A 144,179-nucleotide genomic window follows, 5' to 3' on the forward strand; every position below is an offset into this window, starting at 1 on the left:
CTACTCCACCTGAGGGGAGTGGCCCATTGCAGTTTTTGGCATCACGAACAGGATATTTATTCTGTGCCTTACTACTTAAGGCTGTAGAACCCCAATAAGTGACTTTATTGTATTTATTTCCTGCTGAAGAGTGTACATCTGCATTAGTTGCAGCACTGTGGCCAAATAGGGGTTAATCGGCCATCTTGGATTTGTTCCTCATGTACTAAGGGTAAAGACCAGCAGTAGGACAGGAATCAAAAGGCCCCCCTCCATAGAGGAACCATCCTTTGAACAGAAGGAACTGTTCAAGTTTCCAGGGGATGAAGAAACCAACTTTACCATTACAGGAAGCAAAGGCAGCAGCCATCGTGGAAAAGGGAGTGCAGAGCTGCAATACAATTCCAACTTCATCAAACCCTTAATCGAAGATTCAACTGCCAAAGAGGTCTGAGTGAGTACTGCTGGTGAAACTAACCTTAATAAAGGCTGTTTGGGGCCATCTTCTGCCTTCCAGAGCATCATACTTCCGTATATTGATCTGTTGCTGCAACTCTTAAAGGGGCCACACACCTATTCTACTGCCATTGCCCATAGCGACATGCTCCCAAATTGCTGGAACAGCAGCGCAACTCAGATTGGAGAGGCATGATGTGGGGCGACAAACCGAAAGTGCTCCTCATGGTAAGAATAATACAGACTGCCAGGAAGAAGCTGCAGCTTCCAGAAACTTCATTGCGCCCCTCACTGGCCGGTGCCATGGACACAGCTGGAAAGAGCAGAGTACTAAGGCCTGCCACTATGTTGAATGCTGCTAGAACCAAGTAAAGGAGAATTGCACTAAACCCTTTGAAAACAATTGTATTGTCAAGTTCAAGGGAAATCCCCCTTTAGTGCATGTGTAAACATCGTAAGTACACCGTAAAAGGTAGCTCAACTAGGTCTCCTACTGGAAGCTTTATTGCTGAATTATTTGGTTTTATTATGGTCAGAAGCTAGACAAGGTGACCTCTACATGCCTGGACTAGAAGTCAGTGCATTCCTATGAGAACCTCGATGCAAGTCACATGTACCTCGATATCACTGGGTGTCACCATGTAACTTACAGTGCGACTTACAGTCACACAGCAGACACTGTAGGATTTGCCTACACAGAGTGTTGGACAGGTGGTCTAACAGCAGACTGGAAAGAACCTGACAAATCAGCAACAAAGCATCGGCACTCTCTTTTACATCATGCATTTCACAAAATTTACGAATGGAGTGCTACTTTATTGGAGAATATAAGTATTTACTTATGCAGACATGTCAAGAGAAGTAAATGGTTGGCATATGGTCCCTTCCAGTATTCATCACTGATGACAGGTCTATAAAATACCAATCTTATTTAAGTTTTCTCTGCTCAGTGTGAAAAGTCTACCAGTGCTAATCATGTAAGTACATTTTAGGCTCTTCTTGATGGGTGAAATAACGAAAACTGCACAATGATCTAATCAATACCGCTACTGTCAAAGCTCCAAATCTTTGATTTCTCAGGATTCGTTAAAAGGAAAGAGTGGTACAGATGAAGTGCATGCTTATTGATTTTGCATCAAGTAGGTTTTTGATCCTTGACAAAATAACTCTGTATGTCTGATGGCAAAATCAATTTCCTACTTTGGGAGCAACACTCTAACCTGTGACCTGCAATCAGCTTGAAAAGTCTATTAGAGGAGCATTGAGAGCCTGGACCTCCTGTGTATTTGTTCTGACATAGTAGGTGTGGCGGCACAATGACTGGCAGCTATAGCTTTACGGGTAAATGAGCGCACAGGGCTTTACAGTAATAAGAAGCTCTGCTCTCTGCCTTGTCAGAATGTTATTTTACCTCTTCTTTATGTGAGAGTCAATTGTTCATTTTCAGGATATAAAAGTGAAACAGGAGAAAGCTGGTAATATTACTGGACTGATGATATTAGCTGAGGTGCTGCATGTCATATAGCTAAAGGTGGATTTAGATGAGATGGTTCTGCATTCAGTGAAGAAGACTAGGGATGAGCGAATCGACTTCGGAAGATTCGCATAGAAACTTTGTTTCAATACTGTATGAAGCGAGCGCTCTGTACAGTATTAGAATGCATTGGCTCCAATGAGCCGAAGTTATTACCTTGGAACCGAACCCGAGTTCTGGAAATGTTTTTTTACAGAAGAAATCAATTTATGAAGTTATTACGCAAAGTCTCTTAATTACGCAAAGTCTAGTAATAACTTCAGCTCATCGGAGCCAATACATTCTAATACTATATGGAGCGCTCACTCCGTACAGTATTGAAACAAAGTTTTATGCAAATCGACTTCGGATGTTTCATCCGAAATCGATTCACTCATCCCTAAAAGAGACTGCTGCGGTCATTCCCAATAATCTTGAGGATTATTGGCTCTAGTAAATGCAGTCTTAGGCTTCATGCACATGGATGTATTTTGCATCCGTGTCAGATCCTCAGTTTTTGAAGGTAGCACATGGACCCATTGATTTCTATGGGTCCACAAAAATACAGAACAGATATGGCCATCATCCATGTACTGTCCACATCTGTTTGTCCGTTCCACAAAATGTAGAACATGTCCTGCAGATATGAATCGTCATTTCTAGCGATGGGAGTGAGAAAAATTTGCAGCAATAACTCAATTACATCTTTTCCTTTTAAACCAAAAACTTCTATTTTGGTCTAATCTGTGCATATAACATTGTTCCATTAGTCTTCTGGCTTGTCCAAATGATCTTTAGCAAACTGCAGACAGGCAGCAGTGTTCTTTTTAAACAGCAGTGGCCTTCTCCATGCCATCCTGCCATGCACACCATAGTTGTTCAGTGTCCTCCTAATGTGAGAAATGTGAGCTAGGCCTTTATTTGCTTAGAGGTTAACTTGGGCTACTTTGTGACATCGCAGACTATTACACTCCTTGCTCTTGGCGTGATCTTTGTTGGTCAACCAATCCTGGGGAGAATAGTGATGGTCTTGACTTTTGTCCATATGTACACAGTGTGTCTCACTAAACTCTTTAGAAATGGTTGTGTTACCTTTTCCAGACTGATGAGCATCAACAACTTTTCTTCTGAGGTCCTCAGAAATGTCCTTTGTTCATGCTATGATACACTTCCACAAATGTGTTGTGAAGATCAGACTTTGACAGATTCCTGTTCTTTAAATAAAACACGTCACCCTGATTATCCCATACGAATGATTGAAAACACCTGACTCTAATTTCACATTCAAATTATTCGCTAATCCTGAAGGTTCACATACATTTGCCCCTCATAGACATGTAATATTGGGTCGTTTTTCTCAATAAATAAATGCTTAAGTTTAATATTTTGGACTAATTTGTTTGCTTAAGTTATCTTTATGTACTTTTAGGACTTCTATGAAAATATCATGGAGTTTTAGGTTAAATTATGCAGAAGTACAGAAAATTCTAAAAGGGGTCACAAATCTTTAAGCACTCAACAGTTTGTGTGTCTGCAGCATTTTCTGCCTGAACCTGGCAAAAGCAGTAGAAATCCTGCAGAGAATAAAGGGGTTAATCTCATGCTGATCTGTTTCAGCTGTGGGAAGGGGCTTAGTCAAAGGGACAGAGCACAACATACAGATGAGCGAATTGATTCTAAATTAATCAAATTCAAGCAAAGTTTTCAAAAAATTCAGATTAAATCTGATTCCAAACTTTTGGCAATTTTATTTTGGGAATCTTTCAAAATGGCATCAATATATTCCGGGTCAGAAAACATGAAAGATGAAGAAGGATTACATGATCCCAAGGTAGTGTGCATGTATACACAATGGCATTTGCCGCCACAAAGTCAAAAATTGTCGGACCTTTCTTTTTAAAAGAGGCTGTTTGTTACCACCAGCATTTTCCCATAACCATATATGTCCCCATATATGTGACTGTGACTTTAAGATTACTAATGCTGTCTTTGTGTTAGAGAGGCACACAGTCCTAGGAGACCCCAGAATGTCATTCAAAACGTTTCAGTGCAATTAGAGTATTTTCAGTACAGGGTGAAATTATTTGGCTCAGAATTGAATCCCCATTTTGGCCAAATCAAATCCGAATTGCTTTTCAGAGAATTCCCTCATCACTATACATGTATAACAATCTTTTAGTCTTACAGCAGGCAGAAAACAGTAGGGAGCCTTCTGCTCAAGCCAGTTGTCTTACAGCCAGACACAAGGAGAAGAAAGGGATATATGGCTGATCTCCTGGAACACATAGAGCGCATTTCGTTATATGTTTCTTTATATATTTCTTAGCTTTAACTGTAGTATCAGATAAATAGGATCACCTGAAAAAGAGGAAATAAAGGGAGGCAAATGCTGGGATATTTGGGGTTTTTGTGCATTTTCTGTTTGTAGAGTTCCTTTACAAGGGTTGTCACAGAAAATGCTCTGTTAGCTCAGGCAAAACAAATATTTTTTTCATAGGAATCAATGACGTCTAGATAATACCGTTACATACAATACTTATTATTTACAACCCCTGATGTTCTTTAAATTCCCAGGTGTCACTGAGTAGCCCACATACTCCTGTACCCAGGTGGCAGAGTCATTTCTGCTATTGTACAGGACAGTCAATAAAAAAAATCAAAGCTCTAGAAGTTGTCTCCTCTCGGCACTAGTGAACACATCTGGTACATAGTCAAAGAAGGATCAAGTAAAATAATGTTTAATCTTTAAAACACACCTGCATAACTCTGTGGAGACCATACATGCAATGCAATATTACATCTCCAAATTTTACTTCTTCCCATTGCAGCTGGTGAGGTCCGTTTGTAAACTGTACTTATTATATACTTAAAGGCTATGGACACCTTCGGGGCATTTTTGATGATTTTACTCATTTTGGGACAAAAATCATTTGTTCATTTGGTCTTTATTAAATATTTTCAGCCGTTCTTGAGATGCAACAGTTAAAAATCAATCTGTTTGCAGAGTATCACTTCTCAGTCCCATATTCTTATCAGCTTGATAAGAATTTAGCTATAATGAGTGTTTATGAGATCAGGAGATCAGAAATAAGGCTTCCCATGAGCTGACAGGACTGAGAAGTAAGACCAAATGAATTGATTTTTAGCCCAAAATTAGTAAAAATGCAATCCTAAAAAAAATTGGCCCTAAAGTGTCCATAGCCTTATTCCACTTGAAAAAAAACCCCACTTTTTAAAATATGTTAATATATACATTAATAATAACATAAAACTTTTGGTGTGAAATGATAATGAAAAATGAATTAGCCTCACAAGAAAGTGATCACAAAAAAGAAAAATCATTTAGCCTCACAAGAAAAACAATTTTTGTATTGACAGATGCTAAATAGCTAGAACGTTCTGCAGCAGAGCAAGGTGCTCTCTGCTTCTTCTCTCATAATATATGGCTTATCGTGTATGCATAACAACCTTGACTGGGACACAGAAGAATGAATTTTGGTTTAGAATGGTCATACAATATCAATAAGGCATTGTACAAGAGGAAATGTTCTAAGCATACAAAACAGTATTTTTAAGAGAGGGAGGGGAGGGGGGGCTTTTAAAAATACTTGGTACTGGAAACCTATAAGCACAGCTCTAATAGTTTATAAGTAGTGACTCATGGAAAACTGTATTTTAACAAACTTTAGCAAAAATACTTATTATTTCTGAACCCTGTATTGGCATTAAAACACTCAATTGAAATTGCATTCGCTGTGGGTTGGAACATGACAAGGCTATTTGGTGTGGGAGACGCAACATAATAACAGTACTAACGTCTATTCATTTCCCTATCCTTGATAACATCATTAATGGGAGCCTGTCAGCAGTTTTGAGTCCTAAGAATTGATAAAAAAGGTAGGTAGGTGAAGGGAAAAGTTTTATATCTAGTGGTGGTTGGTGTGGTTAGCGAATCGAAGCTAAACAAACTGACATTGATCCGAATTTCAGGTAAAATTTGATTAGTCACGAAGCCGAATTTCCTGGTGCTTCGTGGTAACGAATACATTTTTCCTGGAATAGCGGTAAAAAAACATACTAACCTCATCCATTTGCTCATGGAGAGGCCGTCGCGGCCATCTTAATAGAATAAAATGCAACAAATTTTCTGCTTGTTGACTCTGGTCAGGCGATGACATCACAATGACGTCATGGTGTCTTCACGATGATGTCATGATGTCATCATTTCAGCGTGCAAGAGTTTTAGCACATTTTTCTCAATCAAGGTGGGCGCGGTGGCCTCTCCGCAAGCAAATGGATGGGTTGAGCATGTATTTTTTTTTTGTATTTAACCCCTGATTAACCCCTGAAAGGGCTCAATGTGACCGGCAGATACCGCAATCAGTGTTGAATGTGGCATCTGAGGGATTCAGTGACGAAGGGCGGCACAATCGTCGTTCCCCGTCATTCACCCGCTACATGCTTTTCATGATGAAGTAATTTGTAATAAATTTTATTTCTTGGTGAACTTTGGCGGAAGTAGCCAAATAAAATTTCTAGTGGCTACTCTAGTGGTGGCACTCATGCTTCTTGAATGACGAAGGAAAAGTTTTAATGCCCACTGTACTGTGATTGAAAGTGCCATGGGGATTGCCGCTTTGTGTGCAGTGTCTCTGAACTGAAGGTTTGTGAGTGACTGCTAGAGCTCTCAGTGAGAGAAGAGGGGAGAGTTAGAAAGCCTTTGGGGCAGAGATCCCAGGATAATGCCCATGAATGGACTGCCCCTATATCAAAACACTAGGGGCATTAAAACTTCTCCTCAGTCACACAAGAAACATGACCACCCACCAAAGTATGTTTAAAAGGTTTGGTCAGATTTTTATACTGATGGCCTACCCAAAATATCTGATGGGTTGGAGTGCTAGCTCTGTCTTCCCCACCAGTCAGCTGTTTGAAGAGGCCACAGCGCTATGGAGAGTGCTGCAGCTCTCTCCCAGCTTACCAAGCACAGTACGGTACATTTTATAGCAGATGTGCTTGCCATTGGTTCTTAGCTCTAATCACTTGAATAGGACTGAGCTACACCTAGGCCGTGTGTCTGATGAATGTGACGTCACTGGCCTAGAAATAGGTGGCAGCGCTTACTGGAGCTCTTCAAACTGCTAATCAGTGCTGGTGTCGGGAGTTGCACCATCACTGATTAGATATTAGTAGCCTATCCTGAGGATAGGCCAATGATATAGAAGACCCAGAAAACCCCTTGAAGACTCACACTGTACCCATACTTGTTCCCTATGGTGCTGTAAAATTGGTACAGTATATTGGATGGGGACACCACCACCAGTTGATAAATGTCCTTTGTGTCAAAACCCCTTCAATCACAGCACATTTTTTAGCAAAATGTTCTAATGGTTGCTGTTAATGTGCTGACAGGTCTGGTATTAGCATCTGCAAGTGATATTTATTATAAAGTAAGGCTCATTTTTTGCTAAGGTTGTCTTAAATCAGTGATGCCCAACCTACAGTCCGCTGTGTCATGCGGCCCGTGCAGCAGAGGTCACAATTTTACTCCCTGTAAAAAGTCTAAGGCGTACCGATAGGCCTTAGACTTTTCCCTCACATTCATCAGCGCAGTGGGCGCTGTGAACGGCATGGGCAGCGCAGCGATGCTGCCTGTGCTTGAAATAACCAATAGCAAAGCTCCTCACAGCAAGAAGCTTTGTTATTGGTTATTTTGGGCGGGTGCTGGAGAGATACAGGTCCTACAGTAGGGGAAGCTGGTGGGAGCTGGAAGGAGGATGGGCCGGCTCCCGGGGGTGGCTAAAGCAAGGAGTGCTGGGCACGCTGCGCAAGGACCCCGGCAACCATGGCTTAGTTTGGTGCTCAGCAACACATGCTGTGACCTGAAAAAGGAAGATAATGCCACCCCAGGCTGAGATAAGACACATTCCCTGTCACCGCCGGCCCTGGGAGAGATCTTAGAAGTTCAAATAGACAGAAGACTCAGGAGTCTATTTGACAGATCTCTTGTTTTTATTGTTGCTGACAGGTTTCCACTCCTTTGCAGATGCTGCTCATTCATTATCAGTCAGGTGGCTCTTTATATGTTCCGCCTCTCACTTGTATCATTGCGGCTGATAGCTCTTCTGTGGAGTGCTCTGCTTGTGTGATGGTTCTCCTGTTCAGTTACATCTCAAGCTAAGTCCTTTCCCTTTTCTAAGTACGTCTGTCCTGTCTAGGCCTCAGGGAGACACTAGCTCCTTCAGTTTGGAAGGAGCCGGTTGCCTGTTTCCCTGTTCCCTAAGCTGAGAGTTTGGTGCAGTGTTTCAGCAGTCTCAAGTTCCTGTGCATGTGCATTTCTACCATTAAGATTTGCACATGTTGTTAGTAGCTTAGGGTGAGTATCAGGGAATGCTAGGAGGTGACCTCTTTACTCCCTAGGTTTGGGGACTAGTCTGTTGTTGTTTAGTTGTGGTTCCCTTTGGTTGTCTTTCCTTCCCCGTACTTCCCGTGACATTCCCTCTCCAACAACATTCTGTCTTATGGCTTCATTAAATCTAACAGCATCCATAAACCTTAAATTTCACTCATACTGCTCCATTCTCCTGATCATGACGTTAACCACATACACTGCGCCACATACATCACATTGATGTATGCGGTGCAGTGTGTGTGATGCGTGTGGTGCAGTGTGGAGTGCCAAGTGATAAAGTACAGGGAAGATCCGCCATATTGGACTGGACTTCATCACTTGGCTATAATTGTCTCCTGTCATTCAGATCAGTAATGGCCCCCCACATAAATACTCACCTCTTTGGCCCCGTTCACACCACCGCTATTTATTTATGTTGTTCTGCTCAGTTACCTGAGGAGAAAAACTAAAATAACGGAAGTGCGGGATGCGCCCCTTCACAGTGGTAATGCCCAGATGTGCCCCCTTCACAGGGGTAATGCCCAGATGTGCCCCCTTTACAGGGGTAATGCCAAGATGTGCCCCCTTCACAGGGGTAATGCTCACATGTGCCCCTTTCACAAGGGTAATGCTCATATGTGCCCCCTTCACAGTAAAAATGTCCAGATGTGCCCCCTTCACAGTGGTAATGCTCACATGTGCCCCTTTCACGGTAAAAATGCCCAGATGTGCTTCCTTCACAGAAAAAATGCCTAGATATTTTTCCCTTCACAGTAGTAATGCTCGCACGTGCCCCTTCACAGTGTTTGCATTTCTTTCTGTCAAAGCTACCTGGTTCCGGCCCGCAAAATTTATACCATGTCTAGTGTGGCCCTCAGACGAGAAACGGTCAGGCACCACTGTCTTAAAGGGGTTCTCCGGGCTTAACCTTTTTTTTCCTTTAAAAATATAACCTGTGGAGGAAAGATTAATGATCACATGCTTACCTTCCACAGTGCAGCCGTTCCTGAGATGTGCTCCCAGTAACGTGGTTCCTTCTTCTTATCTTCCTGTCTTTGCTTCCTTTCTCCAGCAGGAGACGGATCGTCACTAGTGACATCACCGCCTCCTGCTGGAGAAATGGACGTCATCAGTGTGTTTTTTACATCCGTATGTCAGTTCCAGTAAAGACAGAACATGTCCTATTCTGGTCTTCAAAATGAGGACCTCAAATCCATGGAACTCACTGGGACTGCAAAAAATGTGGATCGCAAAATGGATACGGTCGTGTGCACACTCTGGAGATAGTGAGGGAAGTGCATGTGGACCGTCAGTGATGGGATTAGATACACAGCTCAGCAGGCTGTAGCACACAGGATAGGATTAGATACAGATGTGATTGGATACGCTTGCTGATTCAAGCAGTTTTTCACACTCTGGAGATGGTGAGGGAAGAGCCTGTGGACGGTCAGTGATGAGTTTAGATACACAGCTCAGCAGGCTGTATCACACAGGATAGGATTAGATACGCATGTGAGGGCAGAGCCTGTGGACGGCCAGTGATGGGATTTAGACACTGGGTGAGAAGTAGATTCATGTCTGGGTGTAGAAAGACACAGGAGTTATAGATGGAGTATCTGCTGCAGGCAGAGCAGTGTGGGGGGCGTGTCCAGCCTGTGACTCGTCTCTGTGCAGTGCAGCCAGGCTTGTGTATCAATAAAGTTATGTATTCAACAAAACAAGAAGGGGAGAAAGTAAACAGATCTGCCAGGATAATGTGATGTCTTCCAGGGGGAAGGAAAGCTCAGACATGAAAAACAGGTATTGGGGGCATATGTATGCATGGTGAGGGGTGTTAGGAGCACATAAATTATTTTTAGATTTTGGGACCGGACAACCTCTTTAAATCATTGTCCAGTGATGGCCTATCCTCAGGATAGAATATAAATGTCTGATGTGTGGCCGGAACACCAGTTTCAGCACCTTCATAGATGATGGGGGCCTTAGTGAAGGAGGGAAGGGGGGGTCTGCCTTTCTCCTGCAATTAGACATGTCCCTGTCAGAAACAGTTTCCGCCACCCCACAGATTTATTATGAACATCACTCCAACTTGTAATCATGTGATTGCAATAAATCTGAATATTTCTCCAGTGCTTCACCTCAAATATATCATGAATTTCCCTCTAATGCTAGTTGTATAAACTACACCTACTCTACAACCTCTGTAAACATGATGCGTCAGCGTCATTCTTCTTGTTTACCAACTAGCATACAAAAGACACAAATTGTGGTGCAATTGCCATTCTGTGTCAAAATTAGCTAATTTTTACAAGAAAAAAAATTGGCAGGACATTGTTGGGAGGGGTTGGGTTGCAGACAGGTCATTTGGGGCCAGACTCAGACTGACCCACAGGGGAACAGGTGATTCCCCTGGTGGGCCCTTAGTCCTCCATCTAATGCACACCTGGCACGTGGCACAGTAGAGTGGCTGCATACATACAGATAGGCTGCGTACAGCATCTAAACCAGCCTAAGCGTCCATATAAAAAACTGGGTAAATTATTTAGCAGTTTATTGTTATAGATGCATCTGGTGGCTGAGATGACTTGTAGACACAGTGGCAGGCCGGCCGGTGTCCTCCTTTTCTAAGCACCGGGCTTCTTGAAGTCTCTGTAAGGACCCCTGAAATGAATCACCTTGTAGTGTTTTGCTGTTGTCTGCTGCTGTGTGAGAAGGTAATATTTCCATGTATCTGTGTAGTCGGCCCCTACAATGAATTTTATTGGTGGGCCCTAGGCACTCAGGACTACAACTCCCAAGGTGTAAATTCTGTTATTATGGGATATCAGCAGACAATTTAGGGAGGGAGTATAGGAGAAGAGGACTACAACTTCCAGGGTTTCTCAGAATCTCCAATTCTCCACTGCTGAACTCCATACCCGCTTGCACTGATCAAATGATGGTGATGTCATCACAGGTCCTTCAGCTCTCGCACTGTAGCAGATTAAAATGCCCACCCTGTGCTGCCCCCCACCCCCTTCTCCCTTCAAAATCCCAGATATTTTTGGCAAAAATTCCAGCTGGACAATTTTATTAGGTCCAGGAAAGAGGATATATCTGGACGTATGGTCTCCCTAAAGACTATTTGTCACCGCCACTTCAGTGAGAAGGTCTGTTAGATGTTCTTCTCTACCTGCATGACATTCTTTGTTTTGGTTTCACTTTGTCATCTCCTTTCCGTCTCCCAGCTGTCACCTATTTACACCTATTCACATTTATTTTATGTAATGCGTTTTGGCTAAATCAGCCTCCTTCAGACATATTCTGAAGAAGGCTGATTTAGCCAAAACGCGTCACAAAAAAGAAATGTGACAATAAAGAATACATAATACTATCAACAAGTGAGTGCCGGTCTGTTCTTCATATGCAAAGCGGAGTGCCTCTCCTAGACGAGATCAACACATCTGTACCGGAGTGTCTACTATCTTGACTGACCCTACACATCTGATTGGTGCTGGGCTCCGTTCAAACCCCTTTACACATATCGTACACAAGAAGACATCATATGTGTCCTCTGATATCACATAATAGCCTGTAGTCCTCTTCTCTTATACCCCCTCCCTGAAATATCCTCTGATGTCCCATAATATCTGTCTGGACATGCTGGGAGTTCTAGTCCTCTCCTCTTATACCAGTCACTGAAATATCAATAATAAAGACCTGGACATGCTGCGATTTGTAGTTCTCTCCTCTTCTACCTCATCCCAGTAATGTTCTCTGATATCACATAACAGCCTGGACATGCTGGGAGTTGTAATCCTCTCCTATTATACCTCCTCCTTGTAATATGCTCTGCTATCACATTATATCAGCCTGAAAATGCTTAGAGTTGTAGTTCTCGGATCATAGACCTCCTCCCTGAAACGTCCTCTGATATCCCATAATAATGACCTGGGTATGCTGGTAGTTGTAGTCCTCTCTTCTGATACCTCCTCCCTGTAATGTCTCCTGACACTGGTATATAGATTATGCTTTCCATTCTGCGTGTTGTATCATCACCCTTTTTGGGGGTTATGAAAGTGGTTACCCTAACAAGGGTAACAAGGGATGAGCGAAGCGAGCTTCGGATCCTAAATCCAAAGTCACTTTGCTCAAAACTTCGGTTTAATGCTGTACGGAGAGCCATCTATGTAAAGCATTAAAATGCATGCCTCCCAAGTGTCCCTCTTTTGGAGGGACAGCCCCTCCTTTTGACCCAAGTCCCTCTGTCCCTCTTTGATCCTTAAATGTTCTCCCTCCCTGAATTGTCTGCTTATATCCCATAATAACAAAATGGACACACTGGGAGTTGCAGTCCTCTCCAATGTCAGACTGGGGTGCCTAGGGCCCACCAGCAAAATTAATTGTGGGGACCTACTGTATGGATACATTCAAATGTTACCTGCTCACACAGCAGCAGACAGCAGCAAGACACTACAAGGTGATTGTTATTATGGGCTATCAGAGGACAAGTCACAGAGGGAGTATAAGAGGAAGGAACTACAACTCCCAGCATGCCCAGGTCATTACTATGGGATATCGGAGGAATAACAATTCAGAGAGGAAGTATGAGAGGAGAGGACCAGGCTCAGATTGGCCGCCCCGGTGGGCCCAAAGAAAGGTGGGCCTCTAGTCCCCCCCCCCCCCCCTCCCTGCACACCTGCACATGGCACAGTGGAGTGACTGCACTACATATAGGTAGACAGCATACAGCATCTCAACCAGCCTTAGTTCACAATATAGATGTACCTGGCTTCCTGAAGTCGCTTCAGGGTTCCCCATAATCAATTACCTTGTAACTTCTTGCTGCTGTCTGCTGCTGTGTGAGCAGGTAACATTTATATGTATCTGTGTGCTGGGCCCCCACAATTAATTTTACTGGTGGCCCTAGGCACCCCAGTCCGACACTGCTTGTGGCCCAACACATTTTCCAAAATATGTGCCAGGAAAATGACACCTGAAATCTATACCAGCTCCCTTACTGGTGCAGGGTTCATTTTCTGAGGCATGACCTCCCCAACATGTGCCAGAATTATTGTCTTTTAATATCTCTGGGGCATAATACGCAGGGCTTGTTATTAAGAAACACTGGTGTTAAATAGGTTTTCTGGGACTTCTATATTGATGACTTATTCTCAGGATATGTCTTCAGTATCTAATCAGTGGGAGTCAACCAACAACCACACCGTTCAACTGTTTGAGGACGCCGCAGGGCTCTGGTGACCACCTTGGCCTCCTCACAGCTTACCAAGCACTGCACCACCCATTGGATAGCGGCTGTGCTTGGTATTACAGCGCAGCCCCATTTACTTGAATGGGACTGAGTTGCGCTTGGACCATGTGATTGATGAACGTCACATCCGATACTCACTCTTCGAACAGCTGATCTGCAGGGATCCTCGGACTGTGGCCTATCCTAAGGATGGGTCATCAATATGAAAATCTCGGAAATACCCTTTAATGCATTCTCCCGTTATGTAGGTGACTATTGGTGAGGCATTATAGATCCACATAAAATACAAAGAACATATAACATCATGGTTTTATTGTATAACTCTTACAGGTACAGAAATTGAACGGTACTGAAGAACTGGACTTTTTTCAGGATTTATTCTTTATTCTCCTTCATAATTGAAAGGGGATTCAATATTTACCTATATAAATAAATATACTGCACCTCTAATGACAACCCTTTGTGGAGTTACTGTTCCCCGTCTTAATTCATAATGTGCCCTCTGTTGGTCAACTATATTATTGCATCTTTACTCAATACGGTAGAGTACATCGATGTACAGAACATTATGTCTCTATGTCTCTCTGAGTCCCAATGTGAGGTTCAGTAACCTATTGACTAGTGGTGTTAATATGCACCAATTCTTCGATTTTCACTATATACATTCCAGCTCTAATACTAGAGTTAGTATCATTCTTACCTCTTTAACAAATCAAATACCATTCGACAACTGTGAAAAAATATAGTCTTAAATTTGACAGAAATACAATATAAGGACTATATGACATCACCGATTTACTGGATCTTAGCCCTTTGGCTCATGTTTCCACATGTTTTCTATGACAGTCTTTGCTGTGAGACAGGTTTATCAGGCAGGACTTCTCCATCTGTATATCGACCTTATTTCTGGTGGAACAAGAGAATATGCTGTATAAAGCAAACGTCCGTGGCCCCCACTTGGGGTCACTACAGCATTTAACTCATCTTATAGCAATAAACCCCAAATTTGGTGTGCTTTTCTGGGAAACCAAAGCTCCGTACACCAGGTTCTGGTGGTCCACAGTTAAAACGAGGGAAAGCAATGGGATATCTGACACTTCCATCATCTAACCATCCAGCATCACAACGATCTAAGTCCACAAACTTCCATGCGGCGTAGAGTTGACCAATTTTGGCAATCTGAGCACCATCTTGAATGCAGGCATCTCTGGCTTCGTGAAATGTCAGCTTGTCTGGGTGTTCAAGGTAGTAAACTCGACCTGTTAAACAAAAAACATTCACAAAATAAGTATTTATAGACAATAGCTACCAAATCCGTGGACATCTTACTTGCAGTTCTTCTATTATTCCTTCCAGAACATTCACGAATACATTGCTAATTGAGTGTTACCACGTCTATAGTCTAAGACGTGTGTCTCCACATAGTGTCAGTACCGATTGGATAGGGTCATAATATGCAGGGGCACCCCCACAACTGGTAACACAAAATTGTCATTGTAGTCATATATTTCTACAAGGAATTGCAGAGGATTTGAACAACATAAAGGACTAATGCTGATGCTGGATGATAAATCTGGCGCACCATTAGACCATCTAGTCTAAGCCATCCTTTTAACGTATACAAAAAACGTGTGCATTAAACAGATGCCTCAGATTGATGCCGTACAGTGGCATCTGCTTACTATAGAGTTCCATTGTAAAAAAAAGTATACTTTTTTTTTACCGGACTCATACAAGAATACGATACAAGAACGTGGCGTGCTGCGTTTTTGTATCCTTTTTTTTCTAACGTATAGATCAAATGGAGGCATAAAACGTGACGTGAACCCATCCTTATACAAACTGTTATTTGGCTTACTTTGCGACAAATTTTAGTGCCAGAATGTGGGTGCATCTTAAGCCACTCCCTTCTCTGAGAAGCCAAGCTCATTTATGTCTAAAATGACAAGCTCCAAATTTTGGTGAAAATTACACCATAATTCAGGCACAATCAGAATAGTAAATGTCTCCCATTGTATTAAGCAAAAATGCTCCAGAATTGGTATTTCATGAGGAAGACGAGTATTAACTAAGAACAAAAAGATGAGTCAGGAAAAATGATTCTTAGGGCTCAGTCAGACGGCCGTATGTTGCTTTCCACATCTGATTCGCAATTTTGCGGATTAGATGCAGACCCATTCACTTCTATGGGGCCCCAAAAGATGTGGAGCACTTCTTGTGCTGTCCACATCTTTTCTTCCATTCCACGGCCCCGCAAAACAAATAAGCGTGTCCTATAGGGCTCATTCATGCAGCCGTGTTTTGCGGTCTGCAAATTGCGGATCCGCATAACACGGATACCAGCCCATGTGTGTTCCTCATTTTGCAGAATGGCCAGTCCTGATAGAAATGTCTATTCTTGTCTGCAGTTGCGGATAAGATTAGGACATGCTGTATCTTTTCTGCAGGACCACAGAACAGAAGCTGTCCGTGTGCTGTCCGCATCTTTAAGGCCTCATTAAAACGAATGGGTCCACATCTAATCTGCAAATTTGCCGATCGGGTGCGGACACCTATCTACAGCTGTCCGTTTTTTTGTGGACATGCTGAACTGACCGCAAAAAACGGATCTGAATTTTTGTGGACCGCAAAAAACATACGGCCATCTGAATGAGTCCTTAAAGGCATTTGGTGAGATTCCTAAGTGGTCTGTTTTGTGTTTGTTGCCTTAAGAAGGTCTGCCTGAGCAACTTTTATCATTTCTGGTAAAAAATGGGCAAGCACAACTGACATATGTGAGCCAGGCTATCTAACAAACCAATGATTTAACTTTGCTACGTATGTTAAAAAGATTCTGCATATAACAATATTGTGCACACATAGCGTATCATGGAGCTAGCAGTGTAATACAGTACCAGCAAAGTGTCTGAGGTTAGACAAATCTCATGTACACTGTGCTTTTTAACTTACAGTAGGTGCGGAAATGGACCTGCAGTGCGGGATTAAGATCTGCATGTCAATGGAACTGTATGATGAACAGATGCCAATGTATGGCATCAGTCTGGGGTATCCGTTTAACGTATACGTTTTTTGTATATGTTAAACGTATGGGAAAGACGTGATGTGAACCCAGCCTTTAGAGCACAGCCCACAACCCTTACCAGGTGCAAGGTGAGGCCAGAGTGAAGCCAAGCCATTTAAGAATGAAGGTATACAGTACCTACACTCTGTATTAAATAATCCACTCAATCTGTACCATATATAGATACAACTTTTGTGGTGTACTTTGAGAAGAATCTTCACCTGTTTCCATCTGTTGTTAACCACATCTATCTTTCTGATTGGCCCACAATTGGAAATGAAAACCAGATAACTGAATATAATTTACAAATCTCTGTTTGAAACCTCACCTTTCAGGGCTGAAGAAAAGCAGAAGACATTATATTTGTGCAAGTGTTTGTGACGTTCTCCATAGCTCCTTACTCCAGGTGCTGTCTCCTTCCCACCACAAGGTTCTCTGGATAAAGTAATAGGGTACTGGACAGTGCCATCCATTAGCCATCCAGCATTGCACCAGTCTAGACCTTCTTCCCAGGCTCTAAACAGCTGTTCAAAGGAAGCCATCACAGCGTCTTGAGCTTCACAGGCTTTCTTTGCATCATGGAAGTTCAGCTGATACCTTCCATGATGAGGCTGGTATGGATAGACAACTCCTGCACACAAGAATGTTTCATTAGTAAGACATGGAAGGGCCATGACTGCGGCCTGACTGCGACCATATGCTATTGGCTAAGGGTAAACATAAACTTTGGCAGCATTTCAATCCACAGGGTTCTGAGTTTATGGTCCAGATGTAGCAGATCTGTAGCTATGGGTCAAACAGAACTAAGTGTAAAATTTAGGATAACCCTTGGTCATAGTCTGTGATTTTCTAGGAAACTGTTATATCATCCTAAAGTACTAAATTAGGAAATAAATACTAAGGTATCTGTGTTCTAGAGCTGACTGGAGGTATATTCCCTCAAGGGAGAGATACAGTATAGAGAATAATACAGCCCCCTCTCCAGTAGTATAGAGATCCAGCAGTATCAGCAATATACAGTATACAGCAGAAAAGGCACAAAATATAGCCTGGCTGAAACGGATCAAACATGACATGCAAAAATATCATTAGGGAGTCTGACTGATAACTGCTTAATTCAATTACACAAAAAGTTCAATACACAAAAAGTCTATATGACAAATGCAGCCCTGCTACATTAATTAAAATGCATTGTTATTATTGATTTATATGTATTTTGAGCTGAAATAAATATAAATCAATCATTTAAAAAATGCCTTCAAAGGTGTGCACAGCCCACTGGTCTCCTAAGACGAGAAGGAGCAAAGGTCTGTAAAAACTTTTGTACTTGCACCTTCCATAATAAAATTTGTTTAAAAAACGAAATTAATAAATACAGGTCAAACTGAATCTTTCCATGCAAAACTAAATATCAATCTGCTCAGTCCCGCCTGCTGTTTCCTGATTTTCCTATCTCAGTCATTAATGGTATATCCATAGAAGTGCCATAGATGTCCAATAGTAGGCTGTCTCCCTATCTATTGGGACAATGGAGGTCCTCTAAACTAAATCTACCAGGTGAGGTGGTCAAAAAGCTTGCTCAGCTTTCAGATAAAAGCAGTCCCAATATCTGGGTAGAACCTTTTGAAAGACCATCTTTTAAAGGAAATGTGTCATCATTGTTTTTTTTTAGGATGAGATCATTTTGTTCATTTTTTTAGATATTTTTTTTTTTTTTTTTTTTAAATTCACGTGTCTGGAAATATGAAAAATTAATTTATAATGGTGACCAGCAGAGGGAGCTAGCAAATGTGTTGAATTCAAGCTGATTCTAATCTTGTTGCTGCAAAATTGGCCTCTTTACTTTGAGGTATATATTGTATATCCTGCTAAAGTGAAGATAAGGGGTGCTCTTTTCAAAACTGAGCAGGCCATAAGGTCAATTGGGCAGTAAGACGCTCCAGAAGGGGGTCACATGCCAACATTTACATGCAACATGAAGCTTTCAGATTGCAGGGCTGTTTAGGGAATAGAAGTGTGCCCAATATCTTCTCTTTATATACAGTGCTGCCTATAATTATTCATACCCCTGGCAAATTTTGACTTAAAGTTACTTTTATTCAACCAGCAAGTAATTTTTTTACGGCAAATGACAAAGGTGTCTCCCAAAAGATAATAAGACGATGTACAAGAGGCATTATTGTGGGGAAAAAAAACATTTCTCAGCTTTTATTTACATTTGAGCAAAAAGTGTCCAATCCAAAATTATTCATACCCTTCTCAATAATCAATAAAAAAGCCTTTATTGGCTATTATATCAATCAAACACTTCCTATCATTGCAGACCAGCTTTTTGCATGTCTCCACAGGTATTTTTGCCCATTCATCTTTAGCAGTGAGCTCTAAATCTTTCAGGTTGGAGGGTCTTCTGCCATCACCCTGATCTTTAGCTCCCTCCACAGATTCTCAATTGGATTCAAGTCTGGACTCTGTCTGGGCCACTCCAAAACGTTAAAGTTGTTGTCTGCTAACCATTTCTTCACCACTTTTTCTGTGTGTTTTGGGTCATTGTCATACTGAAATGTCCATCGGTGCCCAAGGCCAAGTTTCTCTGCAGACTGCCTGATGTTGTCATTGAGAATTCTCATGTATTGCTCTTTTTTCATGGTGCCGTTTACTGTGATTCGGTTCCCTGGTCCATTGGCTGAAAAACACCCCCAAAGCATTAGGTTCCCACCATCATGTTTGACAGTGGGGATGGTGTTCTTTGGGTTGAAGGCTTCTCCTTTTTTACGCCAAATGAAGGAAACATCATTGTGACCAAACAATTAAATTTTTGTTTCATCTGACCATAACACAGAAGACCAGAAGTCTTCTTCTTTGTCCAGATGAGCTTTTGCAAAGGCCAAGCAAGCTTTTGTGTGCCTTATCTGGAGAAGTGACGTCCTCCTTGGTCTGCATCCGTAGAACCCAGCAGTGTGCAGTGTCCGTTGGATTGTCTGCCTTGAGACATTGCCACCAGCAGAGCCCAGATTCACCAGGGTGGCCTTGGTGGTGATCTTTGGATTATTTCACCTCTCTAACTATCCTCCTAGCCAGCACAGGTGTCACTTTTGGCTTCCGACTACATCCTCTGAGATTTTACACAGTGTGGAACATTTTGTATTTTTTGCTCAAATGTAAATAAAAGCTGATAATTTTTATTTTTTCTCTCACAATAATGCCTCTTGTACATCGTCTTATTATCTTTTGGGAGACACCTTTGTCATTTGCCGTAAAAAAATTACTTGCTGGTTGAATAAAAGTAACTTTAAGTCAAAATTTGCCAGGGGTATGAATAATTATGGGCAGCACTGTATGTTATAGAAAAATCACCCACTCAAACATATCGGTTCTCTGCTTAAACTAATAAAAGGGCTCCTGGGCTGGGGAACCCTTCTCTGTTACTTTCATAGGCCCTGAGTACAAAACTTGGCCCTGATCGATTTCATTGACACAAATGAAATCTGTTTATTCAGATTTTATCATCACAAATCAATTGAAAAAAGATCTGCTTAAGAATGCAATAAGTCAATCTATGTTTTGTGGTCAAATGCTAGGTTCCTTCAATCTACCATTTCAGATTTTCTTCCTTTTTTTGGGGGGGGGGGGGGGGGATTTTAGTTGTAGCGATATGTTTTAAATAGCTTGTCAACAGTGACATCTAGTGGCTGCTTGCAGGAAGGTACTACATGAAGCGATGGCAGCATATTAATAACCATGTTGATCGTGTTCTTTACCAAGGAACAGCTTTTGAAGAGCTATAGGCAAAAAAACATGTTCCCATTGTACATATTTGTGAAGATAATCTTGTAAATCAATCATTTTCATCTAGCAAACTACTGTGTTGTCTTGCTCAACATTCAGATTGAAAAATACCCCACTGCTAGCATGGTGACTAGGCTGTCTGAATATCACAGAATCCACCTTCTGGTCCACAGAAGGTCTACAAAGGTGGCATATACAGTACCACTGATATTTCCATCACTTGCATTTCTCAAAGAATGATGGCTGACTTTTACTACATTTTCTACAGGAGACATTTACCCTCCAACATTGGGTTTATATGAATATAAGGCACTGTCCAAGGTTACGGTATGAATGCTTAAGGTGGTTTTCCAGCACTTCAATATTGCTGACCTAACCTAAGGAGACTGGTAAGGAACCAACTTCTAGTACCACCACAATCAGCTGATTGAAGGGTCTGCAAAGCTGCAGAATAGGCATAGCTCCCTACACCACTTACTGGCCATGAATGGTACTGCAGCTTTCTCCTAATCATAAAATTCCCACTAGCAGATAATATTCAGTACAGCTTGTACATATTTTCCTTACCTCGTAACTCCAATTCCACAATGCCACTTTCATCTTCAAGTCCGTCGATGACCTCACACTTGTACTTTCCGTAATCCTCCAGGCGTAGATTAGTAATAACAAGGGACACCTCATTGGGCTTATTTTGATGCAAATGTACTCGACCTTTGTATTCTCCAAAACTACGGTGCCTTAAACCAATAGCTACCAGCACATCCTTCTCCTTGGTGTTATCTTTGTGCAGTTTGGCCCACTTGATGCGGAGTCTTCTTGGAGACTGCAGTTCTGGTTCATAGTGGAATGTGCATGGTAGTGTGATGTTACCACCACGGTAGGCAAAGAGGGCATCTTCAGGAGTATTAACTACAAGCTTCACGCCGTTGAAATGAATGACTGTAACATAAAGCAAAAAGAGAAGGGATTTTACAGAACTGTAATTACAATATGTTTTATTCTTACAATCTGACCACAAGAGTGAAGGTTTCTGGGTTCATTCGTTCATTCAGCCATGCAGTTTGAGAGGCCATGGAGTTTGAGGCTGGTGTTGAGAAGGAAATCCTATTATGTCCCATCTGGAGTGTTACTTTAAGGACAGCTTAATTAGAAAAGTCACATTTTTAATAATCTATATATTCTGAGAACCCGAAGAACCATGGCTAATATGACTGGATACATTGTATACAACATGGCAGACTGTAATAATGCTATGCAAGGGTGTAACAATAACATGGCAAAATTTGGAACAGGGGCTGCACTCTATCAAGGAGTGTAAAAATCTTATCATTTGTCTGGATCTGACCTCCAAGTGGAAATGGGTCTCTTTAGTTGCTACGGACTGTAGAAACTGTTTTGTCCGCCACACTGCTAGTTACACTTATAGTGCCAGTGGTGTACCTTCAATGGAGGCAGACTATGCAACTGCTATGCACCCTCGGGTGTGGGGCCGATGCTGAATTACTTTTTCTTTTGTCGACATGAAAAGGCTGCATTTTCATGTAGCAGCCACTAGGGGGCGCTCAGTGCAAAGGGATTATTAAAGCTTCCATTGCAGTGAATGGTAACTATAAATGCCTATGCAGCGAGCTCCCCCTAGTGGTGGCTGCAGGCAGCCAGTTTTGTAATATATTATCTGAAGAGAAGTCGTGATTTAGACCTGTATGGGGAGAGATGTATCAATGTATTTATGCCAGAAGTCTGGTGTGAATACCCTGAGAAATATTCTGTTCAGAATGAGTGCCATGTTTTGGAAGGACCTGTTGTATTGGGTGAGGCCAAGGGTGACGTTATTTTATCACAATTTTTTTTAATCAACATTTCTTCTACTTAAAAAAAAAACATTACACATTTGGCAGAAATCTGTGGAGTTCTTCGTTCTTTGCGTTTTTCTATGGGGCCCTATGAGATTTGTGTATGTCCCAGCATAGTGCTATCTAAATAAAGTGAAAGGAACCTTCTTACTGATTTATCAAGATTTATGATTTATTTAAATGAATCGCTATAATGCTACAGTCGAACGTAGTAAACTGAAATGATCAAGACATATGTTGGCACAAAATGCTTCACATATCCCACAAAGACGGAGTGAGGGGGTACATTTCTTGCTCTGCTTGAAACACCTGACAGAATTTTACTATGACGTGCATTCTGATGGTTGACCACCAGAGGAAGCCAAATTGTAACTTTACAACAGTTCTGTCTGAAGAACTCTATTTTATAATCGATGTAGGTACAAATTACCACAAATAAAAAAACTAACACATGATAATAAATCAAGAAATTTAATACATTCTTGATTCTAAACAAAGTCTGAAAACAACTTGAACATCTAATGTGGTTTAAAAATTTGAAACAAACATGTTATACCAAAGTGTAGTCGTAATAAAGCTCACAGATCTTATTTTTTGTACTGTTATCTGCCCATTCCCACTTTCCACTCTCTGCCTCTTTTTGGATTTCAAGTTGTGTGGGCATGCCACAAAACCAGCTGCGAGCTCCCACAATTCCTCCTGTGCACATCTTCTGCCCCCCTTTAGTACATGTCCTAGCTATGATTACATGGTGTCATGTGTTCTGTATATATCACGGACACACTCCCTGGCTCTTTGTCACCGTCTTTGTACATAGTCTAAATAATAAAGTAATTGGGTTGGGCGTCACTCAAATATCAGGCAGACATATGTCCAAGTTGGGTTTTATCAGAGTAAATTTTATAATATATATCACACATATAACACAAACAACATGTTGCATAAAAACAATATAGTTTAAACAACAGTATATAAAAAAACATGATTAAAAATAAATGAATAAGACTGAACCAATTATGCCAAATAAATTCCAGAGTCTGGTGCCCAAAGGAATAGAATCTCATACAATGTATATCACTATGGGGCTATATCACCGTGGCCTTTATAATTCATCCCAAAGTTTGTAGCCCAAAAAGATGGCGTCTTAAACAAACGGATATATATAGCAATGGGTTGACCATAAAAGTCATATGTTCATAATATATGTAAAGGTGCTTACTCATAAAATAATGCATAGAGTTAAAATATTGAAAAAATGCATATGCATTTTTTCAATATTTTAACTCTACGCGTTATTTTATGGTTCAAGTGTATATGGGATGCATATTGACCTAATTGTATACGTTTTTAGTTTTGTATAGTTTTTATATATATATATATATATATATATATATATAATGTGTATGGATTTAGAAGTCAATATGAACTGGCTTATTGAGAAAACGCATTGAGAATTAAAAAAATGCATATGCATTTATTCTCTCTTAAAATACGTACATGGCACTGAATTCCAGTTATAAGGAAAGGACTATGAATAGGGACAACCATCCCAAATGTATATCCCCATATTGAAATCCAACATGCAATGTTCCAATTAAGGATAATATAAAAAAGGACATTTGGCCATCACTGTTCACACCACTGAAGAAGGGGTCCTTTTACCCCGAAATGCGTATAGTATTGACAGTGAGGGACCACCAAGAAAGAAGCGCTTGGAACCACATGCTCCTATTTGGACTTAAAGTAATAACGGAGCAAATCACCTGCACCTAAGGAAATTTAAAATCCCCGCCTGGAAGTATAAATCACATGACCACCTAGTGTACCATGTGGGACGCCACACAGGTCCTGGGAGGTCATAGCGGTGGAAGAAAGCTATATCGCTATACCGCTACAACGAACACTTAAGAGCCTGGGAAATCCTACGTGCAGGTCCTTGCAGCTCACAGTAGAGCACTGGATTAAAGCGCCAGGTGTACAAGCGATCCCACGATCATAGAAGACGCAGGAGTGGTAAAGTAAGATGCCTTTATTGTCACTGTACAATACAATGTAATACAATGTTTGATGCCTTCAGTGTGAATCTACAATTTTCATAGTCATGAAAATAAAGAAAACTGTTTGAATGAGAAGGTGTGTCCAAACTTTTGGTCTGTACTGTATGTATTTGACATGTATTTGTACTGGCCTGCAGTAAAATTGATATCCAATGACCGTCTAATATACCTCCAGCCACATAATCCGGTGAATGCTTAATGTTTGGGGCCTGTACTCCACTGGCCTGCAGTAAAATTGATATACAATGACGGTCTAATATACCTCCAGCCACATAATGACTTTTCTGTACGGTGAATGTATGATTTTTGGGGCCCTTAATCTAACTGGCCAACAGTAAAATTGTTATACGGTGACCGCCTAATGTACCTCCAGGCACATAATGAATTGATCTTTTCTGTACATTGAATGCATAATTTTTGGGGCATGTAATGTAACTGGCCAACAGTAAAATTGTCATACGGTGACCGCCTAATGTACCTTCAGCCAAAAATTCACTTGTTCTTTTTTGTACGGTGAATGAATAATTTTGGGGGCCTGTAGTCCACTCGCCGGCAGTAAAATTGATATCCAGTGACCGTCTAATATACCTCCAGCCACATAATCACTTGATGTTTTCTGTCCGGTGAATGCCTAATGTTTGGGGCCTGTACACCACTGGCCTGCAGTAAAATTGATATCCATTGACCATCTAATATACCTCCAGCGACATAATCACTTGTTCTTTTCTGTACAGTTAATGAATAATTTTTGGGGCCTGTAGTCCACTGGCCTGCAATAAAATTGATATCCAATGACCGTCTAATATACCTCCAGCCACATAATCACTTGATGTTTTCTGTCCCGTGAATGCCTAATGTTTGGGGCCTGTACTCCCGTGGCTTAAAATAAAAAATATCTATGCTCCAGCAGGGCACTTTTTTGAGAGTTTCCCTTTAAAACGCATAAAAATGGTCCCTGATTAAAATACATATTTTTTGTGGGAATTTTTGCCATTGACCCCCCCTCTGGTATGTCACTGTCCATGTTGTGGGACGATTAGTGCACTTCTAGTAAGTATTTGGTGGCTGCAAATATGACCTGATGGTTTTTCAGGTTCGCCTGCCATTAAAGTGAATGGGGCCCGCCGCGAACTTGCGGTTCACGAACATTTGATCGCGTTCGCACATCATCCCGGCCGATGTTCGTCCATCACTAGTTACATCCTCTTCATTATTTATTACTACATTATTGCAGCTAAGTCTCATTGACTTGAGTGGGAATTGGCTGCAGTAAACTGAAGTCCAGAAACAACCACCGCAAAATTAATGGAGCTGTGCTTGATAAAAATTAAGGGGATGCAGTGCTCAGCCGACTCATTCAGCTGATCAGCAGAGGTGTAGGGAGTTGGATACCTAAGAATATGCCATTAACATTAAGTCCTTTAAACAACTCTGGGTCTGGAGTCTTGGACCAGAAAGTCAATTGTGCTGTGGTCGATCACATACAGTATAAGCTCCTTTACTTATCAGGTCCCCTGCACTCAGCAACAGCCTCGGCCTCGGCCTTTAGGCTTATACCGGGACTTTATACTTCAAGTAAAAATTGTATTGGCAACAGGAAAATTTTCAGGGTTCAGACCTCCCCCAATGGAGCAATATATAATGTAAAGTGGTTCTCCCAAGCATTTAGAACCTGTATACTTCTATATGTTTCCTCTATATAGAAAAGTGGTGACAGGTCCCTCTCATCATTTTGCTTTTGGCTAATACTTGAAAAAAACTTTATCCAGAAGAAAGCATATTATTTCTGGACTGCAAGGCCATCATTGCCCTAAATAAGATGGCATAGGTCAATGTGGGTTATCTAGTGATAAATGGCCCTCAGTTCATCCTTGCACTCTTTTCTTCTCGGTGAAGCCAGGGTTATAATGAGTGTTAGAAAATGGGGTTATTTTTTAAGTCACCTAGTCTAACACATGAAGAGCGGACCGGCAGCTTGACATATCACTGTCATGCGAAAACTCAGTCTATAAAGTTTAGGTCACACAAGCTCATTACCTGGCCCTGCACATGTCTGATTCTCAGGAGCTGGACCACTCTAAAAGAGCAGCAGCGACAATGTAAGCCTCTTGACTTAATCTAATTATTTCCTGCTGAAGGGAGAGAGATAGCTTCTGCAGAAAACCAATGCACTCCCACAAACAAGGACCAAATATTAATTTACTGGGAGTCCTTAAAGGGCAGTTACAAAAGCAGTGAAGTTTGTTCTGCCATGCTGTTTGCATAGCTCCTATTCACTACAATGGGAATTGCAGTAAAGTGCCGGCCTGCTAGGTAGCCTTGCCACCTAGGGCTGGAGCTTAGTCTCATTTTTCCATGGAAATGGCGAAATGGGACAACCCCTTTAATTCTGCTTGTTTGCAGCTGTTTATGACACACTGAAGATGGCAAAAAGACTGGGTGTATTGTGACGTCAAGACAAATATTTAATGTCAAATGATAGGTGCAGGCAGGGACGGACTGGAAACTTAAAGTGGCCCTGGAAAAACACTAAAAGCGGACCCATTTTAGAACCAAGTCCAAATAAAACAGTGTAGAACAATATATTGCCCCAAAAGCTGGCCCTCTGCGGTGGTCATCAATAGCTACCATTTTCTGTCCTCCTCCTGCTGTTGTCAATGGAGCAGGGGGCTAAAGAGTTGAGGTGCAAGCAACAACAGTTGAATTCGGGAGGACATGTGTTGTAGCTGGCATGAGTACCTGATTCTCATAGCTGTTGTCAGTGGCAGAGAGGAGGACTTGGGTGGCACCTCTGGGTCATCGGCCCACGGGGAAATTTCTCTGTAGGGTTTATGGCCAATCCGCCCCTGAGTGCAGGAGCCTGCTATTCAAATTCTAACATACAAGTGCCTTGCAAAAGTATTCACCTCCTTGACTTTTTTCGTGTTTTGTTAAATTACAGCCTTAAGTTCAATGTTTTGTTAATATAAATATTATGTGATGGAGCAGAACACAATAGTCTAAGTTTGTGAAGTTAAATGAGAAAAATATATAAATAAAACTATTGTTTAGAAACATGAAACAGAAAATTGGCATGTGGCATGCCCTTTGTTTGGAAGCCCATAAAAAGCTCTGGTGCAATTACCTTCAGAAGTCACATAATTAGGGAAATGATGTCCACCTGTGAGCAATCTAAGTGTCACATGATCTGTCATTACATATACAAGGCCCCAGAGGCTGCAACACCTAAGCATCACTAACCAAACACTGCCATGAAGACCAAGGAACTCTCCAAACAAGTAAGGAACAATGTTGTCGAGAAGTACAAGTCAGGGTTAGGTTATTAAAAAAATCCAAATCTTTGATGATCCCCAGGAGTACCGTCAAATCTATAATACCCAAATGGAAAGAGCATGGCACAACAGCAAACCTGCCAAGACCGGGCAAGGGGGACATTAATCAAAGAGGCAGCACAGAGACCTAAGGTAACCCTGAAGGAGCTGCAGAGTTCCACAGCAGAGACTAGAGTATCTGTACATAGGACGACAATAAGCCGTACGCTCCATAGAGTTGGGCTTTATGGGAGAGTGGCCAGAAGAAAGCTATTACTTTCAGCAAAAAACACGTTGTGAATTTGCAAAAAGGCATGTAGGAGACTCCCAAAATGTATAGAAGAAGGTGCTCTGGTCTGATGACACTAAAATTGAACTTTTCGGCCACCAAAGAAAATGCTATGTCTGGCGCAAACCCAACACATCACATCAGCCAAAGAACACCATCCCCACAGTGAAACATGGTGGTGGCAGCATCATGTTGTGGGGACGTTTTTCAGCAGCCAGGACTGGGAAAACTGGTCAGAGTTGAGGGAAAGATGGGTGGTGCTAAATACAGGGATATTCTTGAGCAAAACCTGTACCATTCTGTGCATGATTTTAGGCTAGGATGGAGGTTCACCTTCCAGCAGGACAATGACCCCAAACACACTGCTAAAGCAACACTTGAGTGGTTTAAGGGGAAAAATGTTAATGTATTGGAATGGCCTAGTCAAAGCCCAGATCTCGATCCAATAGAAAATCTGTGGTCAGACTTAAAGATTGCTGTTCACAAGCGCAAACCATCGAACTTGAAAGAGCTGGAGCAGTTTTGCAAGGAGGAATGGGCAAAAATCCCAGTGTTAAGATGTGGCAAGCTCATAGAGAGAAAGTATTGACTTTAGGGGGGTGAATAGTTATGCACATTGACTTTTTCTGTTATTTTGTTCTATTTGTTGTTTGCTTCACAATAAAAAGAAAAAAAAATCTTCAAAGTTATGTGCACGTTCTGTAAATTAAATGATGCAAATCCTCAAACAATCCATGTTAATTCCAGGTTGTGAGACACCAAAACACGAAAAAAGTGAATACTTTTGCAAGGTACTGTAAGTATGTAAGAGTTGAGATTCCTACAAAAGCAAGAAGTTCAGTACTACGCCTGATTCAGATGGTCATATTTTCAGTCCATGTGCTGTCCCTGTGCACAATGGACAGTACACAGACCAAGAGAGTCCCTGGTGCACCGCATCATTCCTGAATATTCTTGGGCCCACCAGAGGAAACTACTCTGAGTGCCAGCCTCTGTGTATACAGGACATATGCACATTCACTTTTAAAGAGGTTTTCCAGTTATAAAGATTTTTTAGCAAGTGCCGCCGCCTGCCCACTGAAACAGAATATTCCTACTTACCTGCTCCCCACCCCTCCGGTCATAGGTGTCGCTACAGGGGGGAAGGGGGGGGGAATTTCCCCCCCCCCCAGGTTATTCCTTGCCCCCCCGCCCATGCTGCCCACCCGCTTCACTACGGGCTCCTCGGCAGTCGGCAGCCAAGTGAATCTTCCCCCGCCCACCTCAGCTGCTATTGGCTGGGAGGGAGTGGGCAGCACTGCCATTGGCTGGGGGCCTGTGTATTTCAGCCTAGCAGGGCCTACAGAGGCAGAAAAGAATGCAGCTTGGGGATTTAACATCAGGAAACATTGTTGCGCGCCCCTCCCCTGCCACCACGCCTAGAGGAAGAAGCCACGAGGACAGAGCACATCAGAACTGTAAGTACCTTTTCTATCTGAGATGCACCCCTGACCAGCGCCCCCTGCGTTACATGCACCCCTGACCAGCACCCCCTGCGTTACATGCACCCCTGACCAGGCCACCCTGCGTTACATGCACCCCAGACTAGCGCACCTTGCATTATAAGCACCCCTGACCAGCGCACCCTGAGTTACACGCACCCCTGACTGCCGCACTCTGCGTTACACGCACCACTGGCTGCCACATTCTGCGTTACAAGCAGAATAAGTAGTATTAGTTGCACACACCAACAACACCCACAGGGTTATTTCACAAAAGGGTGAAGAGTTTGGAGAAGTCAAGAGAAGTGAACAATATAGGACAACATAGCTGATTTGAAAAAAATCTCCAATTCAGCTCACTTTCCTATTCAGTCATGTTGTCCTAGATCAGTGGTGGCGAACCTATGGCACGGGTGCCAGAGGCGGCACTCAGAGCCCTATCTGTGGGCACTCGCACCCTGGAAAAAGTCTATGGTGTACCAATAGGCCTTAGACTTTTCCTGCTATTCATCAGCGCAGGGCGCTCTATGAACAGCACAGGCAGCGCACTGAATGTAGGCAGGTTATTCTAGCTAAATGATAAAGTACATGGAAGATATACTATACTGGGCTGTAGTATTCAGGTTAAATTGCCGTGTTGGCACTTTGCGATAAATAATGGGTTTTGGGTTGCAGTTTGGGCACTCGGTCTCTAAAAGGTTCACCATCACTGTCCTAGATTGTTCCCTTCTCCATACCCTTTTGTGAGCGTCTGTTCATTGGTCTTCTTTAGTGACATGTTTAACATATGGGATTATTTACACAGCCCTGGTGTTTGCTGAAACAGCTTTAAACTATAAAGAAAAGTTTTTTAAAGTGATTAAGTGGTGAAAATTATTATTCCCCCCCCCCCCCCATTTTTTACTGTGATATCTTATGTGCCCCCCCCCCCTATATATTGTTCCTAGAGTCGCCACTGCCTCCGGTCCTCTGTACTCCCTCTGTCTGTCTTTCAGTCCCCGCACTGTTTACGTCCAGTGGTGCACGGATATTGTCACCTGCACCTCTCCAGTCAATGACTTGCTTCATAGGTGAAGTAAACAGAGCGTCACCGCTGATATCAGTCATTGGCCGAAGCAGTGCAGGTGACCAATCCCATGCACCACAGTGCGAGGACTGGAATATGGAGATAACGAAGGAAGTACAGAGGACTGGAGCAGTGTGGAGCAGGTAAGTATGAATCTTCTGTTTCAGCGAGAAGGCTGCAGGCACTTGCTTAAAAATCATTATAACCAGAAAACCCCTTTTGGTCATTTTTGTTAGTGCTTTTTCAGGACTTATCATCTTTAAGGTTTAAAAGAACATCTAGTGATTATTAATTCCAAGGTCAGTTCCAAATTTTCTTCTGCTAAACCTGTATTAGAACAGGCCTGTTATTATCTCAGAGTATGAGCCCACCGGAGGATCCTCTGGTATTCTGGTGGGATCGGTCAAACCCTGAAGGGTCAATTCAAAAATGTTATCTGTCAGTTAACACCAGATAGCGACACATCTACTTTCTTTCTGATCTTTTATTTATTTTATGAACATGATTATAGGGGCTGTCATCTTGCCTGATTTGTTCTTAACAGCATTTACAAAGCATTAAGAAAATTGCTTTACGGCAGCCTCATGGTCCATAGACACAATGGTCAGGAGAGGACCTCACTGACTTCTATGGGAGAGTTTCCTAGGCATGATCCGTGACCTGTGCAGAAGTCATTGTACAAGGAAAGAATAGATAAGCTGAGACAATCACCTATTGTGAATGGTGGATCCTGTCTTATCTATACACAGAGGCAGGGGTGATCCACCAATGAGGCGAGGTGAGGCAATTGCCTCAGGCAGCACCAGATAGGGGCAAAAGGGGGGCAGCAGATGGGGGATTATCTGTTTCTGCAATATAGTATAGGGAAGCACAGTGGGCACAGTAAGCAGCAGAAAGACTAGGTGCACCCCTGCACGGAGGTGATATCTCTTATCATTAAAGGTTTAAGCTGCATTTACACAAGCCAATAATCGTCCAGATTATCGGGAACAATTATTCCTGCAAACGGTCATTCCCGACAATCTGTCCATGTAAATGTGCTGCCGATCACCCGATGAACAAGCAAAACATTCATTGGATGATCCTGTTGTTCATGCAGGCATCACCGATCATGGTTTCTTGGCAGCAGATCATGTGGTCTAAACAGCAATCTGCTGCTCAGAAACCATGAGTAAGTATGAGGACAAGGGATCGCAATAGCAATTTTAGGCTTTGTGGCCAGTGCGAAGACTGCAAGAGTTTATGTTTTTTATTTAGATATAGATATTGACATGGAAAATTAAAAATGACATCATCAAAAATTCTTTAAAAATATGTTAAATATAAAAATAGGATTTAAACAATATGTAATTTTGTGGTGACACATTCACTTTAATAAGATTGTGTCTCATGTAACACAGACCTAGCGATCATTGCTGACAATTTTCTTAGGTGGCCCTTAGGTGGCCACCAGGTCTGTGTCCTATACTGACATATGGATCTCACAGCCTATTAAAAATCATCCGTGTGCTGTGGCCACAACACAAATGATTTTTATTACGCCCTTCTGAATCCAGCTTTACACAATTATTTGCTCACATGAACAGTTTCTGTTTCACCAGTTCTCGCAGTGATTCGTGATTTTATTTCTCATTGGGATTCATTAGGCAGACTAATTCACACACTTTAACCATGTACACACGGAAATACAACATCCGATACTTTTACAAGATTGACAACTAAAGATAACTTTAATATATAATCAAAAAACATGCATGCAGCACATTGGTTTGACTAAGGAAGGCCGAATACTTAAGATTACAGCCGCCAAACTTTCCATCAACCGACTGCTATTCCTTCTGACACTATCATTAAAGAACTCCTGCAAAAAATGTTATTCTCTGACCTGTTAAAAAGGTGCATGATTAGGGTTGAGCGAATCCTAACTGCAAAGTTCAGGTTCGTACCGAACTTTGCGAGTTCAGGTACCCGGACCCGAACCCGGACTTTTTCATTGAAGTTCGGGTTCGGTGTTCGGGTGATTTTATTATTTTCCATTATAACATGGTTATAACGGAAAATAATAGCATTCTTAAGACAGAATGCTAAATAAAGGGGTTAAAATAGAGGGGTTAAAAATAATTTGAAAAAACCTCACCCCATTTACTTGATCGCGTAGCTGGTATCCTCTTCTTTCTTCAGGACCTGCAAAAGGACCTGTGATAATGTCACCACGCTCACCACGTGGTGAGCACGGTGACGTCATCGCAGGTCCTGCTGAATGAAGATAGAAGGACCTGCGGTGACACAGGTCCTTTTGCAGGTCCTGCAGAAAGAAGAAGAAAGAGGATACCGGCTGCGCTATCAAGTGGATGAGGTGAGTTTTTTTTTAATTATTTGTACCCCTCAATGGCCATTTTATTTGGCATTCTGATGCTGATATTTTCCGTTATAACCATGTTATAACGGAAAATAATAAAGTGAAGTTCGGGTCCCCATGGACTTTAAATGGGTCCGGGTTCGGGGTCAAGTTTGGGTCCCGAACCCGAACTTTGACCTGAAGTTCGGCCGAACCCGAACTTCCACAGGTTTGCTCATCCCTATGCATCTGTAATCTGTAGTGAATGCAATCTTCTGACTAGTGGCTGTATGTGTGAGCTATCCCCTCTCTTCTGCTTCTCAGCTGTATCATGTGACCAGCAATCAGACTTTTTAAATGACACAGTATCTAATGTGTGGACAGGAAGTCAGTTTCTCTATGTATTCCTATGGGAGTCTCAATGTCAGTCTCATAGGAATGAATAGGGAAGTAACTGGCTGCCTGTCCTGTGTCAGTTGGAGATCAGAGAGTTGGTCACATGACACAGCTGAGGATCAGAAGGGAGGGGATAACTCTCAAATACAGTCACTGATGAGAAGATTACATTCACTACAGATTACATCATGTACACTTCTAGCAGGTCACAGAATAAAACTTTTTGTGGGAGTACTACTTTAAAGATGCACATTCAACTTGACTGAGCATGCTAGTTTGGGCAATGGGGAGAGGGCCTCCCTGATGGTAGCTGAAATCTAATATCAGATCCTTCTTGCACCAGATACCTTCCGTCAGTTAAGAGACAGGCGGTACACATGAGAAAGTCAATCTCGCTGAACCAGAATCTGTTCCTTCTCTTACATGATACATTTTCAGATGTAACAGCATTAAAGTGCTATTCTGGAGGTAATTATGCTGTAAAACATGCAGCCTTGAAGCTATTTTTTTACAATATGTTTCTTATCATGCAAAAATATGTATAGGTGTAGCAAGAGAGGGGATATCAAAGATTAGAAAAACATGTCTGCTTCCATCCAAAAACAGTATCACACCTGCCCACAAGTTGCACGAGGTACTGCAGCTAATGTGCCCCAGTCCCCTTTCACTTTAGTGGAGCTGAGCTGCAATACCATTTACAATCCATGAACAGGTGGGGAGGAAAGCAAAAATACCACTAACAATCCATGAACAGGTGGGGAGGAAAGCAAAAATACCACTAACAATCCATGAACAGGTGTGGAGGAAAGCAAAATACAACTAACAATCCATGAACAGGTGTGGAGGAAAGCAAAAATACCACTAACAATCCATGAACAGGTGTGGAGGAATGCAAAAATACCACTAACAATCCATGAACAGGTGTGGAGGAAAGCAAAATACCACTAACAATCCATGAACAGGTGTGGAGGAAAGCAAAAATACCACTAACAATCCATGAACAAGTGTGGAGGAAAGCAAAAATACCACTAACAATCCATGAACAGGTGTGGAGGAAAGCAAAAATACCACTAACAATCCATGAACAGGTGTGGAGGAAAGCAAAAATACCACTAACAATCCATGAACAGGTGTGGAGGAAAGAAAAATACAACTAACAATCCATGAACAGGTGGGGAGGAAAGCAAAAATACCACTAACAATCCATGAACAGGTGTGGAGGAAAGCAAAATACAACTAACAATCCATGAACAAGTGTGGAGGAAAGCAAAAATACCACTAACAATCCATGAACAGGTGTGGAGGAAAGCAAAATACAACTAACAATCCATGAACAAGTGTGGAGGAAAGCAAAATACCACTAACAATCCATGAACAGGTGTGGAGGAAAGCAAAATACAACTAACAATCCATGAACAGGTGTGGAGGAAAGCAAAAATACCACTAACAATCCATGAACAGGTGTGGAGGAAAGAAAAATACAACTAACAATCCATGAACAGGTGGGGAGGAAAGCAAAAATACCACTAACAATCCATGAACAGGTGTGGAGGAAAGCAAAATACAACTAACAATCCATGAACAAGTGTGGAGGAAAGCAAAATACCACTAACAATCCATGAACAGGTGTGGAGGAAAGCAAAATACCACTAACAATCCATGAACAGGTGTGGAGGAAAGCAAAATACCACTAACAATCCATGAACAGGTGTGGAGGAAAGCAAAAATACCACTAACAATCCATGAACAGGTGTGGAGGAAAGAAAAATACAACTAACAATCCATGAACAAGTGTGGAGGAAAGCAAAAATACCACTAACAATCCATGAACAGGTGTGGAGGAAAGAAAAATACAACTAACAATCCATGAACAGGTGGGGAGGAAAGCAAAAATACCACTAACAATCCATGAACAGGTGTGGAGGAAAGCAAAATACAACTAACAATCCATGAACAAGTGTGGAGGAAAGCAAAATACCACTAACAATCCATGAACAGGTGTGGAGGAAAGCAAAAATACCACTAACAATCCATGAACAGGTGTGGAGGAAAGCAAAAATACCACTAACAATCCATGAACAGGTGTGGAGGAAAGCAAAAATACCACTAACAATCCATGAACAGGTGTGGAGGAAAGAAAAATACAACTAACAATCCATGAACAAGTGTGGAGGAAAGCAAAATACCACTAACAATCCATGAACAGGTGTGGAGGAAAGCAAAAATACCACTAACAATCCATGAACAGGTGTGGAGGAAAGCAAAATACAACTAACAATCCATGAACAAGTGTGGAGGAAAGCAAAATACCACTAACAATCCATGAACAGGTGTGGAGGAAAGCAAAAATACCACTAACAATCCATGAACAGGTGTGGAGGAAAGCAAAATACAACTAACAATCCATGAACAAGTGTGGAGGAAAGCAAAAATACCACTAACAATCCATGAACAGGTGTGGAGGAAAGAAAAATACAACTAACAATCCATGAACAAGTGTGGAGGAAAGCAAAATACCACTAACAATCCATGAACAGGTGTGGAGGAAAGAAAAATACAACTAACAATCCATGAACAGGTGGGGAGGAAAGCAAAAATACCACTAACAATCCATGAACAGGTGTGGAGGAAAGCAAAATACAACTAACAATCCATGAACAAGTGTGGAGGAAAGCAAAATACCACTAACAATCCATGAACAGGTGTGGAGGAAAGCAAAAATACCACTAACAATCCATGAACAGGTGTGGAGGAAAGCAAAAATACCACTAACAATCCATGAACAGGTGTGGAGGAAAGCAAAAATACCACTAACAATCCATGAACAGGTGTGGAGGAAAGAAAAATACAACTAACAATCCATGAACAAGTGTGGAGGAAAGCAAAATACCACTAACAATCCATGAACAGGTGTGGAGGAAAGCAAAAATACCACTAACAATCCATGAACAGGTGTGGAGGAAAGCAAAATACAACTAACAATCCATGAACAAGTGTGGAGGAAAGCAAAATACCACTAACAATCCATGAACAGGTGTGGAGGAAAGCAAAAATACCACTAACAATCCATGAACAGGTGTGGAGGAAAGCAAAATACAACTAACAATCCATGAACAAGTGTGGAGGAAAGCAAAAATACCACTAACAATCCATGAACAGGTGTGGAGGAAAGCAAAATACAACTAACAATCCATGAACAGGTGTGGAGGAAAGCAAAATACCACTAACAATCCATGAACAGGTGTGGAGGAAAGCAAAAATACCACTAACAATCCATGAACAGGTGTGGAGGAAAGCAAAAATACCACTAACAATCCATGAACAGGTGTGGAGGAAAGCAAAATACAACTAACAATCCATGAACAAGTGTGGAGGAAAGCAAAATACCACTAACAATCCATGAACAGGTGTGGAGGAAAGCAAAAATACCACTAACAATCCATGAACAGGTGTGGAGGAAAGCAAAATACAACTAACAATCCATGAACAAGTGTGGAGGAAAGCAACCATGTTTTCTAAACCTGGGAAACCCCTTTAAGGATAATGCTAGGGAACAGGGGGAAGTTAATAGGCCCCAGTTTATATTTTGAAACAAAGCTAATTACAATGTATCATTACTAATGTCTTCTTATATGAGGGTGCTGCCTCCGGGGGTACTATTACTTCCATGCCCTGTATATATTCACTTTTGTATGTAGCTTCACCCCTGCATGTATTTAAAGGGGTTATCCAAGACTATAAAATGCGTTCCCCCATATCCCGGGCTGCTCACAATGAATATACTTACCCGGCTCCCCACTCCCTGCGCCGCACCTGGTCCCCACACCGCCGCTGGTGCTTCTCCCTGTTGCCGGATGAAAACATCCGGTGTCGAGGTGGAGCAGCCAATGGCATGCGGTGACGGAGACGAGACTCACTAGCATCGTGGGTAACGCAAGGGAGGCTTATCCGTGTTTTCATCCGCACACAGGGAGAAGCAGCAGCGGCGGTGCGGGGACCAGCAGCGGCGCACAAAGTCAGGTAAGTATATTCATTGTGAGGGGCCCGGCATATAGGGGGGCATTTATAGTCTTGGATAACCTCTTTCATTTTGTTGAGGCCCATCCAACTGAGTAGGCAATTATCAGGAGCAAACTGTTCATTCTCGATAACTGCCGGCTTGTCAGATGAGTTGAGTGCTGCAGTTACATGCACCATGGCGATGAGCAATCGTTCATCCCTACAGAGATTCACTGTTTCTGGGCAGAAGATCCCTGTTTACATGGGAAGATCTGTTGCAGAAACAAAGGGGGTCATTTATCAAACTAGTGTAAAGTAGAACTGGCTTAGTTGCCATAGCAACCAATCAGATTCCACCTTTCCTTTTGGACAGCTCCTTTGGAAAATGGAAGGTGGAATCTGATTGGTTACTATGGGCAACTAAGCCACTTCTACTTTACACCAGTTTGATTAATGACCTCCAATGCTTTTATATGTCGCACGAACGGTGCTTAACCCGATAAACGAGCTTGTTCATCACCCGATCTGTGGCACATTTAAAAATGGCAATTTTAGGGAACTAGCAATTGGCAGCACCTTTACCAGGGCCTAGTATCGGGAGCATGTGTCCATATGACTTTCATTCTTGACATCCAGCTTAATAATCAGCCCATCTGAAGCATCTTTTACTATGGCTGCTGGGTGGACCTCTGATAATGCAGCTCCTGTAAGGCTGGTTTCACACGAGTGACTGTCACGCTCCAAACTTGCAGAGGAGCACCTGTCCTGAACAGCCAGCACTGAGCGGGTCGCATAGCATTATATTGATTTATGATGCTATGTAACCCTTACAGTTCTGGAATGTATTGTATAACACTGACAGCATTATCAATATAATCCTATGCGACCTGCTCAGTGCTGGAAGTTACTGCGCTGTGCTGCGAGTCCAGAGTGTGACACTCACTCGTGTGAAGCCAGCTTAAAGTCCAGAAGATCATCGTGTGAAGCCAGCTTAAAGTCCAGAAGATCATCCAGATTACTGAGATTTGTGAATCATTGGATACTTCAGCTCATCTTTAACCCCCCCCCAAAAAAAAGAAATACCTCATCTCCAATGCCCCAGGAGTCTGGCACAGATAGATTTTTTTACATACTTTTGCACTGTTCAGACTGTCCAGACTTCTACATCTACAAAGCCCCAATCGCCTGTCTCTAGACATGTTCTGAATATATGGCCTAAGAAAGTTGCCCATGTAGCTGCCAAATGACATGATGTATGTTAATTATTCAAAATCCAATTTGTTTCCCAACTTCAATGGCCACATTTACTTTGATCTACTTGTCATCTGCCAGGGCCATTCATTAAAGGGCTGAATTATCAAGTAATGATGGGAAAGATTCGTACATGAAAACTGCAGTTCTCGGAAAACAGAAAATGTTCAGTAATTGCCCCAAAAATAAATTCGGCTGATGGCAGATCACACTTCTAGTAGGACAATCGGTCCGACTGTCATACATGGCTGGCGCCCCACGTACAGGCAGTGGTTAAATGGTGCATGATTTGTAAATGATGATTTTGCAAAAGTGACGTTCTACCTTCAAAATTATGCAAAATGATGGTTTTGATGGACTGTCTGTTCTTTCCTCCACTAGTCATCAGACCTCTCTTTTTAGGAGCTGTTTTATAGAATGTACATTTTATATATAACATATTTTATGTGTAATCCTCTTCTAGTCAGAGTCAATCGTGTCATAAAGTAATCCCCTGGTAATACATCCCATGTGATTGGCTGCTGATTGTGTAATAATCCAGTGAATTTATTTTAATCTGACATTTGATAATCCAAAAACTCTGGCACATTTCCAACATGACTGAGCAGAGAAAAACTATAGAAAGCTTCCCCTAAGGCTGGATTCTCATGTCTGTGTGCCATATGTATTATACATTCGTAATATAAGTGTCACAGCCCGACAGAGGCAGAATGGGAACTTAAAAGAAATGTGTCACCAAAAATGTTATTTGCCAGTTAAAGCCAGATAGGGACACATCTTTTTTTCTATTCTGATTTTATATCTGATTACAGATTTATTTATTCTATATCCTGAACATGATTATGGGGGCGGCCATCTTGGACCTGAGCTATTCTTAACAGCATTTTGAAAGCATTAAGAATGGTCAGGAGAGGACCTCATTGACTTTTATAGGAGAGTTTTCTAGACATTCTCTGTGCCCTGTGCAAACGTCATTGTACGAGGAAAGAATAGATAAGCTGCGACCATCACCTATTGTGAATGGTGGATCCTGTCTTATCTATAACTCTAATCCTGCCTGTAATGATATCACCTCTGTGTATAGCTAAGCAGGTAACTGCAGTAAAGTGATCTGTACAGACCAAGAAGTGGTGTCGATTATTAGGCTTAGTGGTCAGTGGGTAAACTGCAGGATTTCATGGTTTAAATATTACGTACATTTAATGCACGTCTACATAACATCCACAATAACATGTTCTCACGTAAGAAGACACAGTGGCCTTGAGATTCATACCGTCTCCATTGCCATTTCCAGATTTGTTATTCAAAATATGATCGTAGTAGAAACCGTTATAAAAAGGAAGGCAGTGGCAAGTGCCAACTAGCATGAGGAATACAGCTAATCCGGTCTGCATGGTGGGTCAATAGGGCGTGCTCCAGATGTATTGTCTCTGTAAAGAAAGATATAACAGGCAGTTAGCATTTGACAATTTGCTTATGCTATCAGCAGTTTTTCATAAAATCTGTTATTGCTTTTACTGTTTTCAAAGGAGTCAAGACTACCTTAGGGAAGTGGGTCCATTTTCAATAAACCATTGCATTTCAGCCAATGAGCAATTACTGGCCGCTCCATCACTCATTACTTATTCGGCATGTTCAGTAAGACTTATTTAGGCTTGTCAGTCAGGCATGCTGATTTAAAATGAATTTCTGCTATTGAATACTATTTTGTGCTGATTAATTACATAAAGGAATTTGCCACCATGATTTTGGACTATCTACAGTAATACTATTTTTTTATTGTCCTACTGCCCCCACCCACCATCCTTTCCCCATTCCCTCAGAACTAGCACTCAACGCTACACTGAACTACACAGTCCAGATTGCTAGGCTATCCTAACATAATGGAGAGGACTCATGTGCACCTGCACAGCAGTCCTGACTGCATTTCAACGCAGCTCTGAGCACTGACCACAAGGGAACAGGGGGCAGTAGGAAAAAAAAATTGTCATATGGACTCCATATCTGCAGTACTACATCTATTACTGTAAATAATGGTCCCAAATTAGGGTGCAGATTGCCTTTAATCTATCTTCATATGGGAGAGATCTCCATTTTCTGATACAAATATCCAAGCCCCCCAAGAGGACATGTTATCACATAGTATAAACTACATGTGACTATGCTATGTTTTACTTTATAAAAGATGGTTGGATGGTTTTCTGGATTAATGAAGTCACTCCATGTACACTAGTTCCCATCCAGAGTCTGTAACTTCTTCCATGTCTAGAAATTCAGCACGACCTCACTTAAAACTTTTTTTCTCCCTGGGCAAGGAAGAGTGAGGGGTGATGACTCATTTAGAGCACCACACCATAGCTATGTTATCCCAATAGTGTGGCTACTCCGGGCTTATTACATTGTACTAATCAATGTACTGCTCCTCTGTTTGCATGTTTATTAAGGCCTTTCAGGAGTAGAAAAGATCTGTAATTCTGTCAGTCATTCCAGTCCTCTACCTGTATGTTCCACTCCCGTGTGTATGGTCAACCCCAAATTGTTGTGTAATATGATGGGGGTTTTTTTTTGCACTATTTCTTTGTCTATGCTGCTAAATCCATATTTCAGGCTGGTAACTTACACTACATACTTTTCACCACTAGAGGTCTCTAACACACTACTTATATAGTGCAGACACAGGAAGTGAAAAAGGGAGTAGAGAATAGGAGTGGAGGAGTTAGGAGGCAGGAGAAGAGGCAGTCTTGTCTCTGTCCTCCTGGGCCTTGCCCAGGGGAACCAACTGGTTTCAACCATTGAGTCCAAAGATCAGGACTTTAAGATCCTACGTTATAGAGTACCCTTCCGGGGTATCAAGTGGATTATTTACTCTGAAGACCACAACCTTTTCAAATAATGAAGCAGAGTGTTTGCCTGCCATGTGGGAGATCGCACTTGCGTTGTTGGATCATTGAACTAAAGACTATAGGCGAAGGAAGGTCATTTATTAGACTCCAGACTCCTTTGCATCAGGTGGAGAGATTCTAAGCTTCCGGCAGCTCCACCATAATCAAGGATAGAAAGGCCATATGTCAGAATATTCATTTACAGAGGATCTAAACTAATAGCGAAAGGTTGAGGGATCAGAGCAAGACAGCGACATTATCTGCTCTACATCTCCTATATAACGTTTGCGCCTCAAGCCCAGATATAAACAACAGGGAATATAACAAATACAAACAAACGCGACACTTAACTTCTGTAGAGACGGACGAGCAGGAACACTAGAGACAAACTCACACCATCTCAGCCAAACCCAAATGAAGCTATCTACCGCATAGTCAGAAGGGTGGGGTCAGACTATAAAGGGTAGAAGTGATGACCACTGAGCAACAGCTGAGAAAAGGTAAGTGGTCATTAACCCTAACACTACTGAATCAAGAGAAATCAAGGAGGCTGTTAGATTCCTCTAATCACCTTAATTTCCTGACATCAGTCACCTCAGGGACCGTGACAGACATTTAGTGTAATTTATTTGCTCATACACTTACAAAACCTGCGCTACTGTACATGTGACATACCTGCAAGCATATATACCATTTAATATGCTCAAGGCGAGCAGTAAGGGACGGGGAAGTAGCCGTGCTGTTGATGGTGCATGCAGAGGCCGTGGTCCTGGGCATGGTGAAACTGTGCCTGCTGCCAGAGCACAAGAAACACACTCATCCACTATACCTAGCTTCATGTCCCAGTTTGCAGGGCGGCGAAGGACACCACTCTCGAACTCACACCAATGAGACCAGGTGGTCGGTTGTATTGCAGCAGATAATGCGTCCAGTCGGTTAAGCACCACCCTGTCTTCCACAAAGTCCAGTCTCAGTAGCCAAGAGTCTGGTCAACAGAATCCTCACCCTGATCCTCCTTCCTATCACCATGGAGAGTCTTGGCAAACAAATGATCCCACACTCGGATATTCCGAGGAGCTCTTTTCAGCACCATTCCTTGATTTGGGCCTCTCGCCAAGCCCGCTTGAAGAGGGACATGAGGAGATCTTATGCACTGATTTCCAAACTCTTGAGCATCCACAGTCAGAATAATTGGACAGTGGGGAACGTCAATTAGTGTTTCACGAGGTGGATGATGATGATGAGACACAGTTGCCAATAACTCAATGGCAATTAGTGTTTCAAGAGGTTGATGATGAGGATGAGACACAGTTGTCAATAAATGAGGTTCTTGTTAGGTCAACAAGTCAGGAGAAAGACCAGAGTGAGGAAGTGGAAGAGGCGGTGGTGCACGATGAAATCACTGACCCAACCTGGGAAGGTGGCAAGCCAAGTGAGGACAGCAGTACAGGGGGAGGGATTCGCAGCACTGCAACAGGCTGGAAGAGTCAGTGGGGTGGCAAAAGGGAAAAGGCAGGCCACACCAAACAGGCCCGCAACTGTTCCCCGGAGCACCCCCTTGCAGTAATCTTCCTTGCCAAGGGGTAGATGTTCCGCAGTCTGTCGCTTTTTTTTAGGAAAGTGCGGACGATAAAACATAGTAACATAGTACATAAGGCCGAAAAAAGACATCTGTCCATCCAGTTCGGCCTGTTATCCTGCAAGTTAGGTAGAAGCCAATTTTCCCCACTTTAGGGGAATAAAAAATTCCCGACTCCAATCAGGCAATCAGAATAACTCCCTGGATCAACGATCTCTCTCTAGTAGCTATAGCCTGTAATATTATTACGCTCCAGAAATACATCCAGGCCCCTCTTGAATTCCGTTATTGTACTCACCATCACCACCTCCTCAGGCAGAGAGTTCCATAGTCTCACTGCTCTTACCGTAAAGAATCCTTTTCTATGTTTGTGTACAAACCTTCTTTCCTCCAGACGCAGAGGATGTCCCCTCGTCACAGTCACAGTCCTGGGAATGAATAGATGATGGGATAGATCTCTGTACTGACCCCTGATATATTTATACATATTAATTAGATCTCCCCTCAGTCGTCTTTTTTCTAAAGTGAATAGCCCTAATTTTGATAATCTTTCAGGGTACTGTAGTTGCCCCATTCAAGTTATTACTTTAGATGCCCTCCTCTGGACCTTCTCCAGCTCTGCTATGTCTGCCTTTTTTACAGGAGCCCAGAACTGTACACAGTACTCCATGTGTGGTCTGACTAGCGATTTGTAAAGTGGTAGGACTATGTTCTTATCACGGGAATCTATGACCCTTCTGATGCAACCCATTATCTTATTGGCCTTGGCAGCAGCTTCCATGTCAGTGTTACCGAGTGTTTTACCATTTAGTATGTACTGGTGACTTGCATTTTTCCTTCCCATGTGCATAACTTTACATTTATCAGTGTTAAACCTCCTCTGCCACTTATCTGCCCAAGCCTCCAATCTGTCCAGATCCCTCTGTAGTAGTATACTGTCCTCATCAGTGTATATTACTTTACACAGTTTAGTGTCATCTGCGAAAATTGATACTTTACTGTGCAAGCCTTCTACAAGATCATTAATAAATATATTGAAGAGAATAGGGCCCAATACTGACCCCTGAGGTACCCCACTAGTGACAGTGACCCAATCTGAGTGTGTACCGTTAATAACCACCCTCTGTTTTCTATCACTGAGCCAGTTACTTAGCCACATACAGACGTTTTCTCCCAGTCCGAGCATTCTCATTTTATATACTAACCTTTTATGTGGTAGTGTCAAATGCTTTGGAGAAGTCCAGATACACGACATCCATTGATTCACCGCTGTGAAGTCTAGAACTTACCTCCTCATAGAAACTCATTAAATTAGTTTGACATGACCGATCCCTCACGAAGCCATGCTGATATGGCGTTATTTGCTTATTTCCATTGAGATGCTCTAATATAGCATCCCTCAGAATTATCATTTGCAACCTGTGCCGTACCAAAATAAGCAGGGGCGTGAACACTAGCAACCTCACCACCATCAGCATGATCTGCCACATGGCATCAAAGAACCCTAATAGGTGGGCCGAACGCCTGGGTCCACAATAAGTGTCTGCGGGTCACACCACTGCCTCCTCTTCCCCTGTGTTACGTGCTGGCCAATCCCCTGTCCAAGACGCAGGCCTCCCGCCCTGCACCTGGACCTTTGCAAGCACCATCAGCTAGCACATCTACAGCTGTGTCCCAGCGCAGCGTACAGATGTCTAAACCTCAGGCCGTTGAACTAAAGCGCAAATACCCAGCCACCCACCCACAGGCCATAGCACTAAATGCGCACCTTTCCAAATTGCTGACCCTGGAAATGTTGCCCTTTAGGCTCATGGACACTGAGGCTTTCTGCAGCTTGATGGCGGCAGCCGTCCCTCGTTACTCAGTCCCCAGCCACCACAATTTTTGCCAGTGTGCCGTCCCTGCCTTACACCAGCATGTGTCCCGTAACATTACTTGTGCCCTGACCAATGCAGTTATTGGGAAGGTCCACTTAACAACTGACACATGGACAAGTGCTTTTGGCCAGGGATGCTACATTTCCCTGACGGCACACTGGGTAAACTTTGTGGAGGCCAGGAGCGACTCATACCCTGGGATGGCACAGGTGCTACCAACGCCAAGGGTTGCGGGCCCTACTTCCATCAGAATTTCCACCACCACCTACGTTAGTGGCTGCAACCCCCACCCCCTCCTCCTCCACTTCCACCTCTGAATTCTCATCTTACAGCAGCAGTCAGCTATCAGTCAGTAGCTGGAAGCAGTGTAGCACTACAGTGGGGAAGCGGCAACAGGCCGGGCTGAAACTAATTTGCTTAGATGACAAACAGCACACCGCCGCAGAGCTGTGGCAGGGTATAAGGGACCAGACTGAGCTGTGGCTCTTGCCACTCAACCTACAACCAGGCATGGTTTTGTCTGATAATGGCCGTAACTTGGTGGCGGCTTTGGAGCACGGCAAGCTCACACACATACCATGCCTACCCCACGTGTTCAAATTAGTGTTTCAGCGGTTTTTCAATACTTACCCCAATTTGCCTGAGCTACTGGTGAAGGTGCGCCACGTGTGTGCCCATTTCCGAAAGTCATCTACAGCTGCCGCCGGTCTGGCAACGCTGCAGTAGCGCTTGCAATTGCCAGCTCACCGACTGTTGTGCAACATGAGCTTGCGCTGGAACCTCACGCTCCACATGTTATCCAGGCTTTGTGAGCAGCAGAGGGCAGTAGTGGAATACCAGCTGCAACATGATCATCGCCTTTCCAGTCAGATTCCGCTCTTCACAAGCAATGAGTGGACATGGATGTCTGACCTCTGTGAGGTTTTACGCAACTTTGAGGAATCAACACAGATAGTGAGCGACGATGCTGCTATTATCAGCGTAACCATCCCACTTCTGTGTCTACTGAAACGCTCGCAGCTCACAATAAAGGCAGACGCTTTGCATGTGGAGGAGGTGGAAATAGGGGAAGACAGTACGCAGGGTGATAGCCAGACCACCCTCAGTTCGTCTTCTCAGCGCGAATTGGATGATGATGAGGAGGAGGAGCAGGAGACGGTTGCTTCCGCTACAGAGGGTAGTACCCATAGCAGGTTTATTCCATCTGTTCAGTGTGGATGGGCCAAAGAGGAGGAAGAGGATGAGGAGATTGAGAGTCACCCTCCTGATGAGGAGAGCAAAGTCATGTCTGTTGGGCCTCTGGCACACATGACTGACTTTATGTTATGCTGCCTTTTCTGTGACCCTCGCGTTATACGCATTTTGGCCAACACCGGTTACTGGTTGTTCACCCTTCTCGACCCCCGCTACAAAGAGAACTTCTCATCTCTCATTCCTGTGGTGGAGAGGACTAGCAAAATGGTACAATACCAGAAGGTCCTTGTGGAAAAATTGCTCCAAAAAAAGCTGACAACGCTGGCGGCAGAGTACGTAGTTCCTTGGGCAACCGAGGAGGGGAGACTGAGGGGAACACACAGCAGTTCCAACAGAGGAAGGGCAACACTTTTCAAGGCCTGGGAAAATTTTATGACACTCCGCCAGCACCGCGGCCTAGTGTCACAAGGAGGAAAAAGTTTTGGAAGATGGTGGAGTATGTAGCAGACCGAGTCAGCGTCCTCAGTGATCCCTCTGTGCCTTACATCTATTAGGTGTCCAAGCTGGACACGTGGCATGAACTGGCACTCTACGCCTTGGAGGTGGCCTGCCCTGCCGCCATCATTTTGTCAGAGCGGGTATTTAGTGCTGCTGAGGGCATAATATCTTATAAGCACATCTGCCTATCAACTGAAAATGCTGACAGGTTGACTCTTATCAAAATGAACAAGGCCTGGATTGCCCCTGACTTCTCTACTCCACCAGAGGAAAGTGGCTGAACATAAAAGCACTTTAATTGTGGCTTTTATGGTGTATTGAATACACTGTATTCCCATGCACCCCTTCCACCACTAAAAAGGGTATATGGTTCAATCTTCCTTTTCTCGTCCTCCTCCTCCTCCATCATATCAACATGTATATTAGGCTGCCCTCGCTCCTAATGTTTTAGAGGGTCAGCTCAGCAGCAGACCCTTACCCCTAATATTTTAGAGGGTCACCAGCAGGCCTTTGCTCATAATGTTTTAGATGGTCAGATCAGCAGCAGGCCCTCGCCCCTAATGTTTTAGAGGGTCAGCTCAGCAGCAGACCATCACCCCTAATGTTTTAGATGATCAGATCAACACCAGGCCCTCGCCCCTAATGTTTTAGAGGGTCAGCTCAGCAGCAGACCCTCATCCCTAATGTTTTAGATGGTCAGTTCAGCAGCAGACCCTTGCCCCTAATGTTTTAGAGGGTCAGCTTAGCAGCAGACCCTCACCCCTAAAGTTTTAGATGGTCAGATCAGCAGCAGACCCTCTCCCCTAATATTTTAGAGGGTTAGCAAAGGCCCTTGCTCCTAATGTTTTAGAGCCAGCAGGCCATCAATCATAATTTTTCAAAGATGTGTATGATGCCCTTTTTTATGTGTAATAAAGGGTGTATTGGAGCTCCGGTTCCTTGTAATTTTTGGCAGCCCTTTCACTTAGTGCATAGGCTTTAGGAGTGTAGGAGTCCCACTACCTGAACAATTGTACCACAATGTAAATAAGGCCCTCCTTTATGTGATATACAGGTTGTATCGGAGTGCCTCTTCCTTGTAATTTTTGGCAGCACTTGCACTTTATATACTTATATAAGTAAATATACAGGAAATAATGTTTCCTAACAATTTTTCCTCTAAAATCAATGTTATCTTTGGTTTTGTGCTTATTATTGTCAGTCTGTAAAAGTAGCGTACTACTCGGACAACATAATTTCCAGCAGCGACCTGGGAGTTTAAGATGCATCCAGACATCCTCCCGATCCTGTTCCCGAACTATTTTATTGGTGTTTCCATCAATTTCTGACCTTTTCCTGTGAACCAAACACTCTCCCCTCTTCCGAGCAGATTGTGCCTGGTTTAATGCCCTGGTTCTCCCATTGATTTCCATTGTGCTCTGGTGCTCTGGTGCTCTGGTGCACTTGCACTTTATATACTTATATAAGTAAATATACAGGAAATAATGTTTCCTAACAATTTTTCCTCTAAAATCAATGTTATCTTTGGTTTTGTGCTTATTATTGTCAGTCTGTAAAAGTAGCGTACTACTCGGACAACATAATTTCCAGCAGCGACCTGGGAGTTTAAGATGCATCCAGACATCCTCCCGATCCTGTTCCCGAACTATTTTATTGGTGTTTCCATAAATTTCTGACCTTTTCCTGTGAACCAAACACTCTCCCCTCTTCCGAGCAGATTGTGCCTGGTTTAATGCCCTGGTTCTCCCATTGATTTCCATTGTGCTCTGGTGCTCTGTAGAGCACCCGAACATCCCAAAGTGTTCTACTCGAGCACCAGAGCACCCAAGCACTTTGGTGCTCGATCAACACTAGGTCACTAACTTTTCACACAACTTTGCATAAATAAATAGTACAAGCCACCACAAGAAACACTGTAATATGTCTTATCAGTGACAAATGTCTAGTTCTCCTGTTATCAGTTATTCGCCTCCAGGATATGTCCATTGCTGCAATCCAGTAGTGGAGGCCATGCTTGCACACGGTAGGAAAAAGAGCTGGGCTCTCTGGTGGCTGGCACCATGGCAGCGTGCATAAGCAGGCATGCGCAGCAGCAGTGGTCATAACACCTGCAAATGAGTAGTGAATAACGCAATGGAAAAATGAATCAAGACAGAGGAGGCAATCTAGATAATCACAATACATTAGGAAGTGCCTTGTATTAACTTGGTTGAACTTTGCTAAAGTGATACAGTCTTAAACAAACTCATAAACAAATGCATATCAAACACATTTCTTTTTAAAGGACCATCAATTATTTGAATTACAATTAAATAAGGCATTCGCTAAAAAAGAAGAATAGAGAATGTCATTAGCTATACTGAGAATTGAGCTCTTGTTAGAAAAGAGCTCTTAGATTATAAAAAATTGACCTTTTTTATCACCATGCTCAAAGGATATGGCTGACATACTCCACCACCAGTTTATGAACTTGATTTTCATGTCTAAGAACATAATTTTTTTTGATGTTTGAATATATGGTATATAAAGAACAAGGCCAGTGAGTAGATATATATTTACATTCCTTAGAGATTAGAAAATTAAAGGGTTCCTCACAGAATTAAGGCTAAGAACTGTTCTGGCTACTAATTTGTCAGCTTATTCATCTCCAAAGCTAATTGTAAGACATATTACATGGTAATGATAAAGGTCAAACAATTAGTCTTATCTAGTATATTGAGAACACCTGGTCTTTTCATTTACAGTTCTGTATAATGATCAGGTCAATGAACACCAACCATTGATTGAGTCCTTCTAGGCACTTGGAGCACTGCGATCAATATGTTTTAGAAGGAAAAAAGCAGGTATGTACTGATACAGCTATCTATGGCAGGCAGCATCAAAGAAGTGCCTTTTGTATGTTCTTCAGCTGTACACAGCCTCCTTGTGGGTGCTTTGTTTTTCTGATGATAATGAGATATATTGGTGCAGGATATGAACTAAGGGACAAAGCCTCAAGCGACCAAAGTTTATATTTTCATGTGGTAGGTCAATTCAAAATATGACTTAAAAGATGTCAGAGCACTCTGGGAGTTGTAATTCTGCAAGCCAGAGGTTAATGAGCACTGGTTACTGTATAGACCTGGAGCTTTACAATGCAGAACATATTATTTTGTTAATACCAAGCAATCTGTCATTACCCATACACAATCTCCCTTCTGCCGCCAAAACAGCTCTGACCAATAGAGGCATGGACTCCACAAGACCTCTGAAGGTGTCCTGTGATATCTGGCACCAGATTAGCAGCAGATCTGTTAAGGCCTGGAAGTTGTGAAGTGGGGCCTCCATGAATTGGACTTGTTGTTCTTGTACATCCCACTAATTCTTCATGACTGAGGTCTGGAGAACTCAGAGGCCAAGTGAACACCTGTCATTTTCCTCAGACCATTCCTGAACAATATTTGCATTGTGGGAGGACACTGCAGGAAATAGACTTCTGCCATGAGGGAATACTGCTGCCATCAAAGAGTGTACTTAGTCTGCAGCAATGTTAAGGTAGGTGGTAATATCCACATGAATGGCAGACAGGGGTAGATCGACCATAGACCCTACAGGGAAATTTCCCAGTGGGTTGATGCCTAGGAAGGCCACCCAAGCCTTCCCCCTTTGAATACAGAGGTTTGAGACCTGCACATATACAAGCATGGAAAAAAACGTGAGTTTGTGAGCGTTCGCGTGTTTGATTTCAAGTGTGTGTTTGTATTAAGTGTGTGACTTTAGATTACGTTACTTCAGATTCAGAGACTTTTGGAGAGGACTACAGTAAGTTAGATTCTTATCACTGCACTATGTATTGTATTTTTTCTCTTTTCTTGCGTAATCGCCATTTAGTATGTGTTCCATTATTGACAGTGCAGTCCAGTGTGCATCTTGTCTAATGTATGCAGTCCTGGAACAGCCGTTTGAGGGTGCATATCTTTGTTCAAAATGTGAGCAAATTGCTCGTTTGGAATCGCACATTGAGTATCTAACCGGGCGAGTTTTAACACTGAGAAGAGTTGACAATTTGGAAAAGAGTTTGCTGCTCACTGAGCAAGCACTCTATGGGGTAGATGTGGGGGAGGGTTGTAGCGAGAAGACTCAAGAAAGTGAGGTAGGTAGCTGTGTAACAGTTAGAAAGCGTGGTAGAGGGAAGAGTGCCAGGGAGGCTAGCCCTGATCTGACACACCCCAACAAGTTTGCAAGGTTGGCAGATGAGTGGGATGTCAGTTCAGGGAGATCACTGCTGCATCCGGAACACTTCCTCTGCCAGTCAGGGTAATGTCAGCTCCAGTAAGCAGGGGACCAGGAGAGCAGGGCAGGCCGGACATGTGCTGGTATTGGGAGACTCAATTATTATGGGTACAGATAGGGCGATCTGTCACAAAGACCAGGATCTACGAACGGTGTGTTGTCTTCCTGGTGCTCGAGTACGACACATCGCGGATTTGGTTGATAGATTACTGGGAGGGGCTGGAGAAGATCCAGCGGTCATGGTCCATATCGGAACCAATGACAAAGTTAGAGGTAGGTGGAGCGTCCTTAAAAATGATTTTAGGGATTTAAGTCACAAGCTTAGGGCAAGGACCTCAAAGGTAGTGTTTTCCAAAATATTATCTGTACAACGAAGCACAAGAAAGTCAGCAGGAGATTAGGGTGGTTAACAAGTGGCTCAAGAACTGGTGTAGGAAGGAGGGGTTTGGGTTCCTGGAGAACTGAGCCGACTTCTTTGTCGGCTAAAGGCTCTATCGTAGGGATGGGCTGCACCTCAATGGGGAAGGGGCAGCTGTGTTGGGGGAAAAAATTGCTAGAAGGTTGGAGGAGTGTTTAAACTAGGGACTGGGGGGAGGGTAATTACATTATAGGATGGGAAGATAGTGCAGATAGAGACTGGGGGCAAGGTAATGGGACTGAGGGAGGAATGGAATGAGGGACTAGAACAGTTCAGAAGGAAAGGTGTAGGAGAAAAAATATACATAAACCTCTTAATTGTATGTATACTAATGCCAGAAGCCTGACTAATAAAACTGGTGAACTGGAATTAGTAATGTGTGAGGAGGACTATGACATAGTGGGAATAGCTGAGACATGGCTGGATGATAGCTATGACTGGGCGGTTAATGTACAGGGTTACAGTCTGTTAAGAAAGGATCGCAAAAAACGGAGAGGGGAAGGGGTCTGGCTTTATGTAAAGTCCTGTCTAAAGCCCACACTCCGGGAAGATATAAGTGAGGGACATGAACATGTGGAGTCACTGTGCGTAGAAATACATGGAGGCAAAAACAATGATAAAATAGTGACCATAAAGTAATAACTTCACGATTATCATTCAATAGAGTGTTTCTTCAAGGAGGAACAAAAATACCAAACTTCAAAAAAGCTAAATTTAGCCAACTAAGAAAGGCCATAGGCCTAACTAACTGGGACGAAGTCCTCAAAAATAAAAATACAGCCACAAAATAGGATATTTTTAAAAGCATCCTAAAATCTAATTGTGAGAGGTACAAACCTTATGGGAATAAAAGATTAAGGAACAAGAAAAAATGTGGACAAATAGAACTGTAAAGAAAGCAATAAATGACAAAAAGAAAGCATTCAAATGACTAAAACAGGAGGGTAGCGAGGAAGCACTGAAAAACTATAAGGAAAAAAATAGAATATGTAAAAAACAAATAAAAGCAGCCAAACTAGAGACCGAGAGATTAATTTCCAAAGAGTAAAACTAACCCTAAAATGTTCTTCAATCATATAAATGTTAAAAAGTATATATCTGAAGGTGTCGGCCCTCTACACATGACAGAGAGCGATGAGAAGAAAGCAACGCTGTTAATTTTTATTTTTTTTCTCCACTGTATTCACTGAAGAAAATAAACTGTCAAATGAAATGCAGAATGTAAAAGTAAATTCCCCATTAAAAGTGCCCTGTCTGACCCAGGAAGAAGTACAGCGGCATCTTAAAAAGATTAAAATAGACAAATCGCCAGGACCAGATGGCATACACCCCCGTATCCTAAGAGAATTAAGTCATAGCCAGACACTTATTTCTGATATTTAAAGGGAACCTGTCATCAACTTTATGCTGCCCATACTAACGGCAGAATAAAGTAGAGACAGGTGAGTTGATTTCATCAGTCTGTCATTTATAAGTAAAAAGTAAGTGGTTGCCGAGAACCAACATCGCAATCATTGCAGACTGGGCCTGGAAAAGAGTCACAGCCACCTAAGAATAGTCATGGTTATTCATAATTTCCTGCTCTCCATGCCCACCTGCTGATGACTGATAGGGAGAAAACTAGGTAGAAGCCTTTCTGTCTAAGAGAGAACTGCCAATCTTCAGCAGATGGATGAGGAGAGTGTCACGGATGAGCCGCGAGAATATTGAACTGTCCTCCCAATATTATCAATATTACTCTGCCTTATTAAACAGTAATTATTTCCCTAGGCCCCAGAACCTACAATTTGATTATTCAGAGCGTCTTCTTCTGTTGTACCCAGAGAACAACATAGTCCTTTTGTTCAAGTCAGTCAATAGATGCCTAGCAGATAACGCAATTACAGCTGGCTTCCTATGGTTGACAAAAGAACTTCTCTTCCTGAAGAGATATCACAGCTAGGTGTGAAGACGGCACCTGGGGGGAGCCGATTGGTGTCGCTGCTATCAGGGTCTGTAAGCTGGCTTGCTGCAGACAAGCCGGCACCAAGGTTTCCCAGACTGCAACATGAATCTGAGATATGATTTTTACCTTTTCAAGAGAGACCATGCATCTTACGGACGTAAAAATTACATCATCGTGTCACTCAGAATTCACTGGACGTTTACATAGGACAAACATAACTCTAAGATGTGCCCAGGTAAAGTTATGGTGTTACCCCATCATAGAACCAGTTATAATAGTAATATTTGGTATCCCTGAACTCCATATTTTGTAGGGAATGTGAATATGTGCTTGTTACTTGTGTACAGCGGAGACATCCCACGATATGGCACATGCCATATTTCAGAACTGACATTCACCTCAGGAATACAGCCGGCCCCAGCAGGCGGACTCTCAATTCCCCGCCTTGATTCTGAGACCCTTTATAACACATCTAGAATCTGCTAAAGGAGTTCTCCACTTTTAACAACACCTAAAGAGGGCCTCAGCCAGAGAACCTGTGGGCTGTAGGCATATTACACTGGACAAAGGCTTCTTGGACTTGACCCCTGCAACGGACTATTTCCCCAACGGACATCTTTTCTGCGGAAACTAAGTATTTTCTTTCTTTTCTCTCTTTTTGTTTATTGGACTATACTCTCCTTGATTATTGTGTTAATAATTACTGTGCATCGTGATAATTTGTATTGTATATAGATATATAATAAATGACCTCCAAGTCATTTCTCTAGCCATATGCCTGTTTTCAAACACTGCAAAAACTTACCCTAGCCTCTCCGAAGGGAAAGCTACTCGGTTGTGTTATCTAGATAGTGGGTTCCTTGCTCCCATAAATTGCAAGGTGGTGGCAGTTAAACTACCCTGTGTGTAGTTCCGGTCGCAGTTCGTCGCACGCTTACTTGCGGTCAATCGGAGGTCCACTCCCTGCGCTTTCAGCCTATCGACTGTACGGACTCAAGTTAGACTGTCGGTGTGCTGGAAGTGGCTGGGGGGGCCTGTTTGCGGATTGACCACTAGGGGCGCTGTGACGGTTTCGTGACGTATTGTGGCCGCGGCGGTCGCAGTTCGTCACAGAGAGCATGAGATTATGAATAACCATGACTCTTCTCAAGTAGATTTGACTCTTTTCAAGGCCTGAGCTGCAACGAATATGATGCTGGTTCTCAGCAACCACTTACTTATAGCTCATGAGTGACACACTGCTGAGATCAGCATTTCCGTCACTAAGTTACCCTGCCCTCAGTGAGGTCAGCATAAAGTTGAGGACAGGTTCCCTTTAAGGACTCTATACTGACATGGAGTGTTCCACAGGATTGGCGCATAGCAAATGTGGTAAATGTGGTAAGTTCTAGACTTGACAGCGGCAAATCAATGGATGTCGCATATCAGGACTTCCCTAAAGCATTTGACACTGTACCGCATGAAAGGTTAGTATATAAAATGAGAATGCTTGGACTGGGAGAAAATGTCTGTATGTGGGTAAGTAACTGACTCAGTGATCGAATACAGATGGTGGTTATTAATGGTACACGCTCAGACTGGGTCACTGTCACTAGAGGAGTACTTCAGGGGACAGTATTGGGCCCTATTCTCTTCAATATATATATTAATGATCTTGTAGAAGGCTTGCACAGTAAAATATAATTTTTTGCAGATGACACTAAACTGTGTAAAGTAATTAACACGGAAGAGGACAGTATACTGCTATAGAGGGATCTGGATAGATTGGAGGCTTGGGCAGATAAGTGGCAGATGAGGTTTAACACTGACAAATGTAAGGTTATGCACATGGGAAGGAATAATGCAAGTCACCAGTACATACTAAATCAGGCATTCTCAAACTGCTGGCCCTCCAGCTGTTGCAAAACTACAACTCCCAGCATGCCCGAACAGCCTACAGCATTGTGGGAGTTGTAGTTTTACAACAGCTGGAGGGCCGCAGTTTGAGGATGCCTGTACTAAATGGTAAAACGCTGGGTAACACTGACATGGAAAAGGACCTAGGAATTTTTGTGAACAGCAAACTAAGCTGTAGAAACCAGTGTCAGGCAGCTGCTACCAAAGCCAATAAGATAATGGATTGCATCAATAGGGGCATAGATGCCCGTGATGAGAACATAGTCCTGCCACTTTACAAATCACTAGTCAGACCACACATGGAGTACTGTGTACAGTTCTGGGCTCCTGTGAACAAGGCAGACATAGCAGAGCTGGAGAGGGTCCAGAGGAGGGCAACTAAAGTAATAACTGGAATAGGTGGACTACAGTACCCTGAAAGACTATCAAAATTAGGGTTATTCACTAAAATAAGACGACTAAGGGACTATCTAATGACCATATATAAATATACCAGGGGCCAGTACAGAGATCTCTCCCGTCATCTATTTATCCCCAGGATTGTGACTGTGACTGTGAGGGGACATCCTCTGTGTCTGGAGGAAAGAAGGTTTGTACACCAAAATAGAAGAGGATTCTTTACGGTAAGAGCAGTGAGACTATGGAACTCTCTGCCTGAGGAGGTGGTGATGGTGAGTTCACTAAAAGAGTTCAAGAGGGGCCTGGATGTATTACTGGAGTGTAATAATATTAGAGAGGGGTTGTTGATCCAGGGAGTTATTCTGATTGACTGATTGGAGTCGGGAAGGAATTTTTTTTCCCCTGAAGTCAGGAAAATTGGCTTTTACCTCACAGTTTTTTTTTTTTGCCTTCCTCTGGATCAACTTGCAGGATAACCGGCTAGATGGACAGATGTCTTTTTTAGGCCTTATAAACTATGTTACTATGTTACTCACGGCCGCCAGCCGGGTTCATAATGATCTTATTTTCTCTTACGCACCTGTCCAGCAGCTGCAGGTGTCCTGCTGAATTCAACTGTATCAACATCCTCAGGACTGTGATTCAGTTGAATACTGTTGCGCAGGTGGCAGTATTTTGTATAATTTCCCAACTCTAAGGCCACTTTCACATGGCAGTATGGTCACTATTTGCAAACCCAAACCAGGAGTGGATCCAAAAAAGGGGTACAATTTTGCTATCTCAGATGGAAATGTCTCAAGTGCATGCCAAATGTGCATGACTGATGCTCAGGATTGTGATGGATCAGAAGAACAAAAAAATAGACTGTGAAGTAAATTTTCCCTTACACTAGAACAGGCCAATTACAGGAACACAGAGCTAATCCTGGATGGAGGTAACAGACCTCAGATGTATTTATTTATTTTCTCCCCTGCTCCACCACAGGCTGTCAATCACAATTCATCATCTGCTAATTGATAAAACTGTGTTTTAGGCTACTTTCAGATTAGCGGCAGCCTTCTCTGGCAGGCTGTTCCGGCGGGTGAACAGCCTGCCGGATCCGTGCTGCCGCTAGTCCTGCCGTTGGAAGTCCGCTCCGGCCCCATTCACTATAATGGGCGGGCAGGAGGTCTGACCACAGCGCGCCAAACATAACGAGAGGCGGCCAGGATAAAACTATGACATGTTGTAGTTTTATTCCGATTGCCTCTCGTCATGTTTGGCGTGCTGCAGCCGGACTTCCGGTGGCATGCGTGCACTAGCGGCAGCATGGATCCGGCAGGCTGTTCATCCACTGAAATAGCCTGCCGGAGAAAACTGCCGCTAATGTAAAATTAGCCGAAGTCTGAATATCCTGTTAACTGACATCTAGAACCTACAATCTTGTTCAACCCAGCTCTACTCAAGTCAGCTGCAGTGATGTCATTTCTATGACATTTCAATAATAAATCCAATTTTTTTTTTTACTATAAGGTCATAACCTGGAAGGGTGTATTCTGTATGTTCTCATCATGTGCAATGCATTACTGACAAGAAGCAGACGGCAATGAAATCCTCTAAGGAACCTTTTAAAGAATTGAAGAGAGTACATCTGTTCCAATGCTCTTATGTACACATAACTCTGTGCCCCATTAACTTTAAGATCCCAACTTATTAAAGTAGAAGACTAAGAACATTGAAAATTAATCTGACCACATGGAAAAATGTCACAAAGCTGAGAATATGTGAAGAACAGGAACACTAAAGCATTGAACGATAGTTGGAAATTGAAGATATAATAGACAATGAAGATATTTGGCTCCACTGCCCGCTCACCCCAAGGGCAATGGAAAGCTGAGAGTCTACGATGCAATGGAACATCTACTGCCGATTCCAAAAATGGCTTTAAATAGAAGTTAAGCCTGGCACAGATTTCTAGATTTTATTTCAGGGTTGTAAAATGTGCAAATTCTCTATGACCAAACAATTTCATATTTAATAACTTGGAATAAATCAAAACCCGATGGCAAAAATACTTTGGAATCTGCTGATGGAAGTGTTATATGATCAGTTATCATGGCCTTCAAGATGTCTGTTTTATTGGCACTAGGGGTAAATATACACTTTGATGGTTTCTTCAGCTTGTTGTGCATAAATGCGGTGATTGACAGCGCTTCTGTCTGCGCCCAAAAAAAAAGCAGCATAAAGCTAATTACATTTTCGTTATAGGAAACGAGAAGAACCAAAAAAATCAGTAGACTTGGTTTCACATAGTCTTCCACTCCTGTGATTTTTAATGAAACCACAACAGCTGTACAAATGAAAGGGTTCAGCCCATCTGCTTCAAGGGTGCTCCAGTTTCTTACACTATATTCATTCTTAGACTTTGTTGTATTTATTCTATCAAGAAATCCTCTCCCCGTCAAAATCACTTACAAGTATGGTACATGTCCTTGCACCAGTAAGAAATTTGGCCTCATGGGGTGTTTTACCTTCCTGTCGATCAACTTTGCAGGATAGTAAGCTGAACTGGTGGACATATGTCTTTTTTCAGCCTTACAAAGTATATTACCATTTTATGGTCCTTACTCTAAATTGCTATAAACAACACTTTCCTGCCTGACCCCTCGTGGCCCTATGATGATACTGCCTCAAAGACATCACCAGTGCTAGTCTGGAAGAACATTTAAATGAGATTTCAATACTGATTGAGCTTTGTAATATGATTGAGGAAACTGGAGGCTAGGCAGTTTTATATTGTCTTTAGAAGGGTGCGCTATACATGGGATGAGACCATAAGAATTTCTTAAGAGTACAGTTATGGATAGTATTTCTATACAAATGCTAAAGCAGACCATACACAGCTGACCAGCTACGGGCCAGATCACCCGACAGCTATTCATAACTATCTCCCCATGATACACATGCATGCTGGGCTTGGCTGACAGTGCATGACACCTCTGTCAGCAGTCTTTCTCCTTTTAGAATAAAGGATCGGGCCTGTTGAAACAAAACTTGACTTTTTTTAAAAAAAACAATGTATGCTGAACGAATGTCCGCTGAACTTGTCACACATGCTCAAGAACCAAATTTTGAGGATACTTTTATGTCTGTGGTAGTGGATCCAGCAACTGTTCCGGCAGAGAGCAGCCTGCTGGATTTCACCCGATCCAGCATTGTCAGATTTTTACAGTTCACCGCCTGATGCCCATTGACTATAAGGGGTACGGTGGTGATCCGGCTGCTTTCTGGCATAAATGCTGGGTTTCATCCAGACAAAACCAGTTGCATGCAATGTTTTTTGACCAGCACACAGCTGGCATTCGTGCCAGATCAGGCTGCCGTATCAGGCATGCCAGACATGTCACCATAGCCTAATTAAGTGTATTTTAAGAAGTCTGACTGAAAAAAGGAGATCATTTTCTAGGCAAAACAAAAAAAATGAGAAAACACAAAAAAAGTGCACCAAATGTATTACACTTTTATACTACTAACTAGGGATGAGCGAACTCGAACTGTATAGTTCGGGTTCGTACCGAATTTTGGGGTGTCCGTGACACGGACCCGAACCCGGACATTTTCGTAAAAGTCCGGGTTCGGGTTCGGTGTTCGTCGCTTTCTTGGCGCTTTTGTGACGCTTTCTTGGCGCTTTTTGAAAGGCTGCAAAGCAGCCAATCAACAAGCGTCATACTACTTGCCCCAAGAGGCCATCACAGCCATGCCTACTATTGGCATGGCTGTGATTGGCCAGAGCACCATGTGACCCAGCCTCTATTTAAGCTGGAGTCACATAGCGCCGCCCGTCACTCTGCTCTGATTAGCGTAGGGAGAGGTTGCGGCTGCGACAGTAGGGCGAGATTAGGCAGATTAACTCCTCCAAAGGACTTGATTAACTGATCGATCTGCAGCTGTGGATCATTGAGCTGCTGATCCTCAATTGCTCACTGTTTTTAGGCTGCCCAGACCGTTTGTCAGTCACATTTTTCTGGGGTGATCGGCGGCCATTTTGTGTCTTGTGGTGCGCCAGCACAAGCTGCGACCAAGTGCATTTAACCCTCAATGGTGTGGTTGTTTTTTGGCTAAAGCCTACATCAGGGTGAAGCTGTCACACCAAGTGCATTTAACCAGCAATAGTCTGTTCATTTTTTGGCCATATACAAAATCAGGGGCAAGCTGCGCCTGTCACCAAGTGCATTTAACCCTCAATGGTGTGGTTGTTTTTTGGCTAAAGCCTACATCAGGGTGAAGCTGTCACACCAAGTGCATTTAACCAGCAATAGTCTGTTCATTTTTTGGCCATATACAAAATCAGGGGCAAGCTGCGCCTGTCACCAAGTGCATTTAACCCTCAATGGTGTGGTTGTTTTTTGGCTAAAGCCTACATCAGGGTGAAGCTGTCACACCAAGTGCATTTAACCAGCAATAGTCTGTTCATTTTTTGGCCATATACAAAATCAGGGGCAAGCTGCGCCTGTCACCAAGTGCATTTAACCCTCAATGGTGTGGTTGTTTTTTGGCTAAAGCCTACATCAGGGTGAAGCTGTCACACCAAGTGCATTTAACCAGCAATAGTCTGTTCATTTTTTGGCCATATACAAAATCAGGGGCAAGCTGCGCCTGTCACCAAGTGCATTTAACCCTCAATGGTGTGGTTGTTTTCTGGCTAAAGCCTACATCAGGGTGAAGCTGTCACACCAAGTGCATTTAACCAGCAATAGTCTGTTTATTTTTTGGCCATATACTACATCAGGGGCAAGCTGCGCCCGTCACCAAGTGCATTTAACCCTCAGTAGTGTGGTTGGTCAAGCTGTGACACCAAGTGCATTTAACCAGCAATAGTCTGTTCATTTTTTGGCCATATACTACATCAGGGGCAAGCTGCGCCCGTCACCAAGTGCATTTAACCAGCAATAGTGTGGTTATTTTTTGGCCATATCCCAGTCTAATTCTGTCACTAAATCCATACCGGTCACCCAGCGCCTAAATACTAGGCCTCAAATTTATATCCCGCTAAATCTCTCGTTACCGCTGTCCTGTTGTAGCTGGGAAAGTTATTTAGTGTCCGTCAAAGCACATTTTTTGTTCTGGGTTGAAGTACAATTCCCAATTAAGCAATTTCATAATTTAGTGGTTTCTGCTATATCAGAGCTATTTGAAATCTATCCCTAAAAGGGTATATAATATTCAAGGTGCACATTGGGTCATTCAGAATAACTTCACACACACCCGCTACTGTGTATTTTCAAGTCTAATTCTGTCACTAAACCCATACCTGTCACCCAGCGCCTAAATACTAGGCCTCAAATTTATATCCTGCTAAATCTCTCGTTACCGCTGTCCTGTTGTAGCTGGGAAAGTTATTTAGTGTCCGTCAAAGCACATTTTTTGTTCTGGGTTGAAGTACAATTCCCAATTTAGCAATTTCATAATTTAGTGGTTTCTGCTATATCAGAGCTATTTGAAATCTATCCCTAAAAGGGTATATAATATTCAAGGTGCACATTGGGTCATTCAGAATAACTTCACACACACCCGCTACTGTGTATTTTCAAGTCTAATTCTGTCACTAAACCCATACCTGTCACCCAGCGCCTAAATACTAGGCCTCAAATTTATATCCTGCTAAATCTCTCGTTACCGCTGTCCTGTTGTAGCTGGGAAAGTTATTTAGTGTCCGTCAAAGCACATTTTTTGTTCTGGGTTGAAATACAATTCCCAATTTAGCAATTTCATAATTTAGTGGTTTCTGCTATATCAGAGCTATTTGAAATCTATCCCTAAAAGGGTAGATCATATTGAAGGTGCACATAGGGTCATTCAGAATAACTTCACACACACCCGCTACTGTGTATTTCCAAGTCTAATTCTGTCACTAAACCCATACCTGTCACCCAGCGCCTAAATACTAGGCCTCAAATTTATATCCCGCTAAATCTCTCGTTACCGCTGTCCTGTTGTAGCTGGGAAAGTTATTTAGTGTCCGTCAAAGCACATTTTTTGTTCTGGGTTGAAGTACAATTCCCAATTTAGCAATTTCATAATTTAGTGGTTTCTGCTATATCAGAGCTATTTGAAATCTATCCCTAAAAGGGTATATAATATTCAAGGTGCACATTGGGTCATTCAGAATAACTTCACACACACCCGCTACTGTGTATTTCCAAGTCTAATTCTGTCACTAAACCCATACCTGTCACCCAGCGCCTAAATACTAGGCCTCAAATTTATATCCTGCTAAATCTCTCGTTACCGCTGTACTGTTGTTGCTTGGAAAGATATTTAGTGTCCGTCAAAGCACATTTTTTGTTCTGGGTTGAAGTACAATTCCCAATTTAGCAATTTCATAATTTAGTGGTTTCTGCTATATCAGAGCTATTTGAAATCTATCCCTAAAAGGGTATATAATATTCAAGGTGCACATTGGGTCATTCAGAATAACTTCACACACACCCGCTACTGTGTATTTTCAAGTCTAATTCTGTCACTAAACCCATACCTGTCACCCAGCGCCTAAATACTAGGCCTCAAATTTATATCCTGCTAAATCTCTCGTTACCGCTGTACTGTTGTTGCTGGGCAAGATATTTAGTGTCCGTCAAAGCACATTTTTTGTTCTGGGTTGAAATACAATTCCCAATTTAGCAATTTCATAATTTAGTGGTTTCTGCTATATCAGAGCTATTTGAAATCTATCCCTAAAAGGGTATATAATATTCAAGGTGCACATTGGGTCATTCAGAATAACTTCACACACACCCGCTACTGTGTATTTCCAAGTCTAATTCTGTCACTAAACCCATACCTGTCACCCAGCGCCTAAATACTAGGCCTCAAATTTATATCCCGCTAAATCTGTCCCTAGTGCTGTAGCTGGGCGAGTTATTTAGTGTCCGTTCAAGCACATTTCTTGTTCTGGGTTGAAATACAATTCCCAATTTAGCAATTTCATAATTTAGTGGTTTCTGCTATATCAGAGCTATTTGAAATCTATCCCTAAAAGGGTATATAATATTCAAGGTGCACATAGGGTCATTCAGAATAACTTCACACACCCGCTACTGTGCATTTCCAAATCTAATTCTGTCACTAAACCCATACCTGTCACCCAGCGCCTAAATACTAGGCCTCAAATTTATATCCCGCTAAATCTCTCGTTACCGCTGTCCTGTTGTGGCTGGGAAAGTTATTTAGTGTCCGTCAAAGCACATTTTTTGTTCTGGGTTGAAATACAATTCCCAATTTAGCAATTTCATAATTTAGTCGTTTCTGCTATATCAGAGCTATTTGAAATCTATCCCTAAAAGGGTAGATCATATTGAAGGTGCACATAGGGTCATTCAGAATAACTTCACACACACGCTTCTGTGCATTTCCAAGTCTAATTCTGTCACTAAATCCATACCGGTCACCCAGCGCCTAAATACTAGGCCTCAAATTTATATCCCGCTGAATTTGAATACAATACATTGGGCCAAATAATATATTTGTTGTTGTGGTGAACCATAACAATGAGAAAAACATCTAGTAAGGGACGCGGACGTGGACATGGTCGTGGTGGTGTTAGTGGACCCTCTGGTGCTGGGAGAGGACGTGGCCGTTCTGCCACATCCACACGTCCTAGTGTACCAACTACCTCAGGTCCCAGTAGCCGCCAGAATTTACAGCGATATATGGTGGGGCCCAATGCCGTTCTAAGGATGGTAAGGCCTGAGCAGGTACAGGCATTAGTCAATTGGGTGGCCGACAGTGGATCCAGCACGTTCACATTATCTCCCACCCAGTCTTCTGCAGAAAGCGCACAGATGGCGCCTGAAAACCAACCCCATCAGTCTGTCACATCACCCCCATGCATACCAGGGAAACTGTCTCAGCCTCAAGTTATGCAGCAGTCTCTTATGCTGTTTGAAGACTCCGCTGGCAGGGTTTCCCAAGGGCATCCACCTAGCCCTTCCCCAGCGGTGAAAGACATAGAATGCACTGACGCACAACCACTTATGTTTCCTGATGATGAGGACATGGGAATACCACCTCAGCATGTCTCTGATGATGACGAAACACAGGTGCCAACTGCTGCGTCTTTCTGCAGTGTGCAGACTGAACAGGAGGTCAGGGATCAAGACTGGGTGGAAGACGATGCAGGGGACGATGAGGTCCTAGACCCCACATGGAATGAAGGTCGTGCCACTGACTTTCACAGTTCGGAGGAAGAGGCAGTGGTGAGACCGAGCCAACAGCGTAGCAAAAGAGGGAGCAGTGGGCAAAAGCAGAACACCCGCCGCCAAGAGACTCCGCCTGCTACTGACCGCCGCCATCTGGGACCGAGCACCCCAAAGGCAGCTTCAAGGAGTTCCCTGGCATGGCACTTCTTCAAACAATGTGCTGACGACAAGACCCGAGTGGTTTGCACGCTGTGCCATCAGAGCCTGAAGCGAGGCATTAACGTTCTGAACCTGAGCACAACCTGCATGACCAGGCACCTGCATGCAAAGCATGAACTGCAGTGGAGTAAACACCTTAAAACCAAGGAAGTCACTCAGGCTCCCCCTGCTACCTCTTCTGCTGCTGCCGCCTCGGCCTATTCTGCTGCTGCCGCCTCGGCCTCTTCCTCCGCCTCTGGAGGAACGTTGGCACCTGCCGCCCAGCAAACAGGGGATGTACCACCAACACCACCACCACCACCTCCGTCACCAAGCGTCTCAACCATGTCACACGCCAGCGTTCAGCTCTCCATCTCACAAACATTTGATAGAAAGCGTAAATTCCCACCTAGCCACCCTCGATCCCTGGCCCTGAATGCCAGCATTTCTAAACTACTGGCCTATGAAATGCTGTCATTTAGGCTGGTGGACACAGACAGCTTCAAACAGCTCATGTCGCTTGCTGTCCCACAGTATGTTGTTCCCAGCCGGCACTACTTCTCCAAGAGAGCCGTGCCTTCCCTGCACAACCAAGTATCCGATAAAATCAAGTGTGCACTGCGCAACGCCATCTGTGGCAAGGTCCACCTAACCACAGATACGTGGACCAGTAAGCACGGCCAGGGACGCTATATCTCCCTAACTGCACACTGGGTAAATGTAGTGGCAGCTGGGCCCCAGGCGGAGAGCTGTTTGGCGCACGTCCTTCCGCCGCCAAGGATCACAGGGCAACATTCTTTGCCTCCTGTTGCCACCTCCTCCTTCTCGGCTTCCTCCTCCTCTTCTTCCACCTGCTCATCCAGTCAGCCACACACCTTCACCACCAACTTCAGCACAGCCCGGGGTAAACGTCAGCAGGCCATTCTGAAACTCATATGTTTGGGGGACAGGCCCCACACCGCACAGGAGTTGTGGCGGGGTATAGAACAACAGACCGACGAGTGGTTGCTGCCGGTGAGCCTCAAGCCCGGCCTGGTGGTGTGTGATAATGGGCGAAATCTCGTTGCAGCTCTGGGACTAGCCAATTTGACGCACATCCCTTGCTTGGCGCATGTGCTGAATTTGGTGGTGCAGAAGTTCATTCACAACTACCCCGACATGTCAGAGCTGCTGCATAAAGTGCGGGCCGTCTGTTCGCGCTTCCGGCGTTCACATCCTGCTGCTGCTCGCCTGTCTGCGCTACAGCGTAACTTCGGCCTTCCCGCTCACCGCCTCATATGCGACGTGCCCACCAGGTGGAACTCCACCTTGCACATGCTGGACAGACTGTGCGAGCAGCAGCAGGCCATAGTGGAGTTTCAGCTGCAGCACGCACGGGTCAGTCGCACTACAGAACAGCACCACTTCACCACCAATGACTGGGCCTCCATGCGAGACCTGTGTGCCCTGTTGCGCTGTTTCGAGTACTCCACCAACATGGCCAGTGGCGATGACACCGTTATCAGCGTTACAATACCACTTCTATGTCTCCTTGAGAAAACACTTAGGGCGATGATGGAAGAGGAGGTGGCCCAGGAGGAGGAGGAGGAGGAGGAGGAAGAGGGGTCATTTTTAGCACTTTCAGGCCAGTCTCTTCGAAGTGACTCAGAGGGAGGTTTTTGGCAACAGCAGAGGCCAGGTACAAATGTGGCCAGCCAGGGCCCACTACTGGAGGACGAGGAGGACGAGGATGAGGAGGAGGTGGAGGAGGATGAGGATGAAGCATGGTCACAGCGGGGTGGCACCCAACGCAGCTCGGGTCCATCACTGGTGCGTGGCTGGGGGGAAAGGCAGGACGATGACGATACGCCTCCCACAGAGGACAGCTTGTCCTTACCCCTGGGCAGCCTGGCACACATGAGCGACTACATGCTGCAGTGCCTGCGCAACGACAGCAGAGTTGCCCACATTTTAACCTGTGCGGACTACTGGGTTGCCACCCTGCTGGATCCACGCTACAAAGACAATGTGCCCACCTTACTTCCTGCACTGGAGCGTGATAGGAAGATGCGCGAGTACAAGCGCACGTTGGTAGACGCGCTACTGAGAGCATTCCCAAATGTCACAGGGGAACAAGTGGAAGCCCAAGGCCAAGGCAGAGGAGGAGCAAGAGGTCGCCAAGGCAGCTGTGTCACGGCCAGCTCCTCTGAGGGCAGGGTTAGCATGGCAGAGATGTGGAAAACTTTTGTCAACACGCCACAGCTAACTGCACCACCACCTGATACGCAACGTGTTAGCAGGAGGCAACATTTCACTAACATGGTGGAACAGTACGTGTGCACACCCCTCCACGTACTGACTGATGGTTCGGCCCCATTCAACTTCTGGGTCTCTAAATTGTCCACGTGGCCAGAGCTAGCCTTTTATGCCTTGGAGGTGCTGGCCTGCCCGGCAGCCAGCGTTTTGTCTGAACGTGTATTCAGCACGGCAGGGGGCGTCATTACAGACAAACGCAGCCGCCTGTCTACAGCCAATGTGGACAAGCTGACGTTCATAAAAATGAACCAGGCATGGATCCCACAGGACCTGTCCGTCCCTTGTCCAGATTAGACATTAACTACCTCCCCATAACCATATATTATTGGACTCCAGGGCACTTCCTCATTCAATCCTATTTTTATTTTCATTTTACCATTATATTGCAAGGCTACCCAAAGTTGAATGAACCTCTCCTCTGCCTGTGTGCTAGGCCTAAATATATGCCAATGGATTGTTGCAGTGGTGGCTGACGTGAAGCCTCATTCTCTGCTATGACATGCAGACTGATTCTCTGGTGACATGAAGCCAGATTGTCTGTTACGGGACCTCTCTCCTCTGCCTGGGTGCTGGGCCTAAATATATGAAAATGGACTGTTGCAGTGGTGGGTGACATGAAGCCTGATTCTCTGCTATGACATGCAGACTGATTCTCTGGTGACATGAAGCCAGATCCTCTGTTACGGGACCTCTCTCCTCTGCCTGGGTGCTGGGCCTAAATTTATGAAAATGGACTGTTGCAGTGGTGGGTGACGTGAAGCCTCATTCTCTGCTATGACATGCAGACTGATTCTCTGCTGACATGAAGCCAGATTGTCTGTTACGGGACCTCTCTCCTCTGCCTGTGTGCTAGGCCTAAATATATGCCAATGGATTGTTGCAGTGGTGGCTGACGTGAAGCCTGATTCTCTGCTATGACATGCAGACTGATTCTCTGGTGACATGAAGCCAGATCCTCTGTTACGGGACCTCTCTCCTCTGCCTGGGTGCTGGGCCTAAATATCTGACAATGGACTGTTGCATTGGTGGCTGACGTGAAGCCTGATTCTCTGCTATGATATGAAGACTGATTCTCTGCTGACATGAAGCCAGATTGTCTGTTACGGGACCTCTCTCCTCTGCCTGTGTGCTAGGCCTAAATATATGCCAATGGATTGTTGCAGTGGTGGCTGACGTGAAGCCTGATTCTCTGCTATGACATGCAGACTGATTCTCTGGTGACATGAAGCCAGATCCTCTGTTACGGGACCTCTCTCCTCTGCCTGGGTGCTGGGCCTAAATTTATGAAAATGGACTGTTGCAGTGGTGGGTGACGTGAAGCCTGATTCTCTGCTATGACATGCAGACTGATTCTCTGGTGACATGAAGCCAGATCCTCTGTTACGGGACCTCTCTCCTCTGCCTGGGTGCTGGGCCTAAATTTATGAAAATGGACTGTTGCAGTGGTGGGTGACGTGAAGCCTCATTCTCTGCTATGACATGCAGACTGATTCTCTGCTGACATGAAGCCAGATTGTCTGTTACGGGACCTCTCTCCTCTGCCTGGGTGCTGGGCCTGAATTTATGACAATGGACTGTTGCAGTGGTGGCTGACGTGAAGCCTGATTCTCTGCTATGATATGAAGACTGATTCTCTGCTGACATGAAGCCAGATTGTCTGTTACGGGACCTCTCTCCTCTGCCTGGGTGCCGGGGCCTAAATATCTGAGAATGGACTGTTCCAGTGGTGGGTAACGGGAAGCCAGATTCTCTGCTATGATATGAAGACTGATTCTCTGCTGACATGAAGCCAGATTGTCTGTTACGGGACCTCTCTCCTCTGCCTGGGTGCTGGGCCTAAATTTATGAAAATGGACTATTACAGTGGTGGGTGACGTGAAGCCTGATTCTCTGCTATGACATGAAGACTGATTCTCTGCTGACATGAAGCCAGATTGTCTGTTACGGGACCTCTCTCCTCTGCCTGGGTGCCGGGGCCTAAATATCTGAGAATGGACTGTTCCAGTGGTGGGTGACGGGAAGCCAGATTCTCTGCTATGGAACCTCTCTCCAATTGATTTTGGTTAATTTTTATTTATTTAATTTTTATTTTAATTAATTTCCCTATCCACATTTGTTTGCAGGGGATTTACCTACATGTTGCTGCCTTTTGCAGCCCTCTAGCCCTTTCCTGGGCTGTTTTACAGCCGTTTTAGTGCCGAAAAGTTCGGGTCCCCATTGACTTCAATGGGGTTCGGGTTCGGGACGAAGTTCGGATCGGGTTCGGATCCCGAACCCGAACATTTCCGGGATGTTCGGCCGAACTTCTCGAACCCGAACATCCAGGTGTTCGCTCAACTCTACTACTAACACCTACGTCAACACATAAGCATCAATATGTGAAGGCAATGGGGTTAAGAAGTTTAAAATGCACCAGATTTATAGTATATCATGTTTTTTTGGGCAGAAATTATTGATGTACAGAACATGTGGGCCACTCATCAGGGGCCTCAAAGTAGAAAACACGTTTCTAACATATCTAGCAAATTTTGGTACATGAATGATGCTGTGTCTGCCATTTTGGTAGCAGGCGCTATTTTGAACACGGCCGTCCGTTTCCTACACATTGTATATACTGTATGTCATGTCACTGTATATAATGTCATTGTATAATACTGTTGAGGTGGCCCAAACAATAAAATCTTTTAGTCCTCCTTCTGGGTGGGCCCCTTCTGAGTTCAGGCCCCAAAGCAGCCATTTCCTCTGCTTAGCCCTATAGCTACGTCCTTGACTGTTAGTATTGCCCCTAAAATGTGTGTGATTATATTGTGAGCTCTTCAGGGACAGGGACTAATGTGAGTGATTTATGTTCAGCACTACAGAATATGTTGGTGCTATATGTGATATATAATCCAGGAGAATCCCTGTAAGTATACTGAGCAGATTCAACCTTAATGAAGAGTATGAACTAGTATAGTAGGTCCACTATCTTCAGCCATAGAGGGACACTAAGTTTGAAGGGTGACAATCGTATCTACCTTTCCTACAAACCTTTCAACCTGACGATGGCTGAATAAATAAGGCTGGATATTCTATAATGACATGTCAACCTATATCTACACCAAGAGGAAACAGGAAGATAAGACTGGCCAATGTTTAACCAGCACTACATAGTTGTTTCCCAAGGAATTTTAAGTGGAGGGACTGACACATCAAGGTCGGACCACCACCCCTCCTCCATAATTACAATCATTCCAGAAGAAGATGCTATGAGATATGGAATCCTGTCATGTGTATCCCATTATAACCTGCAACGTCTCTATTATTATCTGTGGCTTCGATGCACAACTTTAGACTATAGTCTTTAATGATTAAACTAAAACATGTTTAACCCATAAAAGCCTGCAAAATCTATAAATCTTTAAGGCCCTCCAGCTATTATGCCTAACTTATAGTACTATTCTCCTATGGCTTGGAGGGTCTTTTAGCCCATTCAATTGCCCAAGTGCTACGGCAATTGAAGAAGAAGTCTGCTTCTACCCCTTCTTATTTTGTGGGTTACCAAATGTTGAGGGTACTGTTGCTGGTATCCCCTGAAATCAAAGGAATGAGATAAAAATGCTTATTTTATCCACAGGGAAAGAGAGTATTGCTGGCCGACCAGTCTGAAATCAATGCACATCTACTGACTTCAGTGGAAGCACGTGTATATACGGTAATGATGGGATCCTAATAGAGGATCCCTCTATTAGGTCAATGTGAGGAATGTGAGGAAACCGTGTCTTGAAATGCAAGATCTAGAAAAAAAAATACTTTAATGTTAGAAATTATAGGGATTTGGTATGGAACACAGACACTCACCTGTCATTTACTTTCATAATTATCTCCTATGAACTCATCTATTTCCAGAGGGCAAGATTTCTGAACAATCTCTCTCAGCCTCGCCTATATAATTCACACCAGGCATACTTTGTCCCCATTCATGGAGTCATTTCCCTTGTTCTGAACATTAGAAATGTAATGAAATTAACCCCTTAGTGACCACGCAAATTTTTTTCAAAATTGCATTCCAAGAGCTATAACTTTTTAGTTTTTTCATCACTATACCTTTATGAGGGTTTATTTTTTGCAGGACAAGTTATAGTTTTTAATGCACCATTTTGGGGACATATAATCATTGATTAACACCAGCTACCTGTCTTAAACCCCCTTTGTTTACGTCAGTAAAAAGGCGTATTGGTGGTCACTAAGGGGTGAATAAAGCTAAAATAGCAGAGCAGTAGATGTGCTTTCATTTCTGGACTTGAGTGTGGATCTTGGCGGCTACAGCTTCTGATCAGATTGTTTATATCTACTTCTCTTCTCTTCCCCAAAATAAGAGAGACTCCCCAGACTACCAGTAGGGAGCTTCTTCCTGGCAGCTAATCTTTTGCTCTTCGCCGTGCTGATCTGATGACAGGGATGAGTGCAGAAAGAGAAAATGACCTGTATGTAGCCCCTCGTTAGCTGTTCACATATCACTAGACCTTGGTTGGCTGGTAGTCTTTTATGCAGATATTGTGACAGCTATTAGGGAATGCACTAGGGCTGCCATTAAAGGGGTTCTCTGATTGTTAATTTAGTGGTATAGTTAAGAACTAAGGATGCATAGTCAGAGTATTTAAAGGGGTTGTTCAGGATAAAGAAAAACGCAGCTGCTTTCTTCCAAAAACAGCACCACCCCTGTCCACACCAATAGAGCTCAGCTGCAGTACTACACACAACCTACGGACAGGGATGGTGAGGTTTTTGGAATAAAGTAGCCATATTTTCCTTATCCTGGACAACCCCTTGAAGGACAGACCTGAGATATATATAAAAAAATGCTTTTACTGGGACTTCGATGGCGGCAAGGTTTGCATCTTAGACACAGAGAAGGACTGCTCCAAGCTGTTAATGTTAAACTAGAGAAGCTAAACTTTAATAGAGGTCTGACATCCATTGCCTGCCACTTACAATGCTGCTCATACACCTCTCTCTTTAATCACACCTAATAAACTTTGCGAATGCAATCAATATCTCAACTCCATGACTGAAGCATGAGTCACCAGTATTTAAAGCAGGAGATTTCTCATACAAGCCATTCTAATTGCGAAAGCCAGATGACTAGCAAAACAAACATACACGTCCATGTGCTCTGACTTATTACCCCTGATATACCATGACCGATATGAATGAGAACCTTCATAGATCTTTTGACTTATTACCCCTGATATAGATCTTTTGACTTATTACCCCTGATATACCATGACCGATATGAATGAGAACCTTCATAGATCTTTTGCTGGGATCTATTTTTTTTTTTTTTTCAATTTTCTCCATTGCCTAAAAGTATACTATACCCACTTGTCCACAGAGGCTGCTCTGAATGTAGATTACAGCCTTAGAGATCGTAGAGGTGCGTATGTGCAAGCGCATGTAATTTCCCTCTTCCCTGGTTGAACCTAATGGACATATGTCTTTTTTTCAACCATGCTAGGTATGTGTTTCAATATACTGCACCCTCCATCCTCCTGCAGCTTCAGTCCCTGATGTCAGCAGTTAGGGATCACATTTTATTACTAATATATTTTAGGATGTTTGGTGACAGTGTCTTACTGGTTTACTTTATAACGTATAGAACCCTTTATGCTGCAATGTTATAAAAGTTCATTTAAGGAGTTACTATCAGTAGAAGATAAGTGAGGAGAACAAACAGAACATTGCTAACCCGTGGAAAAAGTTGTGTGTATTATGCCATTCATCCTAAGATAGCGGTTCTGAGATGTGTTATCTATCATAATCCAACCATGCCACCGGTATCACCCAAGTTGAATTGCCTATATTTGGCAGATCTGCAATTTAAGGTCCACTTCAGAACATAAATCCATCCTTAGAAATACAAGGATGATCACACTGCTAGAAATGGTCTGCGACCACATGAAATGTTAGAGAAATCCATAGCTTCCAGAGTCACACCAGCAGAGGGGGACACATTCTCACAGTCCTCCCATCTCATGGGTAACCAGACTGACATCTGTTTGGAATAGTAGGTGAATTTCACTCAAGAAACAATTCACAATGAGAAAGAGGGAAATCACATCTAAAAGTTGCAGAAAGAGACTACAGCCCTGAGTATGAAAGACCCATCAGGTACAGCATCTCAGTTGTCTTCTCTGTATAAAGCGTTATAGAGACCAGTACCACTCTGGTCCATTCATAAAAATATTGTGAATCTCATAACTTTAGTTAAGACAAATACATTTGCAGGAGGTGTTGTGCCTACAGTATGTGAGCAAAGGCAAATCCTTACAAGCATTTCACTGATGTGATCATTATCTGGACTGCTCTGTGGTCTATAATGTCAGCAAAGAAATACTACAAAGCAAATAAATGCACATATTAAAATAAGAATAACGCAAAAAAATATATATATATAACTATTATTACAATAACAAAAGAAATCAAATGTGAAGTCAGCCCAGCAACAGATTGCAGAGGGTCATCTTCAAATGCATTCACTGTGAGATGACTATGGTCATCATGAAGTCAGATGCAGTGATTGGAATAGAGCATTTGTTCCATAATCTGTTGGGGATCTACAAAAGATTGGATGCACATTGCATAGACAGGAGGCTGATGCAGAGGATGGAGATGTGTGCAGGCAGTGATTCATATACTCACAGTTCTGGGTTAGTCAAGGGGATGTGTTGGACCCCCTCCTCCTCTGTGACTGGTTCTGCAGCTCTGTAGTGAAATGTTTGGGTTCCAGTCTTAATGAGTGGCAAAGGGGAAGCACAGGACGTCAGCACAAGCCAAGCCCCAAGTCAGCTCTGAGATACAGCCCCTTCACAGAGAACATACCTCCTTCCAGAGCTGCTGTGAATGGATAGGTGGGGATTGGGTGTGTGCCAGTGACCGCAGCCATCCACTGTGCCATCACCCTGTGTAGTGTAACCCTACACTCCCTCCAGCACAGGGTTAATGTGCCTCCCATGCATTATATACTTGGAAGGTTTTTTTTGGGTTATTAGATGTGGGTGATGGGTTGCAGATGTCATGTTACATGGGCACCTGCTGGGTTTATGGGCACTGAAGTCTGTATATATGGATGACTTGCTGTAAGTAAATCCAGGCTCATTACAGGCAAGTTTGGTATTTGCAGCTCGTTTCCCCATTTATCACAGTGTGGAATGCAATGTGATCCTTGTTGGTTGTGAATGCTGTTAAAGACAGGTCTTCAGTCACGCTTCTGGAAACATACGGGCAGGAATACAGATGTAAAGGGGACTGTCACTCAATCCGGTCATACAATATGTGTACATAAGGGAAAAGTGTAAAAAGTTGCAATGGGTTAATGGTCTATTTCTCCCTTGTAGTAGTTCACAAGGTAGCAAAATTGTAAAGACTGAATGGAAAATTATCATTAGAAGTAGGGCTTATAAGGCTTCAAAGAATTTCAAAAGAGACTGGTCTAAAGGTTCCTAAAGGTAACCCCCTTCTCTTTTATTGTGCCATGTATACTGCCTATGAATAAAACCAAAGAGTTCCAGAGTGAGTCCTGACTAAGGCTGACAATGTACTAGCTGCCTCCATGCAACACTGGACCCAGGAGGTAGATAGAATAGATTTGCAGGGACAAAACATTAAAATGTTGTCACCTTAAAGGGCTTCTGTCACTCCACTAAACTCATTATTTTTTTTGTCTCCTTAAAATCCTTATGCTGCGATTTCTCAATATATATGGCTATTACTCCGTTTGGTTCAGTAGTTATATAAAAAAAACTGACTTTTATAATATGCAAATTACCTCTCTAGCAGCAGGTAGGGCGGCTACCTGCTGCTAGCAGCCGCATCCTCCATTCATAATGACGCCCCCTCCTCATGTTGATTGACAGGGCCAGCGGACGCGCTCGTTCTCTGACTGGCCCTGTCTGCGTTTTAAATCTCGCGCCGGTCTTCAGTTGGCGCAGGCGCACTCAGTGGAGGACGCTCGCTCGGCCGCTCCAACCTCAGTGCGCCTGCGCCGGGTGTACATGTGACGTCATCGGCGCAGGCGCACTGAGGATGGAGCGGCCGAGCGAGCATAACTACTGAACCAAACGGAGTAATAGCCCTATATATTGAGAAATCGCAGCATAAGGATTTTAAGGAGACAAAAAAAAAATGAGTTTAGTAGAGTGACAGAAGCCCTTTAAGCATGCAGAGTTTAAGTTTTGCACTCCTAAGTACATGAAGCTATGGCCATACTGGTGGAGGAGCCACGCAGTGAGACTTGACATCCAAAGGGTCCATTTCATAACATGAAAAAAGTCCCCAAAACACTCTAAAAGGGGGGTTTACCTGGTTTACAAAAGCCATTTTCTAACGCCACATTTAAAATTCTTAATTAAATGTGTTGTCCAATGACCCCAAAAATCCTTCAGTGAATTACAAATGTAACTGAATGAAATGTACTGAATTCAGTCTCCACTGCGTGGCCCTGGAAGTGGAGCTTCTGTTATAAGCTGCTTACCTCTCTATACAAAGAGCGTCTCTTTCTCAGGAGGACCTACCAATATAGCAGTGTACATGGGCAAAATTAATATCTTCACCTCCTCTGTGGTGATGCTACAGGGAAATTGCACAGGTTCCTCCACATGTTCCAGCTGATTGCTAGAGATCCCTAGCAGTGGGACACCCAGGGATAAGCTTATTATCAGGGGACTCTTCTAACAAAAAAGGAGTTTCCAAATTGATAATGCCATGAGTTGTGATCCATGATGGCCCTTGTATATTAAAGGGGTTCTGCACTTTGTTTAAACTGATGATCTATCCTCTGAATAGATCATCAGCATCTGATCGGCGGGGGTCCGACACCCAGGACCCCCGCCGATCAGCTGTTTGAGAAGGCAGCGGCTCTGGCAGTAGCGCCATGGATTTCTCGCCGTTTACCGCAGGCCCAGTGACGCCACGACTAGTATCACTTTCACTTGAATGGAGCTTAGCCCCACCCAAGCCAGTTGATACTAGTCATGACGTCACTGGTCCTGCGGTAAACAGTGAGTAGGCCGTGGCGCTCCAGGAGCTTTCTCAAACAGCTGATCGGCGGGGGCCCCGGGTGTCGGACCCCCGCCAATCAGATGCTGATGATCTATCCAGAGGATAGATCATCAGTTTAAAGAAACTGCAGAAGCCCTTTAAGGAATTGCATTAAGCATAATTCCATTATATTCATGAATCACATGTATTTCTACCTTTTATAAGATAGGGTTAATCAGTTTTAAAGAGGATTTGAAATCACTTTGTCTGCTATTCTTGCATCTACATTGTTCACGTTTTGAATGTATCTATTGTATTCCATCACTTTATATTTATTGCTCCTGTGTCTGACTCTTTCTGTCTCAGCTTGTTATTCTGACAATAGTTGGCATAGTCTGGACTTGTGGTGCAGGAAGGTCCAAGGGTGATAATGCTAATTTCAAGAGTGAAATGAGATACCGTCCAGTGCCAGTGTGCTTTGTTATCCTACTGCTTGTCCAGTGACCGAGGACATAGCTCTAGTCAGTCCCCAATAAATGGACTGGAGAGAAGCTGAGATGGGACTAAAGGTATCTATAGGTGGGGGTCTTAGGGTACATATTTAATACATTACCAATATGATTGGACTAGAGACCCATATACAAAAGACAAACAGAGATGTCCATGCAAGTATATGGGTGGCTGATGGCAGAGGACAATAGCTTATGCACTCACTTTGTGCGGCTGTGCTGAAGGCACAAATCCTGTCTCACGTTACTATCAGAGTGGATCCACATATCTCTGGAGCTTCCAGTGCCCTGGAGGCCGCAAACAGTAAATGGAGAAAACAATCACCAGGCTGCACTAGGTACCAGTAACTTCATAGGATAAATATTGTATTTACTTCTGAGCATTAGCTAAGCATTTCAGGCCTCTAGATTGACCCTTCTTCAGAACATCAGCAAATATGATAATGTTGATAACGTTTTCAATTGAAGTCAATGGGGATATTCACATGGCATCAAAACATAGCACGTCCTATTTTTGCACCTATGTAACAATTGTTAAAAATCGGTAGGGGTTAAAATAAAATTACTGACCTCATCCACTTGCATGCGCAGAGACAGTCACTCCTCAGTTGATGCAGAAGGACCTGCGCTCCCAGGTGGGAGCACATGGTGACATATTCACACTGGGAAGCACAGGTCCCTCTGCATCAAGTGAGGAGCGACTGTCCCTGCACATGCAAGTGGATGAGGTCATTTTTTAACACAAGCAGGACTAGGGGCATTATTTGTACTGGAGGCCACTAATGTGACATTCCTTATACTGGTGGCCACTAATGGGGCCATTATTAATCCAGGTGGTGGGAATTAATGGAGTCATACTGGAGGGGCACTATGGGGCCATTATTTACACGGGGGGCACTATGGGGGCCATTATTTATACTGGGGGGAGCACTAGTGAAATTCATCCCTTTTTAATCAGAGTGTTGTTGTCTGATGCAGTCATTGGCTATATCTCGGAGGTGCCAAAGGATAGATGTGCAGCCCATGAATAGAAGCCCAGGAGGTAGAGATCACTTGGCCATTTGTTGTTTTATTTTATGCCATTGTTGTCCAGCGTGACAACATTCACAGACCAACATCATAAAAAAAAACGGACAACTTAAATATCTAGAGTTTGACCAGCTCAAGAGGAGCACCCTAGCTCTGATTGTGTCACTTCTGTCACTCACTATCATTTTATAACCAGCACTTCCGACTCCCCAGGATGCATATAGGTTAGGACTGCTGGTTCCTGCATTTTATACCTAATATCCATGGAGTACTATGTACAGTGGATCATACGTCATATCTCTTTTCTCTTAGGGGAGTCAAACTGACACCGTCTTGTGGCTGCACAATTTCTTTTGTAAATTATTTCGCTAAGGGTCCTATTAGACAGGAAGATCCGTTTCCCATTAATGAGCAGCGACTGACAATTTAGCGAGTTCTTTGCATTCAAAAGACGTTCAATTGCATAAAACAATAATCACTAAATATTTTTCACTATTTTCTCGCTATTGCAATATATGCTCATTCTCCCCACAGTATTTACACTCCTAATGACTGGTAGATTTCTGATTACATAACAGTATACTTTCAGGCAGATTTGTCTGATCCATGGAAAATAAATGATTTATGGTTCTTCATTTGATCCCTGCATGCTATTACATGCAACGCTAATTTCTAAAATTTGAACAATTAATCAAGGATTCAAGCACTAATTGTTCAGTCTAATAGGTCCTTAACTCTTCCATGCCACTTGTCTAGAATGAGCTTAAAGGGGTTGTTTACCCGTGGAGTCCTTTTCTACAAACCCTTCACTGTGCGTGGACCTGCAGTGGTAATCATACTTACCTGATTCCCGCCAATAAGGGCCAGCTCCATCGTTGCCCCACTGGCTCTGCAGGTCCAAGATCTCCCAGTGTCAAGATCCTGTGCCCAGTCATTGGCTGCAGGGGTCACATGTCATCTATGCATCATGTGACCAAGTGACACAACACATGAGTGGGTGGCTACAACGCTCACATGACCAACGTCAAAAATCCTGTTTGACATGGGGAGACCCGGGAGTGACAGAGCCATCAGGGCATCGATGGAGTTATTTTGCAGTTTGGAACCAATAAACACCAATGTCTAACTTTACCCAAGCCACATTTACAGAGGTCCCTGAAAAATGAGATATGGGGAGCTCTTTGGAATGTTCCTCACTCCACTGTCCATGTCCCTGTCTGTGACATCATGGAGACAATCTTGTCTTCATTAGTGATTTTTTTTTTTTACCTACCAAAATAGCATATTTACAACAAATTAGAGATTTTGTTTTTTTCAGAGGCACTATTATAGTATGAAAATAAGACCATGGGTGAGCACAGGGTTCTCTCAATGTCACAGATAGGCTCTGGTCAGATATGTGATTGAGGTGAGCACTGAACTATGTTATTTTTGATAATGTAGATAAATAGTATGGACTATATCACATTGGAGTCAACACTAATGTATGGTATTATGGTAATTTTAAGATGTATCAGTCAAAAAGAGCAGTGAATCAAAATGGTCTTGGTTAACTAAATCTGACTAAACAGAGAATTCTGCTGCAGGTAAAGTCTTGCTAGTGATGTCAATGTTGAACTCCACGAGACACTGCGTGAGGCTGTCCTGTTCTTTTGATAATGGACTGGGTCTTGTCTGCTGCATTTGAAGTAGTTGGGAGTGTATTAAGTCATCTGTTTATTTGGTAGTTATCACAGTATCCACTCTTCACTTCCTCTCGGAGCATCATTTTCACATACACATTTGAAACCTGACAGTTCATCTAATGTTTGCTAATCCTTTACTTTGAAGATGGAAATGTTTTCATTGAGGGCATCACCCTAGGCTTCTTCTTCATTTTCTTTTGTTTTGTCCTCTGCAAGTTGTCACATACCTTGTCATTTTTCACCCCCTGGACTTGAGTTTGACAGACACCAAGTACAGCTGCTCCATGTTCTGTTTAACCACTTGCTGGGAAATGTATTTTCTCTGAACTTAGGCTTCCATCACCTGCCATCCCAGGCAGGAGAAATAGCTACTGCCCCTGACAGGGAGGGGTCCTGCCGAGGAACACACAGGAGGTTTACAAGAACCCCTTGTCCTTCATTAGTCTGTTTACTACAGAGTTATAGTGCATGGGTCCAGAAAAGCCAACAAACTTAGTGTCACCTATGGAGAGTACAATCGCAATGTAACAATTCATTGTTGTTTATAACCTTTATTGAGGGGGATAGTCCTTTTTAAGCTGGCAGTACATTTGAGATAATGATTGACTGCATTGTGGCCAATCAGTCATCCGTGGATCATTCGTAGGAAAACGCTGATCTTAAAAAATGTGCCCTTTTGTGCTCTTTTTATGGCCACTGACTGGGGGTCGGATAAACCCTTTAATCATATATACAGTGGATATAAAAAGTCTACAGACCCCTGTTAAAATGTCTGGTTTCTGTGATGTAAAAAAAAAAGATAAATCATTTCAGAACTTTTTCCACCTTTAGGCCTCATGTACACGACCGTTGTGTGCATCCGTGTCCGTTGTTCCGTTTTCCGTGATTTTCTGCGGACCCATTGACTTTAAACTCGGAAAATGCACCGTTTGTCATCCGCGTCCGTGATCCGTGTTTCCTGTCCGTAAAAAAAATAAGAGCTGTCTTATTTTTTTTGACAGACAATGGTTCGCGGACCTATTCAAGTCAATGGGTCCGTAAAAAAACACGGAGGCACACAAGATTGTCATCTGCGTCCGTGATCCGGGTCCATTTTTTTCCTATAATTTTCAAGGCAAACTTGACTTAGATTTTTTTGGTCTGGTGATCCTCCAAAAATCAAGGAAGACACACGGAAGAAAAAACGGACACGGATCACGGAACAACGGAACCCCAAATACTGTCGTGTGCATGAGGCCTGAATGTGACCTATAAACTGTACAATTCAATTGAAAAACAAACTGAAAACTTTTAGGTAGATGAAGAAAAAATATAAAAATAAAATAATATAGTTGCATACGGGTGCACACCCTTAAACTAAATCCTCATGCAGACGTCAGTGTTTCACGGATGTATGCTGTACGTGTTCTCCACGGACAGCACACGTCCCAATTCATTTTAATGTGTATTCACACATCAGTGTTTCAGCACGGTCCGTGGGTCATTTTTTTTTACCACGGATGCATGCTCTATTTTGTCCGTGTTCACGGATCCATCAGGCCCATTATATGAAAAACACTGATGCCATCTGTGTTGCATCCGTGTTTCACGGATCATTAACAAGAGATTATTAGAAAATGATGTTTCAGCTGTTGACTATTAGGGCTGTTTCACACGAGCGGATGCCGTGCGTGACATCCGCTCCGTGAATGACAGCCAAGACCCGATGCAGACTGCATAGGCACGGAGCATTAACATGATTGATAATGCTCCTCTTTACTACGAAATCACAGTGAGATAAAGTTGTCACTGTTATCTCGTAGTAAAGAGGTCACAGAGAGGCACGGAGCATTATAAATCATGTTAATGCTCCGTGCTTCAGCTGTCCGCATCGGGTCTTGGCTGTCATTCGCAGAGTGGATGTCACGCACGGCATCCGCTCGTGTGAAACAGCCCTTAGTGAAACACGGATGTAACACGGACAATAAAAAAACGGACCCACGGACCCAACACGGATCTGTTACAGGAGAACACGGTCCATGTTACCACTGATCCATGGACGTCTGCATGAGGCATAATACTTTGTTGAAGCACCTTTTGATTTTATTACAGCACTCAGTCTTTTTGGGTATGAGTTTATCAGCATGGCACATTTTGACTCGGCAAGATTTGACCACTCTTCTTGGCAAAAACACTCCAAATCTGTCAGATTGCGAGGGCATCTCCTGTGCACAGCCCTCTTCAGATCACCCCACAAATTTTTCAATCGCATTCAGGTCTGGGCTCTGGCTGGCCCATTCCAAAACTTTAATCTTCTTCTGGTGAAGCCATTCCTTTGTTGATTTGGATGTATGCTTTGGGTCGTTGTCATGCTGAAAGATGAAGTTCCTCTTCATGTTCAGCTTTCTAGCCTGAAGGTTTTGTGCCAATATTGACTGGTATTTGGAACTGTTCATAAGTCCCTCTAGCTTAACTAAGGTCCCAGTTCCAGCTGAAGAAAAACAGCCCCAAAGTATGATGCTGCCACCACCATGCTTCACTGTGTGTATGGTGTTCTTTTGGTGATGTGCAGTGTTGTTTTTGGGCCAAACATATCTTTTAAAATTATGGCCAAAAAGTTCAACCTTGGTTTCATCAGACCATAACACCTTTTCCCACATGCTTTTGGGAGACTTCAGATGTGTTTTTGCAAAATGTATTCTGGCTTGGAGGTTTTTCTTGGTAAGAAAAGGCTTTCATCTTGCCACTCTACCCCATAGCCCAGACATATGAAGAATACAATAGATTGTTGTCACATGTACCACACAGCCAGTACTTGCCAGATATTCCTGAAGCTCCTTTAATGTTGCCGTAGGCCTCTTGGTAGCCTCCCAGACCAGTTTACTTCTCGTCTTTTCGTCAATTTTGGAGGGACGTCCAGTTCTTGGTAATGTCACTGTTGTGCCATATTTTCTCCACTTAATGATGACTGTCTTCACTGTGTTCCATGGTACAGTTGCAAGAAAAAGTATGTGAACCCTTTGGAATGATATGGATTTCTGCACAAATTGGTCATAAAATGTGATCTAATCTTCATCTAAGTAACAACAATAGACAATCACAGTCTGCTTAAACTAATAACACTCAACGAATTAAATGTTACCATATTTTTATTGAACACCATGTAACCAGTCAGAGTCCTGACCTCAACCCAATTGAGATGCTGTGGCATGACCTCAAGAAAACGATTCACACCAGACATCCAAAGAATATTGCTGAACTGAAACAGTTCTGTAAAGAGGAATGGTCAAGAATTACTCCTGACCGTTGTGCACGTCTGATCTGCAACTACAGGAAACGTTTGGTTGAAGTTATTGCTGCCAAAGGAGGTTCAACCAGTTATAAAATCCAAGGGTTCACATACTTTTCCCACCTGCACTGTGAATGTTTACATGGTGTGTTCAATAAAGACATGGTAACATTTAATTCTTTGTGTGTTATTAGTTTAAGCAGACTGTGATTGTCTATTGTTGTGACTTAGATGAAGATCAGATCACATTTTATGACCAATTTGTGCAGAAATCCATATCATTCCAAAGGGTTCACATACTTTTTCTTGCAATTGTATATCTAATGCCTTGGAACCTCTTTTGTACCCTTATCCTGACTGATGCCTTGTAACAATGAGATCCCTCTGATGCTTTGGAAGCTCTCTGTGGACCATGGCTTTTGCTGTGGGATGCGGCTGAGAAAATTTCAGGAAAGACCAACTAGAGCAGCTGAACTTTCTTTAGGGTTAATCATAAGCACTTCAAATGATGGTAGATGTATGCTGACTCCTATTTAACAGGATTTTGAATGTGATTGCTTAAGGCCCCTTTTACATGGGCAAGTATTCTGCGCGGGTGCAATGCATGATGTGAACGCATTGCACCCGCACTGAATCCTGACCCATTCATTTCTATGGGGCTGTGCACACGAGCGGTGATTTTCACGCATCACTTGTGCGTTGCCTGAAAATCGCAGCATGCTCTATATTGTGCGTTTTCCACGCAACGCAGGCCCCATAGAAGTGAATGGGGCTGCGTGAAAATCGCAAGCATCCGCAAGCAAGTGCGGATGCGGTGCGATTTTCACGCACAGTTGCTAGAAGACGATCGGGATGGAGACCCGATCATTATTATTTTCCCTTATAACATGGTTATAAGGGAAAATAATAGCATTCTGAATACAGAATGCATAGTACAATAGCGCTGGAGGGGTTAAAAAAATAAATAAAAATTTAACTCACCTTAATCCACTTGATCGCGCAGCCGGCTTCACTTCTGTCTTCTTCTTTGCTGTGTGCAGGAAAAGGACCTGTGGTGACGTCACTCCGGTCATCACATGCACATCCATCACCATGGTAAAAGCTCTTGTGACGGACCATGTGATGACCGGAGTGACGTCACCACAGGTCCTTTTCCTGCACACAGCAAAGAAGAAGACAGAAGGAGATGCCGCCTGCGCGATCAAGTGGATTAAGGTGAGTTAAATTATTATTTATTTATTTATTTTTAACCCCTCCAGCGCTATTGGAGTGCTATTATTTTCCCTTATAACCATGTTATAAGGTAAAATAATACAATCTACAGAACACCGATCCCAAACCTGAGCTTCTGTGAAGAAGTTCGGGTTTGGGTACCAAACATGCAGATTTTTCTCACGCACGTGCAAAACGCATTACAATGTTTTGCACTTGCGTGAAAAAATTGTGCGTGTTCCCGCAACGCACCCACACCTTTTCCCGCAATGCCCGTGTGAAAGAGGCCTAATTCTGAACACAGCTACATCCTCAGTTATAAGAGGGCGTGCACACTTATGCAACCACATTATTTTTTTTGTTTGTTTGTTTTTCCCTCTACCTAAAAGATTTCAGTTTGTTTTTCAATTGAGTTGTACAGTTTATAGGTCACATTAAAGGTGCAAAAAGTTCTGAAATGATTTATCTTTGTCTCATTTTTTTACAGCACAGAAACCTGACATTTTAACAGGGGTGTGTAGACTTTTTATATCCACTGTATGTAAAGAAGCTGTCCAGGGGGGTAAAATGCTGGTGCTTCAATGCTTACGGGGTCTCCTCTGGTCCATGCTTCCTGTTCCAGACTGAGCACAAAGTAAACAGCAAAAGATACCTGTTCAGCCAATAACTGGTGGCAATGGTGACCAGTCTCGATCAGTGATTAGCTGAGAAGGTATCTCCAAGTAGTTCCTGCGTGTGGAGCTGGGACCAGAAAGTGGAGAGCAGCAGGGATCAGGTAAGCATGGGAATGACAGTAATGGGGGATCAAGCAAGTAGTGTTTTTTTTACTTCCACTCCTGTCCCTTACATAAAAATTAGATCCCACCAGAAAACCCCTTTGATAAGCATTTGCAAACAGGCTCATAAGGAACAAATTTAAACAAAGAATTGCTTTACCTCCTTAAAACCAGCCGTTTCACGTCACTTTAGGTGCTCAGTCCATTTTGGCTACCACCCTTATTTTCGCAATAATGTTTTCTTCCCAGAGCTCAGCAATTACACCCGTTTCATATCTCTTGGATTCGCGCAAATGGCTACACCAGGAGATAATTCACTTGGCATCTGCCAAAAATAACACAAGTGAATAACACATCTCACTCCTAGCCATACATTACTGAGAAATATTTCAGGAGACTGTTAGAAAATGAAAGTCCCGACTGCCATATGGCATAGGATCTCAGCGCAGACTGGAACGTTCTCACTGCCATAGGTTATTCAATCTGCTACAAGACTGTGTTTTCTTTGGACTGATTAAAATACACACAGGCATGTTTTCAGTTTGCAGCTGTAACCTGAAGAATGTCAGGGACGGGCGCACAATCTCTTAAATATCTTCGACATCAGTAAAGAACATTTCCAACAAGGCTCATTAACAATGTATAGGTAATTCCCACAAGGGTTATTAACTAGGTCAATTACGTTGTGTCAATTATTATTAGAGACTATAAATCGGATGCACAGAGGGCTAGTAGGAACATTGAGAGAGGAGGACGTCCGCCGTCCTGATTGGTTGGCTCACATTGAAGTTGGCCTCTTAGAGCCAAAATGCATAACCATATTAACCTGAGCAAAGAGGATGTAAAATGAATACTAAGTCTCACTGCTCCCTTGTGCCATTTCCATGACTTGTGTTATGGCTCAGTGAAAATTCTGTCTGCCAACATTGTTGTCAGCTTTGGAACAAACCGGATCCTTAAAGTTAGGATGAAGAGGGTTAGAAATGCATACCGTACAAAGATTACGTACTGTGCAAAGCATTGGTTTCTGGGTGTTTTTGTACAAGGCTAGAGGGCTAGCCTTAGGCCTCTTTCACACGACCGTATGGCTATTTTAGAGTTTTGCAGTCCGTTTTTAATGGATCCGTTGTTCCGTTTTATGTTTCCGTTGTGTTTCTGTTTAGGTTCCGTTTTTCCGTATGGCATATACAGTATACAGTAATTACATAGAACAAATTGGGCTGGGCATAACATTTTCAATAGATGGTTCAGAAAAAACGGAACGGAAACGGAAGACATACGGATGCACTTCCGTATGCATTCAGTTTTTTTTGCGGACCCATTGACTTTAATGGAGCCACGGAACGTGATTTGAGGCCAAATATAGGACATGTTCTATCTTTGCACAGAACGGAGATACGAAAACACGGAAACAGAATGCATACGGAGTACATTCCGTTATTTTTATTGCGGACCCATTGAAATGAATGGTTCCATATACGGAACGCAAAACGAAAAAAATAAACTGTAGTGTGAAAGAGGCCTAAGCCTGAGTTTCAGCCTGTGCAGACGTGGAGTGTGGTGTCCACTCTCCACAGGCTTCCATGCAGAAGCCACACATACAGTGCACACACAGCACAATCAGTACATACCTATAGTGCAAATATATGTGCAAACACCATACACAAGAACACACAGTATCCATACAGAAGTCATACACAATGGCACCCTGAGATTTTACCCATCCAAAATCCGTTTTTTTTGTGGACCCATAGTAACAATGACTATTGTTGTTCGTAAAACGGAGAAGAATAGGACACATTCTGTCTTTTTAGTGGGACTACAGAATGGACATAAAGATGTGGACAGCACACGGTGCGCTGTCTGCATTTTTTGTCGACCCAAAAAATGCGGATCAGATGCGGACCAGAAATATGGTCGTGTGCATGGGGCCTTATGGGAACGTTCATTCAGATGCTCATTGGCCTGTCTAAAAACCCCACCATTCTACACAGATCTGCTGTGCGAAGCATAAAGGCTCAGTGGTCGGCAGCACATCCCCCCATGTGTAGAGGGAATAATAATGTGCTAGCAACTTAATGGAAATGATATGGCAGATGAGCGGTCACAGTAATGATCAGTTGTCTCACATGCAGTTGACCTGTTAAGAGTGCAATCAGACATCATAAATCTTAACCAAAAATTATAATTGTTGATGTAATATTCATATATATATATATATATATATATATATATGGCCAAGGTGTTTTTTTTTACATTATACCATAGCATAGCAATTTTTGATTGCTGGCATCGCCTCTGATTCCCAAGAAGTGGTGTCACCAATCTTCTATTTGCAGAGCAATAAGCAGCACTTACAGTAAAATGTTTTGGATCTCCTGTAGACAATAATGGATAGTCTATGTTCATGCGCTCTTTTTTGTACCCGGCAAACAGGACACAAATGGGACTGGCAGGGACGTAGCTAAAAGCTTGTGGGCCCTGGTGCAAGAGTTCAGCTTGGGCCCCCCTTCTCTCAGTGCTTGTTGGCAAGGGGCAGGGGAGCACATATCCTTCCTGCTGCCTGAGGCAAACATTGAAAGGGCACCCCCTCATGCCAAATTCTTAACCTAACCCCTTCCCTCCAGCCAGAGGTGTAAATTGACCAGTATGCACTTTCTATAATGCCAGTGTCTTATGTGGCACAAGGGTCTTTGGGCCCCCTCAGGCTCCTGGGCCCGGTAGCGACTGCTACCTCTGCACTCCCTATAGCTACGCCCCTGGGAACTGGCAGAAATTGCGTTGGACAGAAGACCACTTTATTGAACATTTATGTTATATCTTTTTAACCTGTTTATGATCAGAAGAAACCCCTTTTTATTTTATCTTACAGGTACCATAACGCAGTTAAACGACAGTGTACTACCTTCAGAAGTGGACAAGAGACCATCACAAGGCAGCTGCAAATTTCAGGAAATCCACCAAAACTGCAGGCTTTAGGTGAATATACCAATTTTATTTTCATAAACATATCCATAAAAAGTTGATTTATCTGATAAGCTTGTATAATGAATGTATTTAATGAGATCCTCTAAAGCTGGCCATACACATTCAGTAGCTGTTGTTTGATCATTTGGTCAGCAGATTTTGGTCCAATTGAGTGTGTATGTGTTGTCAATGGGGAGAAGGGAGAAAGCTAATGTCAGGCACCTCTGGCGGTGGGTGTACTCCTGGGAGGGCAAAAGAACAGGGTGAGAGTCTTCAGTTTGCCCAATTCCTCTCTCCCTGACATCATCTATCTGAAAGATTTGAGAGCTCCCCATGCACAATACACTGACAGATAAACTCCTCATTATTGGGAGATCCGACCTATAATACAATAATGTCTTTACAGGTTGGTTAGAATATAAAAGTGCTACAGATCTATCTCACTAGATGGTGGTGCTCTTCAGTATACAAGTTGAATTCTGAAAATGATGAGATCATTGATGCATCAAGAAGTTTAAGAAGTTTATCACTACCTTCCTGAATAGACATTAGACTGGAGAAACTCTCTGTAAGTGCTATACTTCTGGTATAAAAACAATACGTTCATTAGATACACATCAGGCTCCAGAATTCTCGGGAGGATTAGGGACACTAATAGTGGGAAAAGAAAGCAAAGATTAAATTTCACAATAAACAGGTAATGTCATGCGGGTGGCGTCTGACACGTCTCCGGTTTAACCATAAAGTTAAACAAACAGTAATCCTGACATGGGTTGCCTCATCCTTCACTTTCTTTGTTATACACTGAGACCTTTATCAGTTTGTGACAGATGTTTTTGTTTCACTGGGGCAGATTAAAGGTCCCTTTAGATGGAACGATACAGCAGGCAATTGTCGGGAAGGAAGCGTTACTATCCAGAAGTTGCCTGCTCGTCAGTGGAGGAGACTGCTGTATTTATATGCAGACTCGTCCCCATACAGACTCGTCCCCATACAGACTCGTCCCCATACAGACTTGTCCCCATACAGACTTGTTGTTTGGCAGCAGCAGAGCGTGTTTACACAGCACAATCTGCTGCCTGCAAACACTGAAAGAACGATTCTCTTTTCCATCATGTGATTAGCGGCGCCTGTACACTGCCAGATAATCGCTAACATGCATTTGTATGAATGCTTGTTAGCGATTATCTGGATGATGCTCGGCCTGTGTAAAGGGCCTGTAACAACCATTTTGAAATGTAGATCTTGGCTGATGTCGTCTTGGTCTCATAACGTATCTTTGGAATTGCTCTGCTCAAGCAAGACCAATTAATGGGGGCCTACACTGAGAAGATAAACTTTTACAATTCTATATATTGAAAATGTTACCACAATAAACTACAGGGTGGGCCATTTATATGGATACACCTTAATAAAATGGGAATGGTTGGTGATATTAACTTCCTGTTTGTGGCACATTAGTATATGTGAGGGGGGAAACTTTTCAAGATGGGTGGTGACCATGGTGGCCATTTTTAAGTCGGCCATTTTGAATCCAACTTTAGTTTTTTCAATAGGAAGAGGATCATGTGACACATCAAACCTCTTCCCGTAGAAAGCTCGGCCGTGGGCTGTCGTCAGTACCGGTCTCCCTATCTCTCCAAGGTTTGAGTAAATTCACATGGTACACCTGCTCCGGCTTTCGCTTACTTTGTAGGGTCCCTGCCACCTAGCCAGGAACTTACTGTCCATGGTCAGTACCAGAACCAAATCCCGATCTCCCGGGTTAAAGATCCGGACCCAAGCCTGACGATTATAACCCCGACTTTGAGATCACTGAGCTGCCTCCATATGCTCTCTTACAAGAGGCAACACTGTTTTCATATGTTCCTGCATCTGGGTGACGTATTCAATAATACTTTTATATGGGGATGGGTTGTTGCTCCCACGCCTCTTTGGCTATGTGCAACAGGCCACGAGGATGTCTGCCATATAGCAGTTCGAAGGGCGAGAACCCAGTAGAGTCCTGGGGCAGAAGGAGGTCCCAGGGCTTCCCATCCTTAGACACCACTATTAACATGTTTTTTAATGTTTGGTTAAACCTTTCTACCAGGCCGTCAGTTTGCAGATGACAAACGTATGTCCATAGCTGTTTGATGTGCCGAAACTTACAGAGTTCTCTCGAGACCTTGGGCATATAAGGGGTCCCCTGGTCTATCAGAACCCCACCCGGGAAAACATCTCCATTAACTCTTTAGCTATAAGTTTGGCTGATGTATGTCGCAGTGGCACCACCTCCGGATACAGAGTGAGATAATCTACGACGACTAAGATATGTTAGTGTCCTTTAGCGGACTTCGGTACTGGGCCTATGAGGTCCATACCGATTCGGTACCTCGATGATCGGGAGAGGTACTAAGGGACTGCGGAAAAGGTGCTGGGGGGTTAGTTGTTTGGCAGATCGGGCAAGACTTGCAAAATTCGTCCACCTCTCTAAACACACTGGGCCAGTAAAACCATTTTAATATCCAGTCCTGTGTTTTCTACATTCCCAGATGACCCCCGAGAACATGTTGGTGGGCTAACTCTAATACGAGTTTGCGATAAGCCTGGGGCATCACCAACTGTTCAATATGTTCACCCCACAGCTGTTTTACCCGATACAGCATATTCTGATGAACCACAAAACATCGACTTGGCCCCAGGTTGTTGTGGTTCACCATCAATTATTACCACATTCTCCCAGGCTCGGGATAAGGTTGGGTCCCGGTGTTCTGCTGTACTGAAATTTTCCCCGGAGACGTTGAGGTCTGCCAACTCAGGACCCGGTGGCAAGTCCTCCACGTATCCCACCATTACACTCAGTGGGGTTGTCTCCCCCTCTTCCACCGTGGCGGTCACCCCTACTGCTGGCCTTTCGGCCTCAGGTTCCCAGGGTACTGGCCTTCCTCTTGAACAAGGCCAATCTCCTGAGTTGACCCCTGACTCACGGGTAACTCTTACAACTGGCCACAGGCCTGGGAATCCCAGAAAATCTATCCCTATTATGAGTTCGTAGTGTAGATTTGTGGCAACTGCCACCTCGTAGGTCCACCTGCCGGCTACCGTGGTTAAGGACACCAGCGTGGTGGGGTAGTCTTTTAAGTCTCCATGGATGCACATCACCCCAAATTTCCAGCCAGTATACTCAGTGGACCGCACTATGGTAGCCCTTACTAGGGTCACCAGGCTCCCTGAGTCCAGCAGCGCCTCCGCTTGAGTGTCTCCCAATTCCACCTGGCACAAGTGGTCTAGAGATTCCGGGGTACCGGTTGCACACAGTTTTCTGGCATAAAGCGGCTGACGGTAACCACAATTAGTGTCCATGGGCTCAACCTGATGAGGACAGTTAGCCCTTACATGGCCAGGCTCCTGACACTGCCAGCAAACTAACGGAGCAAAGCCCATAGTGGGTACATCCCGGGTGGGTTTCATTGGCTCAAATCTCCAGGCCTGGGGTGGAGATTTCCGGGGTTTGACTGCCCCCTCCCAAATTAACCCCCTGTAGATTCTTAGTAGTCTCATAGCGTTCCACCAGGTCCACCATCTCCAGGGCATTGCCAGGAGACACCTGGCCGATCCAGTGCTAGAGAGGGGATGGCAAAGCCCTCTAGAACATATCAGCTAATAGTTGATCTAGCATAGCCATGGCACTCAGCACATCAGGCCGTAGCCACTTTTGCAAGGTGAAATAAGTCATAATACTGGGGTCTCGTGGGCTTAGCCGAGTCACTGATGTACCCACTGGGCCCGGACTAACACATTCACCCCCAGTCTTGCCAGAATCTCACCCATTACTTTCTGTTAGTTGGCCACTTGATCATCCGGCAAGTTGAAATACACCCGCTGAGAATCGGATGCCAGGAACGGAGCGACAACCTCAGCCCACTGGTCTTGGGATAGTTTCTCCCTTGTGGCCACCTTCTCATACATCGCCAGGTAGGTTTCGACGTCATCTAAGGGTGTCATCTTGGGGATCGCCGCACGGACTGCTTTCCGGACATCATGGACGCTTTGGGATGTTCCTACCGTCTGTATAGCCATCACGTGTTGTAACAGCAGCTGGTTTGTTTCTTGCTGCTGCCTGTTAGCCTCCCTTTGTTGCAGTTTGGTTTCTCGCTGCTGCTATTTAGCTTCCACAAAAGCCTTCATTATGGCCTCCATTTTGTCAAGGGTCACGAGTTAAAATCTAGTGGGTTTAATGCAGGATATACAACCGTGCCCGGAGCAAAAAATGAAAAACAACAATACTTCGGAGATCACGCCTGCCTCACTGCATTTGCACGCATCCTCCACCAATTGTGGAGTTTTGCTCTGGTAGATAGGGTAAGCGAAAGCAGTACAGAGGCAAAAGACAAGTTCTTAACACAAAATTTCAGTGTTTATTCACACTTGAGGCAAATGCACAAAACAGTGCATTACTTTGAAGTCTTGGTGTTTACTTCACACACAATGGAAAGTACATCTTGGTGTTACTTCACACAAATTGGAAAGCTCATATAAGACAAGTCACCTTGATGTCAGTTCTGCATCCAGCAGTCCACGGCAGGCTTTAGGGGGCCTGTTTCCTCGGCTCATGGGTCTCAGCCCTCCAACCTGGCACCAACCCTCAGATCCCAACACAGAGATCCTGCTGCTGAGCCCAGCTGCCTATTTAAGGACAACCAGGTGCTGCCAAAAACCCGGACCGGCAATTAACATCCAGTCTGGTATTTGACCCCACCTGGCTGCAAATAAGCCCAGCAGCACATGCTGGGAGGAAAATACCTGTTTTCCCAAGACCAGTCCCCTCACTGTGTTACAATAGGAAGGATATGGGTAGGGAGTGGTCAGGTGAATACCTTTTATTTGTTGTTTTTTAACCCACTATGAGCCAACTACTACAATTTTTTCTGGTGGAAAATCCCTTTAAAGGTTGCTTCAAGTGCTCCTTGCCTAAAGCAGATTGATAATTCTTATATATTATAAGCCATAAAGGGATAGAGCTCATATGGAGTCCATAGCTTATGGAGGCCTAGCTTAAAGTCTAGAATATCATAGTTCCAGAAGAAGCCATCTGATTGTACTCTTAATTGACTATAGAATTGGTTCTTAAATAAACTCAGATGTATACATCCATCTATTTTTGGAGTATAATATTTCATATGAACAAATGTGTCATTCCATTGTTTCAAAGTATAGGAAACACCTGTAGACTGACCTGACTGACTTTTGAGGATTTATACCTCCATGTCCTAATGCATGTTTAATGCTGATACAGTCTTTAATGTTTATATGGGAGTTTCATCCCATTACGTTCCTTGACACAAAATGAGATTATTTATTGGCTTTGCCTGTGTGTTTAATGTCTAGACTATCATGGTTTACTGGTAAAACGATTGGATGTCCTGAACAGACAGTGTTTGTGCTAATGTCAGAGTCTCAGAGTAAAGAGAAAAGTATGCATTTTTGCCGGAATTCTTCCCATATAATTGCAGAGATGTGTTTCCTGTTTTTCAACTAAATAACAGATTTAAGAAGAAAAAGAATGCGGAAAATATAAAAACTGTGATTCCTGTCCAGATGCACCAGAGGCAGCTTGTGCCATTCTGATTAAGAACAAATGATGTATCCTATTCAGAGGCTTCCTCTAACCTTTTGTATGGCTTATAGGTATTTACGAAACAAGAGGTGGACCTGGAAACAGATTGTGCTTTGTATGAATTTTTTTGCTAATTAAAACAAGACTTTCTCATTCTTTCGAGTTGTGCAGTAAATTGCAAAAATGCTAGGCTGCAAAATAACTAGCTTTAATACCACAGCCAAAAGATGAGTATGAGTATTATTTTCTTCATCGGTCCCCCTATTCCTGAGATCTGGCCCCCCAATAGTATTTGGCGCACTGTATGTTAATAGAGTGTGGTTTGTCACTTGGGTGGTAACCATATCTCTTTTCTGTAGACCGTATCTACCGCATTGCTGTGACATTGTCCAATCAGAGCAGACAGCCTCAGAGTGACGCAGAAGCCAAGTAGCACTGCAAGCATATGAAGTTTCAACATGAACCAACAGCTTCAGAAGACCAGTCAGTGGGATAGACATCATCTTGCTGACTGGTCTTGTGAAGCTGCTGGTCCTTGTTGAAGCTTTTCTCTGCTTGTAATTATGGTCAGTCCTGGAGTAAGGTCTTCAAGCAGCATGGTCTTACAAGATGTGAAAGAGTCAAGAGTGATGCTGTAAACACCACCTACAGAAAACGAAACAGAAATGTGGTTGACACCCAGGTGGAGGACCACACTCTAGTGACATAAAGTGGACTAAATACTATGGGAAGCCAGATCTTAGGAACAAGGGGCCAGTAAAAAGCAATAACCCTATACTAAGGAAGCAATTGACTGTCTTTATTACTCAGTTAGTGTAACTGTTTATTCCTTTAGTCAGCAATTCAATCTCAATGATGCACCCTCGTCATAGAGTATATCAATATATCTAATCAGACTGCTGCAGTGTCACTACTCTCCATATACAAATACTTAGTTTTTTTTTCTCTAGTGCTAATTGAAGTAATAGGTCACTTTTTTCCTACCTAAAGATGTTACATCTGGCTGTAAATTCACAGTTTATGGCCTCATGCACATGTCCATTGCGTTTTTTGCGGTCCGCAAATTTGCGGAATGGCACGAACAGCCATTGACATAACTGCCTATTCTTCTCCGCAAAATAGAGAAGAATAGGAAAGTTATATATTTTTTGCGGACCACGGACCAGAGCAACAGATGCGGACAGCACATGGAGTGCTGTCTGCATCTTTTGCAGCCCCATTGAAGTAAATGGGTCCACAGCCAAGCCGCAAAAACTGCGGCTCAGATGCGGACCAAAAGAAGAGTCGTGTGCATGAGCCCTATGCTTGTCTGAGATAAGTAACAATCTAGGACCAGCCCCCAAATGGTCAAAAATAAAAAAAAGTGGTTACCGTCAGTCACCAGCACCATTTTGTAAACCACTGGTCCAGTTGTCCTGCTACTAGCTGTTTACATGTTTACAGACTGCAGTGGTGGCATCTACTGATGAGGACAGTGGTTGGCTGCTGTGGTCATGTGCCATGTACTGGCATGTCACCACTGCAGTTCATAAACAAGAAGCATCTGGAGAATAGGACTGGTGGCACCGCGCTTGAGAAAGAGTTAAGTAATACATAATTTCAGGGGCTTGTATAAGATTCTTAACTATCTCAGACAACACCTTCTACATGACTTATCTAAAATGTCTGTCCCTGCCATGACTAGCGTATTGTCAATTTTTTCTCCCTGCCCATACCCCATTTCCCCAATAAGACTCAATAACAAAGGTGGATTTTATTGGCCACAGCAGCCATTTTATTAAACATAAATAACATAAATATTTAATAACAACTTACCCAAGGCCTTCCCACCTAAAGGCCTGCCCCAGAACCTAACCAACCTAGAACCTGCTGAAAATCATTGGGGGGGGGGGTCCTTGGTGATGGGTAACTTCCCCGCCCCTCTCTAAAAATTACCTCTAGCCTTTAAACGCCAGCTCAGAGGCAGAACTGGTAACCATGGGCAACAACGAGGGCAGATATCCGCCATACGCCACTCCATAAACCAATCCCTGGGGAGTCCAAAGCCTCCTTTGGCTCCCTCCCTACTACGCCAGAGCCACCATAACCACTAACTCCAAGGACACCCCACCGCCCACGACCCAAGGGGGGAATACCTCACCCCCTTGCGTCCCACCACACCCGCAAAGCCACCTCAATCCCGTTCTGCAATCCTACGCACCACAGATCAATACCCACCGCATTGAGGTGCACCCCATCCCTTCTCCAAAATGCCCCTTCCCCTGCCTCAAGCTCCCTGTGCCTCACAACAACACCGCCATTCATCGCCACAAAACGGCCCACAGCCCTATTGACCTTAATCCATGCCTTGTTCAACCTTTCCACCCACCTGGCCTCCCTCCAATGCTTCCTCGACACAATGTCAGACCAAACCATCACTACATCTGGAAACTGCGCCCACAGCCAAAGCAGATCAAACTTTATATCCTTTATGAGCTCCCGGCAAGGACACACTTCCAAGTCAATGTGCCCCACCATGCATCACTAAGACCCCTGGGGAATCTAATCTCTGGTAGCACCCAACTCCACTGCATGCCCCTCAACCCCAACCTCCTAATCACCGCCATCTCTCTTGGAAAACTCAGCTGTCTTCCATCCGGCCTGACATCTGCCCGCAACTCTCCCCCAAAAACATAGGAGTGGCCCATAATCCAAACCAGACAAGCCGCACCACCTGAAAAATACAAAACACAAAGTCAACAATAGAAGGCCCCCTCCCTCCCCCCCCCAACCTGACTCATCCCCCCAAACTAACTACTTTCATAACAATGCCGGCCTGACATACGACCGAAACCGAACACCCAATACGATGAATAACGTCATCCCCCAAACCCCTACGAACTGCCTCAGTAGCCGCCACAATACGGAATGAATGACTCCCAAATAGAGAGGGGTCCCTCCCCAACTTTTTAAACACCATCTTAAAACAGCTATGAACTGAAAACGCGACAAGAATGATCCATCCTCATGAATTATCCACTCCAGGAACATGGGCCGCGACTATCCAAGCATTCAAAGACAAACAAACCAAAACCAGGCACTGGAGCAAGCGCACAACTGGCGGAGACGAGGCCAAAAGGTGATTAATAGCCTCTACCACCCCCAAATTGTTGCAATGGAAGCGCACTTTTTTATGCCGGAAAAAAAAATCCCCCCAAATAACCACCGCCACCACAATGGGGAAGAACTCTAACAACACCACATTCTTCACCCAACCCTCATCTCTCCATTGTGCTGGCCACTCCCCCATGCACCACCGACCTTGCAAATAACCCCCGAAACATACCCCCCGCCACGTCTGTAAACAAGTCGAGGTCCGCTGCACCCCTCACATACGCCATCCACAACGAATGTCCATTATACGACTCCAAAAAGGACGCCCACACCCCCAAATCATCCCGCAGCTCCCGATGTAGCCGCACGAAATGATGAGGGGCCTGGACTCCAGCTGTTGCCCTAGCCAACCTTCTACAAAAAATCCGCCCCATGAGCATGATACGGCACACAAAATTGAGCTTTCCTAACAACGACTTAACCTCCCACAGCCGCATTTTTTTGCACCCACATGCCGCCACCACCACCTGCCGTAAATCCTCCACCTTATCTTCAGGCAACCTACACTCCATCGCCACCATGTCAATAACTATCCCTAAAAACTGAGCGAGGTAGTAGGGCCTTCAGTTTTATTAGATGCCAAAGGAACCCCAAAACGGTGCGCCATAACCTTAAAGGAGCGTAACAAAACCGAACACCCCTTCCAATTCGGTGGACCGATGAACAAAAAATCCTCCAAATAATGGATGATGGAAAAAACGTACTAAACGACTCAAAATAGGCACACGAAACCGAACAACTCGAATGATGTGTAAACCACTGAACACAACTCCAGCGCAATCCCGTCATTAACCGAACCCCCTTTGGAAAAGAAAGGTGATGGATAAGACAAAATTTGTTATGCTCCCTCTTTGGTACCACACCCAGCAACGACACCCGTAACTCCGCCATGCGACCCCACTCCACTTCTTTCCGCAACTTCTCAGACACCACCCCCGGAAACTCTGCCACTGACCTCAGATTCCTCCCCCCTTTACAAACCCCGCCCTCCACAAAACAAAATACGAAAACCCTCCCTAAAAGAACTCAGCTGCCGCCGCATTCTGTTGCCTACTTAGAAACTGCACCATCTCAGCCACCCGAATTGATGTCCGCCCCTTTTCCAGCTGCATCCCCCCCAACTCCTCCCCTTGCGTCCCTTGAAGTACCTCTATGCCCCGTGATTCCCCCCACATGAGGAACATTCGTGCTTAAACTTTGTTGAACTGGAAACATAACCCCTTTTGAGAGGCTGCCGAGTGCTCCAATTGCCAGGAACCCCCAGCTCCTTCTTAAAAAGGACTGCCCTGCCCTACCCGGAGGCATCACCCACATCCAAAAGGCAATGTCCTTGTGGTCCCACCGGATGCTCGTACGGACCGCCTTCCGCTGCCGAAACTGCTCATCATAACGCAACCATCCCTGGCCCCGTATACCAGATACGCCTCCCCCACTGCATCCAGGTAACAAAACAGCGCAGAACAGTTCTTAGACACTTTCTCCCCAATAATGCTAGCCAGGATCACAAACGCCTGCAACCAGTTAGCAAATGTCCGCGGAATCAGACGGTACCGCCGCTTATCCTCTTCCTCCTTTTTATCCTCCCTCCGGTCCCTATCCAAATTAAATCTTTCCAGTGGGAGTAATGAGAATATATTCACGTACTCCCCTATCCAAATCTTCTCTTTTAACTCAGGCTGCAAATGGGCCCCCAGAGGCTCCTTAAAGCACACATAAACCTTGCCCTTTGCTGCGTCGTCCAGTCGAGGCTCCCTGTTATCTTTAGCCCCCTCCTTCTCCCCTTCCTTATCAGCCAAACTTTGCAACACCGCCCTCGACAATCCACTAGCCGCACTTCCGGCCGCCTCCCCCCCTGTCACCCATGACCCACTATTACCCGCTGGTCCAAGCACTGGTAAACCCCACGCAGGCAACTGCACCCTGGATGCTGGTCCAGTCCCTACCCACCCCTTAACCAAATCCCGCAAACCCAATAACAACTCTCCCAGGCCGTCTGCAACCGCCGTCTCAGGACCGCCCCCCCCCCCCCGACTACCGGAGCCCCTCCAATACAAGAAACCGTTAAAGGGAAACCTCCATGTGCTTCCACCAGCCACAACGTGGCCAGCAATGTGGGGAAGCTGTGGCACCTGCATCTCCCTACCCCTGCAGGAATCCCTGGATGGGCTCCTCTAACCAATCCGCCCCTCTGCTCACGGCTGCAGCCCGAAGCTGCACTAACAGCGCTCCCACATCGGACATCGGGACAGACATTGACGACCAAAGGTACTGGGGTTCACGGCTGGCTGCTACCTTCTCTGTCCCCTCAAAATGGCACCTTTTCCCGCCCCAACAACCCTTATATAATACCTAAACCCCCTCCCCTAAAACACCGCCCCTTCCTGCCCACACATTAACCCTATACTAGCCTACCACTCCCTCTTAAACGTAGTCATGCCTGGCCTTCCCCCAGGCTTTCAGCCCCAGGTCCGGCCGGCAGTTTCTCCATCGTTCTGGTCTTCTAGTTGGCACAGTGTAAATTTCCACCTGGCCTATGGCAGGATTTAGCTATTTCACCAATTAGGGTGCCTGCACACGGTGCGTAATACAGTACCCTCAAATGGAATGAGAATTGACAAATCTCATGTACACTTAGCTTTTTTTTTTATTAGGTGTGGAAACTGATCTTTGGTGCAAATTTGAAAATCTGTAGAATGTTAATTGTGCGATTCCACACCTTCTGTAGAGTGCTTTTTCCCATAGATATCAATGATAACATAAACAGAAACTCCACAACAGAAAACGCATGAAAAAACACACCAAACCTGTAATAATAACAAAACCATGCTGATTTCATGTGGATTTTCTGCACACAATTCTGTACCGTGTGCAGGTATCCTTAGGAGATTTGGCTGGCTGGCACTATCACAGGGATGGATTAGCAGACCAAACAAGGGTGCAGACAGCAGGACCATACAGCCTGCTTGGTACTCTATTTAAAGTTGGCTTCCCCTGAACCTCTGCCAGTTATTGTATCCTACAACCTGATGTATTTTTGGAGAGCTTTTTTGGAATTCTATTTTCTGACCTGGATCCCTTGACCACTCTTCTAGATTTACTCTTCCTTTACATTACCAGTAGGGATGAGCGAACTCGAACTGTATAGTTCGGGTTCGTACCGAATTTTGGGGTGTCCGTGACACGGACCCGAACCCGGACATTTTCGTAAAAGTCCGGGTTCGGGTTCGGTGTTCGTCGCTTTCTTCGCGCTTTTGTGACGCTTTCTTGGCGCTTTTTGAAAGGCTGCAAAGCAGCCAATCAACAAGCGTCATACTACTTGCCCCAAGAGGCCATCACAGCCATGCCTACTATTGGCATGGCTGTGATTGGCCAGAGCACCATGTGACCCAGCCTCTATTTAAGCTGGAGTCACATAGCGCCGCCCGTCACTCTGCTCTGATTAGCGTAGGGAGAGGTTGCGGCTGCGACAGTAGGGCGAGATTAGGCAGATTAACTCCTCCAAAGGACTTGATTAACTGATCGATCTGCAGCTGTGGATCATTGAGCTGCTGATCCTCAATTGCTCACTGTTTTTAGGCTGCACAGACCGTTTGTCAGTCTCATTTTTCTGGGGTGATCGGCGGCCATTTTGTGTCTTGTGGTGCGCCAGCACAAGCTGCGACCAAGTGCATTTAACCCTCAATGGTGTGGTTGTTTTTTGGCTAAAGCCTACATCAGGGTGAAGCTGTCACACCAAGTGCATTTAACCAGCAATAGTCTGTTCATTTTTTGGCCATATACAAAATCAGGGGCAAGCTGCGCCTGTCACCAAGTGCATTTAACCCTCAATGGTGTGGTTGTTTTTTGGCTAAAGCCTACATCAGGGTGAAGCTGTCACACCAAGTGCATTTAACCAGCAATAGTCTGTTCATTTTTTGGCCATATACAAAATCAGGGGCAAGCTGCGCCTGTCACCAAGTGCATTTAACCCTCAATGGTGTGGTTGTTTTTTGGCTAAAGCCTACATCAGGGTGAAGCTGTCACACCAAGTGCATTTAACCAGCAATAGTCTGTTCATTTTTTGGCCATATACAAAATCAGGGGCAAGCTGCGCCTGTCACCAAGTGCATTTAACCCTCAATGGTGTGGTTGTTTTTTGGCTAAAGCCTACATCAGGGTGAAGCTGTCACACCAAGTGCATTTAACCAGCAATAGTCTGTTCATTTTTTGGCCATATCCCAGTCTAATTCTGTCACTAAATCCATACCGGTCACCCAGCGCCTAAATACTAGGCCTCAAATTTATATCCAGCTAAATCTGTCCCTAGTGCTGTAGCTGGGCGAGTTATTTAGTGTCCGTTCAAGCACATTTCTTGTTCTGGGTTGAAATACAATTCCCAATTTAGCAATTTCATAATTTAGTGGTTCCTGCTATATCAGAGCTCTTTGAAATCTATCCCAAAAAGGGTATATAATATTGAAGGTGCACATAGGGTCATTCAGAGTAACTTCACACACACCCGCTACTGTGTATTTCCAAGTCTAATTCTGTCACTAAATCCATACCGGTGACCCAGCGCCTAAATACTAGGCCTCAAATTTAATTCCCTCTAAATCTCTCGTTACCCACCGCTGTACTGTTGTTGCTGGGCAAGATATTTAGTGTCCGTCAAAGCACATTTTTTGTTCTGGGTTGAAGTACAATTCCCAATTTAGCAATTTCATAATTTAGTGGTTTCTGCTATATCAGAGCTATTTGAAATCTATCCCAAAAAGGGTATATAATATTGAAGGTGCACATAGGGTCATTCAGAATAACTTCACACACACCCGCTACTGTGTATTTCCAAGTCTAATTCTGTCACTAAACCCATACCTGTCACCCAGCGCCTAAATACTAGGCCTCAAATTTAAATCCCTCTAAATCTCTCGTTACCGTTGTCCTGTTGTAGCTGGGAAAGTTATTTAGTGCCCGTCAAAGCACATTTTTTGTTCTGGGTTGAAGTACAATTCCCAATTTAGCAATTTCATAATTTAGTGGTTCCTGCTATATCAGAGCTATTTGAAATCTATCCCAAAAAGGGTATATAATATTGAAGGTGCACATAGGGTCATTCAGAATAACTTCACACACACCCGCTACTGTGTATTTCCAAGTCTAATTCTGTCACTAAATCCATACCGGTGACCCAGCGCCTAAATACTAGGCCTCAAATTTAATTCCCTCTAAATCTCTCGTTACCCACCGGTGTACTGTTGTTGCTGGGCAAGATATTTAGTGTCCGTCAAAGCACATTTTTTGTTCTGGGTTGAAGTACAATTCCCAATTTAGCAATTTCATAATTTAGTGGTTTCTGCTATATCAGAGCTATTTGAAATCTATCCCTAAAAGGGTATATAATATTGAAGGTGCACATAGGGTCATTCAGAATAACTTCACACACACCCGCTACTGTGTATTTCCAAGTCTAATTCTGTCACTAAACCCATACCTGTCACCCAGCGCCTAAATACTAGGCCTCAAATTTATATCCCTCTAAATCTGTCCCTAGTGCTGTAGCTGGGCGAGTTATTTAGTGTCCGTTCAAGCACATTTCTTGTTCTGGGTTGAAATACAATTCCCAATTTAGCAATTTCATAATTTAGTGGTTCCTGCTATATCAGAGCTCTTTGAAATCTATCCCAAAAAGGGTATATAATATTGAAGGTGCACATAGGGTCATTCAGAGTAACTTCACACACACCCGCTACTGTGTATTTCCAAGTCTAATTCTGTCACTAAATCCATACCGGTGACCCAGCGCCTAAATACTAGGCCTCAAATTTAATTCCCTCTAAATCTCTCGTTACCCACCGCTGTACTGTTGTTGCTGGGCAAGATATTTAGTGTCCGTCAAAGCACATTTTTTGTTCTGGGTTGAAGTACAATTCCCAATTTAGCAATTTCATAATTTAGTGGTTTCTGCTATATCAGAGCTATTTGAAATCTATCCCAAAAAGGGTATATAATATTGAAGGTGCACATAGGGTCATTCAGAATAACTTCACACACACCCGCTACTGTGTATTTCCAAGTCTAATTCTGTCACTAAACCCATACCTGTCACCCAGCGCCTAAATACTAGGCCTCAAATTTAAATCCCTCTAAATCTCTCGTTACCGTTGTCCTGTTGTAGCTGGGAAAGTTATTTAGTGCCCGTCAAAGCACATTTTTTGTTCTGGGTTGAAGTACAATTCCCAATTTAGCAATTTCATAATTTAGTGGTTCCTGCTATATCAGAGCTATTTGAAATCTATCCCAAAAAGGGTATATAATATTGAAGGTGCACATAGGGTCATTCAGAATAACTTCACACACACCCGCTACTGTGTATTTCCAAGTCTAATTCTGTCACTAAATCCATACCGGTGACCCAGCGCCTAAATACTAGGCCTCAAATTTAATTCCCTCTAAATCTCTCGTTACCCACCGCTGTACTGTTGTTGCTGGGCAAGATATTTAGTGTCCGTCAAAGCACATTTTTTGTTCTGGGTTGAAGTACAATTCCCAATTTAGCAATTTCATAATTTAGTGGTTTCTGCTATATCAGAGCTATTTGAAATCTATCCCTAAAAGGGTATATAATATTGAAGGTGCACATAGGGTCATTCAGAATAACTTCACACACACCCGCTACTGTGTATTTCCAAGTCTAATTCTGTCACTAAACCCATACCTGTCACCCAGCGCCTAAATACTAGGCCTCAAATTTAAATCCCTCTAAATCTCTCGTTACCCGTTGTCCTGTTGTAGCTGGGAAAGTTATTTAGTGTCCGTCAAAGCACATTTTTTGTTCTGGGTTGAAGTACAATTCCCAATTTAGCAATTTCATAATTTAGTGGTTCCTGCTATATCAGAGCTATTTGAAATCTATCCCAAAAAGGGTATATAATATTGAAGGTGCACATAGGGTCATTCAGAATAACTTCACACACACCCGCTACTGTGTATTTCCAAGTCTAATTCTGTCACTAAATCCATACCGGTGACCCAGCGCCTAAATACTAGGCCTCAAATTTAATTCCCTCTAAATCTCTCGTTACCCACCGCTGTACTGTTGTTGCTGGGCAAGATATTTAGTGTCCGTCAAAGCACATTTTTTGTTCTGGGTTGAAGTACAATTCCCAATTTAGCAATTTCATAATTTAGTGGTTTCTGCTATATCAGAGCTATTTGAAATCTATCCCTAAAAGGGTATATAATATTGAAGGTGCACATAGGGTCATTCAGAATAACTTCACACACACCCGCTACTGTGTATTTCCAAGTCTAATTCTGTCACTAAATCCATACCGGTGACCCAGCGCCTAAATACTAGGCCTCAAATTTAATCCCTCTAAATCTCTCGTTACCCACCGTGTACTGTTGTTGCTGGGCAAGATATTTAGTGTCCGTCAAAGCACATTTTTTGTTCTGGGTTGAAGTACAATTCCCAATTTAGCAATTTCATAATTTAGTGGTTTCTGCTATATCAGAGCTATTTGAAATCTATCCCTAAAAGGGTATATAATATTGAAGGTGCACATAGGGTCATTCAGAATAACTTCACACACACCCGCTACTGTGTATTTCCAAGTCTAATTCTGTCACTAAATCCATACCGGTGACCCAGCGCCTAAATACTAGGCCTCAAATTTAAATCCCTCTAAATCTCTCGTTACCCACCGCTGTACTGTTGTTGCTGGGCAAGATATTTAGTGTCCGTCAAAGCACATTTTTTGTTCTGGGTTGAAGTACAATTCCCAATTTAGCAATTTCATAATTTAGTGGTTTCTGCTATATCAGAGCTATTTGAAATCTATCCCTAAAAGGGTATATAATATTGAAGGTGCACATAGGGTCATTCAGAATAACTTCACACACACCGCTTACTGTGCATTTCCAAGTCTAATTCTGTCACTAAATCCATACCGGTGACCCAGCGCCTAAATACTAGGCCTCAAATTTAAATCCCTCTAAATCTCTCGTTACCCACCGCTGTACTGTTGTTGCTGGGCAAGATATTTAGTGTCCGTCAAAGCACATTTTTTGTTCTGGGTTGAAGTACAATTCCCAATTTAGCAATTTCATAATTTAGTGGTTCCTGCTATATCAGAGCTATTTGAAATCTATCCCAAAAAGGGTATATAATATTGAAGGTGCACATAGGGTCATTCAGAATAACTTCACACACACCGCTACTGTGCATTTCCAAGTCTAATTCTGTCACTAAATCCATACCGGTGACCCAGCGCCTAAATACTAGGCCTCAAATTTAAATCCCTCTAAATCTCTCGTTACCCACCGCTGTACTGTTGTTGCTGGGCAAGATATTTAGTGTCCGTCAAAGCACATTTTTTGTTCTGGGTTGAAGTACAATTCCCAATTTAGCAATTTCATAATTTAGTGGTTTCTGCTATATCAGAGCTATTTGAAATCTATCCCTAAAAGGGTATATAATATTGAAGGTGCACATAGGGTCATTCAGAATAACTTCACACACACCGCTACTGTGTATTTCCAAGTCTAATTCTGTCACTAAATCCATACCGGTGACCCAGCGCCTAAATACTAGGCCTCAAATTTAATTCCCTCTAAATCTCTCGTTACCCACCGCTGTACTGTTGTTGCTGGGCAAGATATTTAGTGTCCGTCAAAGCACATTTTTTGTTCTGGGTTGAAGTACAATTCCCAATTTAGCAATTTCATAATTTAGTGGTTTCTGCTATATCAGAGCTATTTGAAATCTATCCCTAAAAGGGTATATAATATTCAAGGTGCACATTGGGTCATTCAGAATAACTTCACACACACGCTTCTGTGCATTTCCAAGTCTAATTCTGTCACTAAATCCATACCGGTCACCCAGCGCCTAAATACTAGGCCTCAAATTTATATCCCGCTGAATTTGAATACAATACATTGGGCCAAATAATATATTTGTTGTTGTGGTGAACCATAACAATGAGAAAAACATCTAGTAAGGGACGCGGACGTGGACATGGTCGTGGTGGTGTTAGTGGACCCTCTGGTGCTGGGAGAGGACGTGGCCGTTCTGCCACATCCACACGTCCTAGTGTACCAACTACCTCAGGTCCCAGTAGCCGCCAGAATTTACAGCGATATATGGTGGGGCCCAATGCCGTTCTAAGGATGGTAAGGCCTGAGCAGGTACAGGCATTAGTCAATTGGGTGGCCGACAGTGGATCCAGCACGTTCACATTATCTCCCACCCAGTCTTCTGCAGAAAGCGCACAGATGGCGCCTGAAAACCAACCCCATCAGTCTGTCACATCACCCCCATGCATACCAGGGAAACTGTCTCAGCCTCAAGTTATGCAGCAGTCTCTTATGCTGTTTGAAGACTCCGCTGGCAGGGTTTCCCAAGGGCATCCACCTAGCCCTTCCCCAGCGGTGAAAGACATAGAATGCACTGACGCACAACCACTTATGTTTCCTGATGATGAGGACATGGGAATACCACCTCAGCATGTCTCTGATGATGACGAAACACAGGTGCCAACTGCTGCGTCTTTCTGCAGTGTGCAGACTGAACAGGAGGTCAGGGATCAAGACTGGGTGGAAGACGATGCAGGGGACGATGAGGTCCTAGACCCCACATGGAATGAAGGTCGTGCCACTGACTTTCACAGTTCGGAGGAAGAGGCAGTGGTGAGACCGAGCCAACAGCGTAGCAAAAGAGGGAGCAGTGGGCAAAAGCAGAACACCCGCCGCCAAGAGACTCCGCCTGCTACTGACCGCCGCCATCTGGGACCGAGCACCCCAAAGGCAGCTTCAAGGAGTTCCCTGGCATGGCACTTCTTCAAACAATGTGCTGACGACAAGACCCGAGTGGTTTGCACGCTGTGCCATCAGAGCCTGAAGCGAGGCATTAACGTTCTGAACCTGAGCACAACCTGCATGACCAGGCACCTGCATGCAAAGCATGAACTGCAGTGGAGTAAACACCTTAAAACCAAGGAAGTCACTCAGGCTCCCCCTGCTACCTCTTCTGCTGCTGCCGCCTCGGCCTATTCTGCTGCTGCCGCCTCGGCCTCTTCCTCCGCCTCTGGAGGAACGTTGGCACCTGCCGCCCAGCAAACAGGGGATGTACCACCAACACCACCACCACCACCTCCGTCACCAAGCGTCTCAACCATGTCACACGCCAGCGTTCAGCTCTCCATCTCACAAACATTTGATAGAAAGCGTAAATTCCCACCTAGCCACCCTCGATCCCTGGCCCTGAATGCCAGCATTTCTAAACTACTGGCCTATGAAATGCTGTCATTTAGGCTGGTGGACACAGACAGCTTCAAACAGCTCATGTCGCTTGCTGTCCCACAGTATGTTGTTCCCAGCCGGCACTACTTCTCCAAGAGAGCCGTGCCTTCCCTGCACAACCAAGTATCCGATAAAATCAAGTGTGCACTGCGCAACGCCATCTGTAGCAAGGTCCACCTAACCACAGATACGTGGACCAGTAAGCACGGCCAGGGACGCTATATCTCCCTAACTGCACACTGGGTAAATGTAGTGGCAGCTGGGCCCCAGGCGGAGAGCTGTTTGGCGCACGTCCTTCCGCCGCCAAGGATCGCAGGGCAACATTCTTTGCCTCCTGTTGCCACCTCCTCCTTCTCGGCTTCCTCCTCCTCTTCTTCCACCTGCTCATCCAGTCAGCCACACACCTTCACCACCAACTTCAGCACAGCCCGGGGTAAACGTCAGCAGGCCATTCTGAAACTCATATGTTTGGGGGACAGGCCCCACACCGCACAGGAGTTGTGGCGGGGTATTAGAACAACAGACCGACGAGTGGTTGCTGCCGGTGAGCCTCAAGCCCGGCCTGGTGGTGTGTGATAATGGGCGAAATCTCGTTGCAGCTCTGGGACTAGCCAATTTGACGCACATCCCTTGCTTGGCGCATGTGCTGAATTTGGTGGTGCAGAAGTTCATTCACAACTACCCCGACATGTCAGAGCTGCTGCATAAAGTGCGGGCCGTCTGTTCGCGCTTCCGGCGTTCACATCCTGCTGCTGCTCGCCTGTCTGCGCTACAGCGTAACTTCGGCCTTCCCGCTCACCGCCTCATATGCGACGTGCCCACCAGGTGGAACTCCACCTTGCACATGCTGGACAGACTGTGCGAGCAGCAGCAGGCCATAGTGGAGTTTCAGCTGCAGCACGCACGGGTCAGTCGCACTACAGAACAGCACCACTTCACCACCAATGACTGGGCCTCCATGCGAGACCTGTGTGCCCTGTTGCGCTGTTTCGAGTACTCCACCAACATGGCCAGTGGCGATGACACCGTTATCAGCGTTACAATACCACTTCTATGTCTCCTTGAGAAAACACTTAGGGCGATGATGGAACAGGAGGTGGCCCAGGAGGAGGAGGAGGAGGATGAGGAAGAGGGGTCATTTTTAGCACTTTCAGGCCAGTCTCTTCGAAGTGACTCAGAGGGAGGTTTTTTGCAACAGCAGAGGCCAGGTACAAATGTGGCCAGCCAGGGCCCACTACTGGAGGACGAGGAGGACGAGGATGAGGAGGAGGTGGAGGAGGATGAGGATGAAGCATGGTCACAGCGGGGTGGCACCCAACGCAGCTCGGGTCCATCACTGGTGCGTGGCTGGGGGGAAAGGCAGGACGATGACGATACGCCTCCCACAGAGGACAGCTTGTCCTTACCCCTGGGCAGCCTGGCACACATGAGCGACTACATGCTGCAGTGCCTGCGCAACGACAGCAGAGTTGCCCACATTTTAACCTGTGCGGACTACTGGGTTGCCACCCTGCTGGATCCACGCTACAAAGACAATGTGCCCACCTTACTTCCTGCACTGGAGCGTGATAGGAAGATGCGCGAGTACAAGCGCACGTTGGTAGACGCGCTACTGAGAGCATTCCCAAATGTCACAGGGGAACAAGTGGAAGCCCAAGGCCAAGGCAGAGGAGGAGCAAGAGGTCGCCAAGGCAGCTGTGTCACGGCCAGCTCCTCTGAGGGCAGGGTTAGCATGGCAGAGATGTGGAAAACTTTTGTCAACACGCCACAGCTAACTGCACCACCACCTGATACGCAACGTGTTAGCAGGAGGCAACATTTCACTAACATGGTGGAACAGTACGTGTGCACACCCCTCCACGTACTGACTGATGGTTCGGCCCCATTCAACTTCTGGGTCTCTAAATTGTCCACGTGGCCAGAGCTAGCCTTTTATGCCTTGGAGGTGCTGGCCTGCCCGGCAGCCAGCGTTTTGTCTGAACGTGTATTCAGCACGGCAGGGGGCGTCATTACAGACAAACGCAGCCGCCTGTCTACAGCCAATGTGGACAAGCTGACGTTCATAAAAATGAACCAGGCATGGATCCCACAGGACCTGTCCGTCCCTTGTCCAGATTAGACATTAACTACCTCCCCATAACCATATATTATTGGACTCCAGGGCACTTCCTCATTCAATCCTATTTTTATTTTCATTTTACCATTATATTGCGATGCTACCCAAAGTTGAATGAACCTCTCCTCTGCCTGTGTGCTAGGCCTAAATATATGCCAATGGACTGTTGCAGTGGTGGCTGACATGAAGCCTGATTCTCTGCTATGACATGCAGACTAATTCTCTGCTGACATGAAGCCAGATTGTCTGTTACGGGACCTCTCTCCTCTGCCTGGGTGCTGGGCCTAAATTTATGACCATGGACTGTTGCAGTGGTGGCTGACGTGAAGCCTGATTCTCTGCTATGACATGCAGACTGATTCTCTGCTGACATGAAGCCAGATCGTCTGTTACGGGACCTCTCTGCTCTGCCTGTGTGCTAGGCCTAAATATATGCCAATGGACTGTTGCAGTGGTGGGTGACGTGAAGCCTCATTCTCTGCTATGACATGCAGACTGATTCTCTGCTGACATGAAGCCAGATTGTCTGTTACGGGACCTCTCTGCTCTGCCTGTGTGCTAGGCCTAAATATATGCCAATGGACTGTTGCAGTGGTGGGTGACGTGAAGCCTCATTCTCTGCTATGACATGCAGACTGATTCTCTGCTGTCATGAAGCCAGATTGTCTGTTACGGGACCTCTCTGCTCTGCCTGTGTGCTAGGCCTAAATATATGCCAATGGACTGTTGCAGTGGTGGGTGACGTGAAGCCTCATTCTCTGCTATGACATGCAGACTGATTCTCTGCTGACATGAAGCCAGATTGTCTGTTACGGGACCTCTCTGCTCTGCCTGTGTGCTAGGCCTAAATATATGCCAATGGACTGTTGCAGTGGTGGGTGACGTGAAGCCTCATTCTCTGCTATGACATGCAGACTGATTCTCTGCTGTCATGAAGCCAGATTGTCTGTTACGGGACCTCTCTGCTCTGCCTGTGTGCTAGGCCTAAATATATGCCAATGGACTGTTGCAGTGGTGGGTGACGTGAAGCCTCATTCTCTGCTATGACATGCAGACTGATTCTCTGCTGACATGAAGCCAGATTGTCTGTTACGGGACCTCTCTGCTCTGCCTGTGTGCTAGGCCTAAATATATGCCAATGGACTGTTGCAGTGGTGGGTGACGTGAAGCCTCATTCTCTGCTATGACATGCAGACTGATTCTCTGCTGACATGAAGCCAGATTCTCTGTTACGGGACCTCTCTCCTCTGCCTGGGTGCTGGGCCTAAATTTATGACAATGGACTGTTGCAGTGGTGGGTGACGTGAAGCCTGATTCTCTGCTATGACTATGAAGACTGATTCTCTGCTGACATGAAGCCAGATTGTCTGTTACGGGACCTCTCTCCTCTGCCTGGGTGCTGGGCCTAAATATATGCCAATGGACTGTTGCAGTGGTGGCTGACGTGAAGCCTCATTCTCTGCTATGACATGCAGACTGATTCTCTGCTGACATGAAGCCAGATTCTCTGTTACGGGACCTCTCTCCTCTGCCTGTGTGTGCTGGGCCTAAATATATGCCAATGGACTGTTGCAGTGGTGGCTGACGTGAAGCCTCATTCTCTGCTATGACATGCAGACTGATTCTCTGCTGACATGAAGACAGATTCTCTGTTACGGGACCTCTCTCCTCTGCCTGGGTGCTGGGCCTAAATATATGCCAATGGACTGTTGCAGTGGTGGCTGACGTGAAGCCTCATTCTCTGCTATGACATGCAGACTAATTCTCTGCTGACATGAAGACAGATTCTCTGTTACGGGACCTCCCTCCTCTGCCTGGGTGCTGGGCCTAAATATATGCCAATGGACTGTTGCAGTGGTGGCTGACGTGAAGCCTCATTCTCTGCTATGACATGCAGACTAATTCTCTGCTGACATGAAGACAGATTCTCTGTTACGGGACCTCTCTCCTCTGCCTGGGTGCCGGGGCCTAAATATCTGAGAATGGACTGTTCCAGTGGTGGGTGACGGGAAGCCAGATTCTCTGCTATGGAACCTCTCTCCAATTGATTTTGGTTAATTTTTATTTATTTAATTTTTATTTTAATTCATTTCCCTATCCACATTTGTTTGCAGGGGATTTACCTACATGTTGCTGCCTTTTGCAGCCCTCTAGCTCTTTCCTGGGCTGTTTTACAGCCTTTTTAGTGCCGAAAAGTTCGGGTCCCCATTGACTTCAATGGGGTTCGGGTTCGGGACGAAGTTCGGATCGGGTTCGGATCCCGAACCCGAACATTTCCGGGATGTTCGGCCGAACTTCTCGAACCCGAACATCCAGGTGTTCGCTCAACTCTAATTACCAGTATTGAAGTTCAGATCTCTCTACAAAAGGTGAACAACTGTGGTCCCTTAGATTCTGCTAAACTGAGAGGCTTATGAAATAGTCAAGCTAAACTGTCGCATTAAACCAAAAGTGTAAAGCTGACTTTTGGCTACAATGTAGGTTACCTCTACCATATACTATTGTTATATAACATATCTAAATAGACTGGTAACTTTTCATGGGCTTCCAAAAGCTTTCGCTGTATAAATATTACATTTTAACAATATTTAGTATTAGGCCACTTTTTTTGAAACCTACAAAAGTCACACTATAATAGGTTTAAAAAGGTCAACCAAAAGTAAATGCATGTGATCTCCATATCTAAAATGGTTTCAGTGTGATCATAATTATCTAATGGGTAAGAGTGAAACCTCTGAATGACACCCTATGGTGAGCTATTTACTTCCTCATGTGACATTGGAGTCTCCTCTTGACCTATCTCAATTAGTGGGGTCACAATTACATGTGTCCAAAGGAATCTTGAAATTCTTTGTTTTATATGAAACAACACCAAATCCTTACACGACTTCCACTCTGCATAGTCTGAATGCCTGGTGCCTGCTGTACCCTCAGGAGGTTTGTGTGGCCCAAGTAACAGCTGCTTGGGGAAGTGATGGTCGTGGAATGTGCAAGTTAAGACAGGGTTTACTTATAGGGGTTGTAAGGCCCTGACACTCACATTTTTCTGGTCTCTTCATTGTAATGAGTTTAAGGCAAAATCATTTTCTTTCTGATCTTGTTCTTTTGAGCACAAAAACAAGACATATACATTACCACATGGAATGTTGGAATCCAAAAATTGCTGAACATTTCATGTTACTATAAAAGACAATCTCTGTCCAATTAATAAGAGATGAAATTATCAATGAACCATACAATAATATGGTATTGCTTTCATCAAACTAGACTATAATTTATTACTTCTAATATCCATTTATTTACCTATATTATGTCTATCTATCTATAATACAAGACCTCACAGTACTCCCAATTAAAGTGCAATCAAGAAGGGCAGCATGATGGCTCAGTGGTTAATACTGGGGGCTAGCACTTGGGGTCCTAGCTTCAAATCCAACCAAGGACAACATCTGCATGGAGGTTTGCATGATTTTCATCCCTCCCTCCAAAAACATACTGATAGGGAACTTTCAAACTCCAATGGAAGTAGCAAGCAATAATAACAACAACAGTAAAGCTCTGTGGAATATGTCAGTTCTATATAAGTGAGTAAAATAAATAATTTCAATTCACACATGTAGATATCAATTCATTCTGAACAAGAGTGCTGCAAGTTCTTGAATTTTAGGTGGAGGATTCTAATCAGTGTTTCCGAGCACCCCTGTGCATTAGATTTACACAGTATAGCTTAATTTTCTATTTATGTAATAATCTACCTCTCTATTTTTGCATAAAAAAGTATCCAGACCTCCGGATTTACCTGGTTTTCTGCACTGATTGCTAATAAAATGTGGCTTGATTAATATTTAATGCCTCATTGATTTAGGTGGATTTACACGGGCAGATAACCAACAGATTACTGGGAACGAACGTTCCTGTAAACTCTCATTCCCGATAATCTGCCCGCATAAAGGTGCAGCAGATCACCCAATGAGTGAAACATTCGTTCATCAGGTGATCCTGTCCTTCATGCAGGCACCTAAATTATCATTTCTGGATAGCAGATCATGGTGTCTAAACAGAGATCTGCTGAACAGAAACAATGCAGCTGTATGAGGACAAGGGATTGTCCTTACATTCTCCTGTAAAATGTTCCCAATATGTTCTTGCCTTGAAGCAGTAAAGCAGCCCCAAATCATGATGTTCTCTTCACCGTATTTGTCAGTTGGGATAAGGTTTTAGTTTTAGTGTGGTCTTTTTTATCTCCAAACGTTATGTACTTGTTCTAAAAAGTTCCCCTTTCTTTCATCTGTCCATACAACATTTTCCCAGAAACATTGCTGAACACCCAGATAGCCGTAGACAAACTTGAGATGGGTCACAATGTTTTTTGTTTTGTTTGTTCAGACGGCTGCGGCTCCCCTTCATGATATCCTTCCAAGAACACAGTTCTTATTCAGGGTTTTCTGATACTGGACACATAAACACAGGTTTTTGCAGTGTGTGAGTCTTCAGTAGGTATTTTGCTGTTACCCCTGGGTTCCTTCTCACCTCTTTCAGGATTGCCTATTGTGCTGCTGGAGTGATCTTAACAAGATGTTTTCTCCTAGGTCTTTGTTAGCAATAGTTTTGTAGCCTTTTCTACATCCTTTTCTAGCTTCATGCATCTCTCCAACTTGTCTTCTGAGATATTCTGTTGGTGTAATAAGTTTTCTTAGATTGTATATGTCTATAATTGTGACAAAGATAATATGCAGACCACATTTTAACAATAATCAATAAAAAAATCGAAAAGTAAAAAAAATCGAAACAAAAACGTCTTGTAGACAGGTCCAAATTGACAGAATGTGGAATAACAGAAGTAGGTGGGCCAGCAATAGCTTAGTGCAGAGAAAAATACCGCCCCTGCAGAACTAAACAACCCAGTGTAGCACAAAATACTGCTGCTCATGCCACAGTATGAAACTGTTTCATCGTCCTGACCTTGTCAATACAGTTGAATTAAGGAGGGTTCCTGTGGGCACTGGTCAGGTGCATTAGTGCCTGATACTCCTATATTAATGCTGAGAGTATCAGATCTTTATGTACCACCTGGTGGCTAAGAGGAGGGTTTGGCAGCCCCCTAGGCTTCGGGCATTCTGTACTGTGCATTTGGCATATGCATTGGAAAACAACAAGTCCATATGACAAACACACCTTAGACTTTATTAGAAAAACATATACCAAAACAGTGTCCTTTTGGTATACATTTGGCCAGTATGTGTCAACCTACGGCAGTTAATAAGAGTCAATAAACATGCAGTTGCATAAGTATATACTTCAAACAGGTCCATTTACATGGGCAGATTATTAGACCAATTATCGGGAAGGAACGGATGTACACGTACTTAATCCTGATAACTGTCCCATGTAGATGTGACTCCGACAAACTAGCAAAGCACTCATTTGTTGGGTGATCAGTCGTTTGTACAGCACATAAATCGCCCACACATCGTTCTGTGTAAACAGGAATGTGCTGCCGACACACAATGAATCTGTATGAGGATGAACGACAGTAGTAACGATGCCTAAAGATGGGATGCGTGCTGCATGTAAATGCAGATGGATGAGCATGTAATGACCAGAAATGAACGGTTTGTTCTCCATCATAGTCCTGCGTATCTGAATCATCATTTTTGTCTTGTCCCTTCAACATTTCAAAGCATATTTGTCTTTTCTAGTCACCTTCCTCTGCTCATAAATGAGAAAGATTTATGAAAACGTAAAAAAGAAAAATTGCCTTTTTTGCCCATAGCAACTTAGCAAAGCAAGGATTTCATTTTAACCACTTCAGCCCCGCTAGGTGAAACCCCCTTCATGACCAGAGCACTTTTTACACTTCGGCACTACACTCCTTTCACCGTTTATCGCTCGGTCATGCAACTTACCACCCAAATGAATTTTACCTCCTTTTCTTCTCACTAATGGAGCTTTCATTTGGTGGTATTTTATTGCTGCTGACATTTTTACTTTTTTTGTTATTAATCAAAATGTAACGATTTTTTTGCAATAAAAATGACATTTTTCACTTTCAGCTGTAAAATTTTGCAAAAAAAACGACATCCATATATAAATTTTTCGCCAAATTTATTGTTCTACATGTCTTTGATAAAAAAAAATGTTTGGGCAAAAAAAAAATGGTTTGGGTAAAAGTTATAGCGTTTACAAACTATGGTACAAAAATGTGAATTTCCGCTTTTTGAAACAGCTCTGATTTTCTGAGCACCTGTCATGATTCCTGAGGTTCTGCAATGCCCAAACAGTAGAAAAACCCCACAAATGACCCCATTTCGTAAAGTAGACACCCTAAGGTATTCGCTGATGGGCATAGTGAGTTCATAGAACTTTTTATTTTTTGTCACAAGTTAGCGGAAAATGATGATTTTTTTTTTTTCTCTTTTTTCCTTACAAAGTCTCATATTCCACTAACTTGCGACAAAAAATAAAAAATTCTAGGAACTCGCCATGCCCCTCACGGAATACCTTGGGGTGTCTTCTTTCCAAAATGGGGTCACTTGTGGCGTAGTTATACTGCCCTGGCAATTTAGGGGCCCAAATGTGTGAGAAGTACTTTGCAATCAAAATCTGTAAAAAATGACCGGTGAAATCCGAAAGGTGCACTTTGGAATATGTGCCCCTTTGCCCACCTTGGCATCAAAAAAGTGTCACACATCTGGTATCACCATACTCAGGAGAAGTTGGGGAATGTGTTTTGGGGTGTCATTTTACATATACCCATGCTGGGTGAGATAAATATCTTGGTCAAATGCCAACTTTGTATAAAAAAATGGGAAAAGTTGTCTTTTGCCAAGATATTTCTCTCACCCAGCATGGGTATATGTAAAATGACACCCCAAAACACATTCCCCAACTTCTCCTGAGTATGGTGATACCAGATGTGTGACACTTTTTTGATGCCAAGGTGGGCAAAGGGGCACATATTCCAAAGTGCACCTTTCGGATTTCACCGGTCATTTTTTACAGATTTTGATTGCAAAGTACTTCTCACACATTTGGGCCCCTAAATTGCCAGGGCAGTATAACTACGCCACAAGTGACCTAATTTTGGAAAGAAGACACCCCAAGGTATTCCGTGAGGGGCACTGCGAGTTCCTAGAATTTTTTTTTTTTGTCACAAGTTAGCGGAAAATGATGATTTTTTTTTTCTCTTTTTTCCTTACAAAGTCTCATATTCCACTAACTTGCGACAAAAAATAAAAATTCTAGGAACTCGCCATGCCCCTCACGGAATACCTTGGGGTGTCTTCTTTCCAAAATGGGGTCACTTGTGGCGTAGTTATACTGCCCTGGCAATTTAGGGGCCCATATGTGTGAGAAGTACTTTGCAATCAAAATGTGTAAAAAATGGCCTGCAAAATCCGAAAGGTGCACTTTGGAATATGTGCCCCTTTGCCCACCTTGGCATCAAAAAAGTGTCACACATCTGGTATCACCGTACTCAGGAGAAGTTGGGGAATGTGTTTTGGGGTGCCATTTTACATATACCCATGCTGGGTGAGAGAAATATCTTGGCAAAAGACAACTTTTCCCATTTTTTTATACAAAGTTGGCATTTGACCAAGATATTTATCTCACCCAGCATGGGTATATGTAAAATGACACCCCAAAACACATTCCCCAACTTCTCATGAGTACGTCGATACCAGATGTGTCACACTTTTTTGCAGCCTAGATGCGCAAAGGTGCCCAAATTCCTTTTAGGAGGGCATTTTTAGACATTTGGATCCCAGACTTCTTCTCACGCTTTAGGGCCTCTAAAAAGCCAGGGCAGTATAAATACCCCACATGTGACCCCACTTTGGAAAGAAGACACCCCAAGGTATCCAATGAGGGGCCTGGCAAGTTCATAGAAATTTATTTTTTTTCGCAAAAGTTAGCGGAAATTGATTTTTTTTGTTTTTTTTCTCACAAAGTCTCACTTTCCGCTAAATTAGGACAAAAATTTCAATCTTTCATGGACTCAATATGCCCCTCAGCAAATACCTTGGGGTGTCTTCTTTCCAAAATGGGGTCAGTTGTGGGGTGTTTGTACTGCCCTGGCATTTGAGGGTCTCCGCAATCATTACATGTATGGCCAGCATTAGGAGTTTCTGCTATTCTCCTTATATTGAGCATACAGGTAATGAGATTTTTTTTTCCGTTCAGCCTCTGGGCTGAAAGAAAAAAATGAACGCCACAGATTTCTTCATTCGCATCGATCAATGTGGATGAAAAAATCTCTGCCAAAAAAAAAAAATGGAGGGGAAAGGCGTCTGCCAGGACATAGGAGCTCCGCCCTACATCCATACCCACTTAGCTCGTATGCCCTGGCAAACCAGATTTCTCCATTCGCATCAATCGATGTGGATGAATAAATCATTGCCGGGATTTTTAATTTTTTTTTATATATATATATACAAAGTGTTTGCCAAAGCATAGGAACGCCGCCTCCTCCTCAGCTCGTATGCCTTGGCAAACGTATCTGTCACTGCAGAGGAGAAAATCCCGTCTTGCAGCGCCGCATACACCGACTTGCGTGTAATCTGACAGCAGCGCAATGCTTCTGTCAGAATGCACATCGGTGCTGCAGCTAGTAGATCGGTTGGTCCACCTGGAAGGTAAAAAGACAAAAGAAAAAAGAAAAAACCAGGCCACAACGCAATAATTTTATTAACTTTGGAACAGAACATGTAACTTTAACTTTTTGAACTAAACATTAACGTGTTTGCTTACTGGTGTTTTTTTTTTGTTTTTTTTGTTTTTTTACCTTTATAGAACAAACCTCTCCTTCCCCATGGGTCAATGTGCAAAGCGCAAATCGCCCAAAGATGTGGCGAAGTGCGTTATGCACTTTGTCCCATGTGAAAGGAGACGTTTGCAGCAGCTGTGAGTGAATGGGCCCTAATAGCCCTGTGTGCCTATCCTGGTGAGATGATCCCTATGCTAGGTGTACCTGTGTGTGGTACTTTCGGAAACACTCCCCTAAGCATAGGGCAGGGTGGTCAGGACAGTCAGGACAGAAATAGCGGGTGTCACGCCTTATTCCACTCCTGCTACAGACACGACATCTTTTTCGGGGTGACGGGTGGGTTGAGGTACCAGCAACGACATTGGGGAAATGTCGCTCGTGTAGACGGCTAACTACACTGGTGGATGGGGCTACGGAACCTCCTGGATACAGGAGGTTCTCGATGATCTCTTCCTGAAATTTGAGGAAGGATCCAGTTCTCCCAGCCTTACTGTAGAGAACAAAACTATTGTACAGAGCCAATTGAATTAAATATACAGACACCTTCTTATACCAGCGTCTGGTTCTGCGGGAAACTAAATACGGAGACAACATCTGGTCATTGAAGTCCACCCCTCCCATGTGGAGGTTATAGTCGTGGACTGAGAGGGGCTTTTCAATGACACGGGTTGCTCGCTCAATTTGTATTGTCGTGTCTGCGTGAATGGAGGAGAGCATGTAAACGTCACGCTTGTCTCTCCATTTCACCGCGAGCAGTTATTCGTTACACAGTGCGGCCCTCTGCCCCCTTGCAAGACGGGTGCTAACGAGCCGTTGGGGGAAGCCCGCGCGACTAGTTCGCGCGGTACCACAGGCGCCAATCCGTTCTAGAAACAAATGCCTAAAGAGGGCCACACTTGTGTAAAAATTGTCCACATAAAGATGGTACCCCTTGCCGAATAAGGGTGACACCAAGTCCCAGACTATCTTCCGACTGCTCCCCAGGTAGTCAGGGCAACCGACCGGCTCCAGGGTCTGATCTTTTCCCTCATAGACACGAAATTTGTGTGTATAGCCTGTGGCCCTTTCACAGAGCTTATACAATTTGACCCCATACCGGGCGCGCTTGCTTGGGATGTATTGTTTGAAGCCAAGGCGCCCGGTAAAATGTATAAGGGACTCGTCTACGCAGATGTTTTGCTCAGGGGTATAAATATCTGCAAATTTCAGGTTGAAATGGTCTATGAGGGGCCGAATTTTGTGGAGCCGGTCAAAAGCAGGGTGGCCTCTGGGACGGGAGGTGCTGTTATCACTAAAGTGCAGGAAACGCAGGATGGTCTCAAATCGTGTCCTGGACATAGCAGCAGAGAACATGGGCATGTGATGAATCGGGTTCGTGGACCAATATGACCGCATTTCATGCTTTTTTGTCAGGCCCATGTTGAGGAGGAGGCCCAGAAAAGTTTTAATTTCGGAAACTTGGACTGGTTTCCAGCGGAAAGGCTGGGCATAAAAGCTTCCCGGGTTAGCGGTTATAAATTGTGTGGCATACCGGTTTGTCTCTGCCACAACTAAGTCTAAAAGCTCCGCAGTCAAGAACTGCTCAAAAAATCCCAGGGCCGAACCGATCTGAGCTGTCTCAACCCGAACTCCAGACTGGGCGGTGAAAGGGGGAACTACAGGTGCGGCTGAAGTTGGGGACTGCCAATCAGGGTTTGCCAGCACCTCTGGGATTCTAGGGGCTCTACGGGCACGTCTTTGCGGTGGCTGCGACGGGGTCACTACTGCACGTGCCACCGTACCAGCTTCAACTGCCCTTCTGGTGCTCGCTACTTCACCATGTTCTACGGCAGTGCTGGTACTAGGTCCAGGAAGGGCTGGGCTGCTGGTGTATGCCTCACCACGTAATCCGGCAGCACCAGACCCACTCTGCTGCTCTTGAAGCGGATCCTGCGCAACCTGCGGTCTAGCGACACGGGCCGGGTACACCTGCTGCTATCAGGGACCTCAACCTCCTCGTCCGAACTTTGGGTCAGAGAGCCACTGCTTTCTACAGGTTCGTATTCTGACCCGCTGGATTCATCAGATGAGGGTTCCCACTCCTCATCCGACTGGGTCAGAAGCCTGTAGGCCTCTTCAGAAGAATACCCCCTGTTAGACATGTGGGCAACTAAATTTCGGGGTATTCCCTGAGACTACCCAAGAAAAAAAAAGCAAGCCTGTCTTACAAATGGGAGGCTAGCGAAGTACCGGAGGCCGCTGCGGTTGATAAAAAATATCAAAACAGATTTTTTTATCGCCGCAGTGCGTGTAAAGTGAATGTGCAGCGATCAAAAAAAAATTTTTTGGTCACTGCGGTGGGGCGGGCGTGGGCGAACGCACGTGTGGGCGACCGATCAGGCCTGATCAGGGCAAACACTGCGTTTTGGGTGGAGGGTGAACTAAAGTGACACTAGTACTATTATAGATCTGACCGTGATCAGTTTTGATCACTTCCAGATACTATAAAAGTACAAATGCTGATTAGCGATACGCTAATCAGCGAATAACGGACTGCGGTGCGGTGGGCTGGGCGCTAACCGATCCCTAAACTACCTAACCAAGGGGTCTAAACTATACTGAAACCTAACGGTCAATACCAGTGAAAAAAAAAGTGACAGTTTGCACTGATCACTTTTTTCCTTTCACTAGTGATTGACAGGGGCGATCAAAGGGGTGATCAAAGGGTTAATTGGGGTGATCTGGGGCTAGTATGTGGTGTAGTGGGTACTCACAGTTATGTGTGCTCCTCTGCTCCTCTGCTGGAACCAACCGACCAAAAGAAGGAGCAGAGGAGCACAGCAGCCATATAACCCCATCATATTTACTAATATGTGGGGTTAAATGGCTGCTGATTGGTTTTTTTGAAAATCAGCAACCTGCCAGCCAATGATCGTGGCCGGCAGGCTGCTGACGAAATACTCTGCAGTGAAATGCCGGCCCGCGATGCGCATGCGCGGGCCGGCTGTGACGTAATCTCGCGTCTTGCGAGATGACGCACGGATGCGTCCAGGAGGAATAAATCAACCACCTCCCGGACGCATCCGTGCGTTATGCGGTCGGGAGGTGGTTAAAGAGCACTATAAGAAATGCAAATTTTTCTGTTAGACAGTTTCATAATTCTCCCCTAATATGTCTGAACCATGGTTGATTGTGGCAATTTGTTCTTAAACTTGAAGAACTTGGCCAAACATACCAGAGATGGCTCACATGAAATCCCACAAATGTCTCTTATTTCAAAGAGGCATAAGTTTTTTTTTTAATTGTAGGCATTTTCACTTGGTTATTGAGGTTCTCATTTCCTATACATACCACCATGGACACTACAATCAGTGGCTGCTCATCAAGGGAAGGTGTATTTACTTTGTCACATTGTCAGGTTTATTAGGACCACTTTCAGGGGGTTTACCAAAGTAATTTACAGTTAGTGTTAAAGCTCTAATTGTTTTACCTATTGACACTGTGTTGTTAATCAGTTATTTAGCTGTCCTTAGGCTTTCCATAGGTCAACAGAAAGCGCAAATTCTTATTTCCTTAGGCTAGGTTCACGTCTGCGGCAGATGTTCAGACAGGAGCCTCCATTGCAGATTCCGGGAAAAAAAGCTCAAATACCACTGCATGCAGAGGTTGGTATTCACTTCAGACACCCAATTAACCCCAATTATAATGAAGGGATCTATTAGGTGCTGACAGTGTCCAGCATATGCTAAATCGGAACAGAATACCAGAATCCTAGCCCAGATGTGCACCGTGCCTTAGTAGGATATACATCATATTTTCCAAGAAGAGAGTTTTTGACTTGTTCTCTATTAAAGGGGTTGTCCTATGCAAAATATTCTGCAGTTTTCAAACCAGGACCTGGATCTGAATACTTTTGTAGTTGCATGTAACCTGGATCTGAATACTTTTGTAGTTGCATGTAATTAAATATTTTGTATAGCCACTGAGTTATTCAATAAAATGGATCTGTATATCGCCACCTGCATTTTTTTTTTTCTTATTTCTTTGACCTGCTCTCTGAGGTGGCCGCACATGCTCAGTTTCATCCTTCTACTGCCTCTTGAGTTGTGATAGGCAGAGCATAGACACGCCCCCTTGAGATGTCAGTTTGATATAAATCCAGCAGAGCAATGAATGGGGAGATCTCTGGATCCATGTAAGGTACAGGGATGGTTCTAGCTGTGTCCTATATGATGTCTGATTTTCACTTTTTACATTAGTCAATGGTTAACCCCTTTGAGCACTTATTAACAGAAAAACAGAAGATACCAATTTCAGCATGGTGATAGTTGTAATTGTAATGAAACTTTTACACTTTTAAAAGTCCCCAAATCTTTTCACAATCTCCATTCCAAAGCAAGGAGGCGAGAATAAAATGTAGCATGAAAGAGGGTTTCTTACAGGAAAACCTTGTCTTCTCAGTTCTAGGTTGCTATGGGTTACCATTGACCCTGTTGAGATGGAATACCACTTAAGTTGAACTGTAATGGCATATCGCACCTAACTGATATGTGTGGTATATCCTAGAGTAGGGATCAGCAACCTCCTTCACTTCAGCTGTTCCGAAACTATAACTCCCAGAATGCTTCATTCAGTTCCATGGGAGTTAGAAAAGCAGCCGAGCATGTTTGCATGCTGGGAGTTGTAGTTTCACAGCAGCTGGAGTTCTGAAGGTTGCTGATCCCTGTCCACCAATGTGTGATTGTGTGAGGTGAGAATGTCACACAGTTCACTTGGATATTGCTACAGCTCTTCTTGTGCTTGTCATGAAATCAATATAACTACATATAAGTATTCTGCCCCTTGGGGGTGTTTTATATATTTTTTCGTGTAACCATGGCAGGTTTTTGTATGCATTTTATACTGATAAACAAAATAAGACTCTAATGTCAGCAAAAAATTGATGTCTACTACTGAATATTGGGATTAGTAGAACTACAGGTAACAGCACACTGCTAGTCAATTGCACAAAGATATAAGTAAATACTAAATAAAAAATTACTGCTTGGTGGCCATACTTACTTCAAGGGCAGTTAGAAGCTCTTTGCACATATAATTGATCAAAAATATGTCGGGCCCATCTACCGGACGACAAGATGGCTTCTCATCAGATGGGGCCTACTCTAACATGCCTCTCCTGGGCTTACAGCCTACAATCTGGGCAAAGTAGCACCCAGCTATATCCTACACATGTCTCGCCTAGGCTGTCAGCCTGCAATATGGGCAAAGTAGAATGCAGCTGTACAATCCTTTGTTTTTCTTTACTACTGAATATTGATCACTTTCTAAAGATTTGTCTTCACTTTCACATTTTCTGTTGATCAATGTAACAAAAAGCTAATAAGTCTACGACGAGTCCATTGATTACACAGTACAATGTATAAATGGGTGAATAACGCAAAGTTTGGACCTTTTCATTTTAGATGTGTCTTTGTCAGCAGATAAATGTTAGTTGCAGACAGGACTCTAACATCACAGGATGCTTTCCATACATGAACAATCTAACAATAGATGCTAGGTCCATCTCTTCCAGTTCAGGGCACTGAGGAGCATATTAGCGGATATACCATATCAGCATCCTGTAGCATGTGATGCCCAGGACTCCGGGCACCGCTTCAGAGAGTTATGCTGGCCCATTTCCCGGCTAGATATAAAGGGGAGGATGACCCCTGGAAAAGTATCAGCAGAAACGCACTTGAGTGATGACAGAACTGATTAGCTGGAGCCTCTGACAATTGGCAGTCCTGATGTTAGAACTCAGAGGTGTCAGGTCTCTCAGTCAGATTTCCTGGCACATTGAAAAAATGAATTCTACTGGAAGAGGGGATGAAATCCAGATGTCCAAATGATGCTAAGTGATAATAGGCTTGAACTACAACATTTTCTTTTTAAAATTAACATATGAATTAGTTGATATAGTTTGTGTCCCAATCTGGCTTAGGAACTATATCAGCTTCAACTGAATCTCTGTGCGGCTTGTGCGCATGGCCGGAAGTGGGGTATAGCGTTCCAAGCTGGAACGCATGTTGTTCTTCCGACTAGTGCGATCTTCTATGCTTTTTCTCCACCGATCTTTTTATGCTGCTTGCGGTCATTTTATTACGGAGGCATAAACGGGCCAGATAGGCGCATCTTTGCAGTGGTCTTTACAATAAAATCATCATCATTGGGTCGGTTTATTCTTTTGTGTGGGGCATAAAAAATCAATATTGAGATGTCTTCTACTTAACATCATGGGGGTGTCTGGGCATTGGTGTACATGACTATTGACTAAAAGATATCAATAGGGGGGTTATATATGCATCCATATCACGATCTACATGAATTGGGTATTTTGATACAATGTTGTGTGTTTGGATTGGGGTATATGTAGTTCATGTATTTGTAATAAATATATGATATAGAGAGATAAAAATGAGAAGTCTAAAATAGGAGGTGATGGTGGGGTTGTCTATTCTTAGGGATAAAATCCATGAAGAAAATATATATGAAGAAATATATATATAAGGGATAGAGTCCATGGAGAAAAGTTTACGTTTCTCATTGAGATCTTGATTTTTTGGGGGTTTTAATGTGACTGTAGTGATAATTAGCAATAGTAGTTGGTGTGTTCTAGTGTTTCATTTAGACCGAACGGAGTGAGGGTGTTGAGTTTGAAAATCCAGAACATTTCCTTCCTGCAAAGTTGTTGGTAGGAAGGGGTTTGTTCTAGAGGGATAACTTTCAGATCAAGAGGGTTGCCTTCATGCAGTAGTGAGAAATGACGCGATACGCTGTGTGGTGGGATTTTCCTTTTTATGTTTGATCTGTGCTCATTCATCCGCTCTCTCAGCGTTTGTTTGGTGCGGCCTACATAGTAGATGTTACAGGGGCATCTGTGAAGCGATCCAGGCTGGGGGGGTGTTTGGTTTACAGGTGTATTATGCTTATCCTGGTAAACCGCCCCCCTCGTGAAGTGAGTAAATAAGCATACGATACTATAGTATTTTTATTATATTTACCTGTATCCTTTTAAACAGATTTTACTTATTTGTTACAACTCACTCGCCCTACTATACCACACTATGTCGTGTATGACAGTACAGAAAACGGTCTTTTAGGCACTTCAGGCACAATGTAGTGTACTTATGCTCATCCATTTCGAAATTGTTCTTACCTTGCCTGTACATTTATATATATTTTATTTATTATATATATCTACACACATTTTATTACACTTTTTACCATTTTTAAGTTTATGTAAAACCCACTGTACCCATAAATATCTTGACACTGACCTACCACTATTGGCGCTGAAAAGGGTTTTTCCAAGAACAGGCAAGATTGAGGTGGTACCAACACCCATCAGTCCCCCCAGTTCGGTATACTCCCATATCTTATATATTAAGCCATGTATAAAATGAATTACTGCCATGTGGGCATGAACAATGGATACATGATGTAGTAACATAGTTCAGTTGAAAAAAGACACAGATCAAGTACAACTTATTATTCTGCATTGTGGATCCAGAGAAAGATAATGCTAATTACCTCATTTTAGGGATAAAAATTCCTTCCCAACTTCAACTATGTCAGGATAAATGGATCAATCAGCATTCCCCAGTAATCTAGTATTACATATGATTTGTTTTATTTTTATATTTCAAGAAAGGAATCCAGACCCTTCTCTTCCAACAAAGTAACCTTCCTGCATCAGAGAGTTTTATAGTCTTGTCTGCTTGTGTTTGCTGCTGTTTTCCGCATAATTATATTGTATTGTAATGTGCTTTATAATTGTGTGGCTAAAATGATGCGTGGTGAACCATGGTATATATCCCATTTCTTCATGCTGACTTTGGAGAATGGGCTCATGCTTTAAAGCTTCATTAGTGATCTGTGTGATCAGGGCTGCCATCAGAAATTTTGGGGCCCCTTACACAGCTCAAGGCCTGCCCCCCCCCTCCTACCCCAACCCTTTAGAATCCGTCCTGACTCCGCCTATACCCCGCCCCCCCCCCCCTCCACCCGCAAGGACCCACCCCCAATTTCATTATTTTTTTACAACTACAAAGACAGCCAAAAGTGATAATCTGTGATTTCAGTAAGGAATTCTTTTTTGACCAAATAATATGAAGCCTGCTACCACGACAAGGTAGACTCTTTTAAGCAGGACCCTACACTAACTACACTACCTGTTCTAATCTGCCCTAGCAATCTGTTATGGGGGAATCTGTGGATGACACACTGTTATGGGGGGAATCTGTGGATGACACACTGTTATGGGGGGAATCTGTGGATGACACACTGTTATGGGGGGAATCTGTGGATGACACACTGTTATGGGGGGAATCTGTGTATGACACACTGTTATGGGGGGAATCTGTGGATGACACACTGTTATGGGGGATCTGTGGATGACACTCAACCACTCTCAAACTCAACTGGTCAAACTTTTTAAATGGATCCCAAACACAATATACACAATAACACCCCCCACCCCATCCAGCACTTAATTAACCCCTTCATGGCCTAAACATTTTTTTCAAAGCAGAACACACAGCTAAATGGAGCTGGGTGGGCTGGCAAGGTAGGGGTTAATAAAAATAAGTGATGGAGGATCATGGCCCTGTGGGATAATCCACAGTATGCCGCATACTGAGCTGAGCTATTTCAAAGGCTCCAAATTATTTATTTTCATATTGATCCTTATGTTGTCTACTTGGCTCGGCAGCTCTATGTTGTGTGGTCTTTGCTCGGGGGTAAAATTCAAAGCTGTTTTCTGGATTATCCCACAGGGCCATGATCCTCCATGACTTATTCTTATTAACCCCTCCCTTGCCAGCCCACCCAGCCCCAGCCATTTAGCTGTGTGTTCTGCTCTGAAAAAATACTGTATGCCACCATTAACAGTAAAATGATAACATTATTTATGGAAACGAGTAACCTAATGGACCTTAATGAATCATTGGGCTCCGTCCAACATGTGATGGAGTGGAGGCTGGAGCATGGAGCTGGCACTGACCCCTTCCTGGGCTGGCTAAGAGGGGCGAGGGCACTAGGGCAGGCTTCCACAAAAGCTCTTTCCAAGTTTCCAGTGCCAGAAGTTCCCACCGTCGCGCCTGGCTGCAAGCCTGCAAACCAGAATTGACTGTCTGGCAGTGGCTGGCAGGCGGCGGCGTGAGGCAGCGGCCAGCGTCTGACGTCACCTGCGCAGCTGCGTTCCTCTGCGCAGCGGCTCAGAGCCTTTTATAGCGGACTGCAGTCTGAAGGTATACGGGAATCAGCGGGGGGTAGAGGGGGAGAACGGGCAAGGAATAATCAATTGCCCCTCTCTAGCGATGCAATGAAGTCACTGACAAATGGCAAAAAATAAATAAATTTGTTTTTATTGGAACTGGCCGGGCCCCCCCGGAGTTCGGGCCCCTTACTGGGGTATCGGCTGTAACCCCCTGATGGCGGCCCTGTGTGTGATGGCCTCTATCACTTGAAAAGCAGCAAGGACACCAGTGATATTTTCCAGGTAGAAAATAGACTGTGAAAAAATTGCGTCTGCAGAGATCCGCTTACCCCTGCTTCTTCAAGGTAGGTGCACCAACCAAAATTTGAGAACACCCCTCAAAATTGGAAGAGAATAAAGTAAATAATATGGATGGGCACTCATATACGGAAATATAGGACAAATTTATTATAACATATATTAAAAAATGTAGTTGATCCAAGACAATAAAATAACATAAAAATAGATACTCTTTGGACAGAGGTCACCGATCCAAGAATCCTCATTAAAGTCTTCCCAATACAATCGAGAGGGGGGAGAATATATTGTATGGGCAACCTTCGCCAAGGTGATGTAACTTCTATAATATATCAATCCTAAAAAGACAGGTAAATATAACCAATCAATTCTAAAAAGACAGGTACATATAACCGATCCACTAAGAATATATTAAACAATACAATTCAAATCCTATATCCAATAGAAAAAACACACATATGAGTGTTAAATGCCACTGAATGTCCTCAGTGAATATACTTTGTGTCCATCTCTGAATATACAAAGTGACGCTGCATATGGATAACTTCTCCTATCCAGTTATTGATTTTTGTAGACAGTATCCAGTCTCTGTGATATCAACAAGATGTATTTTATAATTCATTCAGTTTAGTTCAATAGCTGGAAGATATTATCAGCAAATAGCTGGGTGCAATTCATCAATTCCTCCGTCTTTTTAGTTTAGTCTATTGCCTCTTAGGTTTTTACCCACTGTGTGGGCTTACCTTTGCCTGGTTCTCTCGCTGGGACTAGTAAGTCGACTCGTCCTCAGTACTGGAAGTCGGCGTCCCGGCTGTGGAGTCCGTCGCGTCCCACGTGTGTCCCACGGCTGCTTCCTAACAGCTGACGTAGTATGGGAATTACGTACTTGTAACTTCAGGCGCAGGTTATTGACGTATCTGAGGTCTTTTCTGAAGTAGAGAAAATCCTGATTTTTCTTCTTTATAGTGCACTTTTATCCATGGAGAGCGGGGTATTTTTCAAGTATTCACCAGACGCGTTTCGGGGAGACGCTTTCCCCTTCCTCAGTGGTAGGAAAATAGACTGTGTAGTATACAAGTCAAAAATTGTCGGGAAGGAATACCATAGTATCACAGTAATATCTCAGACAGGCCAGGAGACAGCTTTTCTGGGTCTTCTATATTGATGACCTATCCTCAGGATAAATCATCAATATGTGATCAGTGGAGATCAGATCAGCTGTTTGAAGAGGCTCCGGCAATCCTGTGAGCACTGCCCTCTCTTTACAGCTTAGAAAGCAGAGCGCCATCTATTTTATAGGGGCTGTGCCTGGTATTGCAGCTCATCCCCTTCACTTGAATGGGACTGAGCTGCACACAGGCCATGTGACCAAGGAACATGCGGCAGCACTCCCCGAACCACCCCTGCCTCTTCAAACAGCTAATCGGTGTTGATGCCAGTTTTACCCTCATCAATCAGATATTGATAACCTATCCTGAGTATAGGTCATAAATATAGAAGACCCGGAAAAACCCTTTAAGCCTCATACTGTGCCCATACATATTCCCTATGGTGTTGTAAAATTGGTACAGTACATTGGGTGGGGACACTGCCACCAGCAAACAGGTCCTCATATCTCAACTTCCTCAATTCTTGAGATTACATCAGAGAAAATACATTTTCAGATTTCAAATAATTTTAGACTTTAAGGGGGCTTTCGCCACAATGCAACTATATTCCGCATCCACTAGATAGGCTATAAGTATCTGATAGATGAGGGTCCGACAGTTCATCTGGCTTCCATTATTAAAATGGTTAATAGATTTTAATTTCTACAATGTAGAAAGTTTGTGAAGAAAGTTTATAGCAGTATCACATGGAGATGAATTGGACTGTACCTGAGTATATAGCATGGTCAGCACTTCTGGCCACATCGGGGTCACGTTAATGCATAGCAAATGTCAGACCATCACACTCAATAGCAATCACTTTCCCATTTTTTTCTGTCAACAGAGAATTAATTGCTGAATTTGACAGCATTTTTTTTTTCTTAAACCAGGGTCATGACCACATTTAGAAATTTCAGACAATGATTGATACTAAGCAGTAATGGTCCATTTACCAGTCAGGAGAAACAAGGAAATGTGTAGGAGACCAAGCAAGGGCAGTGTCACAAACCAGTAGCAGTTTAGGATCATGACAAGCATGTCTTTAATGCAAGCATCTATTTTTAACAAATATTACTGTTTCTTCCCAAAGGATGTTGTTATTCAATTGGTCAAAAAAAATCAGGAATTTAGAAACTTTCTCTTGGTAGGTGGTCATATAAAAATAGGTCAGCAACTTACTATGTGAAGCAAGGCAAGTGTGGGATTGCTGGAATTTTTGCTAGGCTCAAGATTATTCTTCAGGGTCACACCAAAAACTAAAAATAGTTGTTTCATTTCAAATGTACTAATTGTGATGAATGTTCCTCAGATAACAGATAAGTATTTGTACCTATTTAAGACTTAGATGGATTTTCCAGGCTACAGATATTGATGGCCTATTCTTAGGATAGCTCATCAATTTCATATTGATGGGGTCCGACTCCCCCACCGTTCAGCTGTTTGCAGCAGCTAGAAGAATGGAGTGTCTTCAGACTTTGTTCTCAATGTAGTGGCCATGCTGGATTACTGCATCCCAGCTCCCAATCCGCCCAGCACGGCCACTGCACTTAGAATGGAGCTGTCTTCTGCTCTCTGTGTAAGTTCCAGCTCCGGCAGCTGCCACAAGCAACTGATCGGTATGAGTGCCAAATATCCACCGATTTTATATTAATGACCTATCCTAATAATATGTGATCAATATCTAATGCCAGGAAAACCCTTTGGCCTCATGCACACGGCCGTTGTTTGGGTCCGCAGCCGTTTCGAGCGGCTCGGATGCGGACCCATTCACTTCAATGGGGTCGCAAAAGATGCGGACAGCACTCCCAAAAAAATATAGCATGTCCTATTCTTGTCTGTTTTGCGGTCAAGAATAGGCATTTCTACAATGGCCCGCCCATTCCGCTCCGCAAATTGCGGAAGGCACACGGGCGGCTTCCTTTTTTTGCGGATCCACAGTTTGCAGACCGCAAAAAACGGAACGGTCGTGTGCATGAGGCCTAAATGGAAGTTGTCCAAACTTACTATTTTCAGCATGATCAGCTATCTAATGTATGGTAATGTCCTGACTCTGAGGAGAAAAGATAATTAGAAATGTTGAAATCCAGCACGCTCAATCCATTGTTCCCAGAGCTGACGTTTTTTTCTTTCTACTAGAAAACAGGGTGTAAAGAGTCATCATACCAAGAGTACCAGCATTGCTAAGGAGAATCTGCCTTCACTCTTCAGTATGCAGAAGATGCCTGTGTGAAATGTACAGAGACTTCCAGCCGCCTCTTGTCACTACCCCAGTCCTTGACTATGGACATGTGGCCTAACAGGGGTCTTCAGCGCTGAGTAGTACTGAAGACAGACTCTCCCTAGTAACGCTCAGTTACAGCTTTTAAGGAAGACTCTTCAAACTGAAACGACAGTCACACTTTCTGTTCAACAGGTACTGTGTTAGAGGAGAAATTGAAAATGCAGCAAAAACAACTTGGAAATGGTCAAGTAATGCTATTCCTACTTTCAGGCTGTGTTATTATTCTCATTTTTCAAAAAATACATTTAGGTGGGGAACTTCTCTGCCTTTCTTCACATAAGTCTACAGTCACCTTTCTATTGTTCTCCTTAATTTACCCTGTGTGAGTGTGGCTGTAATACAAAATATGTCCCTGTTGTGTGATATGAAAAAGGAGATATACATTATTATACTGTGGTCACTGACAAAGACATATGCAGCAATGTCAGCTCTCCTCAGTGAGGTGCTAGTGACAACGTAGGTGATATACTGAAGACACATGGAACATGACACATCATTACATATAATTTAATAAGACGTACATGGAAATCAGTGGTTTAGATACACATCTGTAATTGTTCCACATTTACTCCCTTACATGGGCAATGCACAGGGAAACGATCAGAAATGAACTATTTGTTCCTGACCATAGTCCACTCCTTCAGTTGCATTCACATGCAGCAATCATCTCCTCTGTATTGGGATGAATGATCATTATTACGATTGTTCATCCTTATATACCGATTGGTTATGGGCAGCACTGGGCAATGTGCTGCCGACAAACAATAAATCTGACCAAGGACAACATCTGCATGGAGTTTGTATGTTCTCCCCGTGTTTGTGTGGGTTTCCTACGGGTACTCAGGTTTCCTCCCACACTCCAAAGACATTCTGATAGGGACCTTAGATTGTGAACCCCATTGGGGGACAGCTTGATGCTAATGTCTGTAAAGCGCTGTGGAATATAGCAGCGCTATAAAATGCGTAAAATAAATAAATTTAGGTGACCCGTGAAAGATGTGATCACCCGATGAACCATCTTATCTTTAATATACAGGGGGCCAGATTTATCATGACTCTGACAGCTCACTCCACTTTCACATATGGCTAAAGTCAGTTTTAGCCAAGTCAGATGTATGATCGGCCGCAGTTTATCTGTCAGTAAGCGGCTTTACAAAAGTTGCACATCTTTACGAAAAAGTCGCATGTTCCAATAAAAAGTCACATAAGATAAACATGGTCCTCACTGCGAATAAATAGTCACAATAGTAAATCTGTCTAGAGATTTATTTACATTAAAAAACACGCCCACTTTCAGAAAACTGGCGAGCATAGAGGAGAGCCGAAAAAAGTCGCTAATTTATGCACAGTTTTAGCGATTGCGCAAAAATATGCAACTTTTTCACTCCATTATTCTGACTTGAGCTAATGATAAATTTGGCCCAGGGTGTCTGAAAAGTTAAACCAGCTAAAATGTTAAAACTGTGATTTTTATTCTGTACAGGGAGAAGGGTTGCGTTATCCCATTATTGCCATTTCTGGTGAATTAAGCACACGTCATTGCAGAAGATTTCAACTAGTGACACCCAAACAGGTTTTTCATTAGTCTGGCAACTGCATTGTTGGCAATGGCAGATTATAATAGGGGTGTTTTAGTTGGCTGCCAGAGGCTCCTGGGGGGCCCATGACCCACCCACAAGTGCTCCTTCATAGTAGTTACTAGTTACTCCCCCTTCACAGTAGTAATGACCACTTAGTGCCCCTTCACATTACTTAGGCCACTTTGAGCCCCCCTACAGTATTTATGACCCCGTTACAGTAGTGCTGCATCCACACAATAAGTCATGAGTAAGGGCTTACATGCTTGATAGCCTGAAACGCGTAGACTGAGACTGGTTGCACTGGATGTAATTTTTTAACCACCTCAATAAAGTACCGTTGAACCTTTGCTATATTGAGCTGGATGTTCGTTTTTTGGTTTGGATCCACACAATAATGTTACATCCTGTAGTGTTAATAAAATAAAAAAGTAATACTATTAAGTCTGTTGTGACTTCTATCCAACCACTGGATCAAAGGACTGCTGGGTCAAAGTACCCAGGTAGGGTACGTAGCAAATCAGCCCCTACTTACAGGTCTGCAATCACATCATACTCCAGTTACATCTAGAGACATTTACATCTTATAAGACTAATATCAGGCGCTCCTCTTATAACACTCCAGTACTGATATAATCTCCAGAGACATATACATCATATGTGAGGGCAGTGGCGTACCAAGGGGGGGGCGGGGGGGGCGGGCCGCCCCGGGTGCCACTCACAAGGGGGGTGCCAGCCAGGCCGCCTGTCTTTAAAAAAAAAAATTATATTTTTTATTCTTCAGGGCCGCACCGCCGATCGCCACAGGCGGCGCGGCCCTGGATGTAATTGCGGCCGCTGTGTGCTGTGGGGCAGGGGAGGGAGAGGCGTGTCCCTCCCCTGTTCTTCTGATAGGCCGCAGGCACTAATGCCTGCAGCCTATCAGAGGCCGGCTCAGGCAGCGCGATGATGTCATTATCATCGCGACACCTGAGACCGGCAGCACACAGCAGGGACACAGGCCGGAAAAGGCTTGCATCGCTGCTGAGCTGATGGAGGTAAGTATTCGTTTTTGTTTTTTTTTTCCTCTTTGCGGGCGGGGGGGACCCCTGGCACTATGGGGGAACTAGCACTATGGAGGGGCACTATAGGGGGAGATCTGGCACTATAGGGGGGAGATCCTGGCACTATAGGGGGGAGATCCTGGCACTATAGGGGGGAGATCCTGGCACTATAGGGGGGAGATCCTTGCACTATAGAGGGGAGATCCTGGCACTATAGGGGGGAGATCCTGGCACGATAGGGGGGAGATCCTGGCACTATAGGGGGGAGATCCTGGCACTATAGGGGGGAGATCCTGGCACTATAGGGGGGAGATCCTGGCACTATAGGGGGGAGATCCTGGCACTATAGGGGGGAGATCCTGGCACTATAGGGGGAGATCCTGGCACTATAGGGGGAGATCCTGGCACTATAGGGGGGAGATCCTGGCACTATAGGGGGGAGATCCTGGCACGATAGGGGGGAGATCCTGGCACGATAGGGGGGAGATCCTGGCACGATAGGGGGGAGATCCTGGCACTATAGGGGGGAGATCCTGGCACTATAGGGGGGAGATCCTGGCACTATAGGGGGGAGATCTGGCACTATAGGGGGAGATCTGGCACTATAGGGGGGAGATCTGGCACTATGGGGGGGGGCACTATAGGGACAGCTGGCACTATAGGGGGGAGATCTGGCACTATAGGGGGGAGATCTGGCACTATAGGGGGAGATCTGGCACTATGGGGGGGGCACTATAGGGACAGCTGGCACTATAGGGGGAGCTGACACTATAGAGGGAGCTGGCACTATAGGGGGGGAGCTGGCACTATAGGGGGGGGAGCTGGCACTATGGGGGGGGGAGCTGGCACTATGGGGGGGGAGCTGGCACTATGGGGGGGGGAGCTGGCACTATGGGGACATTTCTTACTGGCACATTATGGGGGGGCACCATGGGGGTATCTGTGGGCTTTTTTTTAATTATTGGCACATTCTGGGGGGCACTATAGGGGAGAGCAGCACTATGGGGCATCTGGTGTTACTATAGGGGCATTATTTGGGGGCACTATGGGGAAGTGGGGGCTCTAAAGTGGTCTTTTGTATTGGAACATTATGGGGGGCACTGGCATTTGGTGGCACTAAGGGGGCATTTCTTTACTGGCACATTATGGGAGGCACTATAGGGGAGAGCGGCACTATGGGGGAGTGGAGCACTATTGGGGCATATGGTGGCACTAAGAAGGGGCATTTTTTTACTGACACATTGTGGGGGAGGAGCACTATAGGGGCATCTGCTGGGGGCACTAAGGGGCATTTTTTTACTGGCATATTATGGGGGACACTATGGGGAAGGGGGAGAGGAGCAGTATGAGGGCATTTACTGGGGCACTATATAGAGGTATTTTATACTGGCATACATTATGGGGACATTAGCTCAACTGCGGGCACTAAGCGGGGGTATTTCATGTACTGTCATATTATAGGGAAAATTAGTACTACTAGGGGGTATCATGGGGAGCTTTACTACTACTGGGGGCTATGAGGAACATGATTACTAGGGCACTATAGTAGTATTTCCAGGGGGACTGTTTCTGCAGTATAGTATTGGGGGTGGCAGGAAACTAATGTCTGTTTCTCAATCTCTGCAGAGACGGGAGATGGCAGAAAAATCATCATGGCGGTCTGGTCTGAATGGAGAAGATGAGGAAAGAGAACGTCTACATCAAAGGTGACATCACTGGATGTAAGAGGTATGTGGCGCTATGTAGGAGAGGAGATGCCCCTTATGAACCACTGATCACCCCATATAGACTCCCTGATCACCCCCCTGTCATTGATCACCCCCCTGTAAGGCTCCATTCAGAGGTCCATATGATTTTTACGGATCCACTGATACATGGATCGGATCCATAAAACACATGCGGATGTCTGAATGGAGCCTTACAGGGGGGTGATCAATGACAGAGGGGTGATCACCCATATAGACTCCCTGATCACCTCCTTCATTGATCACCCCCCTGTAAGGCTCCATTCAGACGTCCGTATGATTTTTACGGATCCACTGATACATGGATCGGATCCGCAAAACACATGCGGATGTCTGAATGTTTTGTAATAAATATTATTGAAAACATTGAAAAAAGTTTGTGCATGTTCTCTTAACTTTCTTGGGGGGGGGGGGGGAAGGGGGTCAAACAAAGGGTTCGCCCCGGGTGCCAAATGCTCTAGGTACGCCCCTGTGTGAGGGTACTGGATGGCAGAGCTGTATGGAGGGGCTGGGAAAATTGGAAATGCCACTGATGAAAGGGAAGGGTTCACTGGGAGACATAACTACTTAGGAGCTCTGTGTAAGGTAAAGTTGAGGTAGTAGATGGGCATGGGTCTGTGAGAGTGCAAGTGGGACACAAGATGTGCAGGGGCAGCATCTTCAGGACTTTCCTAACTTCCCTCCCACAGTAACTTACCCCACTGCTGCTGTGTGGAGTAGGAGGGAGAATGCATGGACCAGAGAAGAGACTGATCTTCATACCTCCAACACCAAACTTGAAGCACAGTAATAGGAGGTCACAAGGTGCATCGTCTCAGGGGACAGTTTTCCTTATCTCCTGCTGCTGCCACAGCTCGTCCTGGCAGGAGTTTCCGCCTCCTCCTCACATATGGAGTGGCACATTGTAGAGAGGAGGGGAGGCTGTCTGCTCATTTGATAGAAAGATAAGCCTGGCTGCTACATTCAGGATGAATTAAAGAGAGTGGCGTTTACTGAGGGGGAGAATGATCAGTAGTGCCTTGCAGTGGTCCAGACAAGAATGAATCAACAATTAGAGCTTTGCCTGTCTTTATAGTGAGAAATGATGGATTCTAGATATGTTTTTGAGGTACAGATGGCAAGGGCATGCAAAGGACTGAATATGAGGGAGTGAAGGAAAGGTCTGAGTGGAACATAACCCCAAGACAGCTGGTATGCTGCCTAGGAGTTATGGTCATGCCACCCACTAAGATAGAAGTATCACATTTAGGTAAGTTAGTAAATGGAGGCAAAACCAGAAATTCTGTTTTCAAAATATTTTGTTTCAGAAATAGGACATGATACTATACACAGCGAACAGATAATCGCTGGTATTGTGTAGTAGTGCAGGGGTGGTGTCTGGGGGTGAGGTATATAACTGGGTAACATTGGCGTAGAGATGACACTAAAAGCCACATCTGCCAATGGTTTGTCCAGCTGGCACAGTGTACAAAGAGAGCAGAAGAGGACCAAGGAACCCTGAGGAATTCCAACGAAAAGGGAAAAGGGAGAAGAAGTAGCTCTGGGAAATGAAACTCTGAAAAAATGGTCAGAGAGGTATAAAGAAAACCAGGAGAGAGCATGTCATTAAGGCCCATAGAGTGGAGCATACTGAGTAGAGTTGGTGGTCTACCTTGTCAAATGCTGCAGAGAGATCAAGGAGGATCAGTAGGGTGTATTTACCATTAGCATTAGCCATGATCATTGGAGACCTTAGTACGAGTATCTGTAGAGTGAAGAGCCCGGAAGCCAGATTGTAGTGGGTCAAGAAGAGCGTTAGCAGAGAGAAAGCAGAATAGATGAGAGTATACCAGGCATTCCAGGAGTTTAGAGATGAAGGAGCGATTAGATACAGGCCATTGTTAGCATAGCAGGAGGGGTCAAGATATGGATTTTTTAATAATGGGGTAATGACTGCATGTTTAAAAGAAAAGGGACGGATACCAGAATAGAGAGGTTGAATATTTTGGCTAACTGAGTAGTGACGGCTGTAGTGAGAGACTGAAAGGAGGTGTGAGGGAATAGGGTCACTGAGGCAGGTAGAGGAATGAGAGGAATAGAGGTGCCTGGAGACTTCTTCCTCTGTTACAGGGTCAAACGATGAGAGTGAGCATGGGAAGGTGTGGGAGGCAAGGGGATTGATAGTGCTAGGGGGAGAGATTATTTACGGCGCAGTGTTGTCAATATTGTCTTTGAAGTAGGTGGCCAGGTCTTTGGCAGTGAGATCTGTAACAGGTGTCTGCACTTCAGGACTGAGGAGGAAGTGGAAAGTGTCAATAACGCATTTAAAATTATTGGACAGTGAGAAGAATAGTGAAATACAGGGAGTGCAGAATTATTAGGCAAATGAGTATTTTGACCACATCATCCTCTTTATGGGAAACCAAAAAAGGGGCTCAGTCACATAACAACCGCAGGAGCACATTGCTGGGGCAGGGAAATAACATAAAAGACAGACATGCAATGTGACAATGCACTGCAATATAAAGTACAAAAATTGCATGGAAATAACAAGTGCTACACTATAAGTGCGAGATACTTGGCAAATTATTTTGTACAAAATTATTTGAGCCCGTCTGCCAAGCGTCAAGGCGTTCTCTGTTAGACGGGTTCCTACGCTAAATTCTACCTGTTAGGTGCCATAACGGCTACCATACACTTCAGGGAGTGTAGGTTCCACGTACCTGCATTGTAACCTACCTGTTGGGTGCCATGACGGCTACCATCCACTTCAGGGAATGCAGGCTACACAGCAGGCCCACTCCACAACACCACCGGCGCCTAAAAGCCACCAAGGACCGCAGTGAGAGTCCTGGTGCTGTGGCTTCAGTGAATGAAGTGGAGCAGGCCTGACTATGCACTGACACTAATTAAAATCAGCCAATGGGGCAGACAGGGTGGTCAGAAATGGGGTGGTCAAAATAATTTGCCAAGTATCTCGCACTTATAGTGTAGCACTTGTTATTTCCATGCAATTTTTGTACTTTAGATTGCAGTGCATTGTCACATTGCATGTCTGTCTTTCATGTTATTTCCCTGCCCCAGCAATGTGCTCCTGCGGTTGTTATGTGACTGAGCCCCTTTTTTGGTTTCCCTTGTAGTTTGTAATTGAGGTGTGGCTGCCTCCTCAGTCTCACATTTCTGACCACCCTGTCTGCCCCATTGGCTGATTTTAATTAGTGTCAGTGCATAGTCAGGCCTGCTCCACTTCATTCACTGAAGCCACAGCACCAGGACTCTCACTGCGGTCCTTGGTGGCTTTTAGGCGCCGGTGGTGTTGTGGAGTGGGCCTGCTGTGTAGCCTGCATTCCCTGAAGTGGATGGTAGCCGTCATGGCACCCAACAGGTAGGTTACAATGCAGGTACGTGGAACCTACACTCCCTGAAGTGTATGGTAGCCGTTATGGCACCTAACAGGTAGAATTTAGCGTAGGAACCCGTCTAACAGAGAACGCCTTGACGCTTGGCAGACGGGCTCAAATAATTTTGTACAAAATAATTTGCCAAGTATCTCGCACTTATAGTGTAGCACTTGTTATTTCCATGCAATTTTTGTACTTTATATTGCAGTGCATTGTCACATTGCATGTCTGTCTTTCATATCATCCTCTTTATGCATGTTGTCTTACTCCAAGCTGTATAGGCTCGAAAGCCTACTACCAATTAAGCATATTAGGTGATGTGCATCTCTGTAATGAGAAGGGGTGTGGTCTAATGACATCAACACCCTATATCAGGTGTGCATAATTATTAGGCAACTTCCTTTCCTTTGGCAAAATGGGTCAAAAGAAGGACTTGACAGGCTGCGAAAAGTCAAAAATAGTGAGATATCTTACAGAGGGATGCAGCACTCTTAAAATTGCAAAGCTTCAGAAGCGTGATCATCGAACAATCAAGCGTTTCATTCAAAATAGTCAACAGGGTCGCAAGAAGCGTGTGGAAAAACCAAGGCGCAAAATAACTGCCCATGAACTGAGAAAAGTCAAGCGTGCAGCTGCCAAGATGCCACTTGCCACCAGTTTGGCCATATTTCAGAGCTGCAACATCACTGGAGTGCCCAAAAGCACAAGGTGTGCAATACTCAGAGACATGGCCAAGGTAAGAAAGGCTGAAAGACGACCTCCACTGAACAAGACACACAAGCTGAAACGTCAAGACTGGGCCAAGAAATATCTCAAGACTGATTTTTCTAAGGTTTTATGGACTGATGAAATGAGAGTGAGTCTTGATGGGCCAGATGGATGGGCCCGTGGCTGGATTGGTAAAGGGCAGAGAGCTCCAGTCCGACTCAGACGCCAGCAAGGTGGAGGTGGAGTACTTGTTTGGGCTGGTATCATCAAAGATGAGCTTGTGGGGCCTTTTCGGGTTGAGGATGGAGTCAAGCTCAACTCCCAGTCCTACTGCCAGTTTCTGGAAGACACCTTCTTCAAGCAGTGGTACAGGAAGAAGTCTGCATCCTTCAAGAAAAACATGATTTTCATGCAGGACAATGCTCCATCACACGCGTCCAAGTACTCCACAGCGTGGCTGGCAAGAAAGGGTATAAAAGAAGAAAACCTAATGACATAGCCTCCTTGTTCACCTGATCTGAACCCCATTGAGAACCTGTGGTCCATCATCAAATGTGAGATTTACAAGGAGGGAAAACAGTACACCTCTCTGAACAGTGTTTGGGAGGCTGTGGTTGCTGCTGCACGCAATGTTGATGGTGAACAGATCGAAACACTGACAGAATCCATGGATGGCAGGCTTTTGAGTGTCCTTGCAAAGAAAGGTGGCTATATTGGTCACTGATTTGTTTTTGTTTTGTTTTTGAATGTCAGAAATGTATATTTGTGAATGTTGAGATGTTATATTGGTTTCACTGGTAAAAATAAATAATTGAAATGGGTATATATTTGTTTTTTGTTAAGTTGCCTAATAATTATGCACAGTAATAGTCACCTGCACACACAGGTATCCCCCTAAAATAGCTAAAACTAAAAACAAACTAAAAACTACTTCCAAAAATATTCAGCTTTGATATTAATGAGTTTTTTGGGTTCATTGAGAACATGGTTGTTGTTCAATAATAAAATTAATCCTCAAAAATACAACTTGCCTAATAATTCTGCACTCCCTGTAGGCTTTTTTTGTTAAAGTGAAGAGCAGAGTTATAGATATTGAGTAGTGTTGAGAAAAGTGAAGCATTCGAAGCAGAATTCGGTCTGAAGTTTAGGAAAACTTCCATTCGCAACTAATCCCAAATTTCTCACGCTTTGTGGTACTAAATTAGGTTTTCCTAAAATGGTGCCTGCACGTGTTTTAAATCTAAACTATGTGTAGAGTAGATAAACCCAGAAGATCACCATAATGCTGTGCAGACAAACAATCCGTAGATAGCATCCGCTATAATACCGTCAACCCGCGTGGTCTCCACCATTGTCCTGTGAGCTGAGCATAGGTAGACCTGTGGCAAGTGTTCATGCGCTAGAGACAATATTGCTGAAAATGATCAATAGAAGAATATTGGAGAGTGCAGGGAGACATATTTTTCTGTCTTAATGCACGTTCACACAGTGTGCAGTCTGACATTCAGCATAAACCATTTCTGTCTTCCAAATAAGAGGACTGTTCTTTGTAGTCTAACTTGTTTATTGGTCAACAGGCAGTGGCGTACCTACCATATAGGCAGACCACGCAGCTGCTATGGGGCCCGTGAGGAAGAGGGGCCTGCAGTGGAGGAGAGGCCCCACCCCCTAATTGCTCCTGTCTATGTTTCTAAAGCTAAAGGACCTTTGATGATTTCATCACAGGTCCTGTAAGGGAACTGCACAGTGTAAACTGTAGTTCCCAGGTTAGAACAGTACATCTGCCAGGACCTGTGATGACATCATCTTGAGCATCACAGGTCCTGCATGAACTATTTTCTAGATCTAGAAAATGGTGTAGTTCCTAGGTTTAAAAGGTACATCTGCCAGGACCTGTGATGACATCATCACAGGTCCTTTAACCACAGTCAGCTCTGCATTGATCGTTTTGTTGCATACTCTCTGCGCGATGCGCGTGAGTGAGAGATTGTACAAGTGTGTGATTGATTGGTAAAACAAGATTGTTTGGTAAAACTACAAGAATGCAAATAGCAAGTATAAGTATAAAGTATAGATAGCATGTACTATAACATTTGCATTAACACTGAAGCACATGGTAAAATGGCTGCCTGTACATAGGATTACATATCTAGCTAACAGTAATAACAACTCCCTGAGTAACAATTACAACTAACTGAACAGCTCTGCATAACATAATATCCCTGAAACAAAGGTAGATCTCTCACCAGAAATGCTTTTACAAGGATGATGGAGTTTGAGAAGGAGATATGCAGAAGGACAGCTCTGCTGATGTCTCCTGGTGACTGGAGACTTCTCTTTCCCAGGATGCTTTGCACTCCCACAATGCTTTGCACCACCCACAACTTAACACCACTAGATGGTGCTATAACTATACTAATCACTACAGAAATGCCAAAACTGAGGCAGACGTGATCTGTAATGATTCTCAAACTCTGCTGGGCAGAACACATATGCTGCATCAGTCTTATTTATTTGTTCCTATATTTACTTATTCCTACATCAGCTGTAAACTAAGATATGTAATTCAATACCAATAAGATGGACGCCTTTATTATTCCACTGCCAGCATGCCAACTCATACCATCCAGTCTGCACCCCTTAGGGGGGTCAGGTTTTAATGATAGATGGCTAGCTGGCTTTACTTCTTCCAAATCTTCCTTCAAAGTCTCCATGTCCTAGAAAAGTCAGCAAGATGCAGAGAGAGGAGGAGATGGATGTTCCTGATGACATATTCTTATCGATATTAGATGATGTGGAAAAGGATGAAAAGCAGATGGCAGAAGAAGGGCTCCCACCTGTAGGGTAAGAGAGCACTGGAGTAGGAGAAATGGGTCCAGCCCACATTAAAGGTGCGGCGTAGCCATTAACAATGAAGACTGACTATACAGTGTGGTCTCAATGATGTAGTGGTTGGCACTCCACTGTTAAACGTTTTTGCTCTGTGGTAGGTTGAGTATCCCAAGCAAATAGAGAAGAGAACCACGGCACTCTGTTTGTAGTTAAGAATTTGAATACTTAATGTGCAGGACGACATGAAGCTACTGGATGTCGCCGACATCCAGCAGCTTCATGCCGTCCTGCACACTAAGTATTCAAATTCTTAACTACAGAGTGCCGTGGTTCTCTTCTCTATATACAGTGTGGTCTTTATTATAAAATGAAATGCAGCTGCAGGTTAATTGGCCGTGCACTTCATCACCGCAGCATGGCCACAACCTGTTTGCAGCACGGCCGTTCTGTGGCCGTACCTTAAGGCAGAGAAGCCTGAGTATATCTGATTTATAGCGAAACGTGACAAATTAATTTGTAATGTATCAAATTTCTTGTGGAACTTCGGCAAAGCTGCTGAATCAAATTTTTTAAAACTTTGCTCAACTAGTATTGAAAAACCTATATGTGGCCCTAACAAAATTACGGGCTTACCCCTAATTAGAATATATATAGCCGATTGAAGGAGTAAGGTAAGCAAAGTATACTTTAATTCAAAGAATATATACTGCAATAGTACAAAAAAATACTCAGTTTTATTAAGAAAATCACAAAAGACACATGATCAGCACTGGTCACAAATAAGACAATACATACAGGTTACAATACATGTTAAAAACCAAGTGAACCGATGGTGGGCTGCCAATACATATATCTAAGGTAAAGTGCAAGTGCATAATTATACCCAAATGGTCATGAGTAGTGGGCATATAGTATCAAAAAGCTGTAGCTATTAGATACCACAAATATCCACATGTATATATGTGTCAGAATTTGCCACAGGCCGGTGTGAAGATATACACCAAGGTTATCAAAATTAGGGCAATAACAATAATCAAAATTGTATTTGACACATGATGGAAACCATTATATATACTGACCAATTGATTTGATTGTATCGTGCAGCAATACCACCGGTCCACTCCCCAACGCACGTTTCGCGTACAGCTTTTTCAAGGGGTATTGGTTGACAGAGAGGAGGGTCACCCATAAATAGGTCAGGTGGATACATTTGATTGGTTGTTGGACTCTTTTTTGATTGCATTTGAGGCTCACCTGGGTATTATCACATGGCGGACATTACTGGCGCCTGGCCTCTCAGTCGCATGCCACCACATCCGGTGACGCCGCGCCGGTCCAGAGGAAGGCAGTCACGCACATCCTGTGCGACACGCGTCACTCTGGAGCGGCCGGCGGCACACGAACGCGGCGCATGCGCAGATCACCGAACACGCCACCTCCGCCATATTAAATGAGGGCACATAAACATAACATAGGGATGTGTCAAGAAAATCAAATTGCTTTACATAGAATGATGATATCTTATCATATATAACCCATACTATGATAGACACAATTGTTATCCTGAGGCATGAACATATATATACTAATAATCCACGTCCAATATTTGTCAATTTATCAATGTATATATACACGTGCACAGAACCTCATCTCAATTCAACTTCAATGTATATACATATATATATATATGTTCGTCAGGTGACAGTACCTGAAGTGCACTTACACTAGACAGATATTGTACACCTGACAGCCATAATAGTCATACACATCGAATAACAACTAGTTCGATATGTTATACTAAGGTGGTGACGCATGCGCAGGAGAGGGCAAGGACCAAGCCTGTGCCAAATGCTGTGAAAAATAAATGATAAAAAATTATTATACTTAATAACAAAAAATTACAAGCTAATTATCATAATGATTAATTTTACAATATACATGAGGCCATAGGTTTGACCAAAAAAGTGTTATCACTCGACCTCAGTGGGGGGCCTTAAACTACATATTAGGAGGATATTGGACGTTGTTATTCCTACCGACCTCTTTTCCTCCTGACATACACAATTAGCCATGGCAGGAGTAGGTAGTGTTAAGGTCTCCCAACTCAGAGGCCTCAAGGTGCAAAGTGAAGTACTGAAAAAAAGAGTTGTTGGTTGCATAAAGAAACAGCAAAACCAAAGTGAATGAATAACAATATAAGTTACATCAATTTTACATATTAATTGTATCTAAAATATCACAATTACATATAATTGGCTATATATGCCGTGAGCCAAAGATATATATGTGAGCATCCAAATTGTTCAAACATAAAAAAAGAACAAATGAGGATGTACCCTGCCAAACCGTGAATGTTTCACAGTCACCCCTATCCAGGCGCCAATCACCTATACACCAATATAACCGATATTCAACCTGATCACATCCCCAGTCACACTAGAAATATCATGCGACCTCTCATCATACCCCGAGCCTCTATATACATAAAGGAATCCCCCATCCTATCCACCGCCCATTCATGAGTGCCCTTCAATCATCGCCATACACATAAACATAAAGAAACCTGGACAGAGCACGGAGATTCAAGGAGGAGGCATTCACAGGAAAGATGCAAAAGGCACCTTGTCATTCAACCCATATGGCACTTGAGTTTGAAGTTTGATTATCCATTTACTTTCCACTTGTTCAAGTCGTCTGAAGAGATCACCTCCTCGAGATCCTAGATTTACCCTATCGATGCCACGAACCCTCAGGTCCTGCCATCGGTTATTGTGTTTCAACCGAAAATGTCGTGCAACTGGTTTGAGTTTCAATATTCGTTCCCTATCATCAACTGACACTTTTGACGCCATCCGAATATCACTCTGATGTTCCTGAAGGCGTATACGCAGTTCGCGTGTCGTCATGCCGATGTAGATTAACCCACATGGGCATGTTGCGTAATAGATGACGCCACAAGTACTGCAATTGATAAAGTGCACAATTTTGTATATATTTTTACCAGATGAGTCACTAAATGACACACTTTTTACCATAGCCTTACAAATGCTACAATGTCCGCACGGTGTCGAGCCCCACTTTGGTCCCTTGGACTGAAACAGGAATTCCTGGTTGTTAGGTGGGACATAATGGCTAGATACCAGAATGTCACTAAGATTCCTGCTACGTCTAGAGACCAGAGTGGGGGCCGAGGTGAGAACCGAATTCAAGACATGATCAGTTTGCAATACAGGCCAATATTTTACAAACGTTTTTCTGATGTTATTCCATTGTGGATTATAATCCGTGATCATACAGACTGGTCGAGCTTCATCCACCGCTGCGTTTTGGACTTTTTTAGGCTTTGTTGTGAGGAGGGTCTGTCGTGATGTATTGACAGCTCGCTGGTACCCCCGTTCAATAACCACAGGGTGATATCCTCTTTGTGCAAAGCGTTGTCGAAGCT

General features: G+C 43.8%; 1 protein-coding gene across 2 annotated transcripts; it reads right to left on the reverse strand.

Annotated features, from left to right (window-relative positions):
• Window positions 1–13,885: 13,885 nt before the first annotated feature.
• On the reverse strand, window positions 13,886–78,807 carry HAPLN3 (hyaluronan and proteoglycan link protein 3). Of its 2 annotated transcripts, none has more exons than XM_044279470.1 (5): window positions 78,577–78,807; window positions 39,752–39,908; window positions 21,005–21,376; window positions 16,980–17,282; window positions 13,886–14,849 (listed from the first exon to the last, which is right to left on the reverse strand). In XM_044279470.1, exons 2-5 carry the CDS (start codon window positions 39,870–39,872, stop codon window positions 14,566–14,568), a joined length of 1,080 nt encoding a protein of 359 aa, XP_044135405.1. In that variant the 5' UTR covers window positions 39,873–39,908; window positions 78,577–78,807; the 3' UTR covers window positions 13,886–14,565. The 2 variants fall into 2 exon arrangements, with proteins under 2 accessions (XP_044135405.1, XP_044135404.1); XM_044279469.1 differs by lacking the exon at window positions 78,577–78,807 and adding an exon at window positions 72,790–72,939.
• Between the last annotated feature and the right edge of the window lie 65,372 nt (window positions 78,808–144,179).

This window comes from Bufo gargarizans, chromosome 2, assembly GCF_014858855.1.
Source record: "Bufo gargarizans isolate SCDJY-AF-19 chromosome 2, ASM1485885v1, whole genome shotgun sequence".
Classification (NCBI taxonomy): Eukaryota; Metazoa; Chordata; class Amphibia; order Anura; family Bufonidae; genus Bufo; species Bufo gargarizans.

Excerpts from the sequence above, each read along its gene's own strand:
- HAPLN3 (XM_044279470.1), bottom strand. The coding sequence starts at position 39,872 with ATGCAGACCGGATTAGCTGTATTCCTCATGCTAGTTGGCACTTGCCAC. Across the intron at positions 17,283-21,004 it reads TGTGGAATTGGAGTTACGAG|GAGTTGTCTATCCATACCAG; the intron begins GTAAGGAAAATA and ends TCTTGTGTGCAG. Across the intron at positions 14,850-16,979 it reads CTTTTCTTCAGCCCTGAAAG|GTCGAGTTTACTACCTTGAA; the intron begins GTGAGGTTTCAA and ends TTTGTTTAACAG.